The sequence below is a fragment of the Cervus canadensis genome, chromosome 16 (assembly GCF_019320065.1).
Source record: "Cervus canadensis isolate Bull #8, Minnesota chromosome 16, ASM1932006v1, whole genome shotgun sequence".
Classification (NCBI taxonomy): Eukaryota; Metazoa; Chordata; class Mammalia; order Artiodactyla; family Cervidae; genus Cervus; species Cervus canadensis.
The window spans coordinates 52,540,188-52,684,366 of record NC_057401.1 but is presented as its reverse complement, the minus strand read 5'-3'; the positions used below and the strand labels follow the sequence as shown (position 1 = coordinate 52,684,366).

General features: G+C 41.5%; 1 protein-coding gene across 1 annotated transcript; it reads left to right on the top strand.

Annotated features, from left to right (window-relative positions):
* The first annotated feature begins 45,770 nt into the window (after positions 1-45,770).
* Positions 45,771-97,941, top strand: BASP1 (brain abundant membrane attached signal protein 1). Its single transcript, XM_043488668.1, has 2 exons — positions 45,771-46,013; positions 96,348-97,941. The coding sequence occupies exon 2, from the start codon at positions 96,357-96,359 to the stop codon at positions 97,038-97,040; it is 684 nt and encodes a 227-aa protein (XP_043344603.1). The 5' UTR covers positions 45,771-46,013; positions 96,348-96,356; the 3' UTR covers positions 97,041-97,941.
* Positions 97,942-144,179: the final 46,238 nt, after the last annotated feature.

Sequence of the window (144,179 nt, the reverse complement as noted above, 5' to 3'; positions counted from 1 at the left end):
CAGACTCCCCATGTTCACATCCCAGTGGGTCCACTGACTCCTTGTACAACCTTGACTAGGTTGGGTTTCGGCCTCACCTACTGTAATAGAACCTACTGTTCAGGGTTGTTGGGACGACTGAGTTACTGCAAGGCATGACTAGGACAGTAGCTGCCTACCATCAATACTCTGTAAACATTATCTCTTAACTAGTATCGGTTTGACATAGGATCATCTACGGCCAACACTCCTTGCTGAGACTTTCAGGATTCTCACGCCAGTGATGACTTATGTCAGGACAAGAACCTGCCATCCATTTCAGGCCTCTCTGAAGTGGTTCTCAAAGTGTGGTCCCTGAACCGGCAGAATCAGCATCACCTAGCAATTTACTTGAAATGTAAATTTTCAGGCCCCCCATCCAAGATTTACAGAATCAGAGACTCCAGGTCATGTATTGATAAAGGTTTACCAACTGGCTCACCAGGAGAAAATATGCTTTAGAATTTGGTGATTCCTGTGGTTTAGATTCTCCCATTATGACTGCATTCAAGCTGCCAAAGCAAAATATCGAATGTGTTGTTGCAGAGCTGGAAAGAGATACACACCATCCACTCTCCTAAACTGATAGGGAGACAGGCTCTAGCATGCTAGCGGACCACAGGGCTGTGTTTCTACAGGCTTTCTGGATGATTGTGCTGCATGCTGGAACTTGAACACCATTGCCCTAAAGAGCTTAGTCATCGGGAGACCGGGAAGGAAGTGTGTCAGAGGGCTTGGGCAGCAAAACTTCTAGGTGCATGTCCCATGTGGCCACTTCCTGAACCAGGCAAATGCCTGGCATATACTTAAGAATAAGTGCACATCAGTTGTCATTATTATTTTTCTGTCTTCGTTCCTGCCGCAGTCAACCAACACCTTCTCAAACACTTAGCGGGAGCTTGAGGACTTTATTGCTGCTCAGGATCCCCTGGATGAACAAGGATGATCCCACTGCTGCATTCCGCAATTAGGCCGGAAGAACTTTCCTGAAGGCTTTGTCGAGTTGTCTGTTTTGCATCCGGGTGGTTAGGCAAAGCGGAAAATGGCTATCACCCCCACGCTACACCATCACACAAATAGTCAACATCCGTGTGGTGATTTGCAGAGTGTTGTTGTAACACTAGCTGGGAGGCCAGGCTGGAGGCGGATTGGAGGCTCATTTTTGTCCTTTAGTATCTGAAATGACTCGGATGGGGGTCTGGCACATCCTTCTTGATAATCCCAATTTCCACCACTGTCAAATAGCTGGGCTTCTGTGTGTAAGGGAGCTAGCCAGCATAGAGGCCAGGGTGGTAAACTCAAACTGTAACCCAACGTCCTTAACTGTGCTGAGCCTACCCCGGCCCCCACCTCCACGTTCACAACAGCGTCTACCCTGGTCCTCCTCCTGGTCTTCCTTTGTGGTTGATGACCAGCCCAGTGTCCACCTCCACACCCTCCTTGTGAACAGAGCCCTGAATTTGTTCACACACGGGAGAAAATGTGCTTAGGGAAGGTGGGTCCCTCAGTTATGAACTTGGATTCCAGTGCTGTCCAATAGAACTTTCTGGAAGGGGGCAGCGGTCTCTATCCAAACTGTCCCTTCTAGAGACCTCTGGTTTCATGTGGCTATTGAGCCCTTGAAATATGGCTTGTGAAACCAAGCAACTGAATTTCTTTCTTTCTTTCTTTTTTTGCTGTACCGAGCAGTATGTGGGATCTTAGTTCCCCGACCAGGGATCGAAACTGCATCCCCTGCAGTGGGAGCCCGGCGTCTTAGCCTCTGGACTGCCAGGGAAGGCCCTGAATTTCTAATTGTGACTAACTGTAACTCTAAATCACTTCACGGTGGATGATGGCTACCATGTCGGATGGTACAAAGACACCAAACTGTGATGGTTCTGGTCCTCTTTGCCAGGTATTGTCAGACATGGCCCCCTGGCCCAGACCTGACCTCCAGGCTCTGGTGCAAAAGTCTGGGAAGGACTTTTCTCCTTGATGATGGAGAGGGCTGCACTAGGAAGCACTTGTCATCCTCACCTCCTGCCTTGTCCCCTGCCCACACTTCCCTCCCTGCCCTACAGGTTGTCACGTGCAATGTGAAGCTTGCCGGCTTGGCAACCCTCTTGTGCTGATGAGAGGGTGATACTAATAAATGAAGATGATTAAAAACTAACATTTATGGGGGATTCCCTGGTGGTCCATTGGTTAGGACTCTGCTCTCTCACTGCTGAGGGCCCTGGTTCAATCCCTGATTGGGGAACTAAGATCCCACGTGCTGGGTAGACGAAAACAAACAAAATCTCTATCATTCATGTAGCGTTTATCACACATCAGGCCCTGGCCAAGCAGTTTACACATACGAATTTAATAATTTAATACTAACTAATTTAATGCTGGCAAGACCCCTGGAAGGGAAGTGCTAAGTTACCTCCAGTTTCACAGAGGACAGAACTGAGGCTCAAGCAATTAACTGGCCGGAAGTCCCACAGCCAAGCGCCACAGCTGGGATTTGAACCCAGGGACACTAAGAGCAGAGGCTATGCCTCTCAGTGTGACGCCATCTTGCCTGTCTAGAACCGCGAGAACGGCATAACCCTGGAACCACCAAGTCACTAGACTTCTTGGTATGTGAGAGGAATACACGTCCTTGTGTTTAAATCACTTTAGGCTGGGTTTCCTGTGACTTGCAGCCCCAAACATCCTGACTGATATCGTATCTTTGAGTGAGTCTCTGTCTTTTGGAATTCCCGACCATGCTGGTCCATGGAATCATGCCTCCACCAGCCAGGGGCTGACTCACTGCTGACACAGATTAGGAAACCATCCCAATGTCAGGGAATAACCATCCATCTGAGGCCTGGGAGCCCTGGTGTCGAAATATCTAGATGGAGACGCTCACAGGGGGATTCTACCCGGGCTTACCCAGGAGCTCGAATTACCACAAAGTTTGGCCTTTCAGCCCCTGCCCTTATCTCTGATTCTGATAAATGAAGCTTGTCCAGAGGTAATGTGGAAGAGAGAAACTCTGAGAGACAAGGGGACTTGAAAAACATCTGTAACGGCTGCAGTGCAGATTCTTCAAGTCGATTCATTATGTTCTCATCATGGAGTCGACGTCTGGGTTCCCCCGTCTCCCAAGCCTTCCTCTGTGACTAAGAATTCAGGCTGATGTGCTTCACTGGTAAGGAGGGTGATTGTCTCCTGGGGCTGGTGAAAATTTGGAAACCTATGAATGTTCGATCCATTCAGTCAGAAATAAACATGGGCTTAGGGGGATAATGCCGAGATGCTCTTGACCATGACAGCGTGGGATACATTGAGCTGGGTCAAGGCAGGTGTCACAGGAAGTCCCCTCTGTCCCCTTCTTTTGCCTGCGGCTGGGGGGCTCTATCTTCTTCTCCATTGCCCTTATCCTTGCCTCCCCAACCCTGGTATTTCTGGTATTTCTTTCTTCTTCTTCTTTTTTTTTTTTTTTTTACTATATCCCAGGATTAAGTGGGTTTCCCAGGTGGCACTAGTGGTAAAGAATGTGCCTGCCAATGCAGGAGACATAAGAGATGCAGGTTTGAGCCCAAGATCCCCTGGAGGAGGGCATGGCAACCCACTCTCGTATTCTTGCCTGGAGAATCCCACGGTCTGAGCAGCCTGGTGGGCTATAGTCCGTGGGACCGCAAAGCGTCAGACGCGACTGAAGTGACTGAGCACATAGGACAGGACAGGATTAAGCAGAATCAGGGCTGCAGCGGCAGGACACACGGGATGTCACCAATCTACGTGTCCCTCGCTTAGTCAGCAAAGAATCAATGAGCACCTACTGTCAAAGCACCAGAGATACGATGGTGAACAAACTCTGGGAGAAAAAGAAACTGCTGTAGGACCCTGCTGGGGTTTTATTATTATTTGTTTATTTGGCTGCATCAGATCTGAGTTGTGGTGGGATCTCCGTTGTGTCACAGAGGGTCTTTCAATGAGGCGCCCGGGCTCTGCAGCACGCAGGCTTATTGACTCTGTGGACATGTGAGCTTTTAGTCCTCTAGGCGGGGATCGAACCCAGTATCCAGCATTGCAAGCTGAACTCTTTACCACTGGGACACCGGGGAAGTCCCCCTGCTGGGGTTTTAGTTTTTAATCTGATTTGAGTATTTGGTGTATCCAAAGACCCAACATTATGTCAAATCTACAAGATAAATAAGTGACTTTCTCATGGGATGTGGGTAGGTGACAGACACAAACCCCAGACCCTCACAAGCTCTTCTTTCACCATGCGCCCCTCGTTGTAGACTGGAGGAGCCCCTGGCAGCCTGTGAGATCCCACTGGTTAGTCTTTGAAGTAAAAAAAAAAAAAAAAAATCTCAAGATCAAAGGAAATATTTGGCTTAACCCAGTCATTTGGCCTTGATCTGCTAGAAATCTTAATTTAATTAGCAATATAAACTTTGTAAAGACTTCACTTCTCCAGCTTGGGTTAGCATATATCTTTTTTTTTTTTTTAAATTTCTGAGTGAACTGAAACAAACAAAGGGGAAAAAATGTAAAAATATCTCCCATAAGACATGAACTATGTGATACTTTGATCTCGTGTGTATTTTTCAGTAGTACTGACCCAAATTTGTATAATTTTCATTCTGGACATGTGTGTGTGCCAAGTAACTTCAGTCATGCCCGACTATTTGTGACCCCATGAACTTCCCCAGGCTTCTCTGCCCATGGGATTTTCTGGGCAAGACTACTGGATTGGGTTGCCACTTCCTACCCCAGAGGATCTTCTGCAACCCAGGGATTGAACCCACATCTCTTGTGTCTCCTGAACTGGCAGGTGGGTTCTTTACCACTAGCACCCCTGGGAAGCCCATGATTTTCATTCTACTATGAGTAAGAAATTAGTGTGGGAAATATTTTAGACTAAGTTATCTTCTTGTGTTCCAGACAGGCAACCTTCCCAGACTCTGTGATGTTTGAAATAATAGCATTTTAGGAAGGACAGTATAAGCATTATAGCATATTCCATAGGTCAGGCACTTTCTATATGTTTAAAGAATGCAGTCCTTAACAAGAACCTGTGACCTAGGTATTCCTCTCTCTAGTTTGTGGAAGAAATCAAGTGACATTCCCACGGACACACAGCCTATATGCATGGAGCTAAGACTTGTCACCATCAGATGCTAAGCCCCAGTCTGTGTTCACAGCCCACTGTGAATTTAGATCTGCGTTTAGACATTTAGATCATCAGAGCTAAAGAAATTAGCTGAAAGTTAAATCCTGCAATTTAAATCCCTGAAGGAGCACAGATAAAACCCAGGCCACTAACTCTCTGGAGGTTTTCTTTAGCATCTCTGCAGATGGTCAAGAATGTGAAAAGTTGTCCCGAGTGAATGTAGTCACCTTTGGGGTCCTTGAGGAAACTCTTCCATTTCAGGGTCCTAGCAAGGAGCCTTCTAGGGCAGTTTTGGCCCAAGAGAGCGGGTCTCCTTATTTCTATTTGTGTATGGAGTGTGTGTGTGTGTGTGTAAGCTATCCAGCTTCTTCCATGGGACAGCATTCATTTTAGAGATAAGTCTTAAACATTTTGTTCCAAGGAAGAAGACATGTGGAAGTGCAGATGCAAAGATTTCAGCCCTGATCTATTTCATGCCAAACCTATTGTTTACTGTTACATAGACACGGTCAGGATTTGGAGGCTATCATTTGAGTTCACTGAATCCCACAACGGAAAGTTTCCAGTGACTCTGGAAATATATAACATAGCTAGATCTTGAGCAAGAATTGGAAGTTCCTGCTCATAATTTTTCTTTTCACTTTCACCTGCTAACAGAAGACAGAAGAGTGATTGTGTGACTTCTAATACTGATGAGGTAAATTCTCATTTTCTTAATAAGCCCAAGCTCTTTAAAAAGACACGAAGAAAGAGAAAGAAGGAAGGAAGGGACAAGCTACTTTTGAGAAACTCTCAGCAAACAGACCAATCTCTCCTTATTCAAGGTCTGACTCCCTCTAGAGTGGCTTCCATTGACTCACCTCCAAGGGATCTCCCATGGACCCTTTTTCAACAGCCTGCAACGTAAACTTGCATGACTTGGCTGGAGTTTACAGAAATTCAAAGTTATTTGTACCCGCCCCAACCCTGCCACCACCAGCATTTCATTAGCTGGGAAATTTTTAAAGCTTCTTACAGGAATTTGTTTCATGTGGTTAAAATCCCCAACAAGTAAAATGTGAGCCTGGCATAAAGGATCATTTTTGTTTTAGAGTCACATTCAGAACAGCAAGTGACAATTAGATAAGTGCCTTTGTAAGGAGGCCCCTAGTTCCCACCCCCTAATGATTTCCTTGAAATCTATTTGAAATTCAGAATCTAAGAAGTTTGCAAAAACATGTTGTTTGTCATTTGTGCTGAGCACTATTTCAATGCCCCCTTGGAAATATGGAGGGAATGGGGATTGTACTCCAAATTGTGTGCAACATTTCATTGCATTTGCAAAGGAATACTGTCTATTGAATCTAGTGGCCAGAATGAACTGATGATTGTTGGCGCTGAGTGATGAATACTTCCCTCCAGGCCGTTGTGCCAGTTTGGAACTTTCCTTACTAAAACAAGGAAAAGGAGAGAGAAAACAGTGCCAAGAAAAAAAAATGATCATGGCCCTAGTTTGGGGCTGTTCTCAGAACCTTCGAAAAGAGCTAAACAGAAGCACGACTTCCATTTAGTTCCAACTCATCTTTTAAGGAGACCTTAAAAATATTTCCTGGAACTTTAAACATACTCAAAAACTATTTCAACACAGCTCAGCCTGGGAGGAGTCAGAGATGGCAAGAGTACAAGATGGTTGAGAAAGTCTATGACATATCGTTAGCGGTTGATTGAGATGGTTTCCAAATAGCAACAGGACCTGAAGGTTAGAAAAATAGACCAACACCAGTGATCCTGAGATTAGTTATGTGGCTGCTACATACTGAACTTTACCTGGGAGCCAAAAGAGAGAGCTTAGGTTCTAGGGTCTTAATTATCGTAAATACTACAGGTCTGGCTCTTTGGTGTCAGTCTGCGTCCCACCCCTTCCAGACAAGCAGAAGGAACAGTCATGCTTTAAGGCAAATTGTTCTCTGTTTCAGATTTTCCAGTGGAAAAAGGAATGTATGTTAGGCAGATTACTGTACCTTCCCTCTGTCATACCAGGGTAAGCTTCCTAGAGCAGCTAATTCTCCTCCTGTAGGACTGGCAGCTTCCAGCCGTCAGCTGGTGGGGCAGAATTCCTTCCTTCTCCGAGGCACCTGTGGCCCCAAAGACGCCCCTTCCACCTGGGGCGGTGGCCAGCTGATTGAGCGCTCCAGTGCCCTGGAGGCTCAGAGGACTGGAAACAACTGGACTGGCTGCTTGCGGGGCTTCTGGAGGCTGGCGAGTCTCATCCTGCCGGCCACTCTGCCATCTCCAGGGATCACCCAAGTGCCAGCCCCCCGGTAACCCGTCTCCTTTGCTCCCTGCCGCTCCGTGGGTCTTTCCCATCCATAGGCTTCTGACTCCTCTTCTGCTCCCATGCCAAATGGTCCCATTGGGCTGTCTGGGTCCTGGCGACGAGGTGGATAATCCCTTTTGCATCCTCAGAGTTTTCCAAGGATGCAAACCTTAACTGAAACCTGGCTTTCTTTCTCCTTTTCTATTTTCCATCAGCCGGGTTGGGGATTTAGGATGTCAGTCCTCTCCTCCCCAACCCGTCCCCCCAACCCAATCACCTGTCTTCTTCCTTTTGGAAAATAATCCCCCATCTGTTGACTCCTTGACACTGTGTAATTCCTCTCTTTCCTCCTTTTTGTCTCCCTCTGGGATGTCCTGGTGATTGCTCCCTCCCACTTCCCCAGTTCAATTAAGATGTGACTCGTGTGTGTGTGTGTGTGTGTGTGTGTGTGTGTGTGTGTGTGTGTGTGTACCTATATACTGTCAAGACCCCGGCTGCAACATCTAATGACTTGAATTCTAATTTCTGCTTTGTATGCATTTGTTTGTGTGACTTTGGCCAAGTGCCTGAATGTTTTTAAGGTTGTTAACTCTTCTGGAAAATGCAGATAGATAACAGTAGTTCTTCTAGCATGCAGTAGTTGCAAGGATGAAGTGAAAAGACCCATATAAGGCGATTGGCACGGTTCCGGTATAAGTCGAGAATTGTTAACTATGATCACACTGGGCTGCTTGTTTTCCTTCCCAAATCCCACCAGCATCTGGGGAAACTTCAGTGTTCTTTGGAATGATCGAAGCTGTTCCCCACCAGGGATCCCTGCCTTCTTTGAATGGGGGCATCTCTGCTGTGCCCCCATCCCACTACTTTATGACAATGTCCTAGTCCACACTTCACTGCCAGGGTCACTGTCTTCTTATCCATCATATCCTTGCCTCTTTCTTTTGTCTATTTTTTAAATTTTTATTTCCCCATGTGGCCTGGGGGATCCTAGCTCCCTGACCAGGACTTGAACCCATGCCCCCAGCATTGGGAGCCCAGAGTCTTAACCACTGGACTGCCAGGGAAGTCCTGTCCTTGTCTTTTTGTATCACCAGGTGGAACCCTTCAGCCTTGGTCAGATGACTTACTTTCCTTAAACCTACCCAGGCTGTGCTGTATAGGTAATTATCTCATATAAATGTCAGGCTTGTTCTAAGGCTATATTTTCATAATTCTTCCACTGTAAGGATGAACATGGGACTAAACTACTCCCTGTGGGAAGAATCTTACCCTCTACCTCTCATCTGGAGATTGGGCCCTGGGCCAGGAGTGGCCTTGATCCCAGGGGGTGATCGTCTAGGACACTCTTGGCAGGGAGGCAGGGTGGCACTCTCACATGGGAATGATCCCGTAGCTAGGAAACCAGGAGGTGACCTTCACCACCTGAATTCAGTGTCTGAGCCCAGACAAGGAGTGGGACAGGACCTTGGAGTCCTGGGACAAACCCAGCTGTGCTTCTGTGCTTCCTTGACTTTCTTCGATTTCTCTTAAACTGGGACTTTTGGAAATTCCAGTCTGTCTCAACCCTGCTGAGTCACAACAAGGATAAGGAATTCTGTCCGAGTGTGAGCCAGACTAGGAAGATGGCTCTTTGGGAGGAGGAATGGGGACAACAGAGGGAATTGAATGGAGGGCTTCCTAAGGCATTTGGAATGATCTTGGCACACAGAGCCAGGCAGCTAATGACCCTCCTTTGGACGTGGGGAGCCAGGAAAGATGGGGAGAAGGTTTAACCTGGCTTGTGTTTGATCTTGCCTATATTCTGAGAGGTGGCATGGCCCTTTCTCAGGATGGAATGGGGAGGAAGGGAGAAGAAATTCTTGCAGATACTGGGAGATGAGAACATGATAATGTACTTGTATCCACATGGCTTGAGGTTTTATGAATTCCCAAAGTAACAGACAACAGTTCTATCCAAAACACGGAAAAGGTACCCAAAAGGTAATTACTGATTGACTGCGATTCTGGAGGACGTCCTCACTCTTCTCTTATAGGTGGATAATTAAGTATAAAATAGAACTGTACAATATTTAAAAGAGACCAGAGAAGCAGCAACCCCCCCCCCACTCACTTATCCACAGGGATCATTCCAAGACTCTCAGTGGATGCTTGAGACCACAGATAATGACAAATCCTGTATATTATGTTTTTCCCTATACTAGTGGGCAGGTATTCTGGACAAAAGGATGATTCACTTCCCTGGTGGGACACAGAGGGACAGCATGAGATTTCATCATGCAACCTAGAGTAGTGTGCAATTTAAAATTTATGAATTGTTCGTTTCTGGAATTTTCCTTATAACATTTTTGGACTGCGGTTGACCTTGGTTAACTGAAACCATGCAAAATGAAACCTTGGATAAGTGGGAACTACTGTATACAAAGAGCTGGGAGGTCTGCCTCCCAAACTCTGTTCATCCAATGAAAGGCCATGTGATTTAGGACAAGATGCTTAACTTGGCTCTACATTTTCTGAGGTTTAAAATAACTGTTGATTAAAAAAAAAAGAAAAATCTCCTTTAAGATGTCATGAAGAATAAGGGAATATTCATGTCATACTTTGAGTAACTCCGGGGAGCAAAGTGCTTTAAAAATGCCATCTGGTCTGTGAAGTTTTTAGGTATTTGAGAAGAACTATAAAATGCAGCAGGAAAAATGTGCACACATCTCTAGAAATCATTGAGCTGTGCATTTAAAATAAACTAAAAACAATATCTATGTTTAATAAGGAAGTGGAGTATTGGCATTGGGTAGAAAGGAAAAAAGGAAGTGATAGAAAAAAAATTCTTTAAAACCTTATGCTCAATTAACTCTCTTTTCATTGCCATTCCCAGAATTCCATCCTACTGTTTTTGAGTTCACAGAAATAATTAGCTTCCTAGGGACACAGTAACAAAGTAGGTGGCTTAAAATAACAAAAATTAACTTTCTCACAATGGTGAATGCTGGAAGTCTGAGTGGGGATGGTTTCTTCTATGGGCCCTGATGGAGAATCTGGTCCTTCCTAGACATTGTCTGCGATTCTTGGTGTTCCTCTCTTGCAGACAGATGACCTTAACTTTTTTTAAAAAATTTTATTTTATATTGGAACATTGGAAGCAGGAGGAGAAGGGGAGGACAGAGGACGAGATGGTTGGATGGCATCACTGACTCAATGGACATGAGTTTGAGCACGCTCTGGAAGATGGTGAAGGACAGGGAAGCCTGGCGTGCTGCAGTCCATGGGGTTGCAAAGAGTTGGACAGGACTGAGTGACTGAACAATTGGAGTGTAGCCAACTAACAATGTTATTAGAGAGTTTTAGTGAACAGCAAAGGGACTCATCCATACGTATTCTTGTATCCATTCTCCCCCAAACTCCCCTCCCATCCAGGCTGCCACGTAACACCGAGCAGAGTTCACTGTGCTAGACAGTACGTCCTTGTTGGCTATCCATTTCAGATACAGTGGTGCATACATGTCCATCTCAAAGTGCCAATCTATCTGTTTCCCCCAACCTTCCCTCACCAGCAACTGTAAGTTTATTCTCTGAGTCTGTGAGTGTTGGATGACCAGTTCTGCTTCTTTCATCACAAGGCCTTCTCTCTGTGACTCTCAGCATCAAAACCCCCTTCTCTTATAAGGACAACAGTCATACTGGATTACAGTCCACCCTAACGACCTCATCCTAATTTGGTCACATTTGCAAAGAACTAATTTCCAAATAAAGTCACATTCACATGTGTTGGGGGCGGCTAGAACTTCAACACATTCTGAGGAGAGGATACAATTCAACCTACAATAGTGACCAACTTAAAACTAAATCTTCACTTTGCCTGGGTGATGAAGGCAACTCTCTGTGTGGGTGAGGCATCTTGGGGGCACCTTCCAGGGCAGGCAGGAAGCCTAGGGACTGAACTGCAGAGATATGAATTGTGCTGTGCGTGCCTTTGTGCAACTTTTCCCTGGGTACCACAGTGCCCTCAACTAGCCACTGCCCACCCTGCCTCAACTGTCCTTCCGCTCTCTGTCCAAGACATTTATTTTTAGTTTAACAGATAAATCAAATACTTTAAAATGAGAGTTAGTTGGAAGGAGGGACCTATGTATACAATACAGCTGATTCACTTTGTTGTTCAGCAGAAACAAAACACAACTTTGTAAAGCAATTATACTCCCATTAAAGAAAACGGAGTTAGTTAAATAAAAAGGCCAAATGTATTTTTTTAAAAAAGGGTCAGAACATGCACTCCTGACCTCTTGCATTCTACTTCATTTTCCTCGGCTCCATTTGCCACAGTCACAGAGGAGTTCTCTTGACCTTCTGCAGCAAAAAGACCATGCCCCACCCCCGGCCCCGAGAGGATGCCATCGCTCAGCTGGAAGCAGTTGGTGATGTCAGATGCATTACAAAATTAAATGCCTTCTACTGCTAAATCTTATTTTAAAGCTTCTCTGAGTCTCCTACATTTTCTCGTGTATGATTATCATCAGGGGTGATGGGGTAGGAGGAGAGCAGGAAAGACAGGGGAGGATATTTCCAGCAGAGTGCATGCACGCCTGTGTGCTCAGTCGCGTCCAGCTCTTTGCAACCCCATGGACTGCAGTCCGCCTGGCTCCTCTGTCCATGGGATTCTCCAGGCAAGAATACTGGAGTGGGTTGTCATTTCCAGGGAATCTTCCCAGCCCAGGGATCGAACCCGCATCTCCTGCATTGCAGGCAGCTTCTTTACCGCTGAGCCAGCGGGGACAATTCCAAGACTCGCTGTCCCCTCCAGCCTGACAGTCTTGGTTCATATTCTCATGCAGGTTCATGTACATTAATCTTAGTACAGGGTCAATTCCGAATGACTGGAGTCAGCTACTTTTTAGCTTCTGCTGCCAGAAAATGGATTATTTTCCTTTCAACAAAATTTGAACATGGTGGCCCCTCATTTTTGCAAAAACAATATGCTTTTGACAATATTAATGAAATGACTCGAGTTTATCCAAATTGATGAAACCTTTGGCTGTTCACGCCTGTCTGCTTTGACTGCAGTGCCCCCTAGTGGATACTTTTCTAACGGTTCTCATGGTTGGTCACTTGCCAGAAATAGAAGAATCCATTTTAACAAACATTTTCAAAAGTAGGTCTGTATTTTTTTCTTTTTTATTCCAACGAAAGTTCACATCAATATATGACCAAATTATGTATATGTATAATCCTCGGATTGTTCACATGAAATTCTCTGCACATCCCCTGCTAGTTTCAGGAAAGAAGGGAGAAGGAAGGGAGATGTAATGAAACAGGCAAAGAAGGAAATGACCATGAGGACTTTAGAACTGTGCTTGGTAACTTGATGTATGTGTCTAGAAAACAAAAACGCTGGAAATGCGGTATAGTGATGCTTTAAAACTGAGATTAACATGACTAAACAATTTTGAAAACAGGATAAGGATATGAATTTCTGCAGCCAGAGTCTGACCTCTATTTTCTGCCTGAGGGCTTGTGACAAGTACATGGGGAGGAAACAGTGGGTTCGCAGATAAAGGCCACTTTCTTGCTGCTTTGCATAAAGATGATCTGCCCTGAACTTTATCCCCATTTTAATCAGCAACTCCTGGGATCTCCAGCAGTCCTGCGGGCTCTGGCTCCTTCTGGCCCACAATTAGGGTGGAGGTGAAGGCCCTGGCCTCACTTCCTGGCTCTGTAGCTTCCAGAAGACTGTGCGGTGCAAAGTCTAGGGATTCAAGGGTATTATCTTGTACGGGAAACAGATTGGGGTGTGAGTGGGGGGTTCTCAAGTCCTCTCTGAAGCTATCACATAGATCCCCAGACTTGAGATTTTGCAAACGAGCCAAAAAGGAAAGAAAGTTCTAAACGGGGGATTAAAAAATGATTGCTAATTAAAAAATGTTTTCTCCAATGAATGGCATTAAAAGCAGTAATTACACAACTACTATCCACATTAGTTCATAAGAGAGAGAACAATTTATTACAAAAGATGAGACGTAATTATAAATGGACCTTTCTTCCAGAGGAAGTTGTGTGTTTTATATATATATAATACATATGTGTTTGTGTACACACACATGCACACAGTTGTCCTTCCTTGTCTTTCATTTCACCATGGAACAAGGAAAAGTTTGTCCTGAATTGGCAACTGTCTGTGGACTGACTTTGGTGAACTCCGACCCTGAACTTGGACTTTGGAGTGCACCTCCACTATGTGATTTCTTTGGAATTGAGATGCAGGGCCCACTGTTGTATAAGGAGAGATGAACCGTGAAAAAGAGAATCTACCCTCCGGGGTTACAGAATTTGTCCCTGCTGGCTCTGCTTGCTGTGGAGGGTACATGAGAAAGTCAGATCACAGAACCCTGGGGACCAGAGGACCCAAAGACACTGCCTAGTTAGTCCTCCAGGGTTAGTGCAGAACTGCGTGTGGAGTATCCCGGACAGATGGGCTGTGCTCACGCTCAGGGCCCAGGCATTCTTGTACACGGCAATCCTAACCTCTGTAGCGCTCACACTTAAAAAGGAAATTCTCAGACTCTTACAATCAGCTATTTACAGCCAGAGTGCGTCTAAAATCATGTAGTTGAATTTCCCCATATTACAAGGTTATTAATTCACCTGAAGGAGGCAAAGGACAAGCGCGGATTCAGTAAGATGCTCTTTGGAGGGGCTGGCATTCCCTGTAGGCACCAGTGCCCAATGATGGAGCCTTGAATGCAGATCTCCTGGGGATGGTGGACGGCTGCGCTGGGGTCTCCTGACACTTAACCTTACACTTAACCCCCCTTTACATAAATATGTTCTGGGGCACACTCTCTACTTACTAGGAGCCCCGTGAGCCCAAGAAAACACAACAGCAGAGAACTTTCTTGTGCGCCTTCTCCTGCTGGGCTTGGATCAGTTATTTTAGAGTCTAAGCTTCCTCTTATCCAAGCCCTTATTTTACAAATACTTGTTAGGTTTTTCTTTTCAAATTTAGGTACCTTTTCACATGTATTCCTCCAAATGGGCCACAGTGTCCCATTGTCCAGTTGGCACCAAATATTTACATAATTTATGGATTCTGTGCATTTTGGGAGTTAGTGTACTGCCTACTGTTACTCATCGTTTTCTTCTTTAATTAGTTTTTATTGGAGGATAATTGCTGCACAGTGTCGTGCTGGTTTCCAACACACATCAACATGAATCAGCCACAGGTTTACACACGTCCCCTCTCTCCTGAACCTCCCTCCCACCTCCCACCCCATCCCGTCCCTCTGGGTTGTCACAGAGCACCAGGCTGAGCTCTGTGCTCTGCGGCTGCTTCCCATTAGCTCCTTTACACCTGCTAAGGGGTATGTTTCAGTCCTACTCTCTGAATTGGTCCCACTCTCTCTTTCCTACCAATCCTTTGGCCACCTGATGTGAAGAGCTGACTCATTGGAAAAGACCCTGATGCTGGGAAAGATTGAAGGCGGGAGGAGAAGGGGATGACAGAGGATGAGATGGTTGGATGGCATCACTGACTCAATGGACATGAGTTTGAGCAAGCTCTGGGAGTTGGTGATGGACAGGGAGGCCTGGCGTGCTGCAGTCCATGGGGTCGCAAAGTGTCGGACACAGCTGTGCAACTGAACTGAACTGAACTGAACTGATCTTTCCTACCAGCCCCACCCCCGACACCCCCCATAAGTCTGTTCTCTGTGTCTGAGTCTCTATTCCTGCCCTGCCATTTTTCTAGATACCAAATATACGCGTTAATATATGATATGTGTTTTTTCTCTTTCTGATTTACTTCACTCTGTATAACTGGCTCTCGGTTCATCCACCTCCCTAGAACTGACTCAAATGTGTTACATTTTATGGCTGAGTAATATTCCATCATATATATGTACCACACTTCTTTATCCATTCATCTGTTGACAGATATCTAGGTTGCTTCCATGTCCTGGCTATTGTAAATAGTGCTGCAATGAACACTGAGGTACATGTGTCTTTTTCAATTATGGTTTTCTCAGGGCATTTGCCTAATAGTGGGATTGGTGAGTAGTCGTATGGTAGTTTTATTCCTAGTTTTTAAAGGAATCTCCGTATTGTCTTCCATAGTGGCTATATCAATTTACATTCCCACCAACAGTGCAAGCAGCTTCCATTTTCTCCACATCCTCTCCAGCATATATTGTTTGTAAATTTTTTGATGATGGCCATTCTGACCAGTGTGAGGTGATACCTCACTGTAGTTCTGATTTGTAATTCTCTAATAATAAGTGATGCTGAGCATTTTTTCCTGTGCTTATTAGCCATCTGGATGTCTTCTTTGGAGAAATGTCTGTTTTGGTCTTCTGCCCATTTTTTGATTGGGTTGTTTGTTTTTCTGTTCTTGAGATGCATAAGCTACTTGTACATTTTGGAGATTAATCCTTTGTCAGTTGCTTCACCCATTCTAAGGGCTGTCCTTTCATCTTCTTTATGATTTCCTTTGCTGTGCAAAAGTTTCTTAAGTTTAATTAGGTCCTATTTGTTTATTTTTGTTTTTATTTCCATTACTCTAGTAGGCGGTTCACAGAGGATCTTGCTGTGATTTATGTCAGTAAGTATTTTGCCTATGTTTTCCTCTAAGAGATTTATAATTTCTGGTCTTACATTTAGGTCTTTAATTCTTTTTGAGTTTACCTTTGTGTATGGTGCTAGGAAGTGTTCTAATTTCATTCTTTTACACATAGCTGTCCAACTTTCTAAGCATCGCTTATTGAAGAGACTATCTTTTTCTCCATTGTATAGTCTTGCCTCCTTTGTCAAAGATCCGGTGCACACAAGTGTGTGGGTTTATCTCTGGGTTCTCTATCTTGTTCCATTGGTCTACATTTCTGTTTCTGTGCCAGTACCATACTGTCTTGATGACTGTAGCTTTGCAGTATAGTCTGAAATCAGGAAGGTTGATTACCCCATCACCATTCTTCTTTCTCAAGATTGCTTTGACTCTTTTGAGTCTTTTATGTTTCCATACGAATTATGAAGCTTTTGTTCTAATTTTGTGAAAATGTCATTGGTAATTTGATAGGGATTGCATTAAGATTGGGTAGTATAGTCATTTTCACAATATTGATTCTTCCAATCCAATTACTTGGTGTATCTCTCCATTTGTTTATGTCATCTTTGATTTCTTTCATCAATGTCTTATAATTTTCTATATATAGCTCTTTTGTCTTTGGGTAGGTTTATTTCTAGGTATTTTATTATTTTTGTCACAATGGTGAATGGGATTGATTCCTTCATTTCTCTTTCTGATTTTTCATTGTTAGTGTAAAGGAATGCAAGTGATTTCTGTGTATTGATTTTGTATCCTGCAACTTTTCTAAATTCACTGATTAGCGCTTAGTAATTTTCTGAGAGTATCTTTAGGGTTTTCTATATATAGTATCATGTCACCTGCAAACAGAGTTTTACTTCTTCTTTTCCAATCTGGATTCCTTTTATTTCTTTTTCTTCTCTGATTGCTGTGGCCAGGGCTTCCAAACCTATGTTGAATAATAGTGGTGAGAGTGGGCACCCATGTCTTATTCCTGATCTTAGTAGAAATTCAGGTTTTCACCACTGAAAATAATGTTTGCTGTGGGTTTATCATATATGGCCTTTATTACATTAAGGTAATGTAGCTTACCTTAATAAAGCTAGCTTCCTTCTAGCTGATTTTCTGGAGAGTTTTATCATGAATGGGTTTGAACTTTGTCAAAAAGCGTTTTCTGCATCTATTGAGATTACCATGATTTTCATCTTTTAACTTATTAATATGGTGTGTCAAATTGATTCAGTTGCATGTACTGAAGAATTTGGGCATCCCTTGGATAAATCCAACTTGATCATGGTGTATGACCCTTTTAATGTGTTGTTGGATCCTGTTTGCTAGAATTTGGTTGAGAATTTTTGCATCTATGTTCATTAGTGATATTGGTCTATAATTTTCTTGTTTTATGATGCCTATGTCTGGCTTTGGTTTTCAGGGTGAGGTTGGCTTCACAGAATGAGTTGGGAGCATTCTTTCCTCTGAAATTTTTTGAAAGAGTTTGAGAAGGATAGGCATTATTTCTTCTCTAAACATTTGACATAATTCACCTGTGAAGCCATCCGACCCTAGGCTTTTTGTTTTTGGGGAGATTTTTGATCATGGCTTCAAGTGTGACTGGTTTGTTCAAAATTTCTATTTTTTTCCTGGTTCAGTCTTGGAAGATTGAACTTTTCTAATAATTTTCCCATTTCTTCCAGGTTGTTCATTTCATTGGCATAATAATAATCTCTTATGATCCTTTGCATTTCCACATTGTCTATTGTAACCTTTCCTTTTCAATTTCTAATTTTGCTGATTTGAGTCTTCTCCCTTTTTTTCTTGATGAGTCTGGCTAACGATTTGGTACTTTTATCTTCTCAAAGAACTAACTTTTAGTTTTATTGATCTTTACTATCATTTTCTTCTGCTATGATCTCTATGATTTCTTGCCTTCTGCTAACTTTGGAGTTTTTTGTGCTTCCTTTTCTAGTTGCTTTAGGTGTAAAGTCAAGTTGTTTATTTGAGGTTTTTCTTGTTTCTTGAGGCAGGCTTGTATTGCTATAAACTTCCCTCTCAGAACTGCTTTTGCTGCGTCCCATAGGTTTTGGGTCATTGTGTTTTCATTGTCATTTTTTTCCAGGAAAAAAATTTCCTTTTTGAAGTCTTCAGTGACCTATTGGCTATTTAGAAGCATGTTGTTTAGCCTCCACGTGTTTGTGTTTTTTACAGGTTTTCTTTTTCTTTTTTCATTCCTGTAATTGATATCTAGTCTCACAGCACAGTGGTCAGAAAGATGATTGACAGAATTTCAATTTTCTTAAATATACCAAGGCTTGATTTGTGATCCAAGATGTGATCTATCCTGGAAAGTCTTCTTTGTACACTTGAGAATAAACTCTATTCTTCTGCATTTGGATGGTATGTCTTGAAGATATCAATTAGGTCTATCGGGTATACTGTGTCATCTAAGGCTTGTGCCTTCTTACTTTCTGTTTTGATGATTTGTCCACTGGTGTACGTGGGGTGTTAAAGTCCTCTACTATTATTGTGCTACTGTTGATTTCCCCTGTTACGTCTGTTAACGTTTGCCTTATCTATTGAGGTGTTCCAATGTTGGATGTATAAATATTTACAATTATTATGTCTTCTTGGATTGAGCCCTCAATCATTATGTAGTGTCCTTCCTTATCTCTTGTAATATTCTTTATTTTAAGGTTTACTTTTTCTGACATAAGAATTGCTACTCCAGCTTTCTTTTGATTTCCATTCGCATGGAATATCTTTTTCCATCCTGTACCTTTAATCTGTATGTGTCTCTAGGTCTGAAGCAGGTCTATAATGGACAGCATATACATATGGGTCTTGTTATATTATATATCTATTCATCCAGTCTGTGTCTTTTGGTTGGAACATTTAACCTATTACATTTAAAGTAATTATTGATCTGTATGTTTCTATTTACATTTTCTTAACTGTCTTAATGGACAATATTTTTGTTTTCTTAATAGTCTGAATGCAGTGAGAACAACAACAAAAAGAACTAGAAAAAAAAAAAAAAAGAATCCCAGGTAACTGGTCAATGTAATATTAGGTAAATAGTAACAAACGCAAAGGAACACACACACACACAAACAAAACCAAAACAGTCCAAAGAAAACAAAGCACAAGAGAGTGACCTAGTGAACCAGACAAAACCAAACCTGATATCAACAAAGTAAAAACAACAATAGCTGAAACACAGAACAGAAAACAAGACCAAAGCCCTAGAGCCTACTGAAGAAGAAAGCAAAGAGAAAAAAAGTAACTAAGCAACATGGTGACAAAAAGAAGGAAAAAAATAGAGGTATACAAAAATGATTTATATATAGATATGAAAGAGAAAAACTACACCAAGAAAAGAACAATAAGAGCAACAAAACAAATGAAAAAAAAAAAAAAAGAGGGGGGAGTAGAAAACAACAGCAGCAACAGCAAATCCCATAGAGCCACAAAAAGTCAATGTAGAGGTTGAAGTATACAAAGGAAATAAAAAATGTAGTTAAAACAAAAATCCTCAAAAACTTATAATGGACATAATAATAATAACAACAATCACAGTAACAGAGAAAAGGAAAAAAAAAAGAGAGAAAGAAAACTTCAGAATCAACGACAGAATAAGTCAAAATATAAGAACAATAATAAATGCTTTTCTTGGGTCTCAGCTGTCGGCATCCTCTCCCTTGCTTTGATTCACAGCCCAAGCTTCATCTTGCTAGGAGGCCCTCCAACGCTGAGGAGGCTGATCTCTTGACCTGCCCTGGGGACGGTTCAGACTCTAATCTGGCCCTACTTCGCAGAGTTCTTGCCCCCAGTGTCCGGCTGTTGGGGCTAGGGCACTTTCCTTTGTGGGAACACTCATTGTCCTTTCACATATTCCACAGACACAGAGGCTATCCAGCTGACCCTGTGGATTTAATGTGCAGCTGATACAGCTAGCAGGGAGGTTTTTGATCCTCTTCCCTAGCCACTCCATTCTTGGAGCTCAGTTGTGGTTTTATCCCTACCTCGACTTGTGGGTCATCCATACGCGTTTGCTCCTGAGACCTCCCTGGAGGACTTGGGTCCGCCCCAGTGAGGACAGGTGGAGGGGGCACAGCTGCTTAGACTGCAGGGACTCTGGCAGTGCTGGGTACATGGGGAAACCAGTGGCCAAGGGCACAGAAGATATGGCGCTATTAGAATCTTTGGATAGCCTCTGGGGGCTGGCGTTCAAAGGGCCTCCCTAGCTGGTCCTTCTCTATTGTTCGGTGCAGCAGGCACTCAGAATGCCACCCTCTCTGAGGGCTTCCTCTATGGGCTAGCTGCCGGTGCTAACATGGGGAGAAAGACGCTACATAGATGGCTCCACCCCATGCATGTGACTCAGCAGTAGCACCCTGCCTCCACAGCTGCCTGTCTTCCCTCCAAACGCACTCTCTGCCACAATCTTCTCCTTCCTGTTCCCTCAGACTACCTCCCACAGTTGACAGTAGTCCTTGCCCTGGGATCGCTCTCCAACCCCGAGCTCCCAGCTGCTGCGCGTTCCAGTGGACTTGCGTCCCTCTCTGGGATACACAGGGCTGCGGCACAGATTGTGTGGTTCTCACTCCATGCAGATTGTCACAGATCAACTGCTTCATGCTCCAACAGCCTCAAACGCTTCCCCTTCATACCAACTGATTGCCCCAATGTGGCGATCTCACCGCTGTTTCAGCTCTCCCAACCCCTGCGTGCAGGTCCAGTCTGCTCACTCTTCTCTTTCCCCCTTCCTTCCTTCTTCCTACCAAGTTTTGTGTGAATCTATAGACTCCTTTCTGGTGGTCAGGGACTCCTGCCACTTCTCAGCTGGTGCTCTGGGAGGTCTTCTGCACCTAAAGATGTATTCCTGAAGCATCCATGAAGACAGATACACTACACATCCACCCACTTCCCCACCATCTTGTTTCTTATCCCCATATTTTTCTTGACTGTGTATCTTTCCATTTGCCTTGTCTTATATTGCCAAGCTTTGAATCAGTTGTATATTTCAGCCAGTTGACTGAGTTTTTTGGTTTTGATGATGTCTCTGTCATGATGAGCTGAATCACATCCCATCCTCTAGTTCACATTTGAATCCCTGGAATCTGGGAATGTTGTTATTTGAAATAGTAACTTTACAGATCTAATTAAGTTTAGGATCTTCGAATAGGAAGATCATCTTGGATTATCTCCATGGGTTCTAAATCCAGTGGCAAGTGTCATTATGAAAGACACACATGGGAAAGGCATACAGAGAAGGTGATGTGATGATGAGAGCAGTGATTAGAGGGATGTGGCCATAGGCCAGGGAATCCTGGCGTCTCTCAGAAACTGGAACAGGTGAGGACAGGATTCTTTCCTAGAGTCTGCAGAGGGCATGTGGCCCTGCCAACACTTTGATTATGGACTTCTGGCCTACAGAACTGGGGAAGAATACCATTCTATTTTATTTACTTGTGCTTTATTTATTTGTATGGACTTTTAAAAATATATATATTTTGGCCATACTCCATGGCTTATAGGATCTTGTTCCCCAACCAGGGATTGAACCCATTCCTCCTGCAGTGGAAACATGAGTCCTAACCACTGGGCTGCCAGAAATTCCTCTCTCTGTTGTTTTAATCCACCAGGTTTGTCATCACTTGTTAGCCACAGAAAACTGTTATAGTCTCCAATATTCTAAGGCTACATTCAACACATATGCTATGCAGCACTAGTCATCCACTATTCCCTTATTTAATGCTATTTTCCAACTGTCAACATCTTACTGCCCCGTTTGGGACACTGATCTCAGTCCTTTGTGTATTCTAATCGTTACTTTTTATGTGTCAATTTATGAGCTGTGCAATGCATAGAATTGGCGGAGGCTTCGGTTACTCTCTAGCAGTCAACAAAAATAAATTGGCTTATTTTCTAATTCACAAATTTTGGAGCAGAAGTCTGAGAAACTTAGAGGGGTAGGTGGTTTGGCAACTCAAAAGGAAATATGCATCACATGAAGGTATTTATGAACAATTTCACTGATTACACTTTGTAGCAGTTTAGCGTGTAGTTTGGAACTAGACTTGTTGGGTTGGAATTCAGCTTTACCAATTGATGGTGGGCAACTTATTCATCTTCTCTGGGTCTCAACTGCCTCATCTGGGAAGTGGGTATGATAATAAGTACAAAATGGATACTGACTCATAGGGCTTTTGGTGAGGATTAAGTGAGTTAATGATTAAATGAGTTATCATGTGTAAAGTGCCTAGAAAACCATCTGGGGAAAGCTGAGTGCCACAGAAATCGTAACTATTACTAATGCATTTTCACCCCACATATACAATTGGTGTGAAAGTACCTTAAAAATGGGGAAGGACTGAGTGTTCATGACCTTAAATTATTCCTTTAGGCTAAAAGCATCAAGAAAGTGCTCCTACATACATAGAGAACAAACTTGCGGTTGCCAAGAGAGGTAGGGGAGTGGGAGACAGAAGGATTGGGAGTTTGGGATCAGCAGGATTATATTATAATAGAATGGATAAATAATAGGGTCCTGCTGTACAGGCAACTATATTCAGTATCCTGTCATAAACAGTAATGGAAAAGAATATGAAAAGGAATATATATATATATATATATGCTGTGCTTAGTCACTCAGTCATGTCTGACTCTTTGCGATCCCATGAACTGCAGCCCGCCAGGCTCCTCTGTCCATGGGAATTCTCTGGGCAAGAGTACTGGAGTGGGTTGCCATGCCCTCCTCCAGGGCTTCTTCCCAATTCAGGGATTGAACCGGGGTCTCCAGCATTGCAGGCAGATTCTTTACCAGCTGAGTCACCTGGGAAGCCTAAGAATACTGGAGTGGGTAGCCTATCCCTTCTCCAGGGGAATCTTCCTGACCCAGGAATAGAACTGGCATCTCCTGCATTGCAGGAAGATTCTTTACCAGCTGAGCTAAATATATATATATATATATTGATTTACAATGTTGTGTTAATTTCTGTGGTACAGCAAAGTGGCTCAGTTACATATAACTGAATCATCTCTTTGGGGACCATTTTCTTCAGATAAAGTCCAAACTGTTTAGCCCTACTTCCTAGACTCTCCAGAACCTGGCCTCTGCCGGCTTTTCTTGCTCAGACGGTCATATACCTGGGGCCAAACTGAAGATACAGAGTTAGACTTTGGTACAAATGGATTGCTCACTATCCTCTCCAAGTAGTCCTCATTTTTGCCTCTAAAGTCCTTGAATTACCCTCACCATAATCAAGTAGACAATTCTACCTTTCCAAGAAAACTCAGGCCAAATCTCATCTCTTCACAAAAGTCTTTCCTTACAACCTTAAGTCTTCATTGAGTGTTCCTCTCTCTGACTCTGAAAATAGTCTTTTGGAAATTAGTCAAGCTACTTGCTGAGTTATTTTCTATTACTGTCTTTAATTGTTATTGAAACTTCTATTATTAGTAATCTAGTTTAACATCTTGTGCTTATTTTCCCAACTAAACTGTAACTCTTTGATGATAAGTTTTAATTTTAGTTAACTTAAAAAAATCAAGATGATATGTGTACACAATTTAAAATGCCATCAGTATGAAAAGACTTACAATGAAAAATACCATTTCCCTATTCTTTCCTTCCCATCTTTCTTTTCACATTCCTTACAGGAATTCCCTTTCAATTCTTAGTTTGTTTTCCTGGCGAATTCCTCCATGTATTATTTTTCTTTCTCTGGTTCTTGAATCGTCCCTTATAGGCTATCTATTGAATTTCTGCTAAGGAATATAAACATAGGGTGTTCTTCCTCCCATCATCCCCCCACTTTTCAACTTACATTTTCCTAATAAATCACAATGTTTGTTGTTAAATTTTTAGTCAGAATTTATGTAATTATGACTATATAATATGGTTTATCACTGAGCCAGAATATATGAGCTTATTTTTTCCCTAAACTTTCATTTTGTTGTCTCTGAAACTATCATTCATTTTATTTCCAAATGCTCTCATAAAACTAACATGTTTGTCAGTATTATTTTCCAAATTCTCAAATGCAACATATAATCTTTCAGTTCAGGTTTTGCTAGGAAATCTTCCTCCCACAGATTCTGTTCACCTGGGTCTGGTCTGGGCCAGTTGTTGACTGAAACGGCAGCACTGTTGTTCCACTGGGACCTCCCTTTCTTTCCTATGCTGAACATTTTCTTCTTTTGGTTCCATGTCCCATTTCTCTTTGGTATTTGCCCTCATTCTGCTGGGATCCTTAAAGTTTGAAAATGTCTATTCTGCTCTTACTTTTAGAAGCTAGATTGGCTGGATATAAAATCCTAGATTGAGAACAATTTTCCTTCAGAATTTAAAGTTTTTTAGCTTTTCCTTCTGGTGTTTTCATTCTTATTCCCGATTCCATTGGTGTCTTTCCTCTCTGGATGGCTTTAGCATCTTTTCTTCATCCTTGGAGAATTTCAAGAGTCTGCTTTGTTGTGATCTTTTCATTCATTGTACTTGGCATTCAGTGTAACTTTTTCATTTGAAGGCTTGTGATCCTAGGCCTGGGGAAAACGTTCTATAAACACTCTGACAATTTCTTCCTTTTAGTTCCCTTTCTCAAATTTCAGAAATGTCGGTCCTTTTGTTCCAGACCTGTCTTTCTATTTCTTAATATTTCTGCTTTACTTTCTAGAATTTGCTCCATATTATATTGTAACCTTCTTATTGAAATTTATATCTTAGTTAAATTTTTTTTAATTCTCAAGAAATCTCTTTTGCTCTTTGTTATTTTATGAACAAACTCTCTTCTCTAATAGCTCTGATGGTATACACACACACACACATACATACACACACACATCTGTTTCCTGGATCGTCTCTATATTCCCCGGAATCCTTTCTACCCTCTCCTCTAACTCATGTACAAATTTTCTTAAATACCTGGCAATCTTTGGCTGTCCTTTTGTAGTTAAGACTAAGAGACTTGAAAACAATTTGCAAGCTCTCTGTGTGGTTAGAGCTGTGGGCTTCACAATTATGTCTAACTAAAATTTTGGCTAGAGGGCCAACTGGTCTTTTCATTACAGAGCCATTTCTCCAGAGAAGGCTCCAGTCTCCTACTGCGTGGTGGTGGAGAGATGTTATTTTCTGGTTACAGGAAAATACAGCAGGAACCACATTCTGAGAAATGTTTCTTGCATCAAGTTGTGAGGAAGTGGACTGAGTATTCTACCATGATTAGGCTGACTGTTAGTTAATTCCTCTACTTGCAGGCCTGTGCCTCATCCTCTTTCTGGTGCTCATCATTAACCATTAGACTGGTGCTTCTTTCCTTTTTAAATTGGGGTATAGTGGGGTTTCCCTGATCGCTCAAACAGTAAAGAATCTGCCTGCAGTGCAGGACGCCTGGGTTTAATCCCTGGGTCGAGAAGACCCCCTGGAGAAGGGAATGGTTACTCACCCCAGTGTTTTTGCCTGGAGAATTTAACGGACAGAGGAGCCTGGTAGGCTATAGAGGAGCCTGGTGGGTTGCAAAAAGTTGGACATGATTGTTTCATTTTGACTTACAATGTTGTGTTGGTTCTTGCTATATAAGAAGTAAATCAGTTATATGTGTACAATTATTCCCCCCTCTTGGACCTCTCCACCCCCACACCCCCATTCCCACCCATGCAGGTCATCACAGAGCATCAGGCTGAGCTCCCTGTATTATGTAACAGCTTCCTGATAGCTATCTGTTTATATACGGTAGTGTGTATATGTCAGTCAAAATCTCCCAACTCATCTCATCCCCCTTCTTCCACTCTGGGTCCATCCATCCATTCTCAGTGTCTGCCTCTCTAGTCCTTGCTTTGGAAATAGGTTCATTTGTACCATTTTTTCTAAATTTTACATACATGTGTTAATATACAATATTTATTTTTCTCTGACTCATGTCACTCTGTATGACACGTTCTTAAGTCTGTCCAGCTTGGAGTCAGTTTCTCTAGGGCAAGTTTCCAGTGAAGGCTGGGGACAGGGAGCTTGGAGATGGTTGCCTCTGTTGAATAGTTGGGAGGGAAGTTGGGGTACATTTGTTCTATGCAGAGACTGTCAACCAAACCCTTGCAGAGTCCACTGCCTTTGGGTTACCTTCCACCTTGAAGTCCTGGATCTCAAAGCTCTATAGGGTAAGCTGACTTTCCAGTACTTCTGGGAAAGAATTATAGTTTAAACCATGTTGTTTTTCATTAAAAGGACTAGTTGAAGAAGTATTGTTGTGAATTGTGTGACGGGGCGGAATTTGTGGTGCTCCATCTGGGTTGAAAGAATCAGCAGAAACTGCAGGTTAGAATCTAAATGACTCAGCAAGTTGGCTGTTAAGAGGCACACACTGAAAGCTGTATTAAGAACACTAAGTTGTCACCAACTGGAAAGTAAATTTGTTTTCTTTGGGACATTAGAATGCATTCTTGCAGAAGCATCAAGGGGATGTAAAAATAATTTTAATTTGGCACCAAATAGATGTTGCTTTGTTACTGTGCCCTGAGGCCAGTAGGGGAGATGTCCCTTCCTTGATGCCAAGAACAGAAGGGAAGAGAACAAAATTATTTAATAAAATGGAATTTTAAAATCAGAATATCTTAGGTTGAGTAATTTGTTTTCATAGAATGTACCTGGCAGTCAAAGAAATGTGTACCTTGTTAGCCATTTGCAAGTCAGGAAGACGGTCCTCACTAGATACTGAATTTGCTGGCTTGATATTGGACTTTCCAGCCTCTAGACCTGTGAGAAAATAAATATCTGTTATTTTACCATTTGGTCTATAGTCAGCTTGAGCTGACTAAGATATTCAGGTACTTTTCATCCCCTTCACCAGACTGTGAACCCTAAGAGGACATGAGGGTAGAAACTACATTTTAAAAAAACATTATTTCTGTATTCACAGAATTTATCTAGTATAGCAGTAGATTCTCAACAATGATAAAAAGTGTTCAATGAATGGTAACAAATAAAATATGTTTTAATTAAAAAAAGAGAGAGAGAGAAATGAGTACTTTCTGATTAACAGGATGTAAAGGCAGAGTAGCAACACCAGGGAAATGAACACTAGTTGTTCAATAAATATTCTTGAGTATGTGCCTTCCATGGAGCCAAGAATGGCTCATACTTTCCATCACTCTCTACATAAAAAATGTTTCAGTCATATCTGACTCTGCAACCCCATGGACTGTAGCACACCAGGCTCCTCTGTCCATGGGATCTCCCAGGCAAGAATACTGAAATGGGCTAGCCATTCCCTTCTCCAGGGGCTCTTCCTGACCCAGGGATGGAACCTGGGTCTCCTGCATTGCAGGCAGCTTCTTTACCGTCTGACCCATTAGGGAAGCCCAAGTCTTTTTACTGGACTCTAAATCTCATTTTAAATCTCACAACGATGCCAAAACCTTCTAATGCAACTTAGATAAGACCTAAGGGTGTTTTTTATCATGAATGTGGTATGTAAAGTGGATGAATGGAAATGATCAATGATACTAATGAATGACTTAACATTTATTCATTACTTAATATCCACCACACACAAGGCTAAGCATTTTTTAGGTATTTGTTGACTTATTTTTAGAACTACCATATAAGATATTGTATCATTCAATTTAGATTAAGTTACGCTGTGGTTAAAAAAAAAATAACCCCCAGATAAAAATAGATCTCAAAGGATTATGACAACACACACTTGTTTTTTATTCACATGACGTGTCCATCGTGGGACTGTTTCATTAGGGACCCACGGTAGGACAGCTCCTGGGTGGTGGATATGGGTAGTTTCAGGTGATGAAAGAGGAGAGCTGGTAAACAAGGAGCTAGTTCTCAAAATTCCTATTCAATGACACATGTCATTTCTTCCCTCCGTTGAATGCCCAAAGCTAGTCACATGGTCACTCCTGACCTGCATGTGTCAGGGAGGTTTTATTCTGTTTCGTGGAATGTGTGTGTGTGTGCGCGTGCTCAGTTGCTCAGTCAGTCATGTCCAACTCTTTGCAACCCTATGGACTGTAACCCACCAGGCTCCTCTGTCCATGGGATTTCCAGGCAAGAATACTGGAATGGGGTGGCCACTTCCTGCTCCAGGGGCTCTTCCCGACCCAGGGACTGAACCTGTGTCTCTTGCATTTCCTGCACCGGCAGGGGGATTCTTTACCACTGTGCCACCTGGGAAGTCCTATTTCATGGAAACACATCTCAAATCACATGTCCATGCCTGCTCCCTGTGGGTGGAGAAGTCCAGTTGTTCTTCAGGGAGAGCAGCAGATATTTTGAGGAATACAACCCACCGCAGACAAAACAAAATCAGCAAAACAAGACAAAAACACAACGTGGAGGACCTCATAATGCAGAAATGTGAGAATCAAAGCCTGTATGCAACTTTTTCAAAAAAGAAACAATTTTCCCTTGTACGTTATTATTCTAGGAGGTAGTTGAGAAAGAAAAAGAAAACGTTAAGGTATTATCTACGAGGAATAACACCAAGAGATTTCTTTACAAAAGGACCAATCTAATGTTATTTCTACAAATTAAACTCAGATTCTAAAATCTAGATTTCAGACAGCTTAGGTGGTCTCAAAGAGGATCCTGTTTCCCTTTGGGGATTCTGTAGTGTTTTACATTTACCATGTGACTCTAAATTTGCCAAATGTGAGGAATAGCTGGGGCAGTTAAGTGTTATTATTTTAAGGGGACGTAATCTTAAGAGGAAATAGTTTCCCATCACCAGAGTGTATATTAAACTCATGGGTACCTAGTCAATCTTTGCATTTTATTTCCTTTCTAATTGTTACATAAAGTCTTGTCTGTCAAGTAAGTACTTGTGAAGACAAGTTCATACATGTCTCACTACTGGAAACTGTTTTCCAGTTTATTCAAATATTCATTAAAAAGCCACCATTTCCCTGGGTTTAGCATTTATCACATTATGGAAATTAGCCAGCCAGGTGACAGTGTTTTTTTGGTATAAGCCTGCCATCTTGTGGTCATTTGGAAAATCAGATTTGGTAAAACAAGTGTTCTGCAGTGCTTTTCCTTGGATTAGTATTCTTTGACCTCCTAATGCCAGGTGGCTTCATGGCAAATAGAAAAGGAAAAAGTGGAAGCAGTGACAAATTTTATTTCCTTGGTCTCCAAAATCACTGTGGAGAGTGACTGAAGCCATGATATTAAAAGACCCTTGCTCCTTGAAAGGGAAGCTATGGCAAATCTAGACAGCATATTAAAAAGCAGAGACATCATTTTGCAGACAAATATCTGTCTAGTCAAAGCTCGTGGTTTTTCTAGTAGTCATGTATGGATGTGAGAGTTGGACCATGGAGAAGGCTGAGCGCCAAAGAATTGATGCTTTTAAACTGTGGTGTTGGAGAAGACTCTTGAGAGTCTCTTGGGCAGCAAGGAGATCAAACCAGTCAATCTTAAAGGAAATCAGTCCTAAATATTCATTGAAAGGACTGATGCTGAAGCTGAAGCTCCAATACTTTGGCCACCTGATACGCAGAGCTGACTCATTGGAAAAGATCCTGATGCTGGGAAGGACTGAAGGACAGAGGAGAAAAGGGTATTAGAGGATGAAATAGATAGTATCACTGACTCAATGGACACGAATTTGAGCAAACTCCAGGAGATAGTGAAGGACAGAGGAGCTTGGCATATTGCAGTCCATGGGGTTGCAAAGAGTTGGACATGACTTAGCAACTGAACAACAGTGACAATGCCAGATGGCGCAGTGGTGAAGAATACGCCTGCCAATGTAGGAGACGCAAGAGACTCAGGTTTGATCCCTGGGTCAGGAAGATCCCTGGAGGAGGAAATGGTGACCCGCTCCAGTATTCTTGGCCTGGGAAGTTTCCATGGACAGAGGAACCTGGCAAGCTATAGTCCAAAGAGTCAGGGACAAGACCAAGTGACTGAGCACACACATAATGTGTACCAAACAATGTCCTACAGACTAGGCTTATAACACTGAGTGAAATGGACAAGAATCTCCACCCTCCTGTAACTTAAGTTTGAAAGCGGAAAGACTTTCATATATAAGTTTAAATTTGGAAATGTGACCCCCATGTTCTTTACCATTCTTCCTGCTATGTTTAAGCAAAATAACCTCTTCCTATAAAGGTCAGCTCATCCCCTTTTTATTCTCCAAATCCAAATACCTCTTGCCCTCCCAAGGACTTAGCAACTATAATTAACCCCTCATTTCTCTACATTTTCAGTCTTTGTACATTCCCTTCAACACACACACATGCTCCAATCAGTCAGCTCGGTTCAGTTCAGTCGCTCAGTTGTGTCTGACTCTGTAACCCCATGAATCGCAGCATGCCAGGCCTCCCTGTCCATCACCAATTTCCGGAGTTTACTCAAACTCATGTCCATCAAGTCGGTGATGCCATCTAGCCATCTCATCCTCTGTTGTCCACTTCTCCTCCTGCCCCCAATCCCTCCCAGCATCGGGGTCTTTTCCAATGAGTCAACTCTTTGCATCAGGTGGCCAAAGTAGTGGAGTTTCAGCTTCAGCATCAGTCCTTCCAATGAACACCCAGGACTGATGTCCTTTAGGATGGACTGGTTGGATCTCCTTGCAGTTCAAGGGACTCTCAAGAGTCTTCTCCAACACCACAGTTCAAAAGCATCAATTCTTCGGTGCTCAGCTTTCTTTATGGTCCAACTATCACATGCATACATGACCACTGGAAAAACCATAGCCTTGACTAGACGGACCTTTGTTGGCAAAGTAATGTCTCTGCTTTTCAATATGGTGTCTAGGTTGGTCATAGCTTTTCTTCCAAGGAACATCTTTTAATTTCATGGCTGCAGTCACCATCTGCAGTGATTTCGGAGCCCCCCAAAATAAAGTCTGACACTGTTTCCACTGTTTCCTCATCTATTTCCCATGAAGTGATGGGACCGGATGCCATGATCTTAGTTTTCTGAATGTTGGGCTTTAAGCCAACTTTTTCACTCTCCTCTTTCACTTTCATCAAGAGGCTTTTTAGTTCCTCCTCACTTTCTGCCATAAGGGTGGTGTCATCTGCATATCTGAGGTTATTGATATTTCTCCCGGCAATCTTGATTCCAGCTTGCCATTCATCCAGTCCAGCATTTCTCATGATGTACTCTGCTAATAAGTTAAAAAAGCAGGGTGACAATATACAGCCTTGACATACTCCTTTTCCTATTTGGAACCAGTCTATTGTTCCATGTCCAGTTTTAACTGTTGCTTCCTGACCTGCATATAGGTTTCTCAAGAGGCAGGTCAGCTGGTCTGGTATTCCCATCGCTTTCAGAATTTTCCACAGTTTATTGTGATCCACACAGTCAAAGGCTTTGGCATAGTCAATTAAGCAGAATTAGATGTTTTTCTGGAACTCTCTTGCTTTTTCGATGATCCAGCGGATGTTAGCAATTTGATCTCTGGTTCCTCTGCCTTTTCTAAAACCAGCTTGAACATCTGGAAGTTCACAGTTCACGTATTGCTGAAGCCTGGCTTGGAAAATTTTGAGCATTACTTTACTAGCGTGTGAAATGAGTGCAATTGTGCAGTAGTTTGAACATTCTTTGGCATTGCCTTTCTTTGGGATTGAAATGAAAACTGATCTTTTCCAGTCCTGTGGCTCCTGCTGAGTTTTCCAAATTTGCTGGCATATTGAGTGCAGCACTTTCACAGCATCATCTTTCAGGATTTGAAATAGCTCAACTGGAATTCCATCACATCCACTAGCTTTGTTCATAGTGATGCTTCCTAAGGCCCACTTGACTTCACATTCCAGGATGTCTGGCTCTAGGTGAGTGATCACATCATCGTGATTATCTGGGTTGTGAAGATCTTTTCTGTACAGTTCTTCTGTGTATTCTTGCCACTTCTTCTTAATATCTTCTCCTTCTATTAGATCCATACCATTTCTGTCCTTTATTGTGCCCATCTTTGCATGAAATGTTCCCTTGGTATCTCTAGTTTTCTTGAAGAGATCTCTAGTCTTTCCCATTCTGTTGTTTTCCTCTATTTCTTTGCATTGATCACTGAGGAAGGCTTTCTTATCTCTCTTGGCTATTCTTTGGAACTCTGCACTCAAATGGGAGTATCTTTCCTTTTCTCCTTTGCTTTTCGCTTCTCTTCTTTTCACAGCTATTTGTAAGGCCTCCTCAGACAGCCATTTTGCCTTTTTGCATTTCTTTTCCATGGGGATGGTCTTGATCCCTGTCTCCTGTACAAGGTCACGAACCTCTGTCCATAGTTCATCAGGCACTCTGTCTATCATATCTAGTCCCTTAAATCTATTTCTCACTTCCACTGTATAGTCATAAGGTATTTGATTTAGGTCATAACTAAATGGTCTAGTGGTTTTCCCTACTGTCTTCAATTTAAGTCTGAATTCAGCAATAAGGAGTTCATGATCCGAGCCACAGTCAGCTCCCGGTCTTGTTTTTGCTGACTGTATAGAGCTTCTCTGGCTCCAATGGCTGTCATTAAGAAAAAAAAAAAAAACACAGAAAAAAACTTCCCTTTGTTCCAAATTCTCTTTAGCTAATGCTTCCTTTCTCTGCTTCCCATCACAATAAAACTCCTCAAGGTTTTGTTTGTATCTTTTGTGCCCAAAAGGACCTGGCCGGCCTTCTTTATTACTAAATTCTCAGCACTCTGGCAGAGTTCCTGGCATTTAGTAGGTGCTTGATAAATGTTTAGTTTACACATGAATTCATATTGCAAGAATGGCAACTCCCACCCAACCCTGGTCTCTGGGTAATCTGACATTTGGAAGACAGAAGCAGAAAAGGCACGAGAAAGTGAAAGTGTTAGTGGCTCAGTCATGTCCAACTCTGTACGACCCCATGGACTGTGGCCCGCCAGCCTCCTCTGTCCACGGAATTCTTCAGGCAAGAATAGCGGAGTAGGTTGCTGTTCCCTTCTCCAGGGGATCTTCCCAACCCAGGGATCGAACCTGGGTCTCCAGCATTTCAGGCAGATTCTTTACTGTCTGAGCCACCGGGAAGTCCCAGAAAAGGCACTACATTGATAAGAATTGTGCTTAGCACTTGGAAAGATGCTTTAATCTTATGGCTTCTTAATTTGTAAAGTGAGGGCCTGGAATACATTGGAGATGACGATTACATATCAGCCTTGGGGTAAGATCTAATTGGCACCTTGGGTATAGTATAACAAAGAATTTTTTGCCCAGGGAAAGAATGCTGTGATTGATTGATATTGACGGATTAGCAGTCCCCAACTGGATGTGGAAGGCGGTGTTGGCTGGGCATTCCTGGGTTACATGGCTTCCTTCAGCTCTAAATGTGAAGTGATTTAAAAAGACAGATTCCCAAAAAATTGTTGTTTCAACTGCATTTTAGATTTGAACTAGATTTAAACCTTTGAGCAGTTCTCAACATTTAATGATAGAGTAAGATTTCAATTCAGACTCAAAATTATAAACTGCCATCTCCAGGAATAAATTTAAGATGAATTGAAAGGGATCTGCATCTATTTATTTAACTAGAATTCATTTGATACCCTATATCTTGAAAGAAAAGCATTTTATTGTATATTAAAAATGTTCCTTTCAGAAAAATGTCCTGCACTGTCTGGCATTTATTATGTCTATTATTTTATTTCCCTAGATGTGTTATCTTTTCTTCTAGTTGGCTGGCTTCATTTGCTTTCTTTTCTTCCACTTTGCTTCTTTACAAGGAGATAATTCCAGACTAGACTGACAAATATTTCAAGCTTTATTTCTATTATGGGAATAAGAAATGTGAAATTAATGAGATTAAGATCAAATGGACCCCAGAAGGGAGTGCAAGCCCCTTTTAATGAAAATCAAGATTATATGCAAATTTTCATCACTTCATAGGTCACCCAGTCACTCATAAATGTTTTGAGTGGATTAAAAAACACCTGTATGGACATGGAGACTTAAAAGAATGGGTGGGTTTATCTCAGTGAAAAGAAAGGATAGAGATTGGCGATTTTAGTGGAAGGAAATTATTAATGATGTATACCAGAGTGGGACAAACTGCTGATCTTATGTCAAAGCTGACCTGCCAATGTGTTTTCGCAAATAAAGTTTTATTGGGCCACAGTCATGTCCATTTGGCTTTATGGTCTGTATGGCTGCTTTCCTTTGATATGGCGGAGTCCCAGTGGCAGACAGAAATCTCATGGCTTGCAAAACCTAAAATATTTAGTATTTTGGCCCTTTCTAGGAGGGCCTTATAAGCTTCTCCATTAGATTATTTTTGGTTTTTAAAACATTTAATTAAAAAAAATAAAACATTTAATTGTTTAAAGTAGTTTTATTATGCCTTTTAATTTATTTGCTTAGTTTTTCTGGCCACACCATGTAGCATGCAGGATCTTAATCCTGAGCAGGGATTGAGTCCCTGCAGTGGAAGCATGGAGTCTTAACCTCTGGACCACCAGGGAATTCCCTAGATTGCTTATTTTTGAAGACAGGGATTCTAGGTTTAACTTCAGTTTTTAAATTTACCTTTAAAAAACTATCAATCCCTTTGAGATGATCAGTTAATAACTCTAAGAAACATCATATAGCATACACATTTAAGCAGTGGGTGGTATTTTCTAGCAGTAGTTACACATGTCCTTTAGGCCAACCCTGTTTTTCTCAGCCCTCAGGGCTCTACCCTGCCCCCCAATCTCTGCACTCTGCTAGGGTCTGCAGCAAGCCTCACTGGAAGGGTGTCCATCACCAGACTCCCATAGCACCCCTTCAGGCAGACCTGGGGGACCCCTCCCTGGGCCAAAATACAAGCCAGAGTCTTAAATTTAAAAGAAGAAAAAGAAAACTTTAAAATACAAATATATATATATTTTTTAATCATTTTTCAGTCAATACAATAGTTGAGAAGCTGATTTTTGCACCTCAGCTTTTACTTAAGTGTGAAAGTGTGTCAGTTGCTCAGTCATGTCCAGCTCTTTGCGACCCCCTGGGCTATAGCCTGGCAGGCTCCTCTGTCTGTGGTATTTCTCAGGCAAGAATACTGGAATGGGTTGTCATTTCCTTCTCCAGGGAATCTTCCCAACCCAGGGATGGAACCCGGGTCTCCTGTATTGCAGGTGGACTCTTTACCATCTGAACCACCTTTACTCCAACATATCTGGCATTTAGTAAGAAGCAGCCAAAGTGGAGGTGATGGAATTCCAGCTGAGCTATTTCAAATCCTAAAAGATGACGCTGTGAAACTGCTGCACTCTATATGTCAGCAAATTTGGAAAACTCAGCAATGGCCACAGGACTGGAAAAAGTCAGTTTTCATTCCAATCCCAAAGAAAGGCTAGGCCAAAGAATGTTCAAACTACCTCACAATTGCACTCATTTTACACGCTAGCAAAGTAATGCTCAAAATTCTCCAAGCTAGGCTTCAATAGTACGTGAACTGAGAACTTCTAGATGTTCAAGCTGGATTTAGAAAAGGCAGAGGAACCAGAGATCAAATTGCCAACATCCGCTGGATCATCAAAAAAGCAAGAGAAGTCCAGAAAAACATCTAGTTCTGCTTTATTGACTATGCCAAAGCCTTTGACTGTGTGGATCACAACAAACTGGAAAATTCTTCGAGATGGGAATACCAGACCACCTGACCTGCCTCTTGAGAAACCTATATGCAGGTCAAGAAGGGACAGTTAGAACTGGACATGGAACAATGGACTGGTTCCAAATTGGGAAAGGAGTACCTCAAGGCTGTATACCCTGCTTATTTAACATATATGCAGAGTACATCATGCAAAATGCTGCGCTGATGAAGCACAAGCTGGAATCAAGATTGCAGGGAGAAATATCAATAACCTCGGATATGCAGATAACACCACCCTTATGGCAGAAAGTGAAGAGAAACTAGAGAGCCTCTTGATGAAAGTGAAAGAGAGTGGAAAAGCTGGCTTAAAACTCAACATTTAAAAAACTAAGATCAAGGCATCTAGTCCCATCACTTCATGCAAATAGATGCAGAAACAGTGGAAACAGTGACAAACTATTTTCTTGGGCTCCAAAATCACTGCAGATGGTGACTGCAGCCATGAAATTAAAAGATGTTTGTTCCTGGGAGAAAAGCTATGACCAACCTAGACAGCATATTAAGAAGCAGAGACATTACTTTGCCAACAAAGGTCCATCTAGTCAAAGCTATGGTTTTTCCAGTAGTCATGTATGGATGTGAGAGTTGGACCATAAAGAAAGCTGAGCACCGAAGAATTGATGCTTTTGAACTGTGGTGTTGGAGAAGACTCTTGAGAGTCCCTTGGACTGCAAGGAGATCCAACCAGTCCATCCTAAAGGAGATCAGTCCTGGGTGTTCATTGGAAGGACTGATGCTGAAGCTGAAACTCCACTACTTTGGCCACCTGATGGGGAGAACTGACTCATTGGAAAAGACCCTGATGCTGGGAAAGATTGAAGGCAGGAGGAGAAGGAGATGACAGAGGATGAGATGGTTGGATGGCATCACTGACTCAATGGACATGAGTTTGAGCAAGCTCCAGGAGTTGGTGATGGACAGGGAGGCCTGGAGTGCTGCAGTCCATGGGGTCGCAAATAGTGGGACAGGACTGGGCGACTGAACTGAACTGGACTGAGCCAAGAGTGAGGGCGAGGAGCTCCCGGATGGCCACTCCTTAGTCCCCTGGGAGCCTGGAGTCCCGGGTTGAAACCTTCTGCCTGAGACTGAAGGGGAGAGGCAGCGCCAGGGCCTGGGGGTGAGAGCGGACACATGTTTGGATTCGACCTTGCTCCCACAGTGGACACCATGCCCAGTCCAAGGAGACGCTCCCTGCTCCCTTCCTGTGCCCTCCACCCACATGGAGAATCTGTCTATGTGCTCCAGCCACAGTTGCTGGTCTGGACCTCATTACTTTTCCTTTTTTGATAAAAACGTTTTCACAGAATTATACTAAGATGGTTTCTGCATTTGCAGATTGATACAATAAATGCCCTCATGAGAAAACTGCCGTATCTCCAGTAAAAGTCATTACTGAAAATTTTTCCTTTAAGAAATTGTCTTTTACAGAAAGGGATATAGAGATAGATTCTTCTTAAAGCTGGTTGCTAGGAAGAGTTGTTCCTTCTGACATACTTGAAATGCTTTCCCTTATCAGAAAAATTAGTAGTCCATAATATTTTGATTTTTTTTCTCGTGGCTTCCAAGAAACTTGGAGCTAAATTCTTTGTGCAAACATAGCAACAAACTTCAGGCCTTCCGTTATGGTTTTCTGAACCCTCCTGTCTTCCCTGATTCATTACTCAGGTTTTGTTATTTTATCCCGTCCTCAAAGGTCATCTTGGTGGGGCTGCAAAATTAGCTTCCTTAGAACACATTTTTCTGAGTATGTTTTATGAATTGGCTAAGAGTTTTACATTCATTTTCTCATATAATTTTCAGAACAGTCCAATGAAATTGGTAATTTTCCATCTTCTGGATGAAAAGACTAAGGCTACAAGCCAAGAAGGATTGTAAGGCTAGAAAGTGAAGGCAAAGTTAGGATTTGATACCATTTATCACCTAAAAGCCAACCTCGTCAACTCAATCACTGAGAGGACAGTCTTACCCAGTCACATTCTGCTGGGTTTCAACAGATGCCAAAGAGACTGGCTCTGTAAAAATGCAATCAATTTTTCCATTGGAAAAAAATGATTAATAGGATGAACAATTACTAATAGAAGACTTTTATCCATAGAATTGATATTAACCTCTTCACAAGAGACTGAGACTGTGACATCAAATGAAATCCAAGCAATGAATCGACATTGGGAAAAGAGTCTAATCTTGTCTGTAATTAATATGCAACTTAAAACCATTATAAAATGTTTTGGCATTGGAGCTCTGGAGAGGTAGGTTCTCTTAGGTTCTTTTGGTTGCAGCAAATTTGTTTAATCTTACCGGAGAACAAAACCATAAAAATCAGCATAGCATCAATTTATGGGTCCTCTTTCTAGAAACTGGAACTGAGGAAATACTTTAAAAGATGAGAACCGTGTGTTCAAAACTGTCACCGCAGCATTTTTAGCAGAAAGGAGATAACTAGTCTTTGATAGAAGATAAAATGCTCAGGTGGTTTTGATTCAGCAACAATACTGTGTACTAGAAGTTCACTGATACACTGAGGAAGACATAACAAACCACGTGATAAAGAAAACAGAACTGTTTTGATTATGCAAATACAAAAATTAAGTTACTACATAGATGGAGTGGCAGGAACTAACTATAGACTAAAATCTTGTTCCTCCTATTAATGAAATCCCCATCTCAGAATCTGGGAGTGGGAGGCAGTTCTCTGCATTAGAAGTGGACTGGATTAGGGCACCCCAGGGACCTCGGCCAGCAGCCCAAAGGAGAGTGCCAAAGCTGCGGCCACGTTCTTCATCCAAACTGAGCCACTAATTTCAAGGTGAAGAAGCAGAGAGATGCAAGAAGCAGTAGTATGGTGTTAAAATACAGAGTGCCAGGGATGCTGATGAGAAGGCAGTTTCCAAGTAGTGATTTCTTAGCCCAGGTCTCCCAAGCAGTGTACAAAATTATACACTGTGATTCCCAAAGTAATGAGTGGTCACTGCAAAAACAGTCATTCAATTTGGAACTTGAGAACATGATATTAGAAAGCTGAGTAACCTTCTGCCCCACCTCTGAAACGACACCGACTCCCACTGAGAGCTGCAGTGAACAGTTTGGGCTGAAATCCTGCAGCTCTTCCCTGTGTGTGTATGTATAGCATAATATACGAACAGTAATACTTTCTATATAATTCAGGGACTTACTTTAGGCACCTAAGAAGTTGTTTTTTGACATCTTTCCTTGCGTTTGATTTTGATCACATGAGTCTCTTAATTACTACAATGATACTGCTTTTCTTTTTTGTTCCAAATCCTCCAGAAATGCTGATGCTCTAAGACAGGAACCATGCTTTTCTTGCTTGTCCAATTTCCTGGCCCATCACTCATTTTCACAGATGACTTTCAGGTCCCGTTAAAACTACTGATACAATAGCTGTTTTTGTGGTTGGTTGGTTTTTAGACACCCTCAACCATTTTCGCCAGCTCTTTCTTGAATACATTTGCAATTTGGTTTTCTTATTTCTTACTATTTTGCTTTTCTGTTTGGGGAGGAATCATTCTTTTTGACATTACGTTGAACTTTGTTGAGTAGGAGATTTCTAGGCTTAAGAAGCAAGAGGGTTATGGTCTCTGCTTGGAAGTCTTGGGGAGTCTTTCCAAAGAGCAGAGTTGGGGAGATGTTGGAATTTGACAGTATTTGCACTTGGAGGAGTAGGCAAAGCAGCATCGCTTTACTAATTTACAGCAAAAAAAAAAAAAAAGTGCATTCTCTGCCTTCTGCTTGGCAACTTACTTTGCACTTAAAACCAATTTATTTGGGGCACTATTTCTTGCATTGAAGTTAAAAGTAAAAATGCCAGTAGGGTATTTGATCTGAGAGAGAAGCAGGTGGTAACAAGAAACGGGGCTGGTCTTAAGCTTCACAATAATTAATGTTGGAACCTCTATAGTCTCTTTCACTCAAAAGGGAAACCATGTGAAAAAGTGTTCTACAACATTCTTTATGCCATTGTAAAGTCACTTGTTATTTGAAGAGCTTAATGGGTGATTATGGAGGAAGGGCAGCCAAAGAATGAAGGACTATTTCCCCAAGACCAAGGTCCCTCTGTTCTAATCCCCTGCCCTGTGTCTGCAGAAACAGGTAAGCAGTGCTTGAAAAAAGCCCTCACTGGTTAGGGAGGCAAACATCCTTTGATCACTGGCTTTATGTATTTCTTTCACTTATTTATATTGAAGTAAGTTGATTTACAGTATCATGTTAGTTTCAAGCATACAGTATGCAGATTCAGTTATATATACACACATTCTTTTTCAAAGTCTTTTCCCTTATAGGTTATTACAAACTCTTGAGTATAGTTCCCTGTGCTATACAGTAGGTCCTTGTTTATACAGGTCATATTTATAAACAGTAGTAGGTATCCATTAATCCTAACCTCCTAATTTATCCCTTCCCCCTTTCCCCTTTGGAGTTTCCCTGGTGGCTCAGTGGTAAAGAATCTGCCTGCAATACAGGAGACCCAGGTTCAATCCCTGGGTGGGGAAGATCCCCTGCGGAAGGGAATCTTCCCTCACTCCAGTATTCTTGCCTGGAGACGTTAACGGACAGAGGAGCCTGGCGGGCCACAGTTGCAGAGTCAGACACGACTGAGTGACTAAACCTCCACCACCTTTCCCCTTTGGTGACCACAGGTTTGTTTTTGTCAACGAAAAAAGATGCACAACTTGAGCGTTGTGAGTTAAGTGTTTTATCTGGGGGCAAAATGAGGACTGCAGCCTGGGAGGCAGCACCTCAGATAGCTCTGAGAGACTGCTCCAAAGAGGTAGCGGGGGAAGATCAATATATGAGGTTTTGGAGAAGGCCAAGTTCAGAACCATTAAGCACTCATTTAACAAAAGGTTTTCTGCTAGTAGTGAGGATCTGAAATCACCATGAAGGGATTTAGTGCTTTTCTAAATATAAGGAGATGCAAGGATTGAGATCAAAATGTGAAAGTGAAAGTCGCTCAGTCGTATCTGACTCTTTGTGACCCCATCAACTATACAGTCCATGGAATTCTCTAGGCCAGGATACTGGAGTGGGTAGCCATTCCCTTCTCCAGGGCATCTTCCCAACCCAGGGATCGAACCCAGCTATCCCACATTGCAGGCAGACGCTTTCCCCTCTGAGCCACCAGGGAAGCCCATCTCTGCAGAGGCAAATGGCAAATGCCCTTGCTGTTCAGTCATTGTCAATGCTCTTGGCAAGTGCCGATTTGTAGTTGACATTTTCTATGTCTAGTTTTGTGTATTTTCTTCATAGAAAATGCTAGTGAGTAGATAAAGTGCTTTGGGATTTACAGGATAGGTGGGGAAATTCCTGTCTGTGAAAGGGAGGAGGGAGTTGGGAATGAGAACTATTCAGGTAGAGGATAAGACTTGTTTTTTATCCGTCTTTTATCTTGGGCAAAAATGTTCCCAGTGTGGTGCCAAGGCCAGGTTGCTCCTTGCATTTCAGGTCCACTGTTTGGTGGTAAACACACGTTGGCTCAGGTTTCCAGCTCTCCTCGTACAGGACATAAAGAGGCGCATGAAACAGGGGACCCAGGGAAGTTGTTTTCTTCCATTTATTCAGTAGTAATACAGTGGAATTAGAAATCTTTGCCATGGCTCTGGAAGTCACCACCTAGATCTGTGATCTAGCCAAGAAAGGTGTGATGAAGGGGTTCAGGGCGCAATGCAGCCCCTGCTCAAAGGAAAATCTGTTAAGTCTTCGCACCTCCAGACCTGCTGCCTCTACTGACACCTTGAACCACAGCAGGAGACAGTTCCTCAGGCAGCATGTGCTCTTCAGAAACATCAGGTGTTAAACCAAGGTTTCTCCACTCGCTGTTACTGACATTTTAGGATGGGCAACTGCCTGTGATGGGGGCTGTTCTATGTGCATTGTAGGAGGTTTAGCAGTAACCCTGATCTTTATCTATTAGTTGAATTAGTTAAATCTAAAGATGCCTGATCTTTATCTATTAGTAGCACTTCCCCCATTATGAGTTTTCCGCAAAGCCTGGAGATATTGCCACATGTCTTCTGGGACTCAGAAGAGCCCTCGCTTGAGAACCACTAACTGAAACAAAATCCTTTCTTGGCTATGTGAAGGCTGAGATTGTAATAATGGTGGTGGGGGTGTGTGTGGGGAGTGGGGCAGAAAGAGGAGGTAAATATGCAAATGTCAACATTTTCCTTTCATTAAAAATTATTAATTATTTAAGAAAGAAAAGCTATCTACTTTCATATGTAATATTGCCTGTCTAACCTTTAGCTTGCAATTCATAGAAGAGATCTTGTCAACAAATTGCAGCAATTCAGTCCTTCGCCCAATACTTAGCTGTCCTGTTGAACTGATCAAATTCTCTATAGAAGTTTCTGTGGGTTTGCATTAATTCAGTAGTCCTGAACAAGAGCTAGTCAAAAAGATGTCAGGCAAAGGGGGCTAGGGGAACAGTGGGGTGACACGACTGTCACCATGCTTTTGCTTCATTCATGTTGGTCCACAGGTATTATCTGGGGTCGTAATTCTCTTTTCACTGTTTAGGAGGAAAGGCTGGGGAACTGGGAAGGTGCTTGGCCTCGGTGGGTGACATGAGAGGTACCGAGAGGGGAGTTGTGGGTGAGCTTTGGAGGTGAGATGAGGTCTACATAATAAACTACCCTATATGTCTCAATGACAATAGATATGATTTGAAAAGCTGAACACACATTGAGGTTTTGTAAGCCTACTAATTTAGGTGACATGAGTCCATTTCACTGCAAGCAATTCTACAGCAAATCTTTTAGTAAAAATCAGTAGTCACTGAATCATTTATCTTTTTGATGAATATTTCCATAATGCAGGTTATGCCTCACTGAAGCAAAATATGTAGGCAATTGAAAATGACAGTGAAATTCATTTTACATCCCAGGAAGCCTAGCTTTATTAAAAATTATTCACTCCTTTTAGAGAGTTAAGCAATTTTTAGTTTCATGAATATAATGTTGAAAATTAATTACTTTTGTCATAAACTGCACCTTTAACATCTACTTCCAAGTTAATTCGTCTATAATCTAAACAGCTAGTGGCATCCATAGTACTTTACATTAACAATTTTCTGAACTGCAGAGCTTTAAATTGCTTAGTCATTAATTCCCTAAGTGTGGGTTTAAAAAAAAATAAAAACAACTTTTCAAGAGCATGCATCTTAAAAATGTAAGATGTTAGATAAACAACTAAAAATGAGACTAAAAACATCAACAAATTGGATTTTATAATGTATGGGGATATAACAGATATAGCATGTTGGGTACTACATGGTGCATATCTATAAATACTGGAAAATATTCATTCTTAAGATTAATAGCCCTATCAGCCAGTTACATCATTAATTCATTAAAGAAGAATTCCTTTAAAAATCTTTTAAATAAACAAATCTGATGGAAGACAAAACTGAGGAGACCTGAAGTCTCACTGATGTAAGCTTTTGCCTCCCGTTTCTATGGTAACCTGTGATCTATATTCTAACTACACCTTTGAAAGGCTTGTTTTCTTCAGCATGAAAATTTAGCTAGGAGCACTGAAAGTACCAAACATTAATTGTTAGGGTTTTTTTTTTTTAATTGAAAAAGGAAAAGATAGAAGATAACACTCAAAGACTCACCACGCAAACACAATAGGAATGTATATTTACTCATTTTGGGATGAGTTTACATGACTGGAAGATCACAGGGATAAAAACTGAATGCTAAATGAAATAACTCTGCAGATACCCTAACAAATATATTCAGTACATGTTTTGAGCATAAAATTGTAAATGCTCATTTAATTGAATAGGGTTAAAACTTAAAGACTTGCTCATAACAGTTCAAAAAAAATTATAGCCCAATAGTTTTCAGCCTGGAGGGGTTTTTGCCTCCCAGGGGACGTTTGGCAATGTCTGGAGACATTTTGCCTGTCACAAGTGGTGGTGGGGCGGAGGGGGCGGGGGGAGTGATATGTGTGTGTGTTACTGGTAACTAGTGGATGGATAGAGGTCAATAGTGATGATGAACAACCTACAGTACACTGGACAGATCCACCCAATACCCACCTCCATCAGAAAACTATCTGTCCAAAACAGGAGACTGAGTAACCCTACATCTAACTTCATAAATAATGTGCTGGAATGAGGGCCATACACTGAACATAGAAAATTATTGAACACTTATGTTCAAATAAATAAAATGCTTTTATTTGTAATTTGCTTCCCTGTTTTTGTACTATATTTTACTTCTTTGGCTCAGTGATAAAGAATCCTCCTGTGAATACGGAAGCTGCAGGAGATGTTGGTTCGATCCCTGGGTCAGGAAGATCCCCTAGGAGGAGGAAATGACAACCCACTCCAGTATTCTTGCCTGGAATACTCCGTGGACAGAGGAGCCTGGTAGGCTACAGTCCAAGGGTCGAAAAGAGTTGGACACGACTTAGCGACTGAGCGCGCACACACACACTTCGTTATTTCATTTAAATGGGAAACAGACAAAAGAAAAAAATGAAAAAGACAGCAAAATTCCCTTGCCCCTTTGGCTTTCATAGGTGAACATTTCCAGCTTTCACGCCTTTGTCCAATTTGGCGTGGCCCGTATAAACTGTAAATATCAGTACAGTCGGGGAGCCTTGTTCCACTGCAAAACTTCGAGGCTTGTATGGGGTTCATACTGTCACCCAGCTTAATTTAAATATAGCAATTAAATTCTGGTAAGTTTTTTCTTTGTTAATCGAAAATGGACTTACCTTTTCCCACTTGAATGCGGATGCACTTGCCTTTGGCGTCTGCCTCCTTGTAACATATGGTTACACTATGTCATTCCGGCTTTGGATAACATTCCTATCCTCGAATCCTCGCCCAGGTCAAGAGGGCAGAACCATCCTGGAGAAGCAGCAGCAGCATACTTTGGTTTTCTTTGCTGCGATGTGGGCGAGCCGGAAAGCAATCCAGATACCGCCAGAGGGCGCGCAAATGCCGCAAATGAAAGTTCCAAAGCCTCAGAAGGGTTTTGCAGGAAGGGTAAAATTGGCTTTTGTCTAATGAAAAGAGCTATACCGTTCTAAGCGATGTCGTGTTACGTTATTTTTCTCATTTGCTTCTGACCAACTGATAAGCAAGGTGAGCACATATCCCCACCCTGGTGGTTATTTTGTATTCCTGTGATAAAGTGGCAGCACCCGCCCGCCCCCGCCGGGACACCCCACACTCCGCAGTTGGCCATGGTTTTGACCTGTGCGTTTCTGAGCTGGCACTGTGCGGCTAGTCTCGGCTAACTCGCTCTTCCTGAGAACTGGTGCCTCCGTTAAAGCACAGACATCAAAAAACAAAACAAAACAAAACCAAAAACCCGACGGCTCCGTGCCTAGGACTCTGGTCTTCCCTCCTTCTTCTCCCAAGTCCTGAGACCATCCTCGCAGGGGCGATGCCGCGAGCCTGGCCGCCTGGACCTCCGCGCCGCGCTGGTCCAAAGCCGCAGCCTGCCGGGGCGCAGCACACTCGGGGCACCCGGGCGCCGCCCAGACGCGCCTGCCCCGGGAGAACACTGTCCACCCTCGGGCGTCGGTCCTGACGGGCTGAAGGGAGCCACCAGGTCAACTCCCTCCCCGAACCTCACTGCCCGCCCGAGTATCAGAATTTCAGCCGGACGTCGCGAGCGTTCGGGTGGGATGCTGAGAAAGGGTAGCAAGGGGCAGGGGGCGTCAGGACCACCTCGAGGCGACCCCTCAAGGTCTGAGCGAGAGCCCGAGCCCTTCTTACCCAACCGTTCCAAACAGAATAGACAGAGAGAAAGGGGGGCGCATTGGAGAGCGAGACTGTGTGTGTGTGTGCCCCAAACATCGCCGGCGCTGCGGGGGGAGGGGAGCCGACGGGGGTGGGGGGCCAGCGACTGGAGAGGAGTGGAGGGGAGGTGGGTTGGGAGTGGGCTAGGAAGGCAGGAGGGGCCCGGGGATGGAGGGAAGGGGAGGGGGCGAGGAGGGGAACCAGCCCTTTGAAGGAGAAGGGAGGCGGGGGTACCCGGGCCGGCGGGGCTGGGGGACCGAGGGGAGCGGATGGAAGGCGGGCGGGGCCCCCAGAGGGAGGGGCGGGGCGGGGCGAGCGGGGGGCGGGGCGCGCGGGGGCGGGGCAGGCGGGCGCGCGGGGGGAGGGCGCAGGGCAGGAAGGGGAGGGGGAGCGCGCGCGCGAGAAATGCAGAGGCTGCGGCGGCGGCGGCGAGGGCAGTAGCGGCAGCGGCGAGGGCGGCGGCGGCAGCAGCGCGACAGCTCGCTCCTCTCTCCGGGCTCCCCGCCGTCGAGCCGCGGAGAGAGCCTCCCGCCTAGCGGCCAGGCACCCGGCCGGACGACGCCCAGCGACCCGGGCCCCTCCGCGGCACCGCGATCACCTCGGGGCGGCCACAGGCACCCAGACCCGGTAAGGAGGCGCACCCCGGTGGCCCCCGCAGCCGCCGCGGACCCAGGGTGCCGGCCACCCCGGGGGCCTCCGCTTCCTTCTCCCCCCACCGCCACCCCCCTTCTTTCCCCCTCTGCACCCGCCCCCGAGGCCCTTTGTTCTCTCTCGGCGCCGCGGCCCGGGATGGGGGGTGTGGGGAGGGGGAGTGGTGCGGGGCCCCCGATTAGACGGCGCTGGTCGTGGGGGGTGATCCCTCGGGGAGGGCTCCGTCGCGTCGCGGGGAACTGGGGAGATGGGGGGGCGGCCCCCCGAGGTGGATGGCTGCAGCCACTCGCAGGGTGGGGAGGCTGGGGGGATGGGGGCTGGTGAGCCTGCTAAGCGGAGTTGGTGGTGGGTAGCGGGAGGAAAGCTGCTAATGCAGCAGGAGATTGCCGAACGTGAAGCCCTTGCGGTGCACTGAGTCCCGAAGAGACGGTTTTGTGAGTCTGGTGGGAGAGGCTGTCACCCTCGCGGCTCACCGCCTGGAAGAAGGCGCTGGGTGCGGGGGTCGCAGCGGCAGAAGACGAAGGGTGGGGGTGGGGTGGGGCGGGAGTGTAAGGGGGAGAAGGGATACGGGGGGACGTGGTGTGATCAGAAGGAAGGAGGTGGCTTTTTGGTTCAGCAAATGGGCTTCCTTGGCCGCTGGAACTCCTGAATCTTGGCTTGGGGTGGCCGAGGAATGCGAGGTTCACACGACAGCGTGCCTTCCGAAGCACCACTGAGCCGATCAGAGCCCCAGCCCCGGACCGGGCCGAGCTGCCTTGCCATTAACCTGTGGGCTGCATCTGAACGTTTCCTTGTCTCCGGCACTCAATTCGGAGAATGCGCTGGGCGCCTTCACTGGCGGCCCTGGCCCGGAGGGTGTGAGCTTGAACCTGACAGCCCGCGGCCCTTGCCGCCCAGCCCGGCCGGGGGCGAAGATTTGGGGTTTAGTAGGTTTTGCCTAAAGCGCTAACACTGAAACCCGACGCCTGGCCCCTGTTCCCCCTTCTTCGCCCAATCGCCTCCTCCCCGCTTCCCCAAAGAATAAAAATTGCAGAATCCTTGGATCCGAGCGCACACATAATGCGTGGCTACAAACCGCATTCTTTTCATGAATATTCATCGAACGCTTGGCTGGGCTCCTTATCTGCTTCCTCAAGAGACATTTCCGCCTTGAAACGAACTCCGTGAACAGTCTTTGCCTGTGTAATTTTCACCCTGCTTAAAATAACGCAGCGCACACGGGTACATTTTTTAGTACCTAGAACAGGATTGACAACCACGCCTCGGTCTGCCGCGAGGCCACTAGCATATCTGCGGCAGGTTAAAATCAAACACTGGCATAGAGGTGGTCTTCCTGCTCTAGGGGTGTGGATCAGCCTCGCAGGGATTACATCCTGAGCTCACCGACCTCAGTACTGCGGGCAAAATGAATGAATCCGGACTGTAATTACCTATTCCTTTGTCTTGGCCTCGCGCATGCGCCGGAGAGCAGGGTGTGGAGGGCCCGGGCCGACCCATCTGATCCCTCCATCACCCACCCACCCACTCCCTTCCCAAGCCCAGGAACAAAGGCGTTTGCCCTAAATGTTGCGTGAAACCCTTGGATACAGATGACAGTTCCCCTCCCCCCCCCCCCGTGCGTATATTTCTCTCCCAGGCAATCTCATCTTTTGCCTTCTTAGCTGTTTCAGTTGATGAAAAATATTAGCCTTGATGCTGAGGGCAAACTGGGGTTTAATGTTTTTGTAACCGAACACTGCTCTTTTCCTTTCTCGTGCGGTTCATTGTTCTTTTTCCTGTAACATATCGCACTGCAGTGATGGTGGCCCTATTAATTTGCATCAGTTAACCATTTGTCTGAAAGATTTTTGCTGCTGGCCATTTGATGAAGGGACATTGGTCTCGAAAATGACAGTGGGTCTTGCCCCTAGTGTCACTACTGGGGAAAAATTAAGACATTTGGCATTTATTCGAATAAGAGGGCCTACAAAACCCAGAGCTGAGAAAATGGTTACTTTGTCAGGATCCTAACGCTATTTTCTTTTGATTCCTACCTCATTGTTTCATTAGGAAAATCCAAGAAGAACTCCATGGAGATGGAAACCACTGGTAGGGGAGGAAGAAGGCAGATGGGGCTGCTGGGGTGAAGATGGTCTATTAAGTTCTTAATTTTTCTTTTCCATGTATATCGATATGTCGCCATATACATATATATGGGCATACACACACACATTTGATGGTTGATGACTGATTTTCTTCCCAGTGATGCAGACTATGGCCTCTTTTTGGGCCAGTTTGTTCTACCAACTAAAAAGAGACTTAACTGTTGTGTATAAAACGGAGCTAAATAATTATATTTTTGCCGTGGTACATTACACTTGAAAGAATTTTATGCTTTAGTATTCTCAGTACACCCTGGTAAAACAACACGTGGCAGGAAAATGGAAATTATCTCTTTTGTTCCTGTTAATAAAACTTGATATTGATCAAGTTGAATGTATCAGGACCTTTATTTGATATGGAGGGTAGCCGCCTGCTATCCACTGGCCTCCATAGTATTGGGTGGATTTTTTAGAGTTTAGAGGGCTAGAGGTAGGGATTTTTTTCTTTAGGTTATGTTTTTGAGGAACGGGTGAGTCGGAGAATAGATCACATGCAATAACAAATATATACCAATATGCCCCCAATTCGATGAGTCTCAGGTTTTTGAGCAAGACAGTTTTTAAATTGAATTATAAATGATCGGTTACCTTATTCTTTTACCCGGCTAGCTTTTTGGCAAGCTTTAGCAGGTGGAGAAAGGGAGCTGAGCCTTTTGACAAAATGCGCCAACAATGACTGTGTTATCAGTGGCGCCAGTGGCCTATCTCGCCTTAACTGATGCACTTGCTCTCATTATGCAGGCAGAAGAGAACCTTTTCTCCCCACAGACCACCCTAATTTGAACATTAATTTGAATGGAAGAGTCATACAGGGCTCTGGGTCCTTATCTGTGGAGGCATCCCTTGCAGTCTTCCTGGATTTACTAGAACAAACCGTATTATAATCTAAGGTGTGACGTATTCTGTCTTGTTAATTTTTGTCTTTTAAATTTTTTCATATTAAGGACAATTTCAAACCATTTTCATTTCACGGTCAAGATAAGGGGAGTATGAAAAACTTAGATTTGGTCACTGTTAAATAGATGTCTGCAATATTCACTGTAATTTTGTAAAAAATCACCAAAATCCAAAACCATTTTTAAGGAAAGTAAAGTGCCAGGTATATACGTATGTATATCACACACACACAATTTGTATATATATATATATACTCATGTTACAAAATAAATTTTAATACTGATATGAAACAAAATAGTTGGTACAGAATATCATTTTATGGTGCTTCATGTTGGTCTTTGGAAAATAATCAGTTTTCTGTTTTTCTCAGTATGTATATTGAAGGGAGAGCCTACCTAGTCTACTAAGATGCTCATTTCCAATTTTTACCAGTGTACCCCTGAAATAAATAGGTTGCATTGAGCATCTTAAATTAGCGTGTTCATTTAGGGTTTTAAACATTCACATGAAAGCATTTTAAAAGCTGTAATAAACAAATGCTTATACTAGACAAAAGATTTATCAAGTTGCTCTGCCTTATTTTTGTTATTGTTTGTAAAATTTTGTTTCGAAAATATTTAAAAAGAGGCCTGCTCACTATTGTTCATCAAAAGCAATTGATTTCCTTTGGTGTCTGATTCTGTTGAAAGAGATGTTCTGAATTGCTTAGGTCTTTATCTTTCTAATATGTAGTTTTAACCTACTACTTTATGTCCTCTATCAAAAGATTAACATCTTGATGATCATTTTAGTTGGTAAACTGGAAGCCAGGTACTGTGGAGGTAAAACTGAGCTTGTATATGAGTTGAAGTTCTGGAGGTAGGTGGGGGGGTGGGAGCGGAATCTGTTGTTTTATCAAGTTTTCCTAACTCATTGAATCTTTTCCATTTATTCTGACTCTTAAGACTTTGGGTAATACAATGCAATGGGAACTTTACTTTGCAGCTTAAGTCTGGTGGATTAGTATCAGGAAATAAGCCAGGCTGTGAATAGCCCGAATGTTTTTTAGAGAGAAAATATTCTTAATGGGGGGGTTTTTCTAGGGTGTAGTCGAAAGGAGAGTCAGTTTGAAAAATCTCTAGGCACTTGCTGGGCCGCTTTGACCAAATTGCTTCAAACTGCTCTGAATTTCATTTTATCCAATTGTAAAACTGGAGTAATAATTCTTAATTTTAGGCTATAAAAAGGATCACACGTGTCTGAAAAGGGTGTAAGTACAGTGGCTGGCTCTTCCGGGCCCCTGGACCTCTCAGTCTGCATTTTCAACACAGTTATTGGTGTGATTGATATCAGTAACTGATTTCTGTATATTGAGCTATGTTTTTGTTCCATGCTGATTAAGACCTGAGGGTTTCAGTATATTCAGTGAGAAATAGGATATTTCAGACCTCATGGAGATACATATTTGAAACTCTGTGAGACACCGTATGGGAGTTTGCTCCCATGTGGGATGAATGACGCCAGAATGGCCACCCTCACTGAATTTCCCACGGCTGCCTACATAACTCAAGACATGGCATTTCAATTCTTTTGAGAAAATACAGGGGTGGCCTTAAAACCACAGAAGTTCCCAGCCTGCCGAAAGATTTTGTTAAATACCATCCCCTCCCCTGCTATCAAGACAGACATCTAGGTAAGTGTTACGTAAGAAGAAAATGTCCAGTAAACCTTATCAGAAGTAAATGATAATCATATAGATCTTGAAGTGAAGTGAAGTGAAGTGAAGTGGCTCAGTTGTGTCGACTCTGCGACCCCGTGGACTGTAGCCTGCCAGGCTCCTCTGTCCATGGGATTCTTCAGGCAAGAATACTGGAGTGGGTTGCCATTTCCTTCTCCAGGGGATCTTCCCGACCCAGGGATCCAACCTGGGTCTCCCGCATTGCAGGCAGCTGCTTTAACCTCTGAGCCATACCAGTGGATAGTTAAATTGTAATTTTGAAAAGACACAAGCCTAGGAAGCAAAGTGATTAAACGGCATTCTCTTCTTTGTTCTGGAACTCAGAAATGGGATGACGTGGATGCAGAATCTCATAGTATATTTTTCTTCTTCTGCACCCTAAGGGTTTAAGGGTTTAAGTAACATTAAAAATCAGCCTTTCCAAAGGCAGTAGATGTTTTTGAACAAAAACAGGGAAAGCAGAGTTTTTTTGACTAGCCAAGGAAGTCAGATAGGGGAGGTTGTAATTGAGCATGCCTCGAAGTCTAGGAATAAATTCCTGAAAGCTTTAGAGTCTTTGAAATGGAAGCCATCTGCAAGCACCACAGGGACCCAGGTCATAAGGACACATTTCAAGATTATATAAGAAAATGGTGTTCAGTAGGGAAGGCCAAGTAGTTCCACATTTCCTTCTTATCACTTAAGACACTTTCTAAACTTGTTTTTGAATTGGTTTATTTTCTTAATCATTTTGGATGACGTAAGAATTTCATTTCAGCCATTTACTAGCTGTGTGACATTTGTCAAATTGCTTAACTTCTCTGTGCTTCAATTCTCATCTGTAAAATGAAGGTTACAATATAAAGTTTCTGTAAAGATCAAGTAACCAAACAGGAGAATGCCTCACACATACTGTGTACCTTTATAATGCACATTCACTGTGAAGTGGTGAGAGGACCAGCTTTCTTTATTTCATCCTCTGTATTCTTATTTCAAAGGTTATTATTGCAAGAAGGTCTGGTGAGGGTACCTTGGACAGGAGTTGGTAGAACATAGAAATCTGGTTTAGAAAAGCCTCCAAATGCAGCTCTGATACCTTGTAGTTGTTGCCAAGACACTTGTATTAGTTTTAAAAGTCCAGAGTGGGTCGATTCATACGAGCCCAGCCCCCATATTGATGAGTATTACAATGGAAAACAATACTGTGGAAGTCCTTGGAACTTAAAGGCCCTGGTGACTCAGATGGTAAAGAGTCTGCCTGTAATGCAGAAGACCCAGGTTTGATCCCTGGGTCAGGAAGATCCCCTGAAGAAAGATGTGACAACCCACTCCATTGGAGATCTTCAGAGAAAGGCTCTCTGTTTTGATCTGGACTCCACTGGATGACCTGGGGTGTAGACACAATTCATTCATAACCTGAAAAGACTTGGCTTTGTGGTGTCCTGAATCAAGGGGCATTCATTAGCATCTGAAAGGAGTGCCTTAGTCATTAGTACAAAGATTGGTAAAAACCAATGTAGATATTTAAAATCCTGAGGACACAGTTCCACATCCCCACCACCCACACCGGGAGTAGAACCAAAGCTTGTCTTATTCAGGGATGTGAAGGTATTGTTACCTGTTGACAAAATCTCTGGAAATAATTATCCCCCTGGCAACCTTAATCACTGACAAAAAAACAAAAAAAGGAAGTTCTTTGGCCTTTCGGGTATTTGAGATGGTTCATCCTGGAATTTGAGTTTTCAGGCATTTAATTCAGGGATCTGCCTAAGTGATTCATCTTTGGCCTTCTGGACACTGGGCTTTGCTGTTGAGTGAAGGTAAAATCATTTTCATTTTGGTTAAATTATTTTTCTAATAGTTTCTTTAAACAGGATTTTGAATCTTATGGAATCAGGAGGGAAATTAATTTGTCAGGTATCCACTGTGGGAAAGTGGTTTTGGGTATGGTAAGTGTAACATAGAAGAAATTTCCTCCATCAAAGGTGTTTTTTTTTTTTTTTTTCCTTATAAATCTGGAGAAGTTAAGGGATGAAATTGGACATCTATTGACTATTATGTGTCTTATGCTCTAACTGAAATTTATCCCCTCAAACAAATTGTAAGAGGCATTTTACCTATGAATAAATGAAAAAAAAAAATAGAGGGTTAAATAATGTACATAAGATCCTAGGGCTAACAGAAATTAATAGAATTTGGCCCATGTCTAATAGTCCTATTCTGCTGGCCAATGCTGCTTTTTCCCATAAGCCTTGGCTATTTTATCTCATATAATGTGGACACTTGGGATAAAATGGATAATATATTATAACACATTAACCTCTTCAATATTCATTTAGAGAGAGTTGTGCTAGCTTCTTTGAAAAATTATCTTAGAAGAGATACACTGTCTAATAAATATTTAATCGATAAATACATTTAGTGGCCTCTAGATTAGAAATGCTTCCTGTTGTGTGAATATGGGCTGATGTCTTTTAAGTCATCTCTTTTTCTGGGATGACGATGATAAAGGCCGCTTTTGAGGACTATAGAGAAATGGCCTCGTGGCACTTTACAGGTGGAAGTAATCACTCAAATATCTTACCTGTAATTCTACTTTTGAAATACTAATCAGAGACACTAGTCAGCCCTCTTTCAGCTCTGTAGTTGGCTGATTAGAAATAAACCAAGTCCTAAATTCATGACCCCATTTTCACTCTGCCTACATGCAGGATTCATTTACACAAAGTCGGTGGCTGGATTTAAATACTCTCCTAATTATCAATGCAACCTCAGTCTTTTGTAAATTCTTGTGTCATCCTAACAGAAGAATTGTAAGCTCATCACTAAAACACTTCTTTTGGAACTCAGAGGACCTTAGAAATGTAAGTGACTTAGTCACAGTCCCATGAGCTGGTTAGTGGCCAAGTGGAAACCCAGGTTATTTCCCGCTAAAGCTCCATTCCTACCAGCCCTCCTTTCAGTCTAATTGAGTCAAACTCTTACTGTCTTCAACTTAAGAAAAAAACTCCTTCCTTTCTTTGACTCTGATACCAGTTTTGGTTTTTTTTTTTTTTTTTTAAGTCTTTATTGAATTTGTTAGCAGTATTACTTCTGTTTTTTTATGTTTTGGGTTTTTGACCCTCAAGGGATCTTAGTTCCCCAACCAGGGATGGAACCCACACCTTGTGCATTGAAAGGGGGAGTCTTAACCGCTGGACCACCAGGGAAGTCCCTGATAACAGTTCTTGAAAATCCGGTCCTGATCCGGTGTTCTCTCCAGCAGAGAACCAGTTCTGCCTTCTCAGTAACACCACATGTGCTTACTGCCTGCTGCTGCTTTTTCTACATGCCATCTTCTCCACTTTCTTCTTATTATAGGCGTGTGGTTTCCTTCAGAGACTGAAGAATTTATGGCATGCGTTAAAATAATTTTGCCCAGAAGACTAAATTTTTGTGTCGTATCTTTGTTTCTCTCCTAAAATAAACAAATGTTGCAGGGTTTGGAGCCTGCAGATGGAGGGTAGGAGTTTGAAAAGAAAGCCAGTTGGTTTTAGACTAATTTGGGGGCTGTGGAGTGAGCAGAGCAGTGAAGCATTAAGCCCTAGAAATGCTCCAGAATCTCTTGGAAGATCCATTTTGCACAGTATTGTAGAGATGGACATGAGTTTTTCTGTCCATTCCTAGAGTTATCTGGGCTTCCCAGGTGGCGCTAATGGTACTGAACCTGCCTGCCAATGCAAGATACATAGAAGACAGTGGGTTTGATCTCTGGGTCAGGAAGATTCCCTGGAGGAGGGCATGACAACCCAGCCCAGTATTCTTACTTGGAGAATTCCGTGGACAGAGGAGCCTGGTAGGCTACAGTCAATAGGGTCGCAAAGAGTCGGACAAAGCGGCTTAGCACACACAGACACAGTCTGGTCTGGTTTACTGGCTCAAGAGCTGCATGAAACATGAGGTTTGATCTTTTTCTTTAGAATGATCAGAATGATCATTTGTGGTATTTGGGATGATTTATAGGATTTAAAAGGGCAGTAACTTTCTGAAGTAGTCATTAAAATATGAAACTGAAGTACTTAAGTTGTTAAAACAGTTGGTAAAGCTTAATATTCAGATGTTTGAAATGAATTTCAGCAATGTAAACTGTGCATTTGTATTTGGAGAAGCTATGATAAGTTTATTTTTAGATAAGAGAGTTCAAATTCATATTTAAAACAATCTGTTTAGACATTTCAGTAAGTAGAGAATGAGTCTTAGATAAATTTATATTTTTTCCCCAGGGAGCCCTGCAATAAACAAGTGACTTTGCAATTTTGATAATGCTTTTAAATTATTATAGTTTTGCAGGTTCAGAAATGGACATATTTCTTAAATAAAGCCAAATTAAAACCTTTTTTTTTTTAAGTTTTTGAAGCAAAGGATATCAGAGAACAGCTTCTCCTGGTTAAGCTTTCTAAATTATGAATATCCTAGATTGCTTGGCCAACTAATTTTGAAAAGACCCACATCATTTACCTGATGGTGGCCAGTCAAAACACCATTGCCAATAGACTAATATAATAGCCAAGTTAAACAGTAACAGGATCTACTTGGGGAAATAGTATATCAAAAGAGAAAGCAATAACAACCATACAGTGCCTCTGAGGACATCCAGATTTCCTTGGAATCACTGGATCTTCCCACAGTCCTGTTTTAAGCCTCTCTGAGCTTGTCTTGGAAACTATAGGGCTGTAGAATATTTGCTGACTCTGACCTTTATGAATATTCTCAGCTGTTTCAACATGGGATAAGAGCATCTGAGTTTGCATTAGGCATGTTTAAGACTATTGGGAAAAAGGAAAATCTAGAGAAATCAGTGACTTACAGATGGAGAGATTTGAGATGGCTTTCCTCCTTTATCCTGTATTCCATCCAGAAGGCAGGGTGAGATTATATGACCACTTGGGTATTCACTAAAGATTGATTAAATGAGGTGTTCTGGAATCTAATTCGCATGACTCATTTTCCTAAGGAAGAAAAAAAGAGTTTCGATTAACAATTAGTGGTGACAATAGCTCTTACAGAGTCTTGTGATCGCCCAGCCTCAGTGAATACAATTGACCAGAGGTTATTACAGCGCTAGAGTTTCTCAGTAACCCTGGTCATCTTTTGTTGAGACTTCAAGCTTTGAATTCCCAGGGCTCACCCAGCTGGACTTCAGAAACCTGGTTGCAGAATTTCTCCTGTGTGGTTTTCAGACAAATAGTAACAAGTGTTTGTAGCAATGGTCTCCCACAGGTTGTTAACACAAGGTTGATGGTTTCCTCCATTTGTGTTTCTACATGTGACTCACATCTGAGTATCACCCTTCTCCATTACCTAATCCAGTGGTCGACTAAGGAAAAGTCTCATTGAAAGTTTCATTGGTATAAGAGACAGAACCAATAGCTCACTCCACTTAGCCTCCACCCTTTCTGTTCTAACTGGCTTTGCTTCTGCATTCCAGAGAGCTTAGCTTTCATTTCATTTATACTAAAGTCTCCTGGGTGGGTGGGTACAAGAGGTCCTCCTAGGAGAACTCAACTGGCTACAGTGCAGAGAGAAACAACTGCATGATGGGGTTATGACACATATTTTCACTAAGGTAAGAGTTGTAGTTCTAAATGGGAAAGGAGTTTTGTAATGTTTCTAAGCTATGATGTTTAATTGACTACTGAAGTCTGAAGGTCACCAAGCTTCTCATGTCTCTGCCTCACCCAACCATGTTAATTGGTCCTTTCCTGCCTGAAAAGTATCACATGGTTTTACGTTAACGTTGTCAGTAGTAATACATTCTATGACCGTATCCTTATTTCCAGCAACAAATATTTCCATGTCAAGGGGAGACATGGTGGTTAGAGGGATCAGTTGGCAAACTAGGGTTTGTCCCCAGTTAAATTAGGATTTGTCCACACGCTGCCACCTTTAACTTGCCTTCTTTATGTCCAAGAGTGACCACTTGCATGTGTCTTTCCTGTTAGTGATCCCTTTTGCTAGGCATACTACTTAAGGAGTATCCTTTGTCATATCTGTAATGAGATAGCCAAGGATCCCAGATAAAGGGTAAAGAAGTCCAGAATGATGTAATATGCAAAAAATGTTACTGCTGTTACAAGTGGAATGAAGAAAAGCTCAACCCAATAGAGTTGAGCATGATTTCTGTTGGAAGAGGGTGTCATCTGGGGCAGATGATATCTAAAAACCAACCTCCTCAATTTCCTAAACCCTAAGGGTATTTAGCTAGCATCATATAATAAAATTACTGTTAGCAGCACACAGCATGGCGAACCAGCAAGCCCTGACATGTTAGCAATTGTTTGCGTAGTTTACCTGGCAGAGAAGATATACCTGCTAGAACAAATGTTTTAGATCGCTAACATGCTCCGTAGTTAGTGTGAGGTGTAAGTTGGCTGCAGAAGAATGACCATTGAATTCTGATTCTGATAACACATTTGACTACTACCCTAACTAAACCATCCCGTCTTGAGAGAGGGAGAGGCCTTTGGGAGAAATAGCATTTCTTATTAAATACTGAGGTTTGTGAAAATCCTTCTGAAAAGAAGGAAATGGCTATGCTTGAGGGAAGTTTCCACGGGGTATTTTTGCAGCTGTGTTTTCTGGATGGAGAGAGGGGAACACCATTCCTTTCTGTTCCTGAGAGTGTCTGGATTCCCCTTGTGTGGGCGGGATTTCTGGTAAGTACAATACAGGAAGCAAAACTGCATTGTTCTAGATCAGCAGTCGGTGACCTCGTTTCTAAGCCCCAGCCCCCTCTTTCTAGTGTTTTCCAGGGAGAAAAGGAGACCGGAGGGGGAGAGGAGGCAGTGCAGGGGCAGGGGAGGAGCGCTGGAGATCCTTGGGACACTTTGTTCCTGGGTTCCTCTGCTAGGGCCGCCGTGACGGAATGCCCCGGACTGGAGGCAACAGTGCCAAAGTCAAGGTGTGGACCAGTTCAGTTTCCTCTTGAGATGTCTCTCCCTGTCTTGCGGATGGCTGCCTTCTTGCTGTGTCCTCATAGGGTCTTCTATCTGAGCGTGCACCGCGGGTGTCTCTCTCTCTCTATGTCCCAATCTCTTTGTATAAGGACACACCAGTTCTCTTGGATTTAGGCCCACCTCCATGGCCTCATAATTTACCTCTTAAGTTTTGAGGTACAGAAAGTTAGAACTTTAGCATATGAATGAGAGCAAGGCACAGCTCATAACATTTCATATCAGGAAAGGTGGTTTAGAGTGAGGAAAGTGCCCCGTTCCCTGCCCTCAAGATGTAGGAGGTGGGGAGAATCAGCTACCCTGGAGCCTCTGGTTTTGTTGTTGTTCAGTCACTAAGTCTGATTCTTTGTGACCTCAGGGACTACAGCACGCCAGGCTTCCCTGTGCTTCACCATCTCCCGGAGTTTGCTCAAACTCATGTCCATTGAGTCGGTGATGCCATCCAACCATCTCATCCTCTGTCATCCCCTTCTCCCGCCTTCAGTCTTTCCCAGCATCAGGGTCTTTTCCAGAGAGTCAGCTCTTCGCGTTAGGTGGCGAAAGTATTGGAGCTTCAGCATCAGTCCTTCCAATGCCTGTGGTTTAACCCTTGCAAATCCATGTGAGGCAAGCCTGAGTAGTGTTCTCTTTTGACAAGATGAGATGCAGAGGAGTTAATTTCCCTGAGATTCACATCACTAGGAAAGGTGGAACCTATGTGGAATTCAAAGCCTGCTTCTATGGCTCCCTCGGGCTGGGGATGGCAAAGGGTGTATGCAGGTACTGTTCTCTCTGTTGTACTCAGGATAGATGTGGGATGAGGCCTCAGAATCCTTCTTGACACAGTGCTCTAGGCAGTTGCCACCAATCAGTAGGCATTAATATGTGGTGAAGCCTGTTTTCATTCCAGAACTATATGATCATGCTTTTCCTCTGCATGAAGCCTTTTCCATTGGTTATCCATATTTCTAAATACAGCAAGTAAATAAAGGAAGCGAGAAGGATTTACATAGCCCAGGTCTTGTAAAGGACACCTATTCTTGGGTAAATTAAAATAGAGGTATTCTGGGAGGGATAAAAAGAAAAAAGGTAACTACCAGTAGTGGCATTGATCAAGAGCCCTTCTTAATGTAGATGGAAGGGTTGACCAGATGTGTAAGCTAGTTTAAAATCCTATACCAGCATCCATGCTTGTTGGTAGGGATTCAGGATACAGAAGAATCTTACTGTGGGCAAGTTTTATTGGATGGAAGCTTGAAGACATTAGAAGATACAGGTTTTAACAGAAAGCAAATGTGGAAAGAATGGTTGGACTTTTGATAGGTTTCTATACAGTGGGACAGTGAGGATAGGGAAGTGAGTGTCAGGGATATATGAAGTTTTTGATAACCAAAAAACCAAGGCTTATGAATTCTGGGGCCTTTCCAAGAAGTAAAACAAGTAGCGATACTGAAGGGACTCTTTCAGGGGGCATTCTCAACAAATGTGGATGTGACTGTCTCTTCACGTAACACTTTGGCAGCTCTTTTTCAAAAAACACTTTACGACTTTTGAAAGTGCCCTCTCAAGTGATTCAGTCATTGCCTTTCTGTTTCAAGCTGCGGGTCACGTCATGTTGTGTTTAACTATAGCAATAAAAATATTACCTCACTAAGCCACAGTCTAATTGAATATAGTAATTCAATTTGACAAAACTAGATGAACCACCGGCCCTAAACTAATTGAAAGTTGGTACTGTTTAATACCTTTTATAGGAATAATTTTCTTCATAAAACCTGCAATGTGAGTTACTGTAGAATTTTTTTTAACTCTTTAATTTATGCAATATCTGTTTTTGAGCCCACATCTGTAGTCTTCTGTCAGTGCTCAGTTTCTGGTCAATAGCACCTTCTTCCATTCGTTCCAGAAAACGAGATCTTCCTGCGAACAAAGGTCTATGGCATCTCCCTGCTCATTGCCCCTCATATCCGTCCATTCCCCTCTACACTAGGTTGTGACCCTAGTTGAAGTTTTTACGCCTTTCCTCGATTACTGTGGTCATACTCTGCTAAAGGCAAGCATGGCATTCCTATGCTGAACACTTTTCTATCATGACTTTTTGTTACACGTAGAACAAAATTACCAAAATCCTTTGCTGATCTGTAAGTTCCCTCCTGTTCACCTTCTGTTTTCCTCTTCAGCCTCCTCTCATGCCCACTCTCACCCATGCGGCCTGCCTGTCAGTTCTTCCAAATGCTCCAAGCTGTTTCCCATCGTTCTTCTGCCTGGAATACTGTTCCATTGTCCCAAGTACTCCTCAATCTAGAAGTGCCACTTTCTCAGACGTTCCTTTCCTGGCTGTCCCCATACCTCTCCGAGTACTTGGCATTTTTGGCTCTTAATTGGTCAAAACATGATGTGATGATTTAATGTCTCCATTACTCTGGATGGAAAGACCCAGGAGGCAGGGATGCGTCAGTTTTGTTGATCCGTGACAGAGCTGTCCAGCAGTTCTGGGACTTACGTCCATATTTGCTTCATATTTGCTCCGTGTCAAGGTTGCCCACAGGACCATATATTTCATGGAGGGCGCACAGCCTCTGAAAGTCACCTTTGGCGGCTGAGATAACTTCCATGTACTGACATGCAATTTCACCTCATCAGTTGTGCTTACTGTGAAGATGAATACCTGATGAACTTCAATTAGTGTAATTATTCTGTTTCCAAGCACTAACCTTAGTGGTAATTGTTCTGCAGGCCTGTGACATTATGGAGTAATTAGTACTAATGGCTCATGCATCCAGGCTTCCTCCTAAGGTAGGGTATCAAAGAATGAAATTGTGTTGTTATTTGGGAAACTAGCAGTATTACCCTGTGAGGTCTTTACAGACAGAAACAGCACGTGAACATCGGGGCAGACTGTAGCTGTACTTCTCATGAATTCTTTCAAGTGGTTGAATGTCATGGGTCTGCCATGAATCGGTCGTATTAAGCATCTTAACCATTGAATTTTTATAACAGTCTTTGTGAGGTCGGGAGTATTAGGCCCCCAGATGAGCATAATGATTTTAACACTAGTAGATTATAAACCTAATGAAGTAAATATGAATTTAATGGGCAGAGGAGCCTGGCAGGCTACAGTCCATGGGGTTGCAAAGAATCAGATGTGACTGAGCACACAGCCCTGATTTTATGCTGTGACCACTTACTCTAAATGGTGAGTTTCTCCAGACCAAGGCTTTGTTTCTTTCATCTTTGGATGTCAGTTTCTAGCACAAAACCTATGGTCCAGTAAGAACTGAAGGCATAAGAGGTCATGTTTTATAGCCATGTGACATCATGCTATGCAGATGAAGGCATATTTCAGAGCGTTGACCTTTGCTGTACTTTCACATCCAGCTTGTAACAGACTTTCAGCAAATATCACAGTGTTTCCTTTGGGTTGGTTGGGGTGAACACAATTTAGACATTTGTGATTTACTCCTCACCCCACCCCTGCCATTTACCCATACTCTTTGATGGTCAGTATTCAGCTTTCATTGTCTCATCCCTGAGTGTCTTTAGCTTCAGCGTGAACTAAGATTCTTAGAGGTAAGTACTTTCTTCTCAGCCCTGAGATCTCTCATAGGACAGTGTCTGGTGCTCTAAACCTGATTCTTAATGCTAGAATTCTTATTAAATAAAAAAAGTTTGTACTTTGTGACAATCATAGGAAATTGATTTCTAAAATAACCTGTAGTTAAGAAATAATAATGCAAGGTTCCAGTTTAAAGCAAGTCTAATCTGGCAATACGACTTATTCTAAAACGTTTCTAGATATTGATATTTTATTTACAGCATTTATTTTAATTGTCTACTTTTTAAAAACATATTCAATGTTGAATAGTTGAAATGATTTCTGGCCGGCTATCGGGCTATCGGCCATCTACATGATTAATACCATAAACACGTGCTACTTTTACTAGTAAATCAATACTTTGTCTTAAAATGGTCTCATTTTAGGTGAAATGGGGCACGTTCTACAAGATGGCTGTAGACTTGCACGGTCTTATTTTAAATGAGTTCAGGTTGTGAATTAGCCAATGGCATTCTCTGCAGCTGTGGTTCCTTTATCTCCCCCTTCCTTTCTGATGTCCCTCCCCACTAACACACAGGATGGCACTTCTGTATGGATTGAAGGAAACTGGCTGTCAGAAGGGAGAGCTCCGCCTGGGATCATCGACTCTGTAGGGTCACATGAGTTGGATTTAAATTGACTAGTAGAATGAAAAGGGCAGTGATGGCTCTTTGCAGTTAATTTTCCATCTTATGTGCTGTTGAGTATCCCTAACTCACCATACTGACAGCTGGCTTCTCACATACCAGACTTCTTGTTTTGAAGCCTTGAGGTTGTAGATTATGTACTTGGAATATGTAATTAGCTGGAATGACATGGTATTGATGGTTGAGCAGCGGTTTATGACACAAATGAGTAACTGGATGACTGATAGACCTTGGATGTGTATTTCCAAGCAATTTACTAAGCAATATTTTCCTTGCTTTATTTAAAAAAAAAAAAATCATCTTAATGTGGCTTGCTAGGGTAAAGATGTCATTTTGGTTTTGAAGTTGAGGACTATAAACAGAAAACTTGCTGTGGATGCAGTGAGGAAGCCCAGGGCATGGTTGGCTTAGATATTCAGGTCCCACCATCCCCCAGCTCCAGGAAGCATTCTGTGTGGGCCTCCTGCTGTTGTGGATACCTACGTCATTCCCCTTCAGTTTTTGTGAAGACAATTCTATTTCTGTTCTATAAATGCGTTATTGGGTTGGATGCACATGACGTACACTCACACATTTGAAGACGTAAGCTTAAAAATTTATTTTATATAGTTAAAAGGTACAGGTATTGCTTGGTGATGAATTCAGTCTTTATTTTAATATCAGTGGCTTTCTAAAAAACAAAATAAAAAAGGCAGTGGTTTTGGTAAGCATATTTTTAAGACTAAGCTTTTTAAAAGCAGTTCAAATGAGCAGCCGACGTGGGAGTTTACCACTCTGTTAAATGCAGTGTAGGAAAATACAAACCACATTAAAATCTTGTAGAGTTAATGTTTGTTTACTGAGTGAGCTGAGAGACGCAAAGACCTGTTAACCTTGTTTTTAAGGAGTTTACAGTTGGTGAAGGCAAACAGGTACACCAGTAATTACAGTGAGACAAAAGTGTTGGTCTGTATCCACATAGAGAGTTTAGAGAATTATTGAATTAGCAGCATGGATCAATCATTACCTCTGTCCTCTCTCTGTTCTGCTGTTGGTAGATTCATCTCTTCCACTTGACTCAGCCATCCATGTGGGATATTCTGAGTTCAGTAGGCTATTATTTAAAGAGTTTTATGTAACTATCACTTTTGAGAATATAGAACCCAGCATTGGTTTCATCTAATTCCAAGGTGTTAATCACTCGGTAGAGAAGTAATTTACATATCTTACATTTTCATTAAGAACATAGTACTTTGGGGTTATAAACTAGGAAAAAGCCTTCAAGCCTAGTTAGTTCTCAGAACACATACGAATATGCTTTAGGTCCCAAGCAGAGCAGCCTCTTCAGTACCTGAGGGACCTATTGGGGAAGGGTTCCCAACTGGTGCCCCCTGACCACTTTAAGATAGCTGCTCAGCCTGAGAAATAAGAGGGAAGAATTTCTCTTGTTCTTTCTTCGAAAGTCTCAGAAAAGCATCGTGGTTTGTAGGATCCTTCAAATCTTTATTCTCGGGAAGTTGCTCCCTGAATCCAGGAATGAATGATGCTTATCCTTTGTTCTAGAGAGAGATGGAACCTCTAGGAACAGAATGGGAGGGGTGTGGAAATGACTCTGACCTGGGACTAAGGAGTATCTCTGTACAAAGTTCATTTTGATAAAAGGTGCTTTGGAAAATCTTGAGTTTATGGATTGGGCAAGTTTGCAGTGCTAAAGTTAATAACAGATCATTTTCCCATTAATATTCCATGTTTTGTCATGGGAATTATATTTCCTTAAGTGTCTAATCCTTTGTGCTCTAAAGTGCTGGTTTCTGTTGATTCCTGTGTTGCAAATAGCTTACAGAGATATGTGAACATGACTTTAAAAAGAAATCTCAATGACTTCATGGCAAGTTTGGTAACCAGTCTCATACTGTTCCTCTAACCTTCACCTTCTAGTTTGATTTGTGCTACCTGTCGTCTGTACCAGCTGACTGACAAATGATTATTTTTCAACCCCGCAGGGAAACTCACTGGACATAGAAACCCTGTCCTCTGACTGCTGTTCTTTCTACAGCTTAGGCAACAGTTGTCTCAGAAATATTGTTCAACATAAATCAATATATTAGTCTTAGAGACTATCTACCTTGAGGGAGAAATGCAAGAATGATTATTTTTTACATTTTAAAAATTTGTTATTACATGAATTTAAACCAGTGATACATTTGTGAGTCCCTTGGGCAAGTCATTCAGAGAACTAATTTCCTGGCTGATAGATGGGAATTATAGTATTCGTGCTTTGTTGATATTCTCTTAAATAGTTAAATGGCTACGGAATATATCCTGAGACCATGTTCTAAGAGTTTAGTTTTCATGTCATTGTTATTTATATCATCTTTGTAGACCCTAATATCTAGACGTTGAGTAAGTCAAATGTACTGAGTAAAGCACACTTCTAATTAGATCCATCTTAAAAAATTCTTAACAGAAAGTCTTGATGTAACTATATTAGATCTTCATATCAAACAAGCCACTGTGTAAATCCTGAAATTTTCAAGAGCTGGAATTTTTCTGTATACCTTTTGAAGTTTGTTAGTGGAATTTTCCAGCTCACCTTGCAGTAAACAACTGCAAATTCTTTCTGGAGGTGTTGTAAGTAAGACTGATAAGGCTTTCTGAGAGGGAAGCAAAGAACCCTCCTTGAGCGCATCAGGAATGCGTTTCTGAATTAAAGCACAGATTAAAGATCTGTTTTTAATGTTACTGATTGGACACTTTTCATTCTGAAGAAGGAAAACTGCCTAAATCTGGGGTTGGGGTTGAAGGCATTACCATGTAGCCCTCTAGAGACAGGTGTTTAAATGAGGCTTCTGTAACCTGGCCAGAGCAGAAGGAGAAGAGGGTGGCAGAGGATGAGATGGTTAGGTAGCCTCACCAGCTCGGTAGACATGAATCTGAGCAAACTCTGGGAGATGGTGAAGGACAGGGAAGCCTGATGTGCTGCCATCCATGAGGCTGCAAAGAGTCAGACACGACTGAACAATGACAGTAACCTGTGTCCCCAAACCAGTACAAACGTGTGTGTGTGAAGAGGCTGTTTGATGTTACAAATGCTTATTTGGAGTCTTGTCTTTCCTCAGTTCTCACATTCTCTTGATGGCTCTGAGCAGTTTGAGACACTTCCCCTAACACTTTATTAGCTGTGTGACTTGGAATATGTTTGTGAATTATACTTATTCTATTGTCTAGGTGCCTTTCTTTTTTTCCCCCTCTGTTTCAGCCGCTTTCTCTTTTCAGAACAGCACTGCACCTTCTTCTCGTTAAACTCATTCCAGATTTCTTTGGTTCTCCTCAGCATCTTAGTTTCATCCAGGAAAAGTGGTCACCATTTTTAGCTACCTCACTTCATGAAGCTGCCTATCTGAGTTTTTATTGAAGGCAAAATAAAACTTCAAAGACGCTGAAGCAGCTTGAGCATCCCTTCTCTCCCTTTCAACTAACACCTACCAATGTTTATCTTGGGAGTAATTTGAGGTTTATTTGATGAAACATGTAGTCAAGTGTTAATAGAGACTAATATCAAGCTTCAGAACAGTGTGCAGAAACCTTTAATATTTTTTGTTGAGCATTTGATACTCTCTGATCATGGGTTTCTGTGGAATCCATGAAAGCTTGGAGTAAACATGCTTGCCTGGCTCCCCAACCAAATGTACCCATGTGTAGCCCCAGTCATTTCCCACCTGAACTTATCCCACCTTTTTTCATCTCCTTTTCTTCTTGTGCCTCATGGCATCTCCAGTTTGCCATCCCATTTTCCAGCACCACGTTGGCACCTAATTTCTCATAAATACCTGAAGTGTGGCGTAAAGGATATGACTCTTTAAACGTGATTCATTATGAATCATATTTAAATATTGATATCACAATGGTTTCCCAAAGAATATGTGGAAACTTCTTTCTGAGTGTAAACTGTTAATCATCTACTTCTATCCAACTTTGGTTATCTTCAGTATGTTTTAAGGACCCAGCTTCTCAGGTGAAGACTACACAGCTCTCTAGTGAAGGGCTAGAAAAGGACGACTGGTCCGGTGCTTGCTCATTTCAGTCCAGTAAGAAGTCAGTTCAGCTGCTTTGAACCAAAGGAATGTGTACAGTAGTGATAATAAAGCCACATGAGTCCTTACTCTTAGCTGACTGATAAGTCAGCACTTGACTGAATATTGGATTTCCCTGATGGCTCAGACAGTAAAGAATCTGCCTTCAATGCAGGAGACCCGGGTTCAATCCCTGGGCCAGGAAGATCCTCTGGAGAAGGGAATGGCAACCCACTCCAGTATTCTTCCTTGGAGAATTCTGTGGACAGAGGAGCCTGGCGTTTACAACCCATGGGGTTGCAAAGAACTGGACACGACTGAGTGACTTGCCCTTTCTCTTCGACCAAATATTATTCATTATTCTAGCTCCTTCTGAAAGAAAGTGTAGCACAGATGAAAAGTCTCACTCAATTTTTTTTTTCTTTCTTTTTTTTTTTAATTGAAGTTCAGGTGATTTTCAGGTAAACCATTTTTTAAGTTGCCAGACCCCGGGTCCAGATAAGAAGGTCAATGATAGTCCTTGCACAAAGGGCCATGTATTTGGTGATAACCATTGACCTCACACTCAGCTGGAACCTAGGTCTCAGAGTCCTGAAGGATGTGTTGAGATAGCCAGGGCCATCATCTTAGTTATAGCTTCAGTTACCTTCCGTCCAGGATCTTTGCAATGTAAGACTGATCCCAGTTTGGACCCAGTTAGGAATTGAGATGTGTCTGGCGTATATGCGTCTGCTGATGACCTTTAATGGTTGAAAACAGAAGCTTCCCTTAGGGAAGCGAAACTGCTCCAGTTTGGATTCCCCTCCCCTTCCACCCCCGTGTGTGACATCCTCTTGACTGGTAACCTCTGCAGAGTGGAGTCTTCGGGAAAGCCACCCAGTAGTGTGGTGGTGGTTGCGTTTTCTTTCAGTCTTTCAACCTGTAGGCCTGTATTCGACACTGTTAATAGTTGATGCAGTTTCAAAGGTTCTTCTAAATAAAAGGCCTAGGTTGTCATGGTTGTGATTCTAAGTTGATAACATTTAACCACCATTACAGGGAAGGTAAAACAATACAAAGATATGGTTTTCAAATGGCATTTCACAGCATTTTATAATGTTTTGAAATTGTGTTATTATAAAATAAAGCCTTATAGTGTGTTGAACACAAGCTTAGCAGGGATCAAGCAGGCAGTGCCGCAGGCTTCACAGATGCCGACGTTTTAGGATACAGCAACCTGAGCGGGGGAGTGTTGTTATCCTCCCATTGTACAGATGAGAAGACTGATGCACAGAGAAGTAAATCCCAGGTCACACAGCCTGTGAGACCAACCCTTTCTGGGCCACAGTCCATGCTCTTCACTTGCCAGAAGCATTCCAGTCAATGGAAAAACTTAATTTGTTGCTTCCAATTTGGGTCACTTCTCTTGACCTCTTTAAGTAAGTGCCACGCATTAGCTGTATTGGAAATTGAACAGGAGTCAGAAGCTATGTCTGTTGGAGGGCTGGAGTGGAGCCAGTGTACGCAGAGGTCCCTGTGTCTGCCTGTGAGACTGAGGGCCCCCAAGTGTCTCGTTGCCTCTCATCCAGCCCCTTTGGCTGCAGTGGTGGGAATTGATCCTGTGGGTCAATTTACCAAAAGAAAACCAAGACCCCAGACCTCTCGGCGACCAGGAGATGGGGACTTGGGCACCAGGCTGCAAAGCTAGTCCACTGATTGAGCATGCAGACTCTGCAATTCCTGAGACTCAAATTTAAGCTTAAAGAATTAAATCAGAGGACTCTTATCTGAAATATTGAACCATACTGTGGTCTCCCTACAAAATACGAGGTGTGCTGTATTTTACGGGAAGGTTATCTCTGAGAAGATACCCTATTCCCTTACATTCTGTGTGGTTTCTTGAGTGGCAGAGAGAGGAGTGAAACCACAGTAAGGCGCTAGCTTCTCAGGCTGCTCCCTAGAGTGGAAAGAGTCTTGATGTTTTGGCAATTACAATGAGTTACACTGATTTTGTTGGAGAAGGAAGTGGCAGCCCACTCCAGTGTTCTTGCCTGGAGAATCACAGGGATGGAGGAGCCTGGAGGGCTACAGTCCATGGGGTTGCAAAAAGTTGGACACGACTGAGGGACTAAACCTCCACCAGCACACTGAATTTGTAGTTCGTATGTGTATGCGTGCTCAGTTATGTCTGACTCTTTGAGACCCCATGGACCGTAGCCCACCAGGCTCCTCTGTTCATGGGATTCTCTAGGCAAGAATACTTGAGTGGGTTTGCCATTTCTTTCTCCAGGGGATTTTCTCAACCCAGGGATCAACCTCGGGTCTCCTGCATTGCAGGCAGATTCTTTACCATCTGAACCACCAAGGGTGCTAATATTGGGTTGGCTGAAGACTTTGTTCAGATTTTGCAGCAACATCATAGGGTGAAACCTGAATGCACTTTTTGGCCAGCACAATGAAATGATGTGTTCATAAGCCCTCCCATCCCCAGAAGTTTGCCTTTTTCCGTAAAATCTGAGTATAAGGCTGGATCTTGTATGTGAAGGGAAAAAGAACATTCTGGAACACCTGTACCCTACTGTCTCCACCAGGGTCCCACAACAGATGGTAAGAGGGAGTCGTGACAGACCCACCTGGACCTAAATCTTTGCCTTATTTAGTTATCTTGCCTTATTTCTATCTACATTGACTTGGGTCAGTTCCTCCATCCTTCTTAGCTTCAGTGACTTTGTGTCTAATTTGACGCGAACTGTATCTCCCTCATGTTGCTATAAGGATTCCTCTGCCCTGGAGTAGTCCCTCAAGAAGGAGTGATAGTTACTGTTATTCCCCTCCTGGCTCTAATCCAGATCTTTGTTATAACATGTATTTGTGGACTATATCCTGTCGTAGGATCTTATGGTTGATGGTCTTGTCTTGAATGTGTGTGGCGCTGTCTATGTCCTTACTAGGCAGTGATGTAAGCTCTCTGCCTCCAGCCCAGGTCTGTCTCCAGCGCTGCGCCCCTTACACATCCTCAGTGCATAATTATCCCCTGCCGGCAGAAAACCAAGCACTGGAGCTCTTTCCAAAGTGTTTATCAGACACAGTTTCTCCAGGGCCATACGTGCTGCATATTACGTGAAATCAGGTAACATTATTTCCTTGCAGATATATCCTCACACTGTAAACTGTAACACAGAGTTGAAGGTTTCTCTTTGATAGTTCAGGCTCTCAAATATTGGATGATAACTTTTTATTCAGTGAGGATCTCTATGTTAAATATTTCAATATATGCCCTTTGGGTAAGAATGTATCAATATGTATTATACATCGCAAGGTCTGGAGGACAGAATAACTAGGTGAAAGGCTGGTCCAATGTTATGCTTTTTTTTTCTTCCAAACTAGTAATGTAACTCATGCCACTATAGTTGGATTTATATTTCTGAGTGATCTTGCTTTAACTTCAGATCAAATTTTGTATAATGTCAGTTTTGTTTGATTTGCTTTGTGAGGACAGGTAAAAATTGTATCAAGTCACAAATGTGAATAAAACATCAAAGAGCTGTCCAGTATCAGGAAACACATAATGACTTGGGAGTATGGTATCCGTGGATATCTGGGGACCTACATTCTAGCCAGTAACTTCTGCTGAGTTGAGGTCTGACATTGAATCCTGGAAGCCTTGTCTTTCAGTTCTCCCTTTTAGGGGTGAGGAACTGATGACCAAAGGGTCTATGAGTTACCCACAGACACTGCTGTTATATATACTGTCAGATCCTAAAGTTATGTTTTAATGTGTAGGGGGCTTGATAGGTGTTTAGGCACTGAATATATATAATTGCATTTATGTGCAAAATACTGTCATTATAGTTTTTAAAAAGGTAGTTACAACTTTTTTTTCTTTTAGTGGATGTTAAATACATTATACATAAGTTATTTTAAATTTTAGTATTTTAACATTAAAATTATTTTTAAACTAAAATGAAAAAAATTAGCTTTTTAACTGATTTTGAAGATGGAATTCGTTTTATCCTTATGCTGTTTTGTCTCAGTGGAGCTATTTGATTAACACTGATTGGTTTCACTCTTTTAATGGTTAACAGACATTTTATAAATGCTAAATATAAATGCCAACTACATAATATTTGCATATAAACTAATACAAATCTATAAATGCCACCTTGCCTCCCTTATTAATTTTATTTCTTTTATAAACACTCTCACCTCAGCAATTTAATATATGAGATCCTGAGATTAAGGATAAACTTATAATTTTATAGGCCTTTAAAAATTAGTAGGTACTACATAGAAAGTTGGGGCCTCCCCAGGTGTCTCAATGGTAAAAGAATCCACCTGCCAATGCAGGAGACTAAGGTTCAATCCCTGGGTAGGGAAGATCCCCTGGAATAGGAAATGGCGACCTACTCGAGTATTCTTGCCTGGAGAATCCTGTGGACAGAGGAGCCTAGTGAGTTAAAGTCCATGGGGTTGCAAAGAGTTGGACACAACTGAGCATGTGCATAGAAAGTTAACATTTTTTCCCCCTCTAGAAAGAGAATCTCCTTGGTCTTTACTGTTTGTCTCACTTGGAAAAAAAAAAGAGAAAACTTGCTGGGTGGGAAAAGGTAAAAATAGAGAAAAGAGCAAGGGAGGGAAGATAAGGAGAGAGAAGAGAAGAAACTGAGATCAGAGTGAATAAATACGTTGCTCAGAATAACTGAAATACCAGGATTCAGAACGGTGTGTGCAAAGCTTGAACTTGCGCTTGTTTTCCTGGAGTCAGAACAAACCTGGGGTGCAGTATCGCGGTACTGATGTGTTGAATGATATCAGTAAATGTACGGATAGAGACAAACGTGTGAAGAGCACTCTCAAAAAGGAAAGGGAATAGCTTTTTCTAGAATTTTTTCCCTAGACTTTTCTAGAATTACTGGGAAAGGCTTCATAGTCGAGCCCCATCGTACTCAAAGCTTTTGTGTGGTTTTTGTTCATACGTTTGTTTTTGCACAACATGTGGAATCTTAGTTCCTGGATCAGGGATCCAACCCCTGTCCTCTACAGTGGAAGCATGGAGTCTTATACTGAACCATCAGGGAAGTCCCCCCAAAGGTATTTGAAGCAGGCTTTATCAACAAGATTTGTCCCTGCATTGAGTATAGACTTATTAGCCCCTTCAGAGGACAGTCACGACTGTGTTGACAAGAACAAAAGACTCCCCATAAAGACCTTTGGAAGGGAGAGAGCCTAGATCCCAGGAACCAGAAGACAACCCTATTAATATTAATTAATGATAATAATTAGTCGCTCAGTTGGTTCTAACTCTTTGCAACCCCATGGACTGTAGCCCGCCAGGCTCCTCTGTTCATGGGATTCTCTAGGCAAGAATACTGGAGTGGGTTGCCGTTCCCTTCTCCAGGGCATCTTCCTGACCCAGGGATCGAACCCTGGTCTCCTGCATTGTAGGCAGATTCTTTACCATCTGAGCCACCAGGGAATTCCATTATTAATAATAATTAATATTAATAGGTTAAAACTGGGGCTTGCAAGATGGCAGTGGGGAGTTAGACTGGTAACGAACTGAATACACCAAGTTTCCCAAATCCACAGCTCTCCAATGCATAAAGGTGTTACTTCGGAGGGAGAGAAAGAAACTCATGTGCCAGGAGCTAACCTGCATACAAACTAGCAAACTAGAGAGAGGAGTTCTAGGTTTAGACTCCAACCCAGGTTATTATTTCAGTAATGGCTGATTTAGTTCAAATTTTGTTAAATGCAGCTCACTGTGAAAGGAATGGTACTGTGCTTTGGGTCAACTCACATCCCTGCATCTAGATACAAGCTTATATTGATACTTGTAACTTGGCAAAATCTGAAGAGAGGGATCTTTTTCAAAATGCATTTTTCTACCTCTGAGTCTCTGGGCTTTTGAACTCTGTGACTGTAGAGGAAAGTTGCCCTGTCTTCTCTGTCATTTTGTGTCACCTTATAAAAGTCATTGGGATTTCTGAAGGTTGGATTCTTACTTGGATTAAAGTTCGCAGAATAGAAAGTACTGGACACTGGATCTGGGAGGCTATTGATCCAGGAGCCTACCGTGTGTAAAGGGGGCTCCAATGGGCTCTAAAGGATGCGGATCCTGACTTCATACATGCCGGGGGTTTTTGAGATGTTTTCATTTAGTTCTGAGATTGGGAAAACATACATGCTACCATATCTTCATTCAACTACAGAAGCAGTTATTTGAATCGTCCAGTGGGTGTGTGTTCCCTGTGCTGTCAGGCTTTCGAGACTGATGTGAAGCTGTAACTGTATCATGGATGGTGATCCTTCAAAGGTATCTGTGGTTGGGAATCAGCTTTGATGTGGCTCATGAACTTCCTGGGCCGGCACTTAAGTCTGCCTTTGATGGAATCGCCCCTCAGTCAGATTTAAGCAATGTGTCTGAAATTGTATCTCTTTCAGTGTATAAGACAGTGGTAGGAATGAGGTACATGAGTGTGGCTGAAGAAATCCTTTGGCACTTCATATGGCCCAGATGTAACTTAAAAGAATCGGTGGAGTTTGTGTTATGAGAAGCAGGGGATAAATGTATTGCAGAGGATTTGGGAAATAGTTAGCATTTTTGTGGTCTCTTCAGCAGTGCCCCACTGTTGCCTGGAAAAGCAACATTAGTGATCAGAGAAATTGTGAATCTCTTTGAATCTGGGCCACCATGAAGCTGTCTTAGGCATGGACTGATCCATTGTCCCATGGTCTTGAGGCTTCCTCTGTCTTGTTGCTGGTTGCTTATGAGTTTTTTCAGTTCAAACATTTAAGTATTCCAGATCTAGGATAGTGAGCAGATGGTTTCATGCTGGTCAGTATTCCATTAAATATATTTTAGATGGTCACCTATAGTCATATTATCAGAATTCTCATTTAAGCTATAGATGTGACTTTCTCTGCACACACTTAAGTATAGCTATTGTTTATAAACTAATGCAGCGAAAGGACCACATTCACACCTGGTGTCTATTACCTGGAGAAAGTGACCAAGTGTGCATTTCAGAGCAGCCTCTGTTGTGACCTTAATTTCTTGATTTGGTGTGAAAACAGTTATATCATACTTTAAAATAAAAGGTGTTTTCATCATGTGCTGCTGCTGTGTGTGCCAGATAAGGATTTTGTAACTCAAATTTATTTCCAAACATCAGTGCCTGTTGCTGCTCTAGTTGACTATGTGAATTTAAATGGGTAGTCCCTTCAGCAGAATCGTTAAAAAAGATCTGCTTTAGCTTGAGTTGGCCATTACACTGTCCAGTGTTTAGTCTACCATGGAACATTCCCATTGCATAAACCGGAGGATTAATAAAACCAAGTTCAGTCACGGAAGTGTTCTGAACTCAGAAGTAAGGAGCAATATGTTGTCCTGGGTGGTTCACAGTCTGTGGTAGAACATGATGTCCTAAAACAAGCATGTTTGGGGGCCTCTGTCAAACAGGAGGGCACTGGATGACTCTGATACCATAATATCAGACAGTATCATTGTTAGAACAATAATAATATCTTGTTTATAACAATAACAAATATCATTGTTTATAAGCACATGCCACATGGCAGTTGTGCTTTTTCATCATTTTTGAGCACTTTTACCGATGGTTGCACTTCTTTTAGGCTTTTTCTAGTCACATACCACCATTCCACCAAGTTCTAGCATCTCTTAATTATGGAAGGCTTATTCCATGTCATATTAAACATGAAAACACTTGAATCCCAAATTAGTATAATTTACATAACTAAATCTCGCTGTGTTGAGGTGTAGGCGCTCATTGGTATAAGCATTACTGTAGATGCAGTTGTCTGAGTCCATTTGGGCTTCAAAAATAAAGATTAATTTCACTTTGCTTTGGAGGCTGGGAAGTCCAGGATCAAGACACCAGCAGACTTGTGTCTGGAAGGGACAAGGAGCTCTTTGGGACCTGTTTTATAAGAGCGCTAATCCCACTCATCAGGGCTCTGCCTCCAAGACCTAATGCCTCGAAAAGACCCCCACCCCCAGACACCATCACTTTGGGGATTAGATTTCAACATGTGGATTTTGGGTGAGGGGAGGGAACATTCAATCTGTAGCAACAGTTAAATACTTATTCATTAAAATCTGGAAGTCGTCTTTTTGCATTTGGAGGCTGTCTTTAATTTCTTTGAGATCTCAAAATTTTATACGTTCCAGGGGCCCCTGTGAGCTCAGACACCCTCACCCTGTACCTGCAGGGCCTGACTTGGAACCATCCCTGTTGCTGGCTCTGCCTTGCTGCATTCCGCTCTTGGTGGGTGGGTCTGACCTGTGTTGTTCAGTTGCTCAGTTGTGTCTGACTCTTATTGACCCACAGACTGTAGCACGCCAGGCTTCCCTGTGCTTCACCATCTCCCATAGTTTTCTCAAACTCATGTCCATTGAGTCAGTGATGCCATCCAACCATCTCATCCTTTGTCATCCCCTTCTCCTCCTGCCTTCAGTCTTTCCCAGCATCAGGGTCTTTTCCAGTGAGTCAGCTCTTCACATCAGGTGGCAAAAGTATTGGAGCTTTAGCTTCAGCATCGTCCTTCCAATGAATATTCAGGGTTGATTTCCTTTAGGATCGACTGGTTTGATCTCCTTGCTATCCAAGGGATTCAGTATATGTCAGTCTTCCTGAAGCCTTTTATTTTTCACCCGGAAAAAAATTTGGTCACAGGTGAGAAGACATCTGCTCCTCTAAGCCTGTAGCAACAAATCTGAGCTTCTGAGCTTGTATCTCCTTGAGTTGCAGTGTTCAGGTCCTTCTTCAGGGTACTTCTTCAAGCGAAATTCAGGTACTAGTTCCATGAGACCCTAGGAGTCCTGTTTAATCAGTGCCAAGGCAGTATTTCCCATCATACATTAAAAACAAAAACAAAAACAAAAAAACCACACAAACTATTTAAAGTCACTTGCTAAACACAGCCTCTTTTCTTTTTCTGATCATCAATTCATTGGTGGTGGTTTAGTCACTAAGTCCTGTCTGACTCTTGCGATTCCATGGACTGTAGCCCATCAGGCTCCTCTGTCCATGGGATTCTCCAGGCAAGAATTCTGGAGTGGGTTGCCATTTTCTTGGGTTGGTCCAAAAGTTCGTTTGGTTTTAAGTAAAAATAAGACATACTTTCAGTTTTCATCAAGAACTTGATTGAACAACGGATTGACTAACTGAATGAACTTTTTGGCCAACCCAATAAATAGATTCTATCATGTTTTCTATAAAGGGCTCTTTTTTTGATAGCAGCACGTCTCTATCTTTGCTTGCTTTGCTCCTTCCTACTTAATTTTTTTCAACCCACAACTTTTTTCTTGTCCACCCTTAAACATGTGTTTTTAGAGCTCCTTTCTGCTTTTTTCTTACACCTAAGAGTCACGCTTGCTTATGCTGTTTGATCCATCTTGACTAAACTGCACCTCCTATTTCAGTTGATGGATGATCTTCCTGACTATAAAAAGTCACTTCGTTCTTTATAAAAACTTTGCCCTTTAAGAAAGTGTGTTCTTTGGTGAACTTGTCTATTGTGTGTGTGTGTGTGTGAGATTACCTGCGTTGACTTTAAGTATGAAAAATCAACCTAATTTTCTGCTACTGGCTTGTCCAGAGTTTTTAACCTGGAGGTGGTGTGTTGATATCAAACCTAAGTCTTTCTGTTCTCAGGCAGGCAGAGTACAAAGTATGTGATAAGAGGTTTTTTAAAAAAAAATTATCTTGTTTCCCAATCTTAAAACATTCCCATGTGACATTCTTCTTTACTGATAATATTGTTGCAGGCTCAAAAGAGCCTGATTAATCTTTGTAGCATCTTTTAGGCTTGAATCACACTTTCATCTGATAGTAGGAACTGAGTCACTGGTGAAGTATGTTCATCCAAGTCTCTAGCCTAGACAGGGGTCAGCAAACATCTTCTTAAAGGACTAGACAGTAAATATTTGAGACTTTGCCAACCCTACAGTTTCTACCATAGCTACTCCACTCTGCTTTCGTGACATGAAAGCAGCTGTAATGTGTAAATGAATGGGATGGCTGTGTTCCAGTTAAGCTTTATTTTCAAAAACGAGCAGGTGGCCCAGTTTACTGACCCCTGATCTAGAAGAAAGCTAAGTTCTACAATTTCTGCTTTTAATGCTGCTAGTAAAATCATCTGACAAAATTGTGAAAAAAAGGCAGTTGTTCTTTCTCATTTCCAGAACTCAAAATATTTAGCCAATTTTGTTTTTTAAATTAACTTACCTCTATAATGATCTTTTATAAGTGTAATGACAGTTTGGGAAGAGCAGCTGCAAAGTATGAAATTGGATTTCCTTTGTTCTCTATTTTATTTTCTCCTGTGTAGTCTTGATGGAATTCTGAGTTATGAAGGCCCCTCCACATCTCTCAAAGTAATCCATATCTTTCAAGTCAGTCCCTAAATCATCGAAAGCCTTGATTACCTAACTGAGACATTGAGTTCTTTGATCATCATCCATGTGCATGTATCCCAGCATCTGTGGGGTTACTGACTAGAATCTGAATGTTTGGGTACTTGCATTATTAGCAAAGTTTCATGCATTTTACTTACTAATGAAAAGACCACTATGACATTTAGGGGACTTTATGGAATAGAAAACGTCTGCACCTCAGTTACTTTATCTCCTGTTTTTTTTTTTTTTTTAATTTGTATTATGCAGATATATATATATATATATATATATCTTAGAAAAGCATTCTAAGTGGGATTTGCCTGTTGATAGTTTTCCAGTAGGTTCAAATTGCAAATCTGCTTTTGTATTATAGTAGAGAATTGGGGGTGATATGAGCTACACAGGGTTTTTAAGGGAATTATCTTTTTCTCATGAAAGAACAAACTCCCAGGACTTTATATTGCAAATAAGCGCTGATTATAACAAATGAGCATAATGAATTTGTAAAAGAATCATAAGCAGCTTCTTGATTCTCTTTAGCAGTTCTCATTTATTTGTAATTGAAAAAGCAAATCTTTGCTAAGATAATTGTCATCCGTTGTGGGTGTTCATTTCAGAGAGCCCTTCCTCTCCCGGGCCAGGCTGGCTGCGTGCATCATAGTAATACAGGATGCACCTTTGGGGAATGGCCCCCTCGTGACTGTTGAGTCCCGCTTATCTGTTTGCCCTTTGGCTCTCCTCATGACTTACAGGAAATATACAATTCTTGCACAGACGGTCTTTGAAATTTGAGTGCCTGGGGGAATTGAGAAGTCCAGGTGGAGTTTGGATGTCTATTATAATGATTCTATTATAATCACCTGTGACAGTCTGGAATTTTTCACTAATTCCGAGTAAAAAGAGAGAGTTTTGCCAAAGAAGATGGTTTGGATTTTAATGTTGTCTGCTTTGACAGCTATGTTATAAATGGAATAAATCTGTGTGAATAGGTAAAGTGAGGTAAGTTGTTAGAAGTGTTTAATTTGCAAAAGATCGTCTGTATTTAATGAAGAATTCAATAAGCTTTGAATAACTGTGTTCATTTCTCAGGGAAGAATTTGGTACGAATCGCAAATCCCATGTTTGAGTCATCACAAAGTTGAATCATGATTTAGCGTAAGGAATTTTTACTCTACACCATGCTTGGTAATGATCCCTAAGACATTTTCGGCTTAAATTAGTAAGTGATCCAATATTAAAATGGAGGGAGTAAATCTTAAGGCAGTGTCTATGCTGAATGTCCTTATTTCACTAGATGGCACCTTGGATGGCCTATTTCAGTTGGCACCAAAGGAAGTAACAAGGTTCAGACACTGATCTTTCCCTTAATAGATGCTCCCATCTCTTGTAGGTGGTCTTAGGTAATTTTAATTCACTTTGTGCTCCCTTTTAGCCTTCTATCTGACTGAAGGTGTAGCTTTGATTTTTCTTTACATTACATGATAATTCTAACCAGCAACATTTACTTATTCACTTATTTGGACACATCTTGGCAAACAAGTTAATAATTTGGGACATGTGAATTCCTCTATATTTGTGTTTATTGTAATCATCATTTAGACACATGATATTTCAGAGAGGAAATAACTCAGTCCCTTTGTTTTATACAAAAACATTACAGGTCTAGAGAGGTGGGGAACAGGTGGACCATGATAAAAGCAAGCGGATGCCATTCTAACAGAGATTCTCCTTCCCTTTGGTTCAACTTAATCTATTTTAGGGCTCCTGGTAATGCCAGAGTAGAATAATATACCCACTTCATACTATAATAGGTTCACTCGGATTTTCCCATTAACATAGATTCATGAGTCATAGCCTAGTGTTACCTTCCACTCTTTGATTCTGCACAGTAAGTGCCCTACATGCAGACTTTCAGAGATGTGGACATGCGTCTGGTTCCAGCAAGGAACTGGGACCTTTGCCATCAGGGTCAGACATGAGTGAAGTGCAGCTTGTCCTCTGTCCCCCGTTGCTGTGACTCTTCATCTCCACCACCTCCTACCCCTTCCTCTTCCAGTCGGTAACTTGCCCGTCCACGCGGTGCCAGCTGTTGTCCTCTGCCACTGTACTTTTCAAGGGTCTGTATTGTAAGGTTAAAAATATTCTCTTTATTTTTATATACTTCTTTTAATAAATGTATTTATTTTCAATTGAAGGATAATTCCTTTACAGTGTTGTGTTGGTTTTTGCTATACATCAGCGTGGATCAGCCATAGGTATACAGAAGTTTTTTTATGTATTTAGGTACACATGTTTTTTATGTATTATTTGTGTGAAGTCAAAGTGTTAGTTGCTCAGTCATGTCCGCCTCTTTTGTGACCCCATGGACTGTCACCTGCCAGGGTCTTCTGTCCATGGAATTCTCTAGGTATGAATAGTGGAATGGGTGCCCCTTCTCCAATGTTAATACTGTAAACCCACTGCAGTACAATACTGTATAGCTGATTGTGTTAGTTGGGTACCTAGGCTAACTCTGTGGGACTTACAAACAAATTGGACTTTAAAATGTGCTATTGGAACGGAAGAGACTCTTGAGAGTCCCTTGGACTGCAAGGACATCCAACCAGCCCATCCTAAAGGAGATCAGTCCTGGGTGTTCATTGGAAGGACTGATGTTGAAGCTAAAACTCCAATACTTTGGCCACCTGATGCGAAGAGCTGACTCATTGGAAGAGACCCTGATGCTGGGAAAGATTGAGGGCAGGAGGAGAAGGGGACGACAGAGGATGAGATGGTTGGATGGCATCACCAACTCAACAATGGACATGGGTTTGGGTGGACTCCAGGTGTTGGTGATGGACAGGGAGGCCAGGCATGCTGCGGTTCATGGGGTCTTAGGGAGTCGGACACGACTGAGCGACTGAACTGAACTGAACTGATTGGAACAGAACTTGTTGGGATGTAGGGATCTTAAGAGTTGTGTAGCATCTGTGGTACCTGTGCCAGACTAAGGCTCTTGTGTCTTTTGAAATCTCTTGCTCCATGCTGATGCCTAGTGTCAGTCAGGAAATGTGGTAATTGTTACCCACTGCCCTTGAAAGTGTTACCAGGCAGGAAGTTGTGGGAGTGCAAGCTTGGTGGTGGGGATGAGTTGTAGAAGCCTCAGGATCTTTAGTGAGGCTTACTTTTTCCTGCTTGTCTAAATCAGGTAAACTTTGTCACGTTGAATGCATCTTCTCTATCACCTCCACCTTCTGTTTTCAACAGATACTATGTTTGCCTTTGACTTTCTTATTAAGACAGCACACCTCTCATCATATGTATCTGTCACAACTCCAGGGTTGCTTAAGACTCAGGCCGTCACCAGTGTATTCCATTTAGCAACGTCCTACAGATCAGAGCACATTAGACTGTGAACTCAGGTACCCACACATAGGAGACGCAGGTTGAGTATACAGATGGGACCCTTGGTTTCCTGGTCAGAAGGAATTTGTGCCCGAGCGAGTGACTCCTGATGTATCTGTCATTGACATCAGAGGTGTCCCTCGTCCTTCCTTTGTCTGGTATCAGCATGCCTTCCCACCCCGCCTTTCAGCGCTTTTTGTGGTCCTTTCAGCTCCCACCTTGGTCTGCATCTCAGATACGGTGGAAAAAAATTGAAGGACACCCCAGGGAAAGCCTCATTGGCAAAGATTTCGGTCCCTACTTCTGCTCTAACTTTTGCAAAATAAATTGAGTGGAAATGTTTTTGATGAAATAGTTTAAGCCATACCATTAGTATCCAGCCCACAAACTAGCATTTGCTGTTACCTTTGACCTTTTTCAGGGGCAGAATTTTCCTGACCTGGATTTAAAGGATGGGGCTGTCCGAGTTGATTTTGTTTCCCATTGGCCATCCAGCACAGTGCCTGGACGTTAGTGGCATTCTTGAAATAAACGCATTAGCAGATTTGAGTGCTCAGCAACATCTCATTAAGTTTGTGCATTATTACAGCTTCTTTGGGTAAAGATGAAAGATTATAGACCTAAGGGATATAGTTCTAGTTGTTTATATTACAAATGAAATAACCAAGCCCTGGGGAGTAACATGGCTTGTTTAACATAAGCAGCCAACATTGGTTATGGTGAGACCCAAGCTCAGGCTTAACAGATATTTGTAAAGATTTAGGTTCACAAGGAGCGGTGTCAGTTCTTTTTTGAGGGAGAGCGATTCAGGTGAATTTTTGTGTGGCTTGAACGGCCCCAGAAGGACTCCACTGAGGCATGAAATGGGTGGCCTGTTTTAAGTTCCCCATGTTGGGATGGTATTTAACACTTGGTCAACAGACTGAGTCTTAGCGTGATGCTGGTGTGGCTCGGAACTCAATGCCACATTCCCTAGGACCTGTTCAACTCCTAAGAAACATGCTCATGGATTCAGACAATTGGATTTTCTTAGCTTGCTTTTCTAAGTCTATAGACAAAAATAGAGAAGTGACTGGCTTCTTGCCTGAATTTTTTCCCTGAGACCTAGAAAGGATATCTGGTAATTCCATCCTTTACTTTGTATTTAAACATATTATTTTATAGCTGAAGGTGAAGAATAAGATATCCCTAAGGAAAAAGTTTATTGATATTATCATTTTATAGCCACTTTATTGATATGTGATTCACATACCATACATCCACCTGTTTTAAGTGTACACGCCATAGTTTTTGTGTATTTCATTTAAAACTCTGTTAAATTATAGGAAAATACATATAACATAAAATTTGCCATCTTAGCTATTGCTAAGTGTGCAGTTAATTCAGGGTATTAATTACATTCACAGCACTGTGCACCCATCACCACTTCTATTTCCTAAACTTTCATCATCTCAAGGAGAAACTCTGTACCCATTAAGTAAAAATTCCCCTTTACCATCAGCATCCCCCAGCCCCTGGTAGCCTCTCATCTGTTTTCTTGTCTCCATGAATTTAACTCCTTTGGGTACCTCATTTAAGTGTAATGATAAAGTGTTTGTCCTTTGATGCCTGGCTCATTTCGTAAAGTCATCAAGGTTCATCTATGGGGTAGCATGTGCTCAAACTTCATTCCTTCTTATGGTGTGAACTCCAGACAGGTGAAGTGGGCAAAACAGGGTACTCTGTATAGCCCTTCGCCACAGTTGCTCAATTTAAAGCAAGTTAGATAGAAAAATAGTCGGGAAGAGACTCTCCCTTCCCCCCAAGGTTGCTTTAAAGCATATCTTAAGACCCTTTGTCCCTTCTGATTTTTCCTGTAGCATTTTCTCATGTATGCTGGGCTCACTTGGTCCTTTGGTGTTCCAGTTTGGCATTCATCTTTTCCCAGTGTTACTTAACTCAAGTTTGGCTGCTCACTGCTTGAAAGTCTATACTAGAGACTGTTGATGGGGAAGGAAAGGTTGCTTTATTCAGGAGGCCAGTAACCTGGGGAGAAGGCGGGCTCATGTCCAAGAACCAACATCTGTTCTCATCATTTCAAGATTTTTTCCATTTAGTAACATTTACTTGCTTTTAAAATCTACAGATTATAGAATGGATATTGTGGGCTTCAGTATAGAATGTAAACATTAACGGAAGTGATTACTAGTTTGATTATAATTGGATCCATTTTCATTTGTTTGCCTGTTTTGAATACAGTAATTTGTATTCACGTCTGTTTTCCTTAATCTTGAAATTCAAGATTACTCCTTATTATATATTAACACAACTGAGAGATGGTTTTAGGTAAAAGAGTAAACAAAAAATTTACTGAATACCTACCGTGTGTCTTTAGTTGAACTGTGTCCTTTCCTGAAAATTCTCCATTTAAGTGCTATTGATAACCTCCTCTCCCTCTTTTTTCTTTTATGGTTGAGGCTGCATTTGCTGCGGTTAACATTCATGCCCAAGTTCACATAGCTGAACTTGGCCTGCTGACCCCATTGCCCATACACTTTCCCCCACAGATTGTTGGATCAGGTCTCAAAACTCATTGGCAAGCCATCAAAGTTCCGTTTGAAACTAAAAAAGGAAAACCTGTTTTCTGAAACGTGAACTCTTAATTACATAAAATGGATGCTTCTGAAAACGGTATTGTCTCCACAGGGCGGACTGTAAACCTTGAACAGCAGTGGAAGCCTCACGTTATGTAAGAAGGGAGTTTCCCCTCCTGCGATGGGCAGCGTTGCTAGGGTAACAATGGAAGGAGCTTTGCTCTTCTAAGTGGGCTGCTCACGGTGTCCCACATGGCTAAAATGAGGGGCCTAGGGAGGAGAGTGGTGGGGAGAGGGTGGTAGAGGGGTGGTGTGTGTGTGTTACCCACTCAGCTGTGTCCGACTCTTGGCAACCCCATGGACCAGAGACTGCCAGGCTCCTAAGTCTATGGAACTCTCCAGGCAAGCATACTGGAGTGGGTTGCCATGCCCTTTAGGGGATCTTCCCGACTCAGGGATCAAAGCTGGGTCTCCCACATCGCAGGCAGATTCTTTACCATCTAGTCCACCAGGGAAGCTGGGGATGATTGAATGCTGGGGCGTTTGGGAGAAGGAGAATAAGCCCTGATAATTCTGGTAGCAAAGAGAACTCAAAGACAAAATGGCTCATTCATTGAGGCTGATACCACCTTTTCTTTCCATCCTTATCTCTGGGTTGGACCCAACTAGATGTTCTGCCATGATTGATTTTAGCTTTGTAACCACCAGTAATCACACTGGTTCCATGTTTCAGTTTTTATAGATGGTGAAAAATCCCTTAACTGACTCAATGTCTCTTCAAACTCCATATATTAGTATTTCTCAATAATGACTCTTGAGTCACCAGCTTTGGCTCCACCTGCTCAATGTGTTGAAAAACAGATTCTTGGGACCCACTCTAGACCCCCTAATTAACCTCTGTAATGAGACCCTGGTTCTACATTTTTAACAGGCTCCTCACTGGTGATTTCTATGTACACAGATTTCACTACTACTGTTTGACACATATTGAAATATCAACCAAAAAGAAAATTTGAGTGACTTTTCTTCAGATGACATCATGAATAAGGAACAAATTGGTATTGAATTCTAGTTGCTTTAATTAGAATTCTTTCCCATTGATTCATTACCTGAAAAGATATCTATTGAGCTTTTGCCATATGCCTGGTCTGGGAATAAAAGGCAGTCTCTTCTTTTCAGTAGTTGCATGGTTAGGAAGAAATACCCCTCAGTTGTGTTTTTAAATCTCACAGCCCCCTGAGACTCAAACCTTTAATGTCTCTTCAGTGCTTCATTAAGTAGCCAAGATGCTCAGTTTTGAAGATGGCAGGCAAAAGCCTCACAGGTAGTATGAACATGGGCAGCTTGGGCTGGAATGTTTGATTGAGAAGTTTTGAGAAATAAACTTGATTTTTATGGAGAAGCTGGAGGACATATGACATTAAATGTTACACTCTTGCTTAAACTCTATTGCAGTAGCCTCTTGAAGATAGATATAGCACATACTATTTGCCTGTGGATTTAATGCAATGTATCTTAATTCAGAATATGTTTATTGAATCCTTATTTGTGCTAAGCACAATACCAAGAAAAAAAGCAGATTCTTTGTTTAAAAATCAAGGATGCGTGTGTATATATGTGTGTGTGTATATATATATGGAGTTAGAAAGATGGCAACGATGACCCTATATGTGAGACAGCAAAAGAGACACAGATGTAAAGAACAGACTTTTGGACTCTGGGAGAAGGTGAGGGTGGGATGATCTGAGAGAATAGCATTGAATCATGTATATTATCATAGGTGAAACAGATCGCCAGTCCAGGTTCGATGCATGAGACAGGGCGCTCAGGGCCGGTGCACTGGGACGACCCTGAGGGATGGGATGGGGAGGGAGGTGCGAGGGGGTTTCAGGATGGGGGACACATGTACACCCATGGCTGATTCATGTCAATGTATGGCAAAATCACTACAATATTGTGAAGTAATTAGCCTCCAATTAAAATAAATAAAGTCAAGGATGCGTACAGAGAATTTTGGAATGGTTTTCATCAAAAATGGTTAGGACTGGAAATACTGCATTTGCTGTTGGTGCCATGGGAGAAGAAAAAGACACATTAAAACGTCAATATAGCCCATTATACAGAGTGAAGTAAGCCAGAAAGATAAAGAACATTACAGCATACTAACACATATATATGGAATTTAGAAAGGTGATAACGATAACCCTATATGCAGAACAGAAAAAGAGAAACAGAAATACAGAACAGACTTTTGAACTCTGTGGGAGAATGTGAGGGTGGGATATTTCAAAAGAACAGCATGTATACTATCTATGGTGAAACAGATCACCAGCCCAGGTGGGATGCATGAGACAAGTGCTCCGGCCTGGTGCACTGGGAAGACCCAGAGGAATCGGGTGGAGAGGGAGGTGGGAGGGGGGATCGGGGTTGGGAATACATGTAAATCCATGGCTGATTCATATCAATGTATGACAAAACCCACTGGGAAAAAAAATAATAATAATAATAAAAAAAAATTAAAAAAAAAAAAAACAACACGTCAATATGGTAACTTTAGGTGTTCACAGAAAGTGTAGGCCTCCCTTTATGATTGGATGTAGAAATTACTGGGATGAAATTGCAGTTCTTAGTGTAGGTGGGCCGCCTCTCTGTCTCCTTGGCCACCAGCCTGTTTTTGTTGGGTGAGCCTCACTGAGCAAGTCTGTTACAGCTCCAGAGCCCATGATGGTCTGTCTAATCCATGTTAGCTCCTGTAAGTTTTTTCCCTGTGTGTTTTGAGAGTTCAAAATGGCCTGTGGTGATAAGACATGATAGTTTCCTGGGTCTGTGGAAGAGACCAATGGTTCAGAAGTGATCTCAGTGGCTTGCATTTCCTGGGCTGATTGTTGTTCCTTTACCAGCTTTATTGACTAAAAGAGCAGGTGATTCATTTAAACTCATATGTTAGAATGCAGTTAAGCATGGCTTTTGAAAGGACCACCTCACCCGTTAAGTGCAAATAAATAACGATGTGTGTGTACAGCAGACTCTAAAAGCATATTAGACAATTGATGAGAATGAATAATACATGTTCTCTGATAGTGTTTGCTCTGTGTGGTAGGATATTTTAAAAGTGGGGGGATAAGAAACCCTCTGCATGAGGTCTGCATTTAGTTATTCCAAGACAAGCTTAACCGTCATCTGCATATTTATAAAGGCAGCATCAATTCAGAGTTTTATGCTCAAAGCTTGCAGTCTCAATTAGGAGATATACTTTGAAAAATTGATCTCTACAATATACACATAGTGATCTACAAGAAAAATGCCTTGTCAATATTAGTGTAGTAGTTTCTGTGATTCTCATTTTAATTATGGGATGGCTTCTAATGCTTTAGAGTTTGTCATCATGGATGATCCCTGGATCTTGGCCATGTCCCATTTAATGGAATGGACATTTCAGTTTTAATTTAGCCTTATTGCTACTGCTAAGTGAAAGCTGAGTTTATATGACTCAATTTATATGGTTGTTTAGACTTTCATCTTCTGAGCTTATAACTTGAAAACTGCATCTTTGTTCTGGTATTGTTATATTTACGTTGAATAAATCTGAAGTTAGACTACAGGTTGATGTTGAAATGGGGTCCAGTCTATCTTACTCCTAAAACTTCCAACACAATACAACACAATGTAAAAGGGCTAAGAAATGATGATATAGATAAATAACCAAAGATAGAGGTTTATCTAAGACTAGATTGCATAATAAGGAAATAATAGGGTAGTAATTAGGTTCTTAAGAATTAACATTTCTTGTATACACTGCTATATTTAAAATAGATAACCAAGAAGGTTCTACTGTACAGTGCAGGGAACTCTGCTCAATATGTGTAATAACCTAAATGGGAAAATAATTTGAAAAAGAATCAGTTCAGTCGCACAGTCATGTCCGACTCTTTGCGACCCCATGGACTGCAGCATGCCAGGCTTCCCTGTCCATCACCAACTCCCAGAGCTTACTCAAACTCAATGTCCATCGAGTCGATGATGCAATCCAACCATCTCATCCTCTGTCATTCGCTTCTCCTCCTGCCTTCAAAGAATAGATACATGTATATGTAAAACTGAATCACTGCTTTATATCAGAAACTAACACATTGTAGATCAACTGTACTCCAACGTAAAAATTAAAAATAAAATAAAATAAATTTTGGCTTTAGCAAAAAGGAAATTAATTTCCTTTATATTTACATATGAATATGGGTCTAGATATCAACTATGCATTCGTTATCTAAGAAACTCTTAAACTCCTTTGTAATGCATTAAGCCTATTTGCTCTCCTTTTGCACATCAGATTGTTTCACAGTAAGGCCTCTCATGGTTTAGTGGTCACTGTATTCATTCTTTAGCATTTTCAAACATTTTAGTTGATGAAATATCAGTCCTTTTCCTCCCAGTACTTGAGAAATCGCTTAACTGTTACATGAAAGAACTGAGAAGATAAAGTACCATAGGTCAATGACTGTTTCCAAGACACATGAGCTCATGTTGACTCTAGAGAGACCTTACTGAGTCTTTGGTCTGGAGTGATTCAGATTTGACTACATGCACCTGAAAGAGAGCTATGCCAATGGCCAGTCTGGGAAAACCACTGGATTTGAAATTCACTTAACTTCTCTCCCTCCTCTGTCTGTATAGCAAGGGTACCTGCTTACCAAACTTAATCTTGACTGACCTGAGTCTTTCAGAACTGTGCCCTGTCTGTTATCTTTCCACTTTAGTTTCTCTATTCTTTGTCTCATCCCATCTTCCCATATGCATTTTCAGTTCTTCCAAATTCTTATAAGCAAATAAAACCCAATATTGACAAAATTGTAAATTGTTGCCCTGAGATTGCTTTCACTTCACCAAAACCCTTCAGTGTGGGCCTTTGTAGATATCTTTTCTGGCTCATGTCTTTTTTGAGCCTTTTCCAAAGAGGCGAATGTCTTCACTCCTACCTGAGTCACTCCAGGGTCAGTAGTAAACAACTCATCACAAGATCAAATTGCACAATTTCTGTTCTTGGTTTGTTTTTTTTTTTTAATCATTTTGCAGCAGAATCTTAACTCCTCCAAGCTGCTTCCTAAAATTCTTTCTTGACTTCTGACACATTTTTTTTTTTTCCTCCTTTCTGGAAAAATCTGGTTTTCTGCTTTCTGCCATGTAGGTATAAACATTCTGTTAGGCAACCTTGATAGAGTATGTTCCATCACCCCTCCCTCCAGGTAGATGAGTCCTCACCTAGCTCCAAAGTGTAAATACACTCTTGACTGGATTCTTCCAGTCAAGAATTTGTTGTTGTTGTTTGTTGTTTAGTCACTAAGTTGTGTCTGTTTTCAGTCCTATGGACTGCAGATCGCCAGGCTCCCTGTCCTCCATTGTGGCCCAGAGTTTGCTCAGATTCATGTCCATTGAGTTGATGTTGCCATCCAACCATCTCATCCTTTGTTACCGCCTTCTCCTCCTGCCCTCGATCTATCCCAGCATCAGGGTCTTTTCCAGTGTGTTGGCTGTTCGCATCAGATGGCCAAAGGGTTGGAGCTTCAGCTTCAGCATCCGTCCTTCCAGTGAATGTTCAGGGTTGATCTCCTTCAGGATGGACTGGTTTGATCTTGCAGTCCAAGGGACTCTCAAGCGTCTTCTCCAGCACCACAGTTTGAAAGCATCCTGTTTGTTTGCTCTGACAGAAGTGCTTTCCACTTGCCTATTTTCATCTAAAGGTAGCATAGTCACATTTCAGGGCGTTTATCATAGTGTTTAAGAGTCCTCACTCCAGACCAGAGTGTGTGAGTTCACACCACTGTCTCCAGAGTACTGGTTGTGTCATGTAGGGTAGGTTCTTTGGCTTAGGTTCCTTGTAATAAAGTGGAAGTGGTAATAATTTCTTCCTTGTAGGATGGATGAGATTATGGGCTAATGGGTTAATATATGTAAAAATTAAATAGTAAGACAGTGCTAGACAGAGTGAGTTCTAGTGTATAAATACTTTGGATATTTCTACTGTTTCCAACTCCACCTCATCTGTAAAAGTTTTCTTATCTCCCAGCTTCAACTAAAGGTCATCTCTTCTGGGAAAACTTATTTTTTGCTGTCTCGTGAGGCTTAGCTCACTCTCATTTTAATTGACTCTGTATGTCTAACCCTCATGCTAGACTAGAGTAGACTTTTTCCTCTCATGTGGTCTCTGCTGTGTCTTACTTAACTTGAAAAAAATTTTCCTTTTCCTACTAAGGAGCAAGTCTATTTTTAAATCTAGAATAATTTCTGAAGATTTTAAGTTCTTAAGGCAACTCTGCATATTGGATTTTTTTTTTTTTTAATCCGAGCATGTGGGACCTTAGTTCTCTGACCAGAGGTTGAACCCACACCCCCTACATTGGAAGCACGGAGCCTTAACCACTGGACTACCAGGGAAGTGCGTGCGTGTTGAATTTTTGATGAGAGATCCTTGAAGATACTAGAGGATGCTCTATAGGGCCTGGACTTCATAAAGGAGAATGGAAATGTCATTTGTGATTAATTTCCCTTTCTGTAAGAGAGCTTCCTGACTTTGTAGTTACAACTTATCTTAACCAGCTCTCTAGGAAAATTGGGTTGTAGCAGGGTGAGTGTTTGTGTATCTGTGTGCTTTCCACAGATTTGCACATTTTACAGTACATTTTTACCATGTTGAACATTTTTATTGTGACAGGGATATAAATTAACTTTGAAAATGTTTCTCTAAAATTTTATTCGTATATAATAGGTTTGCCTTAGAAATTTAGACATGAGTTGACAATTCTTACTGTCGTACCCTCTCCCTGGAGGACATTCCCATCCCTAAATGTTGGTGATGTTTCTGAATGGAAGCTTTCATTGAATCAGATACCAACAACAATAATTCCAATATTGGACATTATCACCAGGCATTGATAACACTTAAGAGCAAGTCATTATGACATAGTGCGTCCTGGTAGGAATAGTGAAAATACACGTAGGCAATATTATCTTTATTTCATTTTCCTCTTCTAGAATAAAAGTTTTGGCATTTGAAAGGAAAGGGCCAGTCATTTATTAAAAACAGAAATTTTTGGACATAAACAATCATGTTTTAGATTTTCCCCCACTACTCTTACTGTAAATGTATTTTGAATTTGTTATGTTTCTCCGTACTTTTTAAATTGTTTCCTTAAGGTAAAAAAAAAAATCTAAGTTGTTGATCAAACCTACCTGAAGCAAATGCAAGTAGGTTTGATCAACAACTTGGATTCTTTCAGCCAGAATCATTATGAAACCAGCATGTCTGGTGATGTTTGATGCATTTTATGAGTCAGTTCTAACTTTGTATGTTACCTTAAAAAAAAAACCAATAATTAGATTGTCTTGTATTTAAGCCTGTTGAGATTTTGTAGCCCTGAATTTGCAGAGTGACACAGTTTAATTTGCTATGACCACATATTTGTCAAGAAATCTTGATTGGTTCTCATGACGTGATCAGACGAGTAGTCTTTTTTTGATTCTGTTTCCATCTTATAATCAGCAGAAAATATATCTGCCTCACAGATGGAAACAGAATCAAAAGGAGACACTATTCCTCATCTTGATCACACCATGAAACGGCAATCAAACCAGAAATAACACTTCAGTCTCTGACACATACTGTTGCATATTCATGTTAGGTTTTGCCATTGACTTGGCGTCATCTTTTTCACTGTAATCTGTTTGACATTATCCCTAAGAACTTTATAGTCTCCTGGTTCTAGTTGAAATGATTAATTAATCTAAATTCATATTTTCAAAGTAGAAACTTGGCAGTGGATGGGACCTTTGTATGATTCAAGCTGTCCTATATAGAAAAATGCCTAGATAATAGTGCAGAGAGAGAAGATATAAATAGAAATAGCATTGAAGTCATAATATTGTAACCTTCAGGCCATATGGAGAAATACTCTATTAATCATTTTCTTGTTTTGTTTTATACACCAGTTAATGTATGCCAGTGATTTTCATTGTCACAGCATTACATCATTGTTCATTGACAAAGTAACAAAAATACAGATTTATGCTAAGGAGAAATGGAACTGGGAAATGTCCTGAAGTATGTATTAATTGTGGGAAGAATATAGTACACATAATCCCTGTGGTTTCCAGGTAGTTAATGCCTAGAAACTGTGTCATTATGCAAGGTTGCATTTTCTGACGAGTCATTGCTATAATTGGGACTTGCATTTTTCATCTGAAGATATGGGAAGCTAACTAATGAATGTAACCAACAAAGTGCTACCTAAATGATGGTGATCATCATTTAGGTGATCATCTGCATATCAGAACATCTAAAATTCAGTACATGGGCTGAGATAAGTATTTTACATTTAATCACCAATAGTTTTGCTTTCAGAATGCAGAATGGTTCTTGAGAGTTCTTTGGATGACCCAGCTATCTAGAGGGACTCTTCTAGAATGCCCAATGGCATGCTATTCCTTAGACCTGCCTCTAAGAACTGAAATTTTAAAGTTGGTGATGACAACCTTCTTTATTATTTCTCCAACTTAAAACTCCTTTCAATCCAGTATTTACCCCATTCTCTCTCACTGAACGCAACCAGGTTACTTAGTGCTTTATTTCAGACTAAAGAAAGGAAAGAGTAAATAGGAGGCCCAGAAACATCTTAACTTTTTGGAAAACCATAAGAACACTTTCATAATGGCTAAAATATTGATTAGGTCCTATCCTGGTAGGTAGGGTTTTGAGCTCCTATGTCTTAAGACACAAACAGTTGTGGTGGAAAGCAAAGGATTATATGGGCAGAGTGGCTGAGCCGTGTGTTTTCACGTGGTAACCGGGTTATTTGAGAACCTTAGTCACTGGAAGGGGCAGAACTGCTTCCTATAGAGACGACCCAGGACCAGGTTGGGTCAGAGACTCCACCCACAGAGTCTACCAGTTGGCTCCTTTTCTTGGCACTGGGAACAGGGAAACTACTCCAGTGGGCTTCCAGTCCTACTACCATCCCTTTACCTTTGGTGCAGGATGGAGTCAAGATTTAAATCCTTTACTGCTGGATCTTTTATCTGTCCTCCTCAAGAAGCTTGTGGGATTGAATATTTGGCTTCAGTGTTTATATAAGTTAAAGTGCAGAGAAAGACTGGATCCAGAGGAAGAGCAGATATTCATATGCAATAAAGAGAGGTGTAAAGAGGAGCATTTGCAATCCTCTGGAGAAGTGGCCCACTTGCCAGTGCAGAAGACAAAAGAGATTCGGGTTCGCCCTGGGTTGGGAAGATCCCCTGGAGAAGGGAATGGCAACCCACTCCAGTATTCTTGCCTGGAGAATCACATGGACAGAGGAGCCTGGCGGGCTACAGTCCATGGAGTTGCACAGAGTCGGATCGTGACTGAGGCAACTTAGCACGCAGTGAATCTTTGCCCTTACTGTATTAAAGTCACCATGACCTCATGCTGATATTCCCAAAGCGAAAATGTTGGTATTAAAAATCTATAACTGACTGGAACTGTTTCCCAACTTATGATAAACTCCAAACAAAATCTTCTAAAATATTGCATTCTAAATAGTTCTGTAACAATGAAGCTGTGCTGAAAAAAATTTTTTTCTTCTTAGAAGAAATATATTCCATTTTCTGGGCTTAATGCAGTTCAAAGCAAAACAAAGCAAAAATGATTTCTTTCAAAGGAAATGGTATACTGTGAGTGAGTGCTAGGTGGCTTGTTTTTGACATGAGTTGTAAAGAAAATATTTATAATTTTTCCAAAACGACACTTGGTCCTCTGCCTGTCTACTTTTATTTTCCCAAAATGAAAGCTAAGTTTTAATTTGGTAGGCTATGCTGATGTGCATGCTCAGTTGTTTTAATCGTGTCTGACTCTCTGTGACTCTATGCACTTTAGCCTGCCAGTCTCTGTCCATGGGATTCTCCAGGCAAGAATACCAGAGTGGGTTGCCATGCCTTCCTCCAAGGGATCTTTCCCACCCACGTTTCCTACATTGTAGGCGAGTTCTTTAAAAATATATTAGGAAAGTCCTGGATGAGTTGATCATATTAGAATTTGCAAGAATTGTGGTTCTTGAGTGAAATCCCATGATAATTCATCTAATACAGATGTAATTTTGCCCAGCTTGTCCTGGGATTGTGTGTACAAAATAAACACAAATTTAGATGATTTGAATGGCTAAGGACCATCTTCCATGTTCTCTGACAGCCTTCCTGGAGCAAAAGGATCAAAGAATTTGAAGCACTTTCTGGAAGTGACTATCTTTGTCTATTAGAGTATCTTTATTAGCATATAATATTTCAAAGTATTTCTTCACCTGAATGCCTCAAAGAAAATTTTTTTAAGGTTTGCAGTAGTGGTGATATGTAGGATTACATTTTTTTTCTCTTCATAGATCTATATTATTAGTATATATACTAATGGTATATATACTTGGTAGTTGACCATTACCTTATAAACAGGAATTGCTTTTACAAGAAAATAAATACTTGTTAGCTCGAAGACGCGACAAAATCCTCCAAATATTTGTTTTGGAGAAACGATTAAAATCTGATATCAAGGCCATTTATTATTTACTTCATGTATTTATTTCTGAGGCCAAAAAATGCCTTACCTTACAAGGTAAGGCACAGAAGGTACTGTATCACATGGGTGTGGTGACTTAGGATGGGTACTGTTCCTGAGATGAGAACTCTGCCCACTTGCCAGTTTCTTGGTGGAAGTTCCTTATGACAACCTAGACAGTGCCATCCTGCCTCACCTAATTTGTAGGACTTGGCCTTTTTCTTTTATGACACTGCTCCATGAACTCAGCTAGTTAGAATTTGGATAGGTATAAAAGGAAGATACTAATGGTATACTTATGATCTCATGGTGCTGTTGAGAAGATTAAATAAAATACTTTAATAACATATTTGGGATTAAGGTTGTTCCTGGACCCCTGGAAATAGTTAATAGGCTTGAAATTAGAATTCTAATTTATCCCTGGTTGTTGGCAAGGTTTTCACCCATATTTTCTTAAGAAATAATCAGACTGTCCTGCTTTTCCAGTGTTCTAGACAATTCTATAAGACTTCCTCTGATACCTCACTATAACTAACACAGGAAAATTTGCGAAAAGTAATAGTGTTTGTTAACTTTCAGAGACCAGTAGGAATTGAGACATACTTTCTTACTTAGAATTTGAGTATGTATGTTCATTTCCTGCCCAGAAACAAAGAATAGAAATTGGCCCTAATTGTGTTTCAGAATGCCAATTTTAGTAAAGTAGATTTTAGGTTTGTAAACTAACATGACTTTAAGTCTCTAGGGATAGCTGTATACAATTTCATGCTCTGTATTTCAGAGAGGACACTTGGTTATGGTCATACGCCCACCACATTTATACTTGGTCTTCTGTACTTTCTAAGTTGGTTCATGGGTTTCTATTATGAAATTGGGAGAAGATCCTACAGGCAGACCTGTCAGGTTTTCGGTTTCTTAGCTCTAACCTAATGTACCAAAATATCTTGAAATACCAGAGTTGACATTTTGACATGCACCATTCATACATACTGGGTAATTTAGAATTCAGTGAAAGAGTTTAATTATAATTTAAAATACTGCTCCAGTTTATTTCTTCATATTTTCATTTATTGTTTTGTGATTGCTTACAGGATAAAGGTGCATTTAAAGTATTTTTACCATATATGCTTGCTTTTACTTCTGAGGGGAAAATAACCAAAAATTAAATCAAATACAGCCTGTCGGATGTCTGAAGTAGGTTATGACCAAAGTCACTCCCTCTTGAAAAAGAAATGTGTATAAGAGAAATTCTTACTTTGATAACATAATAAAGGTCTTCTTTGAGAACAAGAACAGTATTTTCATCATGTTTTGGTTTATTGCTTTTTTTTCCTCCCCAACTATTAAAGTCATTCTGGATAGGAAATTCACGTACATCATGGTGAGACAAATTTTGACTGAAGAATAGCACTTTTGTATCTAACACCTGGCTCTTAAATAAGATAAATGTATGTTATCACTGTCCTGAATCATGAGTCCAAGGGATGGAATGAATAAGCAGAAAATTTTCTATTCTAAATGGAAAATACTTGGAAAAAAAAAGACATCACAGAGTACAGTGTAATTCTGCCAGGGGTCAGTTCTGACCTGAAACAGAACCAGAGGTGTCACCTGTATGTGGGAACACAAAGCAAAGTGTGCGTTCTCTCTCTCTCTCTCTTTTTCTCCTGAACTTATTTGTGGGGGTGAAAGAGGATATTGCCATGTACTTTTTGCCATGCTTTATCAAGGAAAAGCAACCAATTTGCTTCTAAAGAGCAACTTTCCAGTGGATTCCCACTGATATATGATGCCATAAAAATACATTTGAACTAAATTTATACCTGATTATTGATTTTGATGAATACTTTAGTGCCAGAGGAGAAAGATTCAGGATCAAGTACACTCTCAGGTTCTTATGCCAGAGTCGAAGTGTCAGCCTCAAGGAAGTTGGAGACTTACCTTTGAGTGAAAAGGCCATTAACCAATAAAGTTGAGTATCTAGTTTGAATTCTCATCAGGAAATTGATCATGAAGGACATTGTTATATTACTATGAAACTATTTCTTCTAAGCCAAAAATACCTTGAAGAGCAATGAATACAAGTCTGGCACAACTAACAAACCAAATGTTAACTGGTGACACCCTTTTCTGAGCAATAGTTTTCCTTTAATGGGTCCTTCTTAATAATGAGATAGACCAAATCCTCCTTGCCTTTGGTCTTTGAAGATGTGAGTGCATATGTGAACATATATATGAATAGTGGAGTTTGAAGCTTGAGGTTATTTTGTCAAAATTTGAGATTTGTGTGATTTTTTTTCCAGCTGTGTCATTTCTCTGGAATGTGTTTTAAAATTATGACACCTTTCACTAGCTCTCCTATAAATCTAAAATGGCTGTCACTGCCATTGTGTTCAGTCCTTGGTGTCTGAGCTGGACATGAGGAAGCAAATATACAAATAGTGGCTCTGTTTCTCTATGCAGTTGATAGTCTTTTTAATCACTGTTCTTTGATTTTAGCTTGGTATGTCCTTGGCTTACTACTGATCAGACACTTTAAATGATTCATGGTTTAAATTTATTTTATTTTTAACTGTGATGAAATACTTGTAGCATATGATTGACCACGTTTACCATTCTAAGGTGCATGGTTCAGTAGTGTTCTGAACCCTTTACTTTGTAAATAGAAGCCTCTTTCAGTTTTGATGCTTGACAAGCATCTTAGCGCTGCTGTAGCTAATTACCATAGATTGAGTGGCTTGTCAGAGAAGGCAGTGGCAACCCACTCCAGTACTCCTGCCTGGAAAATCCCATGGACGGAGGAGCCTGGTGGGCTGCAGTCCCTGGGGTCGCTAAGAGTCCCAGGCGACTGAGCGACTTCACTTTCACTTTTCACTTTCATGCATTGGAGAAGGAAATGGCAACCCACTCTGGTGTTCTTGCCTGGAGAATCCCAGGGATGGGGGAGCCTGGTGGGCTGCCGTCTATGGGGTCTCACAGAGTCGGCCACGGCTGAAGCGACTTAGCAGCAGCAGCAGAGTGGCTTATAAACAATAACAATTGATTTCTCACAGTTCTGCTAGGGTGGGAAGTCCTCGATCAACGTGTGGGCAGATTTGGTATCTGGTGAGGACCTGCTTTGAGATTATAGGGGGCTGGTTTCTGGCTTCCAGGGCACATGGGGAAGGGGGCCAGAGAGGTCTGTGCCGGGGTCGCTGCTATGAGGGCCCCACCCGCATGTCCTAATCACTTCCGGAAGGCCACCCACCCCACCCTGCCCCCTAATGCTGTCACCCTGGGGTTTAGAATGTCAAGCCAGGAATGTGGGGGGGATGCAGACATTCTGTCTAGAGCCTCGAGTCACTCCTTCTCGTTTTTTTTTTTTGTGTGTGTCCTGTTGTTACAGAACTCCAAGATGGGAGGCAAACTGAGCAAGAAGAAGAAGGGATACAATGTGAATGATGAGAAGGCCAAGGACAAAGACAAGAAGGCCGAGGGAGCCGGCACAGAAGAGGAGGGAACCCCGAAGGAGAATGAGACCCAGGCGGCTGCCGAGACCCCAGAGGTGAAGGAAGGCAAAGAGGAGAAGCCAGAGAAGGATGCCCAGGACGCCAACAAGCCCGAAGACAAGGAAGGCGAGAAAGACGCAGAGGCGGCCAAGGAAGACGCCCCGAAGGCAGAGCCTGAGCCGACGGAGGGGGCTGAGGGCAAGCCGGAGCCCCCCAAAGATGCTGAGCAGGAGCCGGCGGCCGCCTCAGGCCCCTCCGCGGGCGGCGACGCCCCCAAAGCTTCGGAAGCCGAGGCGGCGGAGCCCGCGGCCCCCACCAAGGATGACAAGAGCAAGGAGGGAGGGGACCCCACAAAGACTGAGGCTCCCGCCGCTCCTGCCGCACAGGAGACGAAAAGTGACGGGGCCCCAGCTTCAGACTCAAAACCCAGCAGCACTGAGGCTGCCCCATCCTCCAAGGAGACGCCGGCAGCCACGGAAGCGCCGAGTTCCACGCCCAAGGCTCAGGCCCCCGCAGCCCCCGCAGACGAGGTCAAACCTGCCGAGACCCCGGCAGCTAATTCCGATCAAACCGTAGCAGTGAAAGAGTAACAAAGGACAGCCTATGGAAAAAAAAAAAAAAAGAATACAGCTTAACGACGACCTGTCTCTCTTGTCTCTCTCTCTCTCTCTCTGTCTCTCTCTCTCCTATACTAACTTGTTTCAAATCGGAAGTAATCATATGTATTGCCCAAGAATAAGGATGTGGTCCCATCAAAGGGAGGGAGGGGGTGGGGAGAATCCAAATAGTATTTTTGTGGGGAAATATCTAATTATACCTTCAGTCAACTCTACCAATCAGCCCTGGATTTTCAAGCTCAATGTCTGAAAGTGCAGTACATCTTTTGTAACTGAACTGCTATCACATGCGCTCCTGCCACTAAAGATCTGAACATCTTGTCTTTCTGCAAGGGGCGGGAGGTGGGGAGTGATTCTGCCCGCAGGGCTGTGCCAAGGCAATCAGATGTTTATGAAAGCAGTATTTTCTGTGTTTTCTTTTTCATTTACAGCCTTTCTTATTTTGATATTTTTTTAATGTTGTGGATGAATGCCAACTTTCAGACAGCCCACCGTAGCCTGTCCACATGTATCTTGATGCCAATACTCCATTTTTCCTCCCCCGGTCTTTTTGGGAATAACAAACATTCTCTCATCCTACTTAGCCTCCCTAGATTTCTCATGACGAGTTAATGCATGTCCGTGGTTGGGTGCACCTGTAGTTCTGTTTATTGGTCAGTGGAAATGAAAAAAAAATTTAAAAAAGTCTGCGTTCATTGCAGTTCCAGTTTTCTCTTCCATTCTGTGTCACAGACACCAACACACCACTCATTGGAAAATGGAAAAACATAAAAATTAAAAAAAAAAAACAAAAAAAATGTACAATGGATGCATTGAAATTATATGTAATTGTATAAATGGTGCAACAGTAATAAAGTTAAACAATTAAAATGAAGTCAAGAAGACTACTGGTTTTCTTTTTACCACCATTACCCTTCCCTGCTCCTGGGTCATTGCCTCAGTAGAGAACAGAACAATTATCGAGAGTTTTCTTGGGTATAATTGAATAGAAAAAAAAAGCAGGATCTTCAAGGTTATTTGTTTAAACAATGAGCTAGACCAGTGTCAGTCTATGGAGATAAACTCTATAAAAAATGAGGATGTGATTAATTAAAAGTCATTTTGAATCAAATACATTGTGAGACAATAAATGGATTTGAACTTGAAGGCTGGGTAGAAGAGAATGATGAGGTCTTATAGATAGATAACATGCATGTAAGTTGTGAAACCACTGAAGGTCATTTTATCTGTTTGTGTACCATATTCATGGTAGCTGTGGAGGGAAAGCAAACCTGAAACCGACCTTTACAGTGACCGGATAGCTGTTCCGGTTTTGCACTGATGACTTACGGCTTTTAAGTCACTTCTAATTGCAGGCTTCTCTCTTACATGTAAGAGGGTTAAAGCGAATCTGTTTCACTTCTGAAATACTAATTTGTGTATATGCCTGGTGATGATTTTATGGGGTGGACAGGTATGTCCCAACAGAAGCTATGTCACCTCTGTTCCTCGATTTCTCCCCCAGGGCTGGAATGGCGACCCTCAGTTTGCCCATATTCCATAGAGGGGGAAGAGGTTGGGAAATTGGTATCAGCAGTGGCTTTTATGGAGCACCGAGGCAGGCACATCAGTCCTGTAACGTAAGACAAGAAGGAATTGTCTCAAATCTCTTGATAGTGGTTTGGGTCTTTTGCAATTGGTTATTAAAAGCCAAATCTCAAATATAAAGCACTTAAAAGTGAAGTGAATCCTGAAAAGTGAAAGTCACTCAGTCGTGCCAGACTCTGTGACCCCACAGATTGTTAGTCCATGGAATTCTCCAGGCCAGAATACTGGAGTGGGTAGTAACCTTTCCTTTCTCCAGGGGATCTAACCAACCCATGGATCAAACGCAGGTCTCCCACATGGCAGGTGGATTCTTTACCAGCTGAGCCACAAGGGAAGCCCAAGAATACTGGAGTGGTAGCTTATCCTTTCTGCAGGGGATCATCCCAACCCAGGAATCCAACCAGGGTCTCCTTGCATTGCAGGCAGATTCTTTACCACCTGAGCTATCAGGGAAGCCCTGAAGTTAATCCTAGACAAAGATTTCTCATGATTGAATCATGATTGAGTCCATCAAATGGCAGGTTTGGGAAGAGTGGGTTGGGTGGTAATAGAGTAATAAATAATAGTAATAGAGTAATAAATAGACCCTAACCTAGGAAATTTTCTTTAGGATTTGTGAAGGGCCAGTATACTGGAATTAATTCCCAAAATTAGTTCATCCTCATCCACTAGTGAACAGTGGATGAGGAGGGACCTTATTTGGTTTTTATGGGTTACATTACACAGGATTCAAAAGAGAGAGAAGTCCCCTCCAATTATCATCTCAGTAGTCTAGTCTGTACCATACTTAAGATGTTGCCAGTGGGTTATACTGGAGAAGAAGAAATGGTGAAACGATACTAGGGTTCAATGCGGGTTGTTTCTATAGTGAAATAAATTTGAACTCTTAATGCTTGAAAGGACAGCAAGAAATGGGTAAACACATTAACCACCAAGCAGCTGTTTTAGGTAAGAAAAATAGCAGAGAAATGTCCACATTATTACCAGTGTGTCCTGGCCTATGTAAAATAGCTCGGGGGTGGATTGGTGGCATTGGTAGAGCGGTAACAGATTCTTTGAACCATGGAGGATATTTAAATGATTACTAATATTAAGTACCATGCACTTCTTGCAGATAGATGTGCTCGTTGATGAAAGTCATATAAATTCACTCTCTTCATCCTTTTCTCATAAGAAACTCACTAGGCTTTTGGATGATTAGAACAATCAAATCAGTCTCCTGGATTAGCGTTTATGGCTATAAATTGCTGTCGAGGGATAAACAAAGGCAAGGAGGCATTTTTCTTAGTTTTAGTTTGTTTACACTTAAAGTTGTGTTGGAGAATTTAAAAATTTGAGTTATTTTCCTCTTTTCTAACTCCAGTCAGTGTTCCAGCAATGAAAAATTATCAGAAATGTGGTCCCCCAAATATCAAAATCAGAATTTCAACCCAACCATGGCTCATGACATTTAATTTTACTGTAGTGAAGAAAACCTTGGTTTGAAGTTGTGTATTCAGCAGAACGTGTTTTGTGTGTGGGAGTGATGCACTCAGCCCGGAAATGTTGAGTGCCCATTTTCACTCTGGAGGAAGCTCAATTGCTCCCTTCTCATGAATGGTCTTAAATAAAGGGAAGGTCCTGCACAGACTTGTGCGTCACTGGCAAGTTATCTGGGGACTCACCACATATTTGGCTCACCACTTCATGCGTGTTTAACATCTGCTTTCCGGAGAAGAAAGGGTTCCAGGGGCTAACACTCATTGGGTGCCTAAGTACCTACAGCAAAAACCAACGGAGAGTGAAATAAACTTTTCCACAGTGACCAGCTTTGTCCCTTCACCTTGAATGTCCGGTCCAGTAGCTGACACTGCCTCTGCATGGTAGGGATGGACTCAAGTCCTCAAGAGCTGGTGTGTGCCATGGTGATCCCACCTGGCCTCAACCCTAAGAGCAGGCCATCTTCAGCCTGTCGGTGGTCACTGAGGCAGAGGCCTCACCTGGCTACCATCCAGGAACCCTACTTGCCATTCTTAGTGGAGTCAAGGCCAAGGTTCGGTATACACTAGGCAAGTGGTTGTCAACCACCTGGTGCTGATAAAATCTAGACATTCTTTAGTTGCCTCAGTTGGGAAAATTATTAGGTGCAGCAGCTACACACTTTGTTCTCATAAAACATCCCAAAATCTTAATTTTCATTAAATGAAATACCATGCTCTATTGAAACACATTATCTTCATTGTAACACTCAACATATCAATTGATGTCCATCCACTGTCAAAACTGGCTTAGGAACACAAATTGACATTGTTTCTTTACAGACATAAGGCTTTGATATACAGTAAATTTCACTCAAGTCTTATTTATGGGAAAAAAAATCTACTATTTAGAGAATTTACTATTTTGTTGTAATCCAAATTCTTTCCTCAAGATTGATGCGATTAGTCCTCATTCTTTTGATTTCTGTTTTCCAGCATAACAGTAAAGTCGTTTTAGTCTTTATTTTTAACCAATTTACACAATATTGGAAATCAGATGCTTGGAAGATAATTTTCTTACCATCAAATCTGAATGAAATCCTTGCTGGGTAGAGTAACCTTGATTTAGGTTTTCCTCTTTCATCACTTTAAATATATCCTTCCACTCACTTCTGGCTTGCAGAGTTTCTGTTGAAAAATCATCTGTTAGCCTTATGGGGATTCCTTTGTATGTTATTTTTTGCTTTTCCCTTGTGGCTTTTGATAGTTTTCCTTTGTGTTTGATTTTTGTTAGTTTGATTAACACATGTCTTTGTATATTTCTCTTTGAATTTATCCTGTATCGGACTCTCTGGGCTTCCTGGATTTGGGTGACTATTTCCTTGGTGGCAATGTAAATTGATACAGCCATTGTGGAGAACAGTATGGAGGTTCCTTAAAAAGCTAGGAATAAAACTACATTATGACCCAACAATCCCACTACAGGGCATATAACCTGAGAAAAGCACAGGTGAAAGATACGCATGTACCCTGGGTGTCCCTGGTTCCTCAGTGGTAAAGAATCTGCCCACAAGGCAGGCTTGGGTTGTATCCCTGAGTCAGGAAGATCACCTTGAGGAGGGCATGGCAACCCATTCCAGTATCCTTGCCTGGAGAATCCTATGGACAGAGGAGCCTGGCAGGCTAGAGTCCAAAGGGTCATGAACAGTTGGACAAAACCAATGTGACTGAGTGTGCACACATGTACCCCAATGTTCGTTGCAGCACTTTTAAACAATAGCTAGGGCATGGAAGTGATAGCTTACAGTGAATGATGTCAGATTCGTGATCTCCAAAGAAGAAGATTTAGCTTCCGGACCAGGGACCAGGCTTGATCCCTCAAAAGGTTTTGTATAGCAGTTTTCAGTTTAGTTCAGTTAAGGGACTCAGTCATGTCTGACTCTTTGTGACCCCATGGACTGTAGCACTCCAGGCGTCCCTGTTCATCACCACCTCCCAGAGCTTGCTCAAACTCATGTCCATTGAGTCGGTGATGCCATCCATTCACCTCATCCTCTGTTGTCCCTTTATCCTCGTGCTGTCAATCTTTCCCAACATCTGGGTCTTTCCAATGAGTCAGTTCTTCGCATCACATGGCCAAAGTATTGGAGCTTCAGCTTCAGCATCAATCCTTTCAATGAGTATTCAGGATTGATTTCCTTTAGGATGGACTGGTTGGATCTCTTGCAGTCCAAGGGACTCTCAAGAGTCTTCTCCAATACCATGGTTCAAAAGCATCAATTCTTCGGCGCTCAGCTTTCTTTATGGTTCAACTCTCACATCCATACATGACTACTGGAAAAACCATAGCTTTGACTAGATGGACCTTTGCTGGCAAAGTAATGTCTGCTTTTTAGTATGCTGTCCAGGTTGATCATAGCTTTTCTTCCAAGGAGCAAATGTCTTTTAATTTCATGGCTGCAGTCACCATCTACAGTGATTTCAGAAACCAAAAAAATAAAGTCTGTCACTATATCCATTGTTTCCCCACCTATTTGGCATGAAGTGATGGGACCAGATGCTATGATCTTAGTTTTTTGAATGTTGAGTTTTAAGCCAACTTTTTACGCTCCTCTTTTGCTTTCATCAAGAGGCTCTTTAGTTCCTTTTCACTTTCTGCCATAAGGGTGGTGTTATCTGCATATCTGAAGTTATTGATATTTCTCCTTGAAATCTTGATTCCAGCTTGTGCTTCATCCAGCCTGGCATTTCACATGATGCATGATGTCTTCTGCATATAAGTTAAATAATCAGGGTGACAATATACAGCCTTAACGTACTCCTTTCCCAATTTGGAACCAGTCTGTTGTTCCATGTCCAGTTCTAACTGTTGCTTCTTGACTTGCATAAACATTTCTCAGGAGACAGGGCAGGTGGTCTGGTATTCCCATCTCTTTAAGAATTTTCCACAATTTGTTGTGATCCACACAGTCAAAGGCTTTGGCATAGTCAGTAAAGCAGAAATAGATGTTTTTCTGGAGCTCTCTTGCTTTTTTTATGATTGAACGCACGTTAGCAATTTTATCTCTGGTTTCTCTGCTTTTTCTAAATCCAACTTGAACATCTGGATGTTCTCGGTTCACGTACTGTTGAAGCCTCGTTTGGAGAATTTTGAGCATTTCTTTGCTAGGGTGTGAGATGAGTGCAATTATGCGGTGGTTTGAACATTTTTGGTGTTGCCTTTCTTGGGGATTGGAATGAAAACTGACATTTTCAGTCCTGTGGCCACTGCTGTGTTTTCCAAATTTGCTGGCAAATTGAGTGCAGCACTTTCACAGCATCATCTTTTAGAATTTGAAATAGCTCAGCTGGAATTCCATCACTTCCACTAGCTTTGTTCACAGTGACTTGACTTCAGACTCCAGGATGTCTGGCTCTAGATGAGCGATCACACCATCGTGATTATCTGGGTTGTGAAGATCATTTTTGTATAGTTCTGTGTATTCTTGCCACCTCTTCTTCATATCTTTTGCTTCTATTAGGTCTATACCACTCTGTCTTTATAGTACCCATCTTTGCAAGAAATGTTTCCCTGGTATCTCTAATTTTCTTAAAGAGATTTGTCTCTCCTTGCTATAGCAGAATTTTATTAAAGTATAAAAAGGGACAGAAGACGCTTCTGACGTAGACATCAGAAGGGGGACGGAGAGTGCCCCCTTTGCTAGTCTTAGCAAGAGAGCTATGTACTTTTTCAATTGGTTATTACAGTAAATAAAAAGAATGTCTCAATTTTGTAAAGGTCTTACCAGACCCACTCCCATGATTTACATTTTAAGATAAAGGGATTAGAGCTAACAATAGAAAGATCTTACTAGACCCACTCCCATAATATACATTTAAAGATGACAGAATTAGTCAGAAGGGTCTTAAGAAGTAGAAACATGTCCTGGAGCAGGATACATTGTTGTTATATAATCACTGGTACAGAGTTTAAGCTGAGTTATTTGTTTTGTAATCATCAGCTCTGGGCTTAAAGAAAAAAACGTTTTATGAGATTAAGATGAAGGAATGTAGAAAAAAAGTTTATCCTTTTCTCCTTCTCAAGAGCCCCAGACCCCTTTCAACTCCTCCAGGACCCCAGACTTCTTATCAACCTGCCTAAGAATTGGCTCTCTCAGAAGCAACCAGATACCCATTAACAGATGAATGGATACAGAAATTGTGGTACATATACACAATGGAATATTACTCAACTGTTAAAAAGAATGCATTTGAGTCAGTCCTAATGAGGTGGATGAACCTAGGGCCTATTAGACAAAGTGAAGTAAGTCAGAAAGAGACAAATGTTGTATATTAACACGTGTACGGAATCTAGAAAGATGGTACTGAGGAACCTATTTGCAGGGCAGCAATGGAGATGCAAACCTAGAGAACAGACTTAGGGACACAGTGGGAGAAAGGGAGGGTGGGATGAATTGAGACAATAGCATGGAAACATACACATTACCATATATAAAATAAGTAGCAAGTGGGAATTTGCTGTGTGACACAGCTCAACCCATTGCTCTATGACAACTCAGAGGGGTGGGATGGAGACGGAGATGGGAGAGGGATTCCAGAAGGAGGGGACATATGCATACTTGTGGCTGATTCATGTTGATATATGGCAGAAACCAATACAATAGTGTAAAGCAATTATCCTCCAATTAGAAAAAAATGCTAAGATAAAGAAAAAAACAATATACCAAATAGCAGTGCCACTAATATTTGTGGGATTAATCAGATGAATTTTTCTATGCATCCTTATAAAAGGAGACCAAACTTTCCTCATTTATAACTGACATTGTTTTGGTCAGCCAGATAGCTCATGTTTTAAATGTTTAGTCAACTACTACTATTTGGCCAGGAGTTTTTAACCCTTCCTGCTCATGGGAAAGTGAAGAGAGTAATTCAGAGAGTTTTTCACAAAGGTATTTGTCTTTTTGAAAGTTTATTTATTTTTTGACTGTGCCATGAAGCCTGCAGAATCTTAGTTCCACAAACAAGGATCGAACCTGTGACCCCTGTATTAGGAGTACAGTTTTAAATAAAGATATATGTCCTTCATTAAAAATAAAAAAATTATTTCTTTTCATGAGCATATATGCCTTGTGCCTTTTTAAGGATAGAAATTTTATTAGTGTATGAAATCTCAAAATCCATGAACCACTGATTAAGTACAATTCTCCAAACTTTTCTCAGTCATTTTATTAAAGGCAATTTTTCTTCTAAAGCGGTGTACTTCCATTTACTTACATATTTAAGCTCCGGGAGGAAAATCTTTTTGCAAAAGAACTACGCTCTTGAAAAAGGATACTTGGTACAACTGTACACATTGAAATAGAAAATCAAATAGCAATATCGTATAGCTCTATCTCATGTACACTTGACCTTCATATTTTCCTAAGGTCCAAATATCACATTTGTTCCTCATTTCATTTCCTTTGAAGACGGTTTTATGTTTCCCCCAAGTTTCCCTCTGAGTCTAGGAAAATTCACATTTAACATCATTCATTTACAAATTAATAAGCCTTCTATAATGTAGCTACTTTTGTTTTAGCTCCCCCAAATTCATGTCTTTACTGGTCAAATGACAAAATGATGGTGCGATAAGCACGGATTTAGAATAATCAAGAAAGCTTTCGTATTTGCTTTCTTCACATATGTTTTTCATTATATAGTCCAGGATTTAAGAGTAAGAGAAAAGAGTCCAAAGAAGTTGTATTGAGGAATTCTCATCTTGAATATGGCTTTACATCCATTTCCCTAATTCTAAGGCGGTTTCAGATAATGAAAACAAAGCCAGACAGGCTGCAGGCTTCCCCAAAGCCATGGATGTCAGAAAGTCTACTAAAGCTTAAAATGAAATTTGCTATTTTAAACTTATGTAAATATTCTGATACATTAAAATTGTATATCTTAAAGACTCAGTTTCAATCACTAGATAGACTACTGGCAACCTATCTTTTGGCTTTTTAAGCTATGAATTTATTCAAGTAGAAACTATGGTGAAATAGGCACCAAAGACTATTCTTGCCTTGTTGACTAAATTAATCCTTAATATCAATTGGTTTGTATTTAAGAGCCACATATTCAGAAACTCAGGCCCATCAATGTTGTTACTCAAAGGAAAAAGGCACTTTTTAAAAAAAACTAGAGGAAACTATAGTCGCTTGTAATACATTTTTGTTAACAAAAAGAACAGTGAAAAAAACTGCAAAAGAAAAAAAAAAATCCCTGAGCCCCTAAAATGAAAGCAATCCTCTTAATGGAAGGAAAAGACTACATTTCAGTACTTTACTGACAGAAAGAGCGCTGTTTGGAGATTTGCCATGAGCAGAAGGGAATGACACGTCTGATTACAACTTCCTTTTACGCAGGTTTGGGAAATTTGATCTGACAGGTGAACCCCATTAAAGCACTGACTGAAGAAGGTCCTGTAGCAGCAGTGAACAATTTCCATCCTCAGCACAGACGTCTAAGAATAGAGCTGCCTCTCAGCCGGAACCACCCACCGCAGCCACCAGAGTCTGACTAGTATGCAAATTCCCCAAAGGGTTCTTTTCCTTCTTCTTCTTCTTAAAAAAAAAATAAAGAAAAATACATACGCGCACACACACACACACACACACACACACACATATATATTTAAGCTGAGTATAATAGAGCCTATATTTTGCTTGCTACCTATTCATCTGCTTTCTCTAGCAGGGGCTGAAAAATACCCTGACATTCAGGGCAAATTCTAAGTTTTCTAAATAACACATGCACACACGGACACACACACACTAGTAAAAACAACGAAACCAAAAATAACATAATTAGAAGACAAAAAAGAGTTGCTCACATTTCTGATGCTAGCCAGAATTTCATTATAACTTTTTTTTAATCTTATATTTCCTCTCTTCCTATTCCCTCTCTTCCTCTGTATTTTGTCTTTCCCATCAAGTCTCCTACTTCTATTTTTTTTTTTTTTTTGGTCAGCTAATAAAATTCTAAAAAGATATTGTCACTGTCTCTCTCCTTCCTCCTTTCCTTCCTTCCTTCATTCCCTCTTTCCTTCCTTCCTTCCTTCCTTCTTCTCACTGAATTCACACTGAGGCAAATACATACCCTGGGTAAAAACTATAAAAAGTATACACATCATAAGTGTGTACTTTCTAATTACACATTAAGTGTACTGTTTTGTTTTCTACTTTGCACAACACATTATTCATTTGTTCTTTGCTCAGGAAGAACAATGTACTTTTCTTGGAATTCATCTGTACTTTATTTACTTTCCCCCTCCCCCCATTTATCTATAAGAATAACAGGGAGATTAAGGGAGGATTAAATCAGAATCTAACATAATTTGAAATGGTCTTTGATGTGGAATGCTCATTAAAAGTGAATCCTAAAGGTTTCACATCAAGAAACTGTTCCAGAAGGCAGGGCAGTGGTTCTGAAATGCCATACAACCTGACTACCTAAAAACTTCTAGGATATTGAAATAAACAGAATCCAGGCACCAAGCCATGACTTTGAACCTATGGAAGGCAGAGGGAGGGGAAGACTTTCACAAAGCCCTTCTTTGGGAGTTCACTGAGATAGTGTGACTTTCATACAATTTTCAAAGAGACTTGGGTTAGAATCTGTTTTTCAGGATAATTTGATCTTAAGTAAATTACTTAACATCTCTGAGGCTCACTTACCTCATTAGGAAAAAAAGGGAATAATAATAAGTTGCAGTGAATATTTTTAGCAAGAGCCAGAAGTAACCAACTCTTGACGTATACTCAGTGAACCACAGCAAGGCTTTCAGTTTCTAAAAAAAAAAAACACTGAGATTGTAAGCTCTGGCTTGTCTATCCTATTTAAATTGCAAAGGAAAATGTAATGGGAAGACATTTCTTAATGTTTTCTTGGACATACAAAGACAATGACTATGGACTTGAGACCCAAGTTATCCTAGACGAAACAGCCTAGTTTGTAGTGCTGGGAGAGTGTGTCATTTCCTTGGTTTTGTCTTGCTGCAGCAAGAAGCATGAGGGGAGGCCAACCACAAAGGAGGAGCCTCAAAAAGTCTTGGCTCCCTCTTTTTACACCTTTTATCTCCTCCCCCTTGAGCCTGCCCTATGAAAATTAGGGCCAGCCAGCAGGGGAGCATGTTTGTTTCACCTGAGGTTCTCACTCAGGTCCGAGGATATTTCCTTTGCTCCCTTTTTGCGGGCCTTTCCCTTTCTTTGTCTGTCTTTTAGCCACCGCCATTTTGGACTCTGTTTTCCTATTCTACTTAGCAGTAGGAAAAAAATAAAACACACATGCAAGGCATGGAAACCACTTGGTGTGGGGAGGTGGGGAAGGTCAAAACCCAAGATGGCTTTCCTGAGAATGTTCATATTAAGTTACTGAGATAACTAAGATATAAATCAATGAGGGAAAATGAATCCCCTTTGTGTATCGCAGGTGAAGACCTTGGAATCCTACCTCTATTGTGTAGTTAACTTTGTGAACTGAGGAGAGCATTAACTTCTTAGAGCATCAATATGCTAATCTGAAAATTACAGAACATGCCTGTCTCTGGGTGGGGGTGGGGGATTGTGGAGAGAATCAAAGGATGTGTTTAGCACAGTGCATAAGTGTTACCAAGACTGTTACCCCAGAATCATAACCCTGCTTCTCCCTGACGGAAACGATCTATTCTTATCTAAGTTTCAGGAGGAAGCTGCAGAGAGAACAAAGCAAGAACTGGATAGAACCTGCTAGGCCCAAGATGGTGGAAGTCTTGACTTCCAGTAGACCTTGAACCTCCTTATACACTCATGATAATACATTAGAATGCTAAAGACACACCCACCAGGGCCATGACAGTTGTTAATTGCCATAACAGCCAGAAAAGCCCCAAAAGTGCAAGTGTTATTCACTCAGTTGTGTCCAACTCTTTTTGACCCCATGTACTGTAACTATCCAGGCTCCTCTGTCCATGGGATTTCCCAGGCAAGAATACTGTAGTGTGTAGCCATTGAATTCTCCAGGGGATCTTCCCCTTCCAGGGATCAAACCCAGGTCTCCTGCAATGCAGGCAGATTCTTTACTGTCTGAGTTACCAGAAAAGCCCATATAACTACTGAAAATGAATGTAGCATTGGTTCCAGGTAAAGTCACACCCTTGTTCTCAGATAAGTCATGACTATTCCTCTGGGGAAAGAGTATTTACTGTGACTGAGGCAGACCAGTTGGAGTGCCGGGCAGATAGCTTGGTAGGAAACCTAAAGATGAGGAAGAAGGAATATCTGCAAGATGACCTCCAAGTTTAGTAAGGTGGTAAGATACACTTGAGAAGAGAATTGGCAACCCATTGCAGTATTCTTGCCTAGAGAATTTCAGGGACAGAGGAGCCTGACAGGCTATAGTTCAGTTCAGTTCAATTGCTCAGTCATGTCTGACTCTTTACGACCCCATGAATTGCAGCACGCCATGCCTCCCTGTCCATCACAAACTCCTGGAGTTTACTCAGACTCATGTCCATCGAGTCGGTAATGCCATCTAGCCATCTCATCCTCTGTTGTCCACTTCTCCTCCTGCCCCCAATCCCTCCCAGCATCAGGGTCTTTTCCAGTGAGTCAGCTCTTTGCATCAGGTGGCCAGAGTACTGGAGTTTCAGCTTCAACATCAGTCCTTCCAATGGACACCCAGGACTGATCTCCTTCAGGATGGACTGGTTGGATCTCCTTGCAGTCCAAGGGACTCTCAAGAGTCTTCTCCAACACCACAGTTCAAAAGCATCAATTCTTTGGTGCTCAGCTTTCTTTATGGTCCAACTCTCACATCCATACATGACCACTGGAAAAACCATAGCCTTGACTAGACGGACCTTTGTTGGCAAGTAATGTCTCTGCTTTTTAATATGCTGTCTAGGTTGGTCATAAATTTCCTTCCAAGGAACAAACATCTTTTAATTTCATGACTGCAATCACCATCTGCAGTGATTTTGGAGGCCCCCAAAATAAAGTCTGACACTGTTTCCACTGTTTCCCCATCTATTTCCCATGAAGTGATGGGACCAGATGCCATGATCTTAGTTTTCTGAATGTTGAGCTTTAAGCCAACTTTTTCACTCTCCTCTTTCACTTTCATCAAGAGGCTCTTTAGTTCCTCTTCACTTTCTGCCATAAGGGTGGTGTCATCTGCATATCTGAGGTTATTGATATTTCTCCCAGCAACCTTGATTCCAGCTTGTGCATCTTCTAGCCCAGGGTTTCTCATGATGTACTCTGCATATAAGTTAAATAAGCAGGGTGACAATATAAAGCCTTGACATACTCCTTTTCCTATTTGGAACCAGTCTGTTTTTCCATGACCGGTTCTAACTGTTGCTTCCTGACCTGCATATAGGTTTCTCAAGAGGCAGGTCAGGTGGTCTGGTATGCCCATCTCTTTCAAAATTTTCCACAGTTTATTGTGATCCACACAGTCTAAGGCTTAGGCATAGTCAGTAAAGCAGAAATAGATGTTTTTCTGTAAGTCTCTTGCTTTTTCGATGATCCAGCAGATGTTGGCAATTTGATCTCTGGTTCCTCTGCCTTTTCTAAAACCAGCTTGAACATCTGCAAGTTCACGGTATTTGCTGAAGCCTGGCTTGGAGAATTTTGTGCATTACTTTACTAGTGTGTGAGATGAGTGCAATTGTGCAGTAGTTTGAACATTCTTTGGGATTGCCTTTCTTTGGGATTGGAATGAAAGCTGACCTTTTCCAGTCCTGTGGTCCCTGCTGAGTTTTCCAAATTTGCTGGCATACTGAGTGCAGCACTTTCACAGCATCATCTTTTAGGACTTGAAATAGCTCAACTGGAATTCTATCACCTCCACTAGCTTTTTTCATAGTGATGCTTTCTAAGGTCCACTTGCCTTCACATTCCAGTATGTCTGGCTCTAGGTGCGTGATCACACCATCGTGATTATCTGGGTCGTGAAGATCTCTCTTGTACAGTTCTTCTGTGTATTCTTGCCACCTCTTCTTAAAGAGGTGCTTCTGCTTCTGTTAGGTCCATACCGTTTCTGTCCTTTATTGAACCCATCTTTGCATGGAATGTTCCCTTGGTATCTCTAATTTTCTTGAAGAGATCTCTAGTCTTTCCCATTCTGTTGTTTTCCTCTATTTCTTTGCATTGATTGCTGAGGAAGGCTTTCTTATCTCTCCTGGCTATTCTTTGGAACTCTGCATTCAAATGGGAATATCTTTCCTTTTCTCCTTTGCTTTTCATTTCTCTTCTTTTCACAGCTATTTGTAAGGCCTCCTCAGACAACCATTTTGCCTTTTTGTATTCCTTTTCCATGGAGATGGTCTTGATCCCTGTCTCCTGTATAATGTCAGGAACCTCCATCCATAGTTCTTTAAGCACTCTGTCTATTAGATCTAGTCCCTTAAATCTATTTCTCACTTTCACTGTATAGTCATAAGGGATTTGATTTAGGTCATACCTGAATGGTCTAGTGGTTTTCCCTACTTTCTTCAGTTTAAATTTTAATTTGGCAATAAGGAGTTCGTGAGGCTATAGTCAAAGAGCCAGACACGACTGAACGGCTAACTCTTTTAAGATACACTTGAGGGCCCATCCGAGATGGCTTATCTCAACTAATGAGTCATGATGCTCTGTTGCTTGTTCTTCCTCAGAGTTCCTTGACTACTTGGGTGCAAACATATAAAAAGACCACAGTTGGGGCCTCCAAGGTTGGACTTTTCCAGTGCATGTGACAGAAATACAGGCCTCAAAATCCAACTAGAGAACTGGCAAGATTTTTGTTGATATGGTGGCCATTACATGACAATAAGACCAAGGGAGTGTGAACAACAGGAGACTGGTGGATGGGGAGAAAGGAAAGCAGGGAGCGGATAACACACTGAGAAAGCTGAGTCACAGTCGTGATAAGAGTGGCTGGAAAAGCATGTCTGAGAAATGGAGGAGGACACTGGAATAGGAAGTTTTGGAGGTGGAGAAGTTTTCCACAGTGACAATTTTCCTTGTGACTGAGGAAGAAGATTGCTGAGGAGATGAATATGTTATGGAATAAGAGGAAGTGAAGCCATTGAGAGCCAGGACTTGAGTTAAGCTCTCCATGTGAAAGGCGACGCCACACACAAGGCTAGTGGCCAAGACATGGGGAAAGAAAAGGCGTAAACAGGAACGCATGAAAATGTGAGGAGGAGGAGGGAATGCTGTGGCCAAAGGGCATAAACTTCAAAGCATACGGTGCTTTTTTTCACAGAAAGTGAATGTGTTAGTCACACAGTCATGTCTGACTCTTGGTGACCCCATGAACTGCAATCCACCAGGCTCTTCTGTCCATGGAATTCTCCGGGCAAGAATTCTGGAGTGAGTTGCCATTCCCTTCTCCAGGGGATCTCTCCCACCCAGGAATCGAATCCGAGTCTCCTCCACTGCAGATTTTTCACAGAACCATTGCCAAATACACTTCTGGAGTTTGCCATAGGAGGCAAAAAGTTCACCAGCCTCACGTGTGAGGTCTCTGGGGAGCTCATCCTCATGGCTTCAGTTAAGGCAAGGACGGGAAGGGATGTTTCATAAAGAGGATGGAGGGTAAAAGGCATTTCCTTGCTCTGACGCTGTGCTTCCGGGGCAGAGGCCCAGCAGGGAAACAGTGCATTATGGGAATGATGGTCTTGCACCAAATAGGTGACCCCAGTAACTTAGACTTTTGTGTTGGCCGATAGCAATCAGAGATGAGAGACGCAGAGATTAAGCTCTAATGCTCCCTTTGAGGACAGTGAATTCTGGCCCTAGTGGGCAAAGATGTATTCTCCACTTTGCTTCAGTGGACCCTGCAGGCTGGACCTCAGACGAAGCACATGTCTATGTTGGTGAATCTGCTTTACACTTAGGCTCAGCACTCACTGCTCTGATCACCTCGGATCTCTCCAAAGACCTCCCATGTCTCCATTCTCGTGCACCCTTCCTCTCTCACTCCCTACACCGAGAAGATGTTAGCAGATTCCCTGGTTTAAAGCTTGTCTCTGAGACTTTCTGAGCTCAGCGACCTTGGGCAAATTACTTCACCTCTTTATGCATTGTCCTCCTTATCTGTAAAACGGGAATAATACTCTCACCCAACTCGCAGGGTTGTCACCAAGATCAGTGCTATCAGGGACCGGATGCACAGTACCTGGAATCCAATTTTCACTTTCCCTGGAGTCCAATGACAGACTAAAGAAAACCTGAGGGATTATCTCTCTCTACTTCTCCAAATATTTCTTAATATCCAGCCTTACTGGACTTTTTCAAATCCTTTCTGTCATAGAGGTCTTTTATTAGCTGGGAGTGATTGAGGACAGAAATATAACTTCTCCTTTTCTTATCTCTAGTATTTTGAATGTTGTCTCACACTGAGTATTTTTAAAATATTTGTTGAGATGTAAGTAGTTTATGTAATATCATTTCTTATGTCTTCTCCTAGACTTATTTGCTTTATTAGACAAGACAAAAGGTTTAAGTAAAAATGACTTTCAATTGTCCAGTTTCAGGTAGATGGTTAGGCACAGGAGAGGTGTTTATTTGGGGAAGATTGAGGTGACATTGGGTGGGCAAAACAATATTATTGATGAAGATCTTCCTAGAACTAATGAAATTGCATCATGGGTGGCTGGTTTTTACTTTCTCAACTAATAAAGTCAAATCTGTATCTGGTATTTGTTACAAATACATGATATGAAAACAGCATAGTTTGTTATCTTATTGAGGAATTTAAAATATAGCAGTCTCTAGTGTTTGGAAAAGAAGAGATGTGAGTGCTTGTCCTAAATTAAATATTATAAGTCAAAAACATGCATCCGTGAATCACAAATTGAAGCCAGTCATTTTTATTTTATGAAGATGTTGAATGAAATTTCCTCATATGCTTTCTATCTCAGAATAGATTCCAGTGGCTCTCCAATAGTTCTCCTATGGAACTGGGTGGTAAGAGCAGATGAGCTTACTGTGGTCTTGCTAAAAATGCTGTATTTTTCAACTTAAATTTGGAGAAAATAAAAGAAATTAGAAAGCAATTAGAGTAACAATCTGCTTTGCTTGATATTCTTTGGGGAAAGTAACATTTATTATTGAGTTTTTCATAGATTTCTGGAAATCTGAAGTCTGTTGCATAGTCTTGGAGTTTCAGCCTTTTCCTGAAAGTTCCATAAGAAGTTCAGTCAGAAGAGCTGGTATTAATTTACCTAATTCTCTAAGTCTCTCTAAAGACCACTAATAATCGTTGCATAGCTTTATCTTTTTAAAACAAGAAACTAGGCATTTACACACTAAGTCTATAACCAATCTATCAGAGTTATAAAGTAACTAGAAAGTGAATTTATTCTGGCAAAGCCCTTACAGTAAACTAACATACAAGTTATCTTCTCTATGTAATGGATGATGGTTTGGTAACTTCTAGTGGAAATGTACATAATTCTCTTCTAGATTTTCTTTTTATGAACCATGGTATTTTCTTTTTCTTATGGAAAAATTATATGTTCATGATTTCCATCAAGCATATCATGCTACTATGCATATACCTATATCCTCATTGATGGTGGTTTAATCACTAAGTCACATCTGACTCTTGTAACCCCATGGAGAGTGGCCTGCCAGGTTCCTCTGTCCATGGGATTCTCCAGACAAGAATACTGGAGCGGATTACCAGTTCCTTCTCCAGGGGATCTTCCCAACCCAGGAATTGAACTTGGGTCTCCAGCACTGCAGGCAGGAGCTACAAGGGAAGACTTATATCCTCATTATATTTCAATAATTAAAAAATAACATTATTCTTCACTTACAGAGAGCATACCAAAAGATACTGCAATCATGATGCACCTTTAAAAAGAAAAAAATCCCACTATTTTCCTTAAATTTGTTCAGTTATCCAATTTATAATACAATGAAAGTCTGTATAAGGTTATAGACATATGGATTATTATATTTGTTATAAACTGCATTCACATGGTAGTTTATCCTGGGTATCTGATTTTAGGGAGAAATTCTGGCTAGTCACGCTACCTTTTTTGGCTGATACTTTCTTATAAGCTTGGTCTTCGAAGAAACATCTGGATCTATCAATGGGTCTATCAACTGAGAAGTTGCTAGATCAAATCTTGTTGCTTTTTTGAGTGCCATCATTTTATCAGCTGCCCAATCGTCTATACTCCGTAGCTCAAAGTCACTCCCACGAGGTCCTTCTGATGTTCTAATTAGAATTCTTCAAACTTTGCCCATCTTCCAACTGTCTGAAGCAAACACAAACTCATTCTCATGAGAGATTTCCTACCAGCTACAAGCAACCACCACGCCCAGAAGGAAGGGGTGGCCAAAGTATGGGTCCTGATTGAGAAAGCTTTGTTAAGTTGAGCCAAAAGATACTTTGCATTTGAATTTTGGCTCCTTTAAAAAAAAATGTTCTAGACTATGTTTCTCCAATTTGCCTTGAGATAACTTGGCTTATGGAAGAGTTAGAAGAGAGGCTTATATGATCTTTGAAGATGATCACTTAGAAAGATAAAGGTGTGGGAGTAATAGTTGCAGGCAGAATAGATACCTGAAAATCAACAGGGCCCAGGTATAAGCATATCAACTGAGAACTAGTAAGTCAGATGAAGAAGAAGCTGGTTCTCCACTTGAGCATCCAGTCAAGAGGCAAGGTCAGAAATCAGAGATTTTTGTGACTTATGAAACCAAACATCAAACCATGTGTGCATTTACCATCGATGATCCATGCTTTCAATTTCTCCCCAGTCTATCTCTTCAGCCTTTTGTCTTCTTCCCAGTCCTCTCAGGGCTTTTCCTGAATGTGTGGACTTCCTTTCTGCTACTCACACCATTCCTCATCCCACTTGTGTTTCTCATAAGTTTGCTGAGTATAAGGGAGTTTTCACCATTTTGAAATGGTTGAGGGGGAGGGTGGAGATAGGAAGTAGTTCCTTAGTATATTTATTTTCACAAATTAAAAGCTATATTTAAAGGTAACAAATGGTAACTTCATTTCCCTGATGGTTCAGTCGGTAAAGATTCTGCCTGCCAATTCAGGAGATGCGGGTTTGATCCCTGGGTCAGGAAGAAATCTGGAGAAGGAAATGACAACTCCCTCCAATATTCTTGCCTGGGAAATCTCATGGACAGAGGAGCCTGGCATGGGTTCTCAAAAAGCCGGACACAACTTACTGACCAAATAGCACAAACAAAAATTGGTAACTATGCTGGAGAGTTTTCTGCATAAGAAATGAATGTAATTTTCTAAATTTTCTTTATTGCACATACCGAAAAGGTAAAGGTACTAGTAAATATCTCAGAGTATTTCTCAAACACAGAATGCATATGAATCATCTGGAAATCTTATTAAATCGAAGATTCTGATTCAGTAGGTCTAGGCCGAAGCAAAGGCTCATCATTTCTAAAAAGCTCCCAAGGGATGCCCACACTGCTGGTCCTTGCTCCACATATCAATAGCTAGGTCTTAAGGGATTTCAAATAATTATTGATATTCATTCTATGCAATTGGAAACTGTCTATTTCTCAAATGTATGTCATAGGTGTGTATCTAAAATTTTTTTCAGTCTGGTACTGAAAAAAAAAAAAAGAAATTCCTAGGCTCTCTGCTTTGCTGTCTATATCTGAATGATTGCTAGACTTAATTCATGAAATGTTGAACAGACATTGCTCGGCCTCCAACACGAGACCGGCTAAATGACAGTTTCTGTGTCTTTAAATACTTGGAGAGGTTTTGTTTTCTTTTTCTCAAGGAAGAAGCTTCCCAGCATACCCTCCACCCCCACATTCACAGAGGACTAAAATAGAAATAAGTTTTAATTGGGACTTCCCTGGGGGCCAGTGGTTAGGACTCCATGCTTTCACTGCTGAGGGCATGGGTTCAATCCCTGGTCAGGGAACTAAGATCCCACAAGCCACGCTGTGTGACTCCCCCCCCCCCCCGCCAAAGTTAAATTAAGTTAAATTAAGCCTGCATAACTTTGATTTGTTCATAGCAGAGATTTATAGAATGCTGGGGCATGTAAGAATTCTCATCACTGAGTGATCTTCTCAAAGAGAATGGACTCATGTCATCCCTGCCCCTGGACGAACCACTGATTCAGAGTATTGTTGCCGTTTCACTAAGTTGCGTCCGACTCTTTGCGACCCCATGGACTGTAGCCTGCCAGGCTCCTCTGTCCATGGGATTTTCCAGGCAAGAATACTGGAGTGGGGAGCCATTTCCTTCTCCAGGGGATCTTCTGGACCTCAGGATCAAACTGGAGTCTCCTGCATTGTCAGGCGGATTCTTTACCATTGAGTCACCTTTGAAGCATACCTACCAAATTTAGAAGGCTGAACTGCTGATGCTCACAGGTCATGATTGCTCCATGTAATCACAGACAGATCACACCATCACCTTCCATTATGTGCACAGCCCCTGCCTGATTCCCATCCTCTGAATTCCTCTTCTTCCTGCCTCTGGGAAGACTTTACTTGCACATGAAGATTCATCTTTGCTTTCAAGACAGAGGACCATTTCTTGACCTCAGTCCCGTCAGGGGACTTAGGAAGCCTTAGCCCAACATTGAGGCAAATGATGGCAGTGCGACCCAGGCTGTGGGACCCAATCTACCCGTGGACCTACTCAGGATAAGAGGATCAGCCTTCGTGAGCTGTCCTGCTGCCTGCAGGATTTCTGAATTTTGCCTTTTACCTGGATCCCATGACTCTCTGCTGGCTCATATGGAAAAGAATCTGCCTGCAGCCCAGGAGATCCAGGTTTGATTCCTGGATTGGAAAGATCCCCTGAAGGAGGAAATGGCAACCGGCTCCAGTATTCTTGCCTGGAGAATTTCGTGGACAGAGGAGCCTGGAGGGCTACAGTCCATGAGGTTGTTAAGAGTCAGACATGACTGAGCGACTAACACTTTCACTTTCCTGACCCTCTTACCTGTACAGATAATCCTGATATTGTTATTCCATTTTATACATCCTAACCCTGACTATTTGCCTAGACTGGTAAACATTTACCAAATTCTCTGAATTCTGAGTTTTTCTCAATTTTACCCCTGAACTGGCAGGAATTGGAACATTCACCACATTAAGGGGCATACCTATTTCTGGGTCCACCTCCTCTGGTCTAATTTTTCCACCACAATGACTCTGACTTTGCCTGACAATGTCCTGAGATGAAACCTGGGCACCAAGAGGGGTGGATGCTCCTGATGGTTCTGAGTGTTTGGTGGTGGTCATCCAATAGAAGAACCATGTGATCAAATTTTGAGACAAAGGTGTTACAGAAAGTTTAGGGGAAGAGTCTTTTTGCCTAATCTCTGGACAGGAACTCAGACTCTATGAACCACTCATATTCCATTACCATGAAGAATAAAGCTTACTGTCTTCCTTTACCATTTTATCTCTAGAAATGATTACAGAGTACTTATTGATTACCTACTATGCCAACTCTCAGTTAGTTAGGGAAAAGCATTCTTTAGTGAAATAAATGTTTACCCTTGGTACTATCACTGGGAATTGACAACTTATTTATTTTTTTAAAATAGGCACAGGGCTTCCCTGGCAGTTCAGATGGTAAAGAATCTGCCTGCAACGCAGGAGACACACGCTTGATTCCCACGTTGGGAAGATCCCCTGGAGAAGGGAATGGCAACTCATTGCAGTATTCTTGCCTGGAGAATTCCATGGACAGAGGAGCCTGGTGTGCTATAGTCCATGGGATCGCAAAGAGTTGGACATGACTGAGTGACTAATACTACTACATAGATACTTTTTAGTTCCTTTTTAGATTTTTTTAAGGATATTCTTTGTGAGACAAGGAGATTTGAAACTAATCAGGAGATATATATATGTAATAAATTTATAGGTATGCATACACACATACACATACATTAAAAATGTCTCTAACTTAGTGTTTTCTTCTTCAGCCTATGTAACACCTGGACTTGTTTACTTAAGTGTTTGCTTCAAATTTATTCACTGGTTTATTTCTATTGAGTCACATTTATTTAAATAGGAACATTTATTTCACCACCAAAATGGAAAACCACTGTCATTTGGCATGAATAGGAGATACCTGAAGGCTTGAATGCTAGCCAGATGGCGTGGGCTGCCACAGCCTCTCGATGGGAGGTACCCTGACTCCAGCGAGGAGATTAGTCAGTGCGAGGGTGGAGATAAAGACCTGGTAGATCAAACTGAGACTTTAACCTGGCTTTCGTGAGGACTGAAGAAGGCTGAAAAGGAAACCACTGTGTGTTTTTATTTATTTATGTTGGTTCCTGGAACCACCTAACATCATCTTGCCAGTCCCCAGGAGAGACATCACATTGCATGGAAATCAATGATCCAGCTGTGCCCGTGCTCGACAGAAACCATCTTCCTGCAGCTCTGAACATAGTTCCTATTGCACCTAAGCTGTTAACACTGTCAGCTGAAAAGAGAAAGGTGAATCTGATCAAATACAGTCCTCTTTTAAATAGTATTGAAGAGCTCCTTTAACTGACTCTGTCACTAGCTTATTGCCACTTCATATGTATTAATAAATAATAGTTAAGAAAAGGAAATCATTTGCTACGTCTCTACACTGCCTCTGCCCTTGAGGGGTTTCCCCCTAGGGTTTGCTTGGAGCTGCCCCTAACCTACCCTTCATATAATTTTTTCCTTCAGCTTCCGGGTGCTAAGTTCTCCACTTTTTCTCATCTCTCTTCTTCGGTTTCTCTCCATACTCCTCCACCTGCGGTGTAAGGCTGAAAATTAAGGCTTACCAGTATGTGTTGCCTTGACAACTAGCGGAAATCGGGAAGGGCTTGGGGCTTTCTTGATGGCTCACTTGGTAAAGAATCTGCCTGCAATGCAGGAGACTTGGTTTGATCCCTGGGATGGGAAGATCCCCAGGAGAGGAAAATGGCACCCCACTCCAGTATTCTTGTCTGCATAATTCCATGGACAGAGGAACCAGGCAGGCTACAGTCCATAGCATCGCAAAGGAGTAGCACACAGCTAAACAACAGCCACACTTCATGTTTTAGCATTTCAAAGTCCTTACAAAATGCTACATCCTCAGGTCAAAAGAAAAGTTTTATTTCTCTTGTTCATTGGTACCATGGTAATAGATGGTGTAGTTTTTTTTTAAGAGTTATTTATTTATTTTTGGCCGCCCTAGGTGTTTGTTGCAGTGAGTGGGCTTTCTCTAGTTGTGTCAAGTGGGGGCTACCCTCTGTTGCGGTGAGTGGGCTTCTCATTGCGATGGCCTCTGTCATTACAGAGCACAGGCCCCAGAGCTCGAGGGCTTCAATAGTTGTGGCTTGTGGGCTCCAGAGCTTGGGCTCAGCTGTTGTGGAGCATGGCGGGCTTAGCTGCTCCACGGCAGGTGGGATCATCCCCAACCAAGGATCCAACCCTTGTCCCCTGCGTTTGCAGGCAGATTCCCAACTACTAGACCACCAGGGATGCCCAGCATAGTTTGTTAATAACAGACTCAGAGGTTTCATCTCCCATGACTTGATATCTAGTTCTGACTCTAACTGAGGATAATGCTGGCTGGATGACTTACCCTCAGCCACATCTGTAAAATGGGTACCTATGCTTTGGGGTTCTTGTGGGGATGGATGGGGTTAATAATGTCAGGCCCTTGGAAAATTTTATACTATATAGAAATCTCAATCTCAAATGCATGCTTGACAGCATCCATATGTTCTTACACCGCTATTTTCTAATATCCTGACTTTCTGTGGATTTATGGCTAGTGTCTTAGTTTAAATCTGCCTTAAAGCCTTACTTGTTCTTGATTGAATTGCCATTTTATTTGACAGTAATTTTTTCTCTGATCTGAATTATTGCAAGGGGGAAGCAATGAGCACAGGGCATAATAAACATGCTTGGTGCGTACTCAGCAAGCAGCTGGCTAAATAAATGCAACGTTAGGCATACTTTATGACTTAATGATCTGGATTTTTTCCACACACATGCCTAACTTACTTCTGTATTCATATTTGTGTTCAAGATGGCTAGATTTCTCCAAAGCCTGACTTCTAGAATAAAGGAGATGCTGTTCGACTGTTGTCTTGACGCATTGTGCTTTGGTCACTGTAAGTTAAATTCACTATTTTCATCAGAGAAAAATCATGATTTAAAACAAAAGTTATTCTTCATGTTGGAAATCAGGCTGGAGCTTCATGCCTTGTTGGCTAAATAGACCACTAGAAGTATAATATGGTTTGAGAAGGGCTATTACTTATAGATAGTGGGTTCAAATGAAGGTGTGGTTGACATACCATATTTATTAGAGATAGAAAGAGGGAAAAAGAAATTAAACCTAAACGTTGCAGATTTAGACACAGTTTTCTGGTTATTTTGAGTTTAGACATGGACAAGTTACAATTGGTAGAAAGCGTGTCTGTGTATATATGTTTGCATGTGCATGTAGGTGCCTCTAAGCAGGTGGAAAGTGAACACACTGAAGAAATAGATAATAATCACAGAACACCAGTGATCATTTCAAAGCACTATTGATACTCATGCGTTATAGGAAGAGTGACATCACTGCCATAACTCTCCTGAGATTGCAGAATCTAAGAATTATTGCTGCATTAAGGGCAATTTCTAGAAGAACTAGTTCTTTTTTTTTTTTTTTTCTGTCAGACCAGAGCAGAACTGAGAATGGAAAAAAGATTGGACCTCATAAAGTTGTTTTTATTATACATTTTCTAGCCTTTGAGAAATGTTTATTTGTTATCTGTGTCACTCATAAGTTAGGGAAACATCCTTCATGAGTAGATATTTGGAGTTAAAATCATAAACAGTTAAGAACTGAAGCTCTTGGGTAAGCACAGCCATACACATTTAGAACAATACAAATGCGCTTTTGTTTTAAAGAAATAGAACTTTTTTAACCAATGAAATATTTTAAGTGTTTTTTATGAAGACCCAAAAGTTCAGTCTGTGGACACATAAGTGCTGTGACCTTCCTCTTACCTTACCTTATGGAAGCTCATGAGATGCAAACCCAAAAATAAGCCAACGAAAACCATGAGCAGAAATCAAAGAAAATTCTTGTTATGAAGCTTATTAGGCATTGCTCGCCAGAAGTTCTCAGTCTCTTGCTTAGATAGTAGCCTGCATATAAGGTAGTGGATGAGAAAAATGACAGATTACATAATAATGGTTGTCTATAGAGAAAGGAGACAGAGAAACTGTAAAAGTTGGGCAGAAGTACCACAGTCTGAGTCCATCAAGCCTGGGGCAAGTGATGCCGTAGGTCAGAGGGACTCTTTCTTTTTTTTAATTGTTGCTGTTCTATTTTCTCATATCTTCTCTAAACAATTGAAATATGGTTGATTTATAGTGTTTCAGGTGAATAGCAAAATGATTCAGTTATACTATATATATATGTAATTCCTTTTTGAAAATCTATTTTTATATACAGTATTGTGTATCTGTTAATCTCATACTTCCTTATTTATACCCCCCTTTCCCCTTAGGTAACTGTAATTTTACTGTGTCTGTGAGTCTATTTCTGTTTTGTAAAATAAGTTCATTCATATCATTCTTTTTTAGATTTCACATACAAGTGATATGTGATAGTTTTCTTTGTCTGACTTGCTTCACTTAGAATGATAATCTCTAGGTCCATCAATGTTGCTGAAAGTGGCATTATTTCATTCTTTTTAATGGGTGAGTAGTATCCTATTGTATATAGATACCATAACTTCTTTATCCATTCATCTGTCAGTGGACATTTAGGTTGTTTCCATGTCTTGGTTATTGTAATTAGTGCTGCTATGAACATAGAGGTGCATGTATCTTTTTGAATTTGAAAAACTCCTTTTTTTTTCTTGTTTAAAATATGTTTAGTTCTCATCACACACACAAAAGTTCTGTAACTATATGTGGTGACGGATGTTAACTAGACATTGTGGTAATTTTTCACAATATATAAAATATCAAATAATTATGCTATACACCTGAAATGTATATAATGTTTTGTCTATTATACCTCGATAAAAAATAAAAGTTTGTACAAATTATATTCTACTGAAGTGATAAGGGCAGAAGAATTGAAAATTAATTTTAGGAATCTCTGCCAACATTTCTCAAGAACCCTTGAAGTGCACACAAAAAGATCTGATGTGTATGGAGGTGACCAAGGGCTTCCCTGCTGGCTCAGCTGTAAAGATGTTAGCTTTGTATCCCCCCGATTTAGCCTTGGGTAATAAAATTCTCAGGCTAATTCAGGGATCTTTTATCAGCTTTGAGATGACTTTGTGGCACTAAGCTTCATGCCAAATTAGTTGAATTACACAGGTTGAAGGGAGGAGAGGAAAGCAAAACATTTCATTCCCTTGGTGTGAACTCTCAGGGGTCCCTGAGGATGCTCATCACCTCCACGATGGTGGTCATCGCAGAGTCCCACTGCCTGGCGCTTGCAGTGCCATCCCCAGGGGGGCCCTTGTTCGCCACTGGTATACTCACCTGGCTTCTCTTTGGACCTCTCTCAGCCTTGAATCGTCACATCCACACCAGCCTTGCAGTTCTGAGGATTTCAAAGACTCCACCATCACTCTGCTAAGCAGCCAATTAATTGCTTGAGCCACTGGCTCAAGGTCCCCATTGCAATGTTACTTTTTCCAGCTGAGACATGATTTCAGTGACCCCCACTTCTGCAGAAAACCCCCCACCCCCCACTTCTGCTGCTGCCCCCCAGGCTTTCTGCTGAAGCCTGCCGGACGCTTACTTTGCTCCGTCTTACATACAGCTCTGAGTTGTTTATCTGCCGCCAGGTTTTCTTGCTGACGGGTCCTCTTTTCTTATTATTACTCTGTGGCTTCTAGCCGAAGTAAATTGCTCCCTGGAGGAGCGGACTCCTCTGGGGCTCCTCCCAGGTGTCCTAGCTAGAGGATTTCTCGCTCTGGAGACACAGCCCAGAGTTCTGCAGAGAACTGCTCTAGGAGCACTCTGGAGTTGGCTTTCATAGCCCTGCACCTTAATTAAGCCGGAGGGTGGGGCAGACGAGTGACTGTGGATTCCAGTGGGGCAGAGGGGAGGCCATAGGACTTTTCCTTTCTTGATTGAGAAGCCCTGTCCCTGGGGAACCTTGGGTTGACACTGTACAGGCTGATACATAGCACAGTGCTCTGTGATGACCTAGATGGGTGGGATGGAAGGTGGGTGGGAGGGAGGCCTAACAGGGAAGGGTTTTTTGTATATAGCTGATTCACTTCATTGTATAGCAGAAACTAACATTGTAAACAAGTTATACTCCAATTAAAAAAAAAATCAGGTTTATTTTACACTTAACAATATGTCTTGGGATGATGCCATATCAAGTCGTCTCGCACGCTCAGGGAACCCCTGGGATAACTGATTTCATCACTCTCCTCCTGATGAGCTGGCAAACTTCTTGATCACAGACACCTCAGGGCACAAGTCCTTGTACTCATGCCCTTTCATCCAGGTGTGAATCAATGTTTCACAGAAATTTTCAGTAGGCACAACTCTAAGGAAGATGAAGGAAGGAAGATACTGTAGTTTCTGTAGCAGAAAGACTACAGAACCAGGAATCAGGAGACTTGAGTTCAAGCCTCAGCTCCAGTCCTTGTGAGAGTTAGACCAAACAGCCTTTCTGAGGCTCAGTCACCTCACTAGTAGAGTGAACATAAGCCCCCTGACTTGCCTTGCTCATAAGGTTTCCATGAGCATCAGACTTCTGGGCACTCTCCCCCTCTTTCCTGTCCTCCCTTTCTTCCATTCTTTCTCCCAGTGTTCTTTCTACTATACCACAACTTTTGGAAAATTCACTCATTCACATTTCCAAAGGAATTTCCCCCACATCTTGGGGACCCTTTTTCTCTGAAGCCCTTACCAATTTCAGGACTCCCACAGGGACTAGACTGCCTTGAGAGTGGTCCAAAACAGAAAGCTGGGAATGGTGGAAGGTGTGGGTTTGTATAGAAAACCTTTCTGTAGGCAACATCCTCTGTCTCAGAAATCCTAACCTTATGATGAAAGATTCCTAACAGATGCTCTTGCACTTAAGGAAATGTATTTACATTTCAAGGGAAAGCAGTGGAATTTCATCTAGAAACCTCAATTCCATAGAGAAATCAACACAGGGCATAATGTCTCTGAGCTGGCGCACCGCGGAGACAGGACTTGGGAAAGACTTACGGCATTTCTAAATCAGGGTGGCCAAAATCCACTGGCCGCTGCTGGCCAAAACCCAGGCCCTCTCCCTTGCACTTATATCAATACTAGATGGAAGAGAGTTTCCTCAACAATAGGTTCAATGGGACCATGTTTGCCTCTGGGCAGAACCCTCAGTCTAGGGGTCATTGCTTTTAGGAGTGGGGCATTCATCCCATTTTACTGATTTATTCCATAATTAACCTCTTAAGGATTCAATTTAACAGTAACAGAAATTATTATGGAACTGGAAATCCTAGAAATTATTATGAAACTAATGATAGGTACTATGTTAGCTGCCATAGTTATATACATGAGTAAGATAGAGTTTTTTCCATGAAACAATTTATTGTCCAGTGGAAGAGAAAGACAGATAGTGGGGCAAGTTTAAAATAAATAAAAATGGTTCTTTCTTATAAAATGATTGGGTTTATTATTCCAGAACAATCTATTCAATACTTACAAATAAAGGGTTAATATACTTCTAATAGACTTGGCAATACTTACCCACTGTCTATTCCTTGAGTTTTCAAGCTCTAGGAAGAGGATTTTTCTCTTACTGAAAATTACTATATTTTATTTATTTTTTAAGAAAAAAAATTATTGGCATACAGTTGATTTACAATATTGTGTTAGCTTCAAGTATACAGCAAAATGAATCAGATATACATATACATATATGTATAGGAAGAGGAATTTATTGAACCTATTTGCCCAACAACTAACATTAATTAAGTACCTATTCATTTCCAAATTCATTCAGCATCACTATAGTAATCACCAGGCACCAGAGATACAAATCCTTGTTCTTAAAGACATTCTAGCAGGAAGGTGCAGATTGTAGCATCAGAAACTCATTTTGCATCGTTGTCTGCCTGGTATAGTTTACCGAGTCAATGACAATAGAGCTTCAAAGTTGCAAAATATTTTTCTTGCAGAGAAATTTTGCTTACAATGATATTTGTTTTATTTGGTGTTTGGCCCCAGCTATGATGATAAGTCTGTTGGGTCACTCAGCCCTGAAACAGTGAAGGCATCTTGTTGCTGTGTTTTTCTTTTAATGTTTGTAGAGAATTTTCTGAAAGCTTCCTTCTGTCTGCAATATGGTACATGGAGAAGGTAGACAGCTACAGAGTGACTAAAACAGAGGCAGGAGTGATTTCTGTAAGTACAAATGTAGGAACAGGGATCTTGGTTATTGTAAAGAGGACTCTTATTTGCTTAAGAAGGACCTGGTTTTCTTAAAATTGCCACTCCTGTGAGGATATTAAGTTGACTTTGGCCAGGAACTACAAATTACAGAGTTAGTTCAATTGTCACAATTTTCGTTCATTGACATTATTAACATTGTAGTGCGCAAAAGGTTGTCCTTGTTAGTATGGTGGTGAGTATCCCAGCCTGTCACTCAAGACTGAGGTTTGATTCCCCAGTGGGGAGAGAACATGCCCTTTTTGGGTTTACCTGTTGGCTCAGTGGTAAAGAATCTGCCTGCTAATGCAAGGGATGCAGGTTCAATCTCCGGGTCAGGAAGATCCCCTGGAGAAGGAAATGACAACTTGCTCCAGTATTCTTGCCTGAAAAACTGCATGGACAGAGGAGCCTGGCTGGCTACAGTCCATGGGTTTGGGAAGAGTTGAACACAACTTAGCAACTAAACAGCAACAATATATAAAAGAAACTTTAGATGAAATTTTAAAAAGAGAAGGAAAAATTGATGTTAAATGACTTGTACAATTCATAACCATGTTGAAGGAATTGACTGGACTAGGTAAGCAAAAATATAGACTCAGTGTTGCAACCTTTGGTGAAGTACATAGCATCAGATAAACTAACCTTAATATAATGAGGAAGTAGAATAAAGAAAAGATTATGTTCTTGGTGGTCAAAACAAGTCACAGAAGGACTAGGAATATCCCAAGACCACCTAAATTCTAGAGCATCTCCAAAGTCCTAGCCCTTCAAAAGATTGAGTGACTATTTGAGCAGTGCTCTAGATAAAAATGGAATTTCTATTGTCACAATTCATGTAAATGGTGTTGAGTGTGGGTGGCAAACAAGTTGGAATCAGACCTGCTTGATATGCTTCAGGCAATGATGTCAGCAGTAGCGTGTTAAATAAATAAATTAGAGATTCACTTCATGCCAAGGAACACAACCAGAAACACAACAATCTCTTTCCATTTGTTTTTCACAACCAGGTTTGTGTAACTACAGGGCAAAACCCAGAGGAAGTCCACTGGCAAATCTGGAGACTAGTGAACAGCTTAGAATATAGCAGATAAATGACTTGAGTGCTGAGAAAAATTCTAGCTCATTTCTCCAACTACTGAGAAGTAGATGAGGTCGCTGAAGAGTGTAGGGATAGGCTGTAAAAAGCTTGACTCTCCACAAGGATCTGGTTCTCTAGTGACTTCTACCCTCCAGATTGGAAAAATTCTCTGGGACGTTTGCACTCACTGTGTGCTATTTAACATTGTGTTCTTTTAATTCTTATTATTGAAAATAACATCTTCCATATATATGTATATTTTAAACTTTTGTTTTGGGGTGTAGATGGCAAGCTAGTAAAGAATCCACCTGCAATGTAGGAGATTTGATTTGGTTTGATTCCTGGGTTGGGAAGACCCTGGGAGAAGGGATAAGCTACCCACTCCAGTATTCTTGGGCTTCCCTAATGGCTCAGGTGATAAAAAAAAATCTGCCTGTAATTTGAGAGACCTGGGTTCAATCCGTGGGTTGGGAAGATCCCCCAGAAGAGTGCATGGCAACCCACTCCAGTATTCTTGCCTGGAGAATCCCCATGGATAGAGGAGCCTGGAGGGCTACAGTCTGTTGGGTGGCAAAGAGTCAGACTTGACTGAGTGACTAAGCACAGCACAGCATAGCCGATTAACAATGTTGTGATAGCTTCAGGTGAGCAGAGAAGGGACTCAGCCATACATAGACATATACATGTATCCCTCATCCCCCAGACTCGCCTCCCATCCAGGCTGCACATAACATGGAGCAGAGTCCCATGTGCTATATGGTAGGTCCCTATTGGTTATCCATTTTAATTATAACAACTGCCATTTATTGAAGTCCTCTTATATACCAGGCCAGAGAAGGCAATGACACCCCACTCCAGTACTCTTGCCTGGAAAATCCCATGGACGGAGGAGCCTATTGGGCTGCAGTCCGTGGGGTTAATAAGAGTCGGGCACAACTGAGTGACTTCACTTTCACTTTTCACTTTCAAGCATTGGAGAAGGAAATGGCAACCCACTCCAGTGTTCTTGCCTGGAGAATCCCAGGGAAGGGGGAGCCTGACGGGCTGCCATCTATGGGGTCACACAGAGTCAGACACGACTGAAGCGACTTAGCAGCAGCAGCAGTATATACCAGGCATTCATTTAGAGGCTTCAAGTATTCTTGTTCCATCACCACTGTGGCATCATTTTAAACATTTTTCAGTTTCAAAGATGATTTGTGAACAGATTCAGAAATGGATTAAAGAGGGACAATGCAATAGTAAATTGGAAAATAGGTGCTCAAATACTTGTACAAAAGTTTCCTTGGAGCATTATTCACAATAGCCCAAAGGTAGAAACAGCCCAATACTGATCTGTGGATAGTCTATAAACTGTGGCTTATACAATCAATGGAAAATTATTGAGCCATAACAGGATGAAGTACTGACACGTGCCACAATGTGGATGAACTTTGTAAACATGTTGCCCAGAGAAAAAGCCCAAGACAAAATGTTTCACATATTGTACTGTTGACTTAAAAAAAGCACAATGTGAGAGTTGCGAGTTCAGTTTTATTTGGGGGCAAATTGAGGACTGCAGCCTGGGACAGAGAATTTCAGATAGCTCTGAGAAACTGCTCCAAAGATGTAGGGGGACAGGTCAATATATATGTGATTTTGTTGAAGGGGGAATACATGCAGTCAAGCTCATATATATATATATATATATATATATATATATATATATATATATATATTTTTTTTTTTTTTTTAAAGGTTTCTGCTAGTCATGAGAAGCAGTCATCACCATGGAGGATTTTAGTGCTTTTCTAGATATGAGGAGATACAAGAATTAAGCTCATAAAATCAGCTCCCAAGCTTGCCTGGTAGCTCAGATGGTAAAGCGTCTGCCTGCAATGCAGGAGACCTGGGTTTTATCCCTGGGTCGGGAAAGTCCCCTGGAGAAGGAAATGACAACCCACTCCAGTACACTTGCCTGGAAAAGTCCATGGATGGAGGAGCCTGATAGGCTACAGTCCATGGGATCGCAAAGAGCTGGACATGACTGAGCAACTTCACTGGTTCACTGGAAAATATCTAACTGTCTGAAGACTTGTTCTGCCAGTCCCTGATGCCACTACCCTGAGCACAGAGAGCCTCGTTTCTGCTCTCCACCCCGAACTCCTTTCAGGGGGTGGTGAAGGTCAGCAGCTGCAGCAGCCCATGATTTAATCCTTGTAGAGGCTGGATGGCAGGTGCCAATTTGTAGTTGACAGCACGACTCCCTTTGCATGAAGTATCCAGAAGATAAATCTAGAGGAACAAGAAGTCGATGGAGGGGGTTACCTGGAGCTTCTGGGAGTGGAGACTGACTGCTCATGCAAATGGAGTTTTCTTTGGTGGTGATGACAGTCTTTCAGAAATAGAGGTGATGGTTGTACAACGTGTGAACACATAAAATGCCACCCGATTGTACACATCAAATAGTTCATTCTGTGTTAAGTGGATTTCATCTCAATGAATGACTTAGGGTGAAACAGATCACCAGCCCAGGCTGGATGCATGAGACAAGTGCTCGGGCCTGGTGCACTGGGAAGACCCAGAGGAATCGGGTGGAGAGGGAGGTGGGAGGGGGGATCGGGATGGGGAATACGTGTAAATCCATGGCTGATTCATGTCAATGTATGACAAAACCCACTACAATATTGTAAAGTTATTAGCCTCCAACTAATAAAAATAAATGAAAAAAAAAATAAAAAGATTAAACCTAGAATAAAACCAAAGGACCCTAATTTTCTATACCTCTTATGGTCACACCTTTTCCTTCCCAACTGTAACCCTTCTGATAGGCCCAATGGAAACCAGCAAAACTGCTGAATTTGTCTAACTTACTTGAGATCTTGGCTCAAAGGTCATCTTATCAGAAAGGACTTTCTGGCCCATTTATAACAGGGCCTTCATCATTTGGCCCCCTCATCCGTTGTTTGTCTTTATAGCACTTTTCACCCACAGGCATATGTATTTATTTGTTAATCTCCTGCCTCTCCTTCCAATTGAATATTAATCTACAAGAGCAAGAATTTTTATTATTTTTATTCACTGTTGTATATAAAAAGAATACCTGTCACAGTACAGGTGCTCCATACATATTTGGTGAAGGAGTGCATGAATGAACATCAGTACTGGGTCCTGATTTTCTTCAATATTCATCATCACAGGCAAACATTCTTGGGTGAAAGATAGGTGTCACTTACTTTTTACTTCCAAGATCTAGGATGACATCCAGAACAAAATGATGCTCCTTGAGTAGCTTTGGAACTAAACTAAGGTCAATATAGTTGGCAAGGTAGTTGAGAGGTAGATAGTAAACAAAAAGTTAAATGACAATGCAAAAGAATAACGTGTTGTTAGAGCAAAGGAAAGAATCATCTGGGAGGCATTAGATTTCATTTCTAATTCTGGCTCTTTTCTTCCTCTCAAGAGAGGATTTTAATCTCCTGGGCCTCAATTTTCTCATCAGTGAATTTAGGACCAGATGGCCTCTCTGACCCATTCTAAACTATAATTATTATGCACATGTGCGTGGCAAAGGAAAAGAGTCCTATGCATTTAAATAAATGGAAAATCACCCGAGATAGGAAAGTTATCAGGTCAGTCACTCTCCCTCCGCCAGCACCCCACCCCGCCCCCCCATCATGGGATAAGTTTAAAGAAGAAAATTTCCTTCAAATGTGAAATTTTGTTGCTTATATATATAATTTTGTGAAATGTGAGTGGGAATGAGTTCTAAGTTATATTCTAGGCCTTTTGAGACAACAATCCTTATTTGGAAAATGATACATTCATGAAGTTTGGCTTATTCATGATGTCAACTTCTCAGGGAAATTTATCACTGTACCAGAAAAATGAAATTCTTAAAGGTTGATAGGATCTTCAGTGGATCTTTAAGGCTACCCACCAGAGAAAGCTCTGATTGCGATGATTTCTCCAACTGAAGTTCTAAAGTTCCCCAGACATTTTTCTTGTTTATAATAATATATCCACAAACTCTAGATAAACACAAACATGGAATTGAAGTCCAAGCAAAAATGCTCTTCTCTGCCTGGGATGGTTGAAATGGAACAAGGACAGCAATATCAGACAAGCAAAAATCAGGGTGCAGCTGGCTCTTTGAATAGAGTTGGCTTGAAGACCCTTAACATGTTTGCTGGGATCTTTGAAATTTGACAGGAGGGACCTGGCAAGTGAGAGTCTGTCTTATTTGCAGTTTTAGTGCCAGAATAGAGAAGGAAATTACAACAGACCAAAAACAAAATATTACAATCTAACAAAGGAAAATCCTCAAGTGGGCGAGCACTATAGAATCATTTATAAAAGGTGGGTTAAAAATCCATCTAATGATTTTCCCCTCAGAGCACTATGAAAAAGGAATAATCTTGCTAAACTAGAGTAATTTAAATTCAATTTAGCAAACAGTTATTGAGTACCTATTCTGGGACACATACTGTTTTGCAGTGAAAACAAAAACAAGGTTGAATTTTTTTTAACAATCTAAAGGTTATTGTATAAATGTGACCCAATATATGACTAATTTCTTGCTTTTAGTTCTTTTTCCCTTTTGGGAACATTTCTGCATTAATTTCAGGTAGAATATAATTTTCTTTCTTTTTCCTCTATTCCTTGAAATACGCCTGATTATTTTTCACCATACTTGTTCTTTTATTTTGTTTCCTCCTATTTATGCCCAACTCTTTGCAAGCCTATGACTGTAGCCCACCAGACTCCTCTGTCCGTGGGATTCTCCAGGCAAGAATACTGGAGTGGGCTGCCATGCCCTCCTCCAGGGTCATACTACTTATAATGACATATATTTAGGTACATACCGGGTGGCTCAGATGGTGAAGAATCTGCCTGCAATGCAGGAGACCTGGGTTCAGTCCCTGAGTCAGGAAGATACCCTGGAGAGAGAATGGCTTATATATGTATTTAACTTTTCCCCTTTTTCCCTAAAACTAGAGTTTCCTTCCTTCTCTCTGCCCTATTTCCTGCCTATATGGACTCTGGCTGAATATACTTGACATGGTTCTTTGATGAAATAAACAGAATGAGAGTAAGAACTGGGTTATAATGCTTCTAAGTATCGTTCCATCATACAAATTAGTTAAATTCTCTAGGCCTCAATTTTCTTTTCTGTAAAATATGCAGGCAGTAAAATATGGAAAAGTAATCTCTTCAATTCATCCCTGGAAACCTTGAGTTGTAATTCATAGATGTCAGGAAGAATGATGGCAATATGGCCCAGGTGGCTACTGTGTGGCAGGCTATTAAGCTGACCCTATATTAGCATACGCTAAATGTTTATTTAAGTTGCACAGACATGCAAGATGTAGCTGAAGAATGGTAATAGATGTCTTAGATTAACGATCAATCTGAGATAGTCTAAGATAAAATATTCAACTAGGAAGTATTTTGCATATTACCAAGAAATGACGATGATAAAGACATGAGCTTGCCAGGTTGCATACACCCTAACAATAGACTGACAAATGGGACAAATCCAGAATGCTTCACTAAATCTTTTGGGAGATTGACAGAGAGGATGTCTGCTACTAGAGACTGAATTGGAGACCAAGCAACACACATAAGGACAGAGAATTTGGGGTGTGCTCCTGGGGAACATGTATAGGAAAGTTCAGAATGAGAGTTCTCTGCTAATTTTGTGATACTGTAAACCGTCTGAGAATATTATTTGGGAGTATTTTTAAATTGAAAGTAGGGTCAAATGAAAGGGATAGCATATATGGCAAAATCTGGTTTAGTGAAGTGCTCATGATTATACTAGAATAGATTAAAGCATTCATGATCTGAAATAACAGTAGTTCCATTCCTAATTGTTCTCTTGACCTGGGTGAGGCCCCACACGCTCTCTGTCACTCCTGATTTCCTTTCTTTTCTGCAAACGTTCATGAAACACCTACTGTGTATAAAAAGCTACATACTAGAAAGTGTGTCAAGTTTATCATCCACAAGAGTCATCTTAAAAGCGGATGGTTCTCAACTATCTTGGATTTTAATCTGAATTTGTTTAAAAATAGTCTTAAGATGTTACATTTTATTTTTCAATATTTACCAAATAAAAATAATTGAATGAACTAATATTTCCTCTGAGTTCACAAAGTAGCCTGGTGTTTTTGCTCCTTCTTCCAAATATGGTCGACAGGGCCACAGCATCAGCGCCTCCTGGGAGCCTGTGAGAAATGGATCCGAATCTCCAGGGGTGGGCCCAGCAGTCTGTGTTTTAACAAGTTTTCCAGGTATTCTGAGAAGCCCTGCTTCAAGTGAAACTATGAAACTATGAGATCATGTACTAATGATTTGCTCTAATTAGTAGTTTTAAATTTCAATAATGAGAAGAACAAGTTCAGTGTAGATGGCAGAGTAGACAAAAAAGATGAAACCGTTATTTTTCGTGAAATTGAAAATATTGCCAATTGATGATCTTTCATGTATGGAAAGAGTTATGTGTACATGCGTGCTAAGTCACTTCAGTCTTGTCTGACTCTTTGAGACCCCATGGACTATAGCCTGCCAGGCTCCTCTGTCCATGGGATTCTCCAGGCAATAATATACTGGAGTGAGTTGCCCTGCCCGCCTCCAGGGGCTCTTCTCAAACCTGCGTCTCTTATGTCTCTTGCATTGGTGGGTAGGTTCTTACTGCTAGGGCCACCACTAGTGTTTTTACCACTAGAAGCCTGGAAAGACTTACAACAAGTGGAATATGAAGAGTTGGGGAGAAACTTTGGGAATGATATTTAATAATTTTTTCATTTCAAAAGGCTTTAGATTGAGTTTCCATGTTGAAATTATCTGTATCATTTAATTTGAATAGATTGTTTCATAGATGCAATAATCGAATAGGACAGATTTTCTTTTTTAATAGAATTGAAACCTAGAACACACGGAGAAAAATTAACTTACATTTTAAGTTGTTCAAACTAGAGCTTTAATAATTATCTATGAAAGAAATGTGTTTCTGTTTGCTTTTTTTTTTTTAAATTTCAAATCCATTCTGGGCTGTTACTTCTATAAAATACAATTAAGCAAACTAATCAGATCATGAACTCCTTACTGCCTAATTCTATTGGCAATAGATCAGTATTACTTATACATTCATTCATTCAAGAAGATTTAAGTGTTTGCACACTGCTAGGTGTGGTTTCTCCACCCTTGGGACCCAGACCTATTATCTTACTCTTTTCAGACTGTTAGAACAAAGTGCCATAACCTGGCAAATGATCAAGGATGGAATAGAAATGGTTTTTACACTTGAAAATGATTTTTCAAAAAGGGAATGCCGTTTCATAATGTGTAAAAATAATGAAGAATTCAGGTTTCAGTGTCCGTAAATAGTTCCACTGGAACATGGTCACACCCATTCATTTACAGATCACTTCTGGCAGCTTTCACACTCTAAGGGGCAGAGGTAGGGAGCTGCCACAGAAACGCAGTGGCCCACGCAGCCTAAAAATATACTATTCTGACCCTTCCCAGAAAGAGTTTGCTCTAAACCCCCGCTCTAAACCCTTAGTTCCTTTATTCTCTTCCTTCCACCCTATGTCCTCCCCAAGGCTGAGGTCAACTTGTGTCATTGGGGGTCACTAATAGTCTCCTATCTCCCAGTCAGGGTCAAAGAAATTGTTAAGCTTTGTTTCAGCATGATGTGCCTAGCAAAGCAACCTCGATTTCCATACGCAAACTAGATTTACACGTCTCTGCTCCCAGAGAACCTTCCTTTCATATAATTTGCATTCACATTTTTGTTTCAGGGTTTAGGGCACATATTTTCTTACTATTTGATTAGGTCCCTGGTTTTAGCAGAAAAGGCTGTGGGCCAGAAGACCAGCCCGCTACTGTTGGTCCTGTCCAGAATGCTTTGGCATGCGCAGGGTTGATGGTCGCAAATTGTGGAAATGAATACTTGTGGTTTAGGAACCAGGCAGTTGTCATTCTAGATGAGATGAGATGTCAAGTTCAGACTCTCACTTCCTGAAACGGGTCCTCTCCTGATAAGTCACAAGTGGAAGGCTTGCATACAGGCAAGTATGCAAGCTGCAAACTGAAATGAGGAATATGAACGCCATTGTACCGCCTGTGGCCAAACTAGGTGATTCTGTTCTTTCTCTCTGCCCGGCAGCCATCAGCTTCTTTCAGAGGCAGGATGCTGCTTTGCTTCATGCTAGCCTAATAACTACCGAAACTGTGATTTCTGTTAAAATTTATCTTTTCAATCACTTATTCATGTGCAGCAGGAGCAGCCAATGGACAACTTAAACAAACTACTTTTAACACAAAGAGGAAGATTTCATTTTGGCCTTAATTGTATATGATTTTAATTATGTGAATGTCTGAGAATGACACGATTTTGCTTTAGTTTTCCTTGGGGGGACATCAAGGAATTCTCAACTCCTTCCAGGGATCGGTCTCAGTATACTGTGTGGTCTGCTTCATCAGCTCTCTGTTCAATTCTCATAGGGCCAGCTGGACTTTAATTTGATGTAGCAGAAAAGGTGTGTGTGTGGTGTGTGTGTGTATACATACATATGTGCCCTCTTGTAAGGAGGGAAAGACACTGAGTTCTAGACTTAGCACTGAAGAATGAAGGAGTATAACCTTTAAAATTTGTGAATCACTATGTGGTGCACCTATAACTTATATAACATTAGATGTCAACTATGTCTGAATCAATAAAATAAAATAATAAAAGAGAATCATCATGGAAATTTCCAAAGGCAATAAATACGAAAGGATCTACATTTCATTATTAACAAAAATTTTATTTTAGACAACCTTGTTCTATTTCCCTGTAAAGAACAGCTTTCTAGAAGTGCCCACTGAGAAGGTAGGAAACTGCATTTTTCTTCTCTGCTGTCTGGGAAGAAGAGAATAGGGCAGCCTCAGGTGAAGAGAAAAAAGGAAAGGCTTGGGGAATTTTAGAAGGAGAAAAGACTCCAGGACTGAGAAGGAGGTCTTTGTTTTATTTATATAGATTGCTTTTTCCTGTAGTTTCTGTTTTGAAAATTTTCAAGATGCAGAAGGGTAGAAAAAATAGTGAACTCCTGTATATCCACCCAGCTAGATTAAACAAATTGTTCACATGTCCCTATTTTTGCTTTATTCACCCATCAATTTATCTATCTGTTCAGCTAACACTTGGCCCTCTATCTCCTCATTTCTCTATTCCATGCATCCATTCAAGCACCCACCCACTGATATGTCTTCCTATTTGTCTCTCTTTCTAGAACCTTTGGAAAATAAGTGGCAGATATCATCAGCTTTGATTCGTAAATACTTTGGCATGCATTGCTTCAAAATAAGGACATTCCCCAGTATATTATTATCACACTTAATAATCATTAAAAATAATTCCTTCAGATTATAAAATATTTATGTTTGCTGAGTTTTTATTTCAGTTACTAATATTTATCACTTTGAGATTTTTAAAAAAAATTTGCCTCTTTCCTCCTTGTATATTAAAACTTCTTTCAAAAAATGTCCTTCAAAAACTATTAGTTATCTATATTGTGCCTAATAATTTCAGTAGCTAAAATTTAGTATGTCCGTTTCAGATGTTTCCTCTTTTTGCCGAATTTCATTGAGATGTCTGCTTCTTGTGTGTTCCCTGAAGTTTGAATGAGAGCTGCTCATTTCCCCTGGGAGTTTATTAGTGGCAATTCTTTGAGATTTGGTTTGAACTGGAATCTTTGGGAGACGATGTATCTTGACTCTGTTCGCAATGAAACTGAGACTACTTTAATGAAACTCTCTGGTGAGATGTTTTAGATCATATGGCCAGTGTACATTTAGACTGAAAACTCATTTAAAGGCCAGACTACCATCATAAAATCCTAAAGAAGTTTCTTTTTCATTCATCCAACACCAGCTTTGAGATGGATGTATAGTTTTTGTTTTGTTTCATTTTGGTTTTGGTCTCCTTTTGTGCATGATATATTTATTTCCCTTTGGGGGTCTCAGCTTTAGATAAAGGTTTTCCTGTTAGATTTCAGCTTGGATGTCCCTAGACTTTATCATATTACCAGGGTTCAGCACAGCCCCCCCCAGAATAGAGCCAGTTTGGGACTGGCTTGCTTTTTAGGTTTTTAGGTTCCCCTTTCGGGGTACACTCAGTAGTATGGTGATCATACTTCCAGAAGGAGGTGTCCTGTAAATTATTCCTTAAGATCAGAGGGAAGAATATTCAAAAATATGACTTTCTCCTCAGTTTAGTTCAGTCGCTCAGTTGTGTCCGACTCTTTACGACCCCATGGACTGCAACACGCTGGGCCTCTCTGTCCATCACCAACTCCCAGAGTTTACCCGAACTCACGTCCATTGAGTTGGTGATGCCATCCAACCATCTCATCCTCTGCCATCCCCTTCTCCTCCTGCACCCAATCCCTCCCAGCATGAAGGTCTTTTTTAATGAGTCAGATCTTTGCACCAGGTGGCCAAAGTATTGGAGTTTCAGCTTCAACATCAGTCCTTCCAATGAACACCCAGAACTGATCTCCTTTAGGATGGACTGGTTGGACCTCTTTGCAGTCCAAGGGACTCTCAAGAATCTTTTCCAACTCCACTGTTCAAAAGCATTAATTCTTCGGCGCTCACTTTCTTTATAGTGCAACTCTCGCATCCATACATGACTACTGGAAAAACCATAGCCTTGACTAGATGGAACTTTGTTGGCAAAGTAATGTCTCTGCTTTTTAATATGCTGTCTAGGTTGGTCATAACTTTCCTTACAAGGAGTAAGCATCTTTTAATTTCATGGCCGCAATCACCATCTGCAGTGATTTTGAAGCCCCCCAAAATAAAGCCAGCCACTGTTTCCCCATCTATTTGCCATGAAGTGATGGGACCGGATGCCATGGTCTTAGTTTTCTGAATGTTGAGCTTAAAGCCAACTTTTTCACTCTCCTCTTTCACTTTCATCAAGAGGCTCTCTAGTTCATCTTTGCTTTCTGCCATAAGGGTGGTGTCATCTGCATATCTAAGGTTATCGATATTTCTCCCAGCCAACTTGATTCCAGCTTGTGCTTCATCCAGCCCAGCATTTTGCATGATGTACTCTGCATATAAGTTAAATAAGCAGGGTGACAATATACAGCCTTGAAGTACTCCTTTTCCTATTTGGAACCAGTCTGTTCTTCCATGTCCAGTTCTAACTGTTGCTTCCTGACCTGCGTACAGATTTCTCAAGAGGCAAGTCAGGTGATCTAGTATTCCCATCTCTTTCAGAATTTTCCACAGTTTATTGTGATCCACACAGTCAAAGGCTTTGGCATAGTCAATAGAGCAGAAATAGATGTTTTTCCGGAACTCTCTTGCTTTTTTGATGATCCAGCGGATGTTGGCAATTTGATCTCTGGTTCCTCTGCCTTTTCTAAAACCAGCTTGAACATCTCAAAGTTCACGGTTCACATATTGCTGAAACCTGGCTTGGAGAATTTAGAGCATTACTTTGCTAGAGTGTGAGATGAGTGCAATTGTGTGGTAGTTTGAGCATTCTTTGGCATTGCTTTTCTTTGGGATTGGAATGAAAACTGACCTTTTCCAGTCCCATAGCCACTGCTGAGTTTTCCAAATTTGCTGGCATATTGAGTTTCTCCTAGGGAAAGACAATTTCAACATGAGTTTAATGTCTTATCTTGAAGTAGTCTAGAATACTGATGGTATACAAACCTTTGTGATGAGGTTTTTTATTTTACTGTAAACAAAAACATTAAACAGGGCTTCCCTGGTAGTTCACTGGTAAAGAATCCACCTGCTAGTGTGGGAGACGGGTTCAATCCCTGGTCTGGGAAGATCCCACATGCCATGGAGCAACTAAGCCTGTGCACCACAGCTATTGAGTCTGTGCTCTAGAGCCTGGGAGCTGCAACTGTGGAGCCCGCACACCACAGCTACTGAAGCCTGTGTGTCCTAGAGCCCATGCTCCACTACGCGGAGAAGCCCGCACCCCAGAACTAGAGAGTAGCCCCTGCTCGCAGCAACTAGAGATAAGCCCGTGCAACAGCAAAGACCCAGTGCAGCCAAAAATAAATAAATAAATAAAATTCAAAACAGAAAACATTAAACAAACCATCAGCTTCATCTGACCATGTACCAGATGCTCAGTTTTGTTTTTTATTTCCTGCAGCAAATGGGGGTGACACTAAGAATGAATGCTTTGCCCATTTAAAACCAGGGAAACTAAATAATGACCAAATAATGAGCAAACTAAATAAGAAGATGTGGTTTCTACTCTTAATCTTTAGAGCAGGAAAATGTTTCTTTTAGACACCCTCAAGAGGCAATTCCATAAGGGAAGTGAGAGCGAAAGGTGACTTTGATGGCTGTGATCTTTAGAACAGACTCTCTAAGAAGCCAAATGTCTAGCAAGTAAGCTACTCAGATGAAGTTCTACAATTTGAGTGACCATCGCCATCAACCAACATGAAAATTTGAAAATGTTGGAAAGTGAAAAAATAAATCTGGTAGATAATTTGATCTTAAAATTTGATGCCAGATGATATAGAAAACAGTATCTTTCTTCCATTGCTTTTTTCTTTCAGCTTGGTTCTCTAATAAAATCCAAACCTTGAGTTCAGAAGTAAAGTGAAAGTCTCTCAGTCAACCCCATGGACTCTCAGTGCAACCCCATGGACTGTAGCCTGCCAGGCACCTCTATCTATGGAATTCTCCAGGCCAGAATACTGGAGTGGGTAGCCATTCCCTTCTCCAGGGGATCTTCCCAACCCAGGGATCAAACCCAGGTCTCCCACATTGCAGGCGGATTCTTTACCCGCTGAGCCACCTAGAAGGCAGAAGAAGGCTGGAATTCGTAGCCTATCCCTTCTCCAGTGGATCTTCCTGATCCAGGAATCGAACTGGGATCTCCTGCATTTCAGGCAGATTCTTTACCAGCTGAGCTACTGGGGAAGCCCTTGGAGGTAAGTACATATGCAAATAAGAAAATAGAAAATTAGGGCAAACTTCCAAGTCTATTTCCTTCAGAATGATTCCGTAGTGATGATAGAAATACATGGATGAACTATTAACTTTTTTTTCCCTCAAGATGTACAAATTATTGTGTCTCTTTTGGTCACTTGATTATAGCCTCCAAGGCGCATCAGAACATGTAGATAGCAAGTTCCTGAAAATCACGGCCTTGTTTCTCCCAGGGAGGCTGGAGTTAGTTGTCAACCACAACATACCCAAGTCAACTGGATAAGGACTTTATGGCTCTTTTAATTCTTACTTGAGTCTTCTTTAAAAAATTCCTCAAGTATGGATGTAGAGGAAGTACCCCTTTTCAAAGTAAGATGATTTTATTTAGTACTTAAAAAAAAAATCGATGACAATCCTTTCCTCTGTCTCTTTAATAGTCCACTGCGAAGCAGTGAAGCAGGCCTGAAGAGGTGGGAACATTTTGAACCGGACAAGATAGAGCACCGTTGGCTCTTGAGCCTGCTCCAAAGTGCTCTGGGCCACACTGCCAGTTCAGAGGTGCCCAGTGGAACCTGAGCTCATAGAGTATCTTTGTGTACTTCATTTGAATTTGCCCTCTGGCCTGGTGTTGGAGGGTTTTTGGCACCAGGATTTATAAACTCCAACATCACCATCAGTTCAGTTCAGTTCAGTCGCTCAGTCGTGTCCGACTCTTTGCAACCTCATGAACCGTACCAAATCCTGGAGTTCACCCAAACTCATATCCATTGAGTCAGTGATGCCATCCAACTGTCTCATACTCTGATGTCCCCTTCTCCTCCCGCCTTCAACCTTTCCCAGCATCAGGGTCTTTTCCAATGAGTCAGCCCTTCATATCAGGTGGCCAAAGTATTATAGTTTCAGCTTTAATATCAGTCCTTCCAATTAACACCTAAGATTGGTCTCCTTTAGGATGGACTGGTTGAAACTTCTTGCAATCCAAGGGACTCTCAAGAGTCCTCTCCAACACCATAGTTCAGAAGCATCAATTCTTCGGTGCTCAGCTTTCTTCACAGTCCAACTCTCACATCCATACTTGACCACTGGAAAAACCATAGCCTTGACTAGATGGAACTTTGTTGGCAAAGTAATGTCTCTGCTTTTTAATATGCTGTCTAGGTTGGTCATAACTTTCCTTCCAAGGAGTAAGCATCTTTTAATTTCATGGCTGCAATTACCATCTGCAGTGATTTCCTGCCCACAGTAGTAGATATAATGGTCATCTGAGTTAAATTCACCCATTCCAGTCCATTTTAGTTCGCTGATTCCTAACATGCCAACGTCCACTCTTGCTGTCCCCTGTTTGACCACTTCCAATTTGCCTTGATTCATGGACCTAACATCCCAGATTCCTATGCAATATTGCTCTTTACAGCATCGGAGCTTGCTTCTATCACCCGTCACAAACATCACCATCAGCCATCTAGGAATTCTTCACTTTCTCCTTCTTCATTTTCTTCCTTCTGTTCTCAGTGCCATCATCTTGATCTAGATCCTCATTTCCAGCCTGCACTGGAATGATTATTGTTAAAATTCTAACACATTAAAATACCACCTCTCATCTCTCCCCACACCTGTCCACAGTGTGTATGGCACTCTGTCAAGTCCAATATGGCCAGCACAACTCAACTTGCCCTGTGTTCAAGAACATTCAGTGGCCCCCATGATGGATGAGTACACAGAAAAAGTCTAAACTCCATAATTTTGTTTTAAATCCCTTCAGGACCTGGCCCTCACATCCTCATCCAGCTTTAGCTGTCTCTTACAACTCACTAATAAGAAGCCTCTATCTTGGTTATATTCATGTATTGTTTATAACTCCCTGTGAGAACCACGTCGTACACATCAAAGCCAACAAAGATCATTATTTTTGCATTGTGAAACCTCAGAGGAAAAGGTTAAAGGAACACACCAATGGATGGAGGAAACTTACTTAAGGATGTGAATTTCCTGAAACAGAAACTTGGCACATTCGTTTTTGTACTTTGGTCACAATAGGTGGTTTAGACAGAGTGATGTGACTAAATCCATCCCACCTGGAAGCAAAAGTTTACACTGCATAGGGAGTTTCTTCTTCATACGAATCCTTCCTGCAGCTTCCTTTCTCTGTTATTTTCTTTTGAACTCTCCTCTTTGACTTTTGTTATTAACACTCCTGCTGTCCCACGTTCCTAAATATTTGCCGTCCTCAGAACAGCTGGATTTATTTCGATGGATGTTTCATTGTTCATTATGCAAACACAGCATCACTTTGGACATGATTTTCAGTTGATGAACATTCTGAGAGTTTATTATGCATGTATGGTCTTGTCCATCATAGAATCCCCAGTCAATTTTGGCAGCTTCCGGCACTCACATGCTTTTACTCTAGAATTCACTTTGTTCACTAATTCTAACCCCTAGTTTCCTTTCTTTTTAAAAATCTTGTGATCAAATCAATAATTTTGTATTAAAACATTACCTGGTTATGTGTTTTCAATCCTTCTTCTTTTAGCTTTATTTTCGGGGTATATTCTACCATATATACAGTATATCAACACATTACTTCATCATTTGTTAAGAAATAAATGCACATAAGGCCTTCCCTGGTGGCTCAGAAGGTAAAGAATCCGCCTGCAATGTGGGAGACCTGGGTTTGATCCTTAGGTTGAGAAGATCCCCTGGAGGAGGGCAGGGCAACCCACTCCAGTATTCTTGACTGGAGAATCTCCATGGACAGAGGAGCCTGGTGGGCTACAGTCCATGGGGTCACAAAGAGTTGGACATGACTGAGTGACTAAGCACACAAATGCATATAAATTGATGATGGACACTTTTTTAATGAGAGGGATGCAAGATCAGATGATATTAGAAGTTTGGAGACCATTTTTTTTCAAACCATTGATTTGGCATTTATCATGTTTCACCATATGTGATTATCTTTTTTTAAACGAATTTATGGAGGTATAATATACCCTACTTGCAATCATGAGACCATCAGCACCACTCAATTTTAGCACATTTGTGTGATCTCAGAAAGCTCCTGGGTGTCTGTTCACAGGCATTCCTTGTCCCCACCTTCAGCCCTAGGCAACTAACGATCTTTCTGTCCCTGTAGATCTGCCCTTTTTAGACTCTGCAAATAAACGGAATTATATGATATGTGCTCTTTTGTAACTGGCTTCTTTCACTTACCATGTATTTTTGAGGTTCATCGTGTTGCAGTTTGTATTAATACTTCATTCATTTACGTTTCAGGACAACACCTACAGATATCCTGTACAAATAGCCTACATTTTGCTTTTCCATTTACCAATTCATGATCATTTGGATTGTTTCCACTGTTTCGGCTGTTATGAAATACAAGTACTGCTAGGAACACTCATGTAGACATATATTTTTATTTCTCTTGAATAATTTCCAAAGAGGGAATTGCTGGGTCATATGGCAACTTCATGTTTAACTTTTGACGGACACACTGTTTTCCAGAGGGGCTGTACTATGTCACATCTCATTAGCCATGTGTGAGGATTCCAGTTTTTCCACATCCTCCTCATCAACACTTGTGATTGCTTTTTTTTGGATTATAACCATCCTGGTGGGTGTGAAGTGACATCTCATTGTG

Coding starts and splice junctions, on each gene's coding strand:
- BASP1 (XM_043488668.1), top strand. CDS start 96,357: ATGGGAGGCAAACTGAGCAAGAAGAAGAAGGGATACAATGTGAATGAT.